This window comes from Populus alba, chromosome 9, assembly GCF_005239225.2.
Source record: "Populus alba chromosome 9, ASM523922v2, whole genome shotgun sequence".
In the NCBI taxonomy this organism is placed as follows: Eukaryota; Viridiplantae; Streptophyta; class Magnoliopsida; order Malpighiales; family Salicaceae; genus Populus; species Populus alba.
In genome coordinates this window covers 10,258,796-10,370,108 of record NC_133292.1, presented here as the reverse complement: position 1 = coordinate 10,370,108, position 111,313 = coordinate 10,258,796, and the positions used below count along the sequence as shown (strand labels likewise).

The 111,313-nt window shown below is 35.2% G+C and overlaps 15 protein-coding genes across 28 annotated transcripts; 6 read left to right on the top strand and 9 right to left on the bottom strand.

Moving 5' to 3' along the window:
• Nucleotides 1-4,913: 4,913 nt before the first annotated feature.
• Nucleotides 4,914-5,734, bottom strand: LOC118058990 (auxin-induced protein 6B). The gene has a single exon (XM_035071813.2). The coding sequence runs from the start codon at nt 5,673-5,675 to the stop codon at nt 5,235-5,237; it is 441 nt and encodes a 146-aa protein (XP_034927704.1). The 5' UTR covers nt 5,676-5,734; the 3' UTR covers nt 4,914-5,234.
• A 7,143-nt stretch (nt 5,735-12,877) lies between these two features.
• On the bottom strand, nt 12,878-14,375 carry LOC118058989 (uncharacterized). The gene is made up of 3 exons (XM_035071812.2): nt 14,218-14,375; nt 14,056-14,121; nt 12,878-13,236 (listed from the first exon to the last, which is right to left on the bottom strand). The coding sequence occupies exons 1-3, from the start codon at nt 14,263-14,265 to the stop codon at nt 13,183-13,185; spliced, it is 168 nt and encodes a 55-aa protein (XP_034927703.1). The 5' UTR covers nt 14,266-14,375; the 3' UTR covers nt 12,878-13,182.
• Nucleotides 14,376-19,251: 4,876 nt separating this feature from the next.
• Nucleotides 19,252-21,575, top strand: LOC118058987 (amidophosphoribosyltransferase, chloroplastic). The gene has a single exon (XM_035071810.2). It carries the CDS (start codon nt 19,484-19,486, stop codon nt 21,239-21,241), a length of 1,758 nt encoding a protein of 585 aa, XP_034927701.1. The 5' UTR covers nt 19,252-19,483; the 3' UTR covers nt 21,242-21,575.
• Nucleotides 21,576-22,432: 857 nt separating this feature from the next.
• Nucleotides 22,433-26,297, bottom strand: LOC118058985 (tRNA-dihydrouridine(47) synthase [NAD(P)(+)]-like). Its single transcript, XM_035071808.2, has 10 exons — nt 25,708-26,297; nt 25,506-25,622; nt 25,183-25,416; nt 24,847-25,099; nt 24,491-24,765; nt 23,881-24,153; nt 23,398-23,679; nt 23,168-23,288; nt 22,903-23,072; nt 22,433-22,806 (listed from the first exon to the last, which is right to left on the bottom strand). Exons 1-10 carry the CDS (start codon nt 25,987-25,989, stop codon nt 22,708-22,710), a joined length of 2,106 nt encoding a protein of 701 aa, XP_034927699.1. The 5' UTR covers nt 25,990-26,297; the 3' UTR covers nt 22,433-22,707.
• A 767-nt stretch (nt 26,298-27,064) lies between these two features.
• Nucleotides 27,065-30,828, bottom strand: LOC118058986 (bZIP transcription factor 29). The gene is made up of 5 exons (XM_035071809.2): nt 30,539-30,828; nt 28,950-30,424; nt 28,444-28,576; nt 28,272-28,356; nt 27,065-27,726 (listed from the first exon to the last, which is right to left on the bottom strand). The coding sequence occupies exons 2-5, from the start codon at nt 30,239-30,241 to the stop codon at nt 27,422-27,424; spliced, it is 1,815 nt and encodes a 604-aa protein (XP_034927700.1). The 5' UTR covers nt 30,242-30,424; nt 30,539-30,828; the 3' UTR covers nt 27,065-27,421.
• Nucleotides 30,829-40,557: 9,729 nt separating this feature from the next.
• LOC118058983 (protein BASIC PENTACYSTEINE4) lies at nt 40,558-43,032 on the bottom strand. Its single transcript, XM_035071807.2, has 3 exons — nt 42,882-43,032; nt 41,713-41,891; nt 40,558-41,614 (listed from the first exon to the last, which is right to left on the bottom strand). The coding sequence occupies exons 2-3, from the start codon at nt 41,794-41,796 to the stop codon at nt 40,736-40,738; spliced, it is 963 nt and encodes a 320-aa protein (XP_034927698.1). The 5' UTR covers nt 41,797-41,891; nt 42,882-43,032; the 3' UTR covers nt 40,558-40,735.
• Nucleotides 43,033-47,690: 4,658 nt separating this feature from the next.
• LOC118058982 (polyprenal reductase 2) lies at nt 47,691-51,599 on the top strand. Of its 3 annotated transcripts, XM_073411479.1 has the most exons (7): nt 47,691-48,005; nt 48,375-48,724; nt 49,102-49,336; nt 50,872-50,970; nt 51,066-51,137; nt 51,241-51,362; nt 51,395-51,599. In XM_073411479.1, exons 1-6 carry the CDS (start codon nt 47,847-47,849, stop codon nt 51,343-51,345), a joined length of 1,020 nt encoding a protein of 339 aa, XP_073267580.1. In that variant the 5' UTR covers nt 47,691-47,846; the 3' UTR covers nt 51,346-51,362; nt 51,395-51,599. The 3 variants fall into 3 exon arrangements, with proteins under 3 accessions (XP_073267580.1, XP_034927696.1, XP_034927697.1); XM_035071805.2 differs by having other exon boundaries at nt 51,066-51,118; nt 51,241-51,599; XM_035071806.2 differs by having other exon boundaries at nt 47,692-48,005; nt 51,241-51,599.
• A 215-nt stretch (nt 51,600-51,814) lies between these two features.
• Nucleotides 51,815-54,352, bottom strand: LOC118058981 (NADP-dependent D-sorbitol-6-phosphate dehydrogenase). Its single transcript, XM_035071804.2, has 6 exons — nt 54,099-54,352; nt 53,723-53,817; nt 53,504-53,621; nt 52,760-52,892; nt 52,328-52,547; nt 51,815-52,205 (listed from the first exon to the last, which is right to left on the bottom strand). The coding sequence occupies exons 1-6, from the start codon at nt 54,229-54,231 to the stop codon at nt 51,975-51,977; spliced, it is 930 nt and encodes a 309-aa protein (XP_034927695.1). The 5' UTR covers nt 54,232-54,352; the 3' UTR covers nt 51,815-51,974.
• A 399-nt stretch (nt 54,353-54,751) lies between these two features.
• LOC118058980 (V-type proton ATPase subunit c1) lies at nt 54,752-56,455 on the top strand. Its single transcript, XM_035071803.2, has 3 exons — nt 54,752-54,971; nt 55,473-55,758; nt 56,166-56,455. The coding sequence occupies exons 1-3, from the start codon at nt 54,767-54,769 to the stop codon at nt 56,296-56,298; spliced, it is 624 nt and encodes a 207-aa protein (XP_034927694.1). The 5' UTR covers nt 54,752-54,766; the 3' UTR covers nt 56,299-56,455.
• A 2,225-nt stretch (nt 56,456-58,680) lies between these two features.
• LOC118058978 (uncharacterized) lies at nt 58,681-62,371 on the top strand. 4 transcript variants are annotated; one of them, XM_035071802.2, is made up of 11 exons: nt 58,722-58,830; nt 58,924-58,961; nt 59,302-59,362; nt 59,464-59,541; nt 59,913-59,937; nt 60,029-60,061; nt 60,147-60,268; nt 60,386-60,516; nt 61,044-61,267; nt 61,663-61,922; nt 62,033-62,371. In XM_035071802.2, exons 3-11 carry the CDS (start codon nt 59,360-59,362, stop codon nt 62,126-62,128), a joined length of 972 nt encoding a protein of 323 aa, XP_034927693.1. In that variant the 5' UTR covers nt 58,722-58,830; nt 58,924-58,961; nt 59,302-59,359; the 3' UTR covers nt 62,129-62,371. The 4 variants fall into 4 exon arrangements, with proteins under 4 accessions (XP_034927692.1, XP_034927689.1, XP_034927693.1 ...); XM_035071800.2 differs by having other exon boundaries at nt 59,461-59,541; XM_035071801.2 differs by lacking the exon at nt 58,924-58,961 and having other exon boundaries at nt 58,681-58,830.
• A 914-nt stretch (nt 62,372-63,285) lies between these two features.
• LOC118058977 (epimerase family protein SDR39U1 homolog, chloroplastic) lies at nt 63,286-67,501 on the bottom strand. The gene is given in 14 exon segments (XM_035071797.2): nt 63,286-63,574; nt 63,654-63,793; nt 64,018-64,088; nt 64,408-64,468; nt 64,827-64,929; nt 65,040-65,101; nt 65,486-65,564; nt 65,678-65,722; nt 66,207-66,325; nt 66,491-66,550; nt 66,840-66,858; nt 66,861-66,908; nt 67,021-67,097; nt 67,177-67,501. Coding segments are annotated over 14 exon segments (1,038 nt in total). The 5' UTR covers nt 67,229-67,501; the 3' UTR covers nt 63,286-63,472.
• Nucleotides 67,502-67,995: 494 nt separating this feature from the next.
• Nucleotides 67,996-68,465, top strand: LOC118058976 (small ribosomal subunit protein bTHXm). Its single transcript, XM_035071796.2, has one exon. It carries the CDS (start codon nt 68,030-68,032, stop codon nt 68,300-68,302), a length of 273 nt encoding a protein of 90 aa, XP_034927687.1. The 5' UTR covers nt 67,996-68,029; the 3' UTR covers nt 68,303-68,465.
• A 2,675-nt stretch (nt 68,466-71,140) lies between these two features.
• Nucleotides 71,141-73,741, bottom strand: LOC118058974 (NADH dehydrogenase [ubiquinone] 1 beta subcomplex subunit 9). The gene is made up of 6 exons (XM_035071795.2): nt 73,492-73,741; nt 73,364-73,405; nt 73,135-73,216; nt 72,601-72,656; nt 71,836-71,907; nt 71,141-71,364 (listed from the first exon to the last, which is right to left on the bottom strand). The coding sequence occupies exons 1-5, from the start codon at nt 73,618-73,620 to the stop codon at nt 71,866-71,868; spliced, it is 351 nt and encodes a 116-aa protein (XP_034927686.1). The 5' UTR covers nt 73,621-73,741; the 3' UTR covers nt 71,141-71,364; nt 71,836-71,865.
• A 521-nt stretch (nt 73,742-74,262) lies between these two features.
• On the bottom strand, nt 74,263-82,223 carry LOC118058973 (kinesin-like protein KIN-7E). 8 transcript variants are annotated; one of them, XM_073411560.1, is made up of 16 exons: nt 81,804-82,223; nt 81,455-81,641; nt 80,763-80,867; nt 80,434-80,676; nt 79,617-79,706; nt 79,436-79,536; nt 79,235-79,348; nt 79,077-79,158; nt 78,932-78,999; nt 78,750-78,815; nt 78,524-78,648; nt 77,405-77,741; nt 76,804-76,908; nt 75,747-76,709; nt 75,319-75,665; nt 74,263-74,814 (listed from the first exon to the last, which is right to left on the bottom strand). In XM_073411560.1, the coding sequence occupies exons 4-16, from the start codon at nt 80,651-80,653 to the stop codon at nt 74,499-74,501; spliced, it is 2,934 nt and encodes a 977-aa protein (XP_073267661.1). In that variant the 5' UTR covers nt 80,654-80,676; nt 80,763-80,867; nt 81,455-81,641; nt 81,804-82,223; the 3' UTR covers nt 74,263-74,498. The 8 variants fall into 8 exon arrangements, with proteins under 8 accessions (XP_073267661.1, XP_073267662.1, XP_034927678.1 ...); XM_073411561.1 differs by having other exon boundaries at nt 80,434-80,673; XM_035071787.2 differs by having other exon boundaries at nt 81,459-81,641.
• A 23,303-nt stretch (nt 82,224-105,526) lies between these two features.
• On the top strand, nt 105,527-110,013 carry LOC118058972 (B-box zinc finger protein 19). Of its 2 annotated transcripts, none has more exons than XM_035071785.2 (6): nt 105,527-105,946; nt 106,296-106,392; nt 106,501-106,616; nt 106,710-106,952; nt 107,089-107,156; nt 109,776-110,013. In XM_035071785.2, the coding sequence occupies exons 1-5, from the start codon at nt 105,854-105,856 to the stop codon at nt 107,149-107,151; spliced, it is 612 nt and encodes a 203-aa protein (XP_034927676.1). In that variant the 5' UTR covers nt 105,527-105,853; the 3' UTR covers nt 107,152-107,156; nt 109,776-110,013. The 2 variants fall into 2 exon arrangements, with proteins under 2 accessions (XP_034927676.1, XP_034927675.1); XM_035071784.2 differs by having other exon boundaries at nt 105,529-105,946; nt 107,089-107,147.
• Nucleotides 110,014-111,313: the final 1,300 nt, after the last annotated feature.

Below are 111,313 nucleotides of genomic sequence, written 5' to 3'. Positions count from 1 at the left end.
TACAATGAAATTCATGCGAGAAAATCTCAGTAGCTCAGTGATGAAGATCAGTCCGGTTTTTATGGTTTTTATGCTAAAAAACCGAACTGAACCGAATAAAACCGGTTTGGTTTGAACCGGTTCTCGGTTCGGTTCGGGTTATATTAATAAAGAATGTTATTTTCCGGTTCGGTTAAATTTTTGGGTTAAAACCGGACCGAACCGGACCGTGAACACCCCTACCTTCCGCAAGGACACGATAATGCACCTATTCACCTGCACTCTTGCGTATCATAATAACTGAAGGGGACATCGAAAAAGACACCCAAAAGTTTGATGTAAATAGGTGGATGGTCAGATATTGGTTTGGGGTAGCCTGAGTATTACTGTTGCTGGGGATGAGCTGCATGTGATTGTTGCCCTGCAGATGGGCCTTTATAGAAACTAGTGGAACGTGAGATTTGTGCCCACCTGGCATTGCTTGCAGGCCATTTGGATTTGAGGAGTGCACAGAATCCTGGGACGCTACGAAGTCAATTACGAAGAGCAATACTCTGCCATGAATATATTTTTACCATATATATCCAACAATCTACCGAAGAAAATTATTGCTTTTAGTTTTAAAAAAAAAAAAAAATTTAAATAATTTTTTATTTTAAAATATTTTTAATATCATCATATCAAAACTAACTAAAAACATACAATAATAATAATAATTTGTTTTTCAATATTTTTTAAACGTTTATTCTTAGACAATTAGAAGAGGCCAGGAATAAATGGTAACTAAAATCAAACACTCATGATTGCAACGGAATGCCTTTTAAATTTCAATAACTGTTTTAATTTAAATTTTTTATATATAAAGAAGAAGTGGTTGCCAGTTTTACAAAACAAACTTTGATATGTACTTGGATATAGAAAAATAAAAACCCTATCACAGTTTTAGATATTTTTTAAATTTATTTATGATATCAATATATTAAAGTAATATAAAATATTAAAAAAAATCAAATACATGTTCTAGACCCAATAAATAAAAAGGTTAAAAGTTGTGCACTATAATCAATCAATCATCGATGGACACTTGGGATAAAAAGGCTATCTTTCTTGAGAACAGATGGAAAAGACTTGAAGGGCCTGTTGAGACAAAGTTGGAATCTTAAGACCTTTATTGATCGTGAATTGGATGGGCCCTATTTTGTTTGATCCGACCCAACAATCACTGAAAAAGTGACGTGGCGATTAGACTAGACAAGTTTAAGTTCCTTCAAAACGAACCCAGGCACGTGGCTAGCAGAGTTCAGGATATAAGGCAACAGTCTGGATTCTTTGGGCTCATGGGCTCCATGTAACTATCCCTAATCCCTTGGCCAAACTAATTCACCCCCAAAAATTTAATCTCCACCGCCAAAAATAAAAACGTTTTTAGAAATGTTGTTATGGTTGCTTTTTTAAAGTATTTTTTATTCAAAAAAATATACCAATAATGTTATTTTATTTTTTTAAAATTATTTTTGAGATCAGCACATCAAAATAATTAAAAAAAATTAAAAACATATTAATTCCAAGCAAAAGAAAAAATTCAAATTTTATGAAAAATATTTTCAAACGCAATCCAAAACAGGTCCAATCCAAGCCTATACTTCTTTTTTTATTAAAATTTTAAAATATGTGCTCCAAGTGGGCAGGGGGTGGTCGGGGTAGAGGTACTTCCTTTAATAAATTAGATTTCTAGTTTTAAAAATAAAATATTTTAAATTTTTCCGACCGTAATTTTTATTTTTTTTTACTAATTTGGCCTTTCCAATCTAAAATTTGAAGCTCCGCCATTGCCTGTGCCTTGTGGGGACTCTTTGCATATGCATCTCTGCCTAAATGGAGTTGAACAGAGCTTCATCGCTATGAACCTCTAAGAAAATATTTTTTTCGAGCGGTGTTAGAAATAGTGGAAGATAATTTTTTAATTTTTAAAATATTTTTGACACTAATACATTAAAACCATCTGAAATACCAAAAAAATTAACTTTTTTAAAACATTAAAAACAAATAAACTCAAACTCCTAAGATACCAACCATTTATTTATTTTATTTTATTGGAATTTTTAAAAACCCTTCTACTTGGTTCTGTGACAACTGATTATCATACGCTTTTAAAACAGATATGAAAAATAAGAAATGATACCAAAAATCCCATCACTTTATCTATATATATATAAACCTAAAATCCAAATCCTCTTAGATCAGAGGAGAGTATGAATTTTGATCGAACTTACAGGTAGATGTTGGCTTTCCAGACATTGAAATGATACCCATCTCTCTAAAAATGGTGAAAAAATCAGTGGAATTGTGATCCGTGACAGGTGTTGATAAAATCTCGTTTCGTGTACACTTTCCTTTGCCCTCAGGCCACGCATGGATTGCCTCAGTGCATCAGATATTGTAGCCATGGATGGATTTCTTCATCGCATCTGTATTTGATCGTGATGTCGGAAGAAGTTATCTGCTTAATATCCAGAGGCAGGAGATTCCTTTGACAAGAGAGATGAGGTGAAATGAATGAAAAGAAGACTTGCCTAATCTTTTTTCTAGCATGATGATTGGTTTATTGTTTGACAAAACAGACCGTGACGGGCAACCATTGACTGACTCGTCACTCAAAAATGATTATGCTAAACTTTCAGACTGTTTTGGCTATTGATTGCAAAGGTAAGCTTCTATTACCACTCTCATATTTCTAATTGCTTGTCTGTTGGCTATCCTGGTATTGCTGGGCTCGAAAATAAGAAAGAGAGATAGAGAGAGAACACAACCACGACTTTTATATTCACTGACGGAATTTTTATGTTTTTATTATCATTGCATTGATAATTAATTTACCAATAAAATTATCGATGAAAATGTTTATAATGAATTTTTTTATTAATAATTTCTTATTTATTAATAAATTTATTGGTAATAAAAAAATATTATTATCAATAGATTTATTAACTAAAAAGATACACCTAAAAAAATTACTTGCTTCATTCACACAATTTGATTGGTACAAATCCTCATTTAATTATGGTAAACTCACATCTAACTACTTTGAATCATTCATTATTACATGAACAATAATTTTTTAAGATTTAAATTGAATCTATTTTTTAGTTTGTAAGTTAGAAAAAAAATAATTTTTACTCATAAAATATATTTAAAAAAAAACTTTATAAAATTATAGTTTTTGTGCGAAACAGTCTACTAGTTAAAACAACTGAAGCTAACCGGTTGAATAGTTGAACAAAAAAATAACATAGTTTGACTAGGTCGTGTTTAGTGTAATATTTATTAAATATTATTATTTTAAAATATAACAACTATCTTGTTACTATTCTAAAATATATACTATTTCACCTAATCAATTACTATATTTCACCAAATGACTTAATAAAATCTATTGGATTTGGGATGGTAAAATTATGATGGAATTTAACGATGGATGGGACCAGGTACCATGATAAGTACCTGGCAGCAGCGACATGACATGATGCAAAGTAACAGCACCTTACTTTACCTTTGTACTTTAAAGCCTTTTGTTTTTGCTTTTGAAAAGTATTCTAAAAAATTATTTTTTATTTTTATTTTCATATTATTTTAATATAATAACATTAAAAATAAATTTTAAAAAATAAAAATATATATAATTTTAATATATTTCTAAACAATTCTTTTTAAAAACAATAAGCACTGACCTAATATAAACATACTTTTCTTCTTAATTGAATGGATAAATAACGACCTTATCTTGACAAAGAATACAATGCAAACACCTTTCGAACCGTGTTGAAAAAAAGTAATATTGGTTAAGCTAAAGTTGTTCAAAAGCCACCTTCCATGCTTGATTAGATTGCCAAAAGTCACTCTGTCCGTGCAATCATTTCGTCTAAATCGTAGAAAATACTCTCGGGACAATAAATTATTAATATTGGAGACCCTGCAATTTGTAATTTATAATCCTGTACATGATGAGTCAGAAAGACTAAAGAATCATACAAACTTACCCAAAGTTGTTAAACTCATCCCTCTCCATGGATTAATAGCGTGTTTGTTAGTGTGGTAGCAGTTGCTTTTCAAATAGTTTTTCATGCTAAAATATATGCAAATGATATTTTTTTATTTTTTAAAAATTATTTTTGACATCAGCACATCAAAACGATCCAAAAAATACAAACCACACTCAATTTTAGCAAAACAAAAAATTCAAAATTTAATGAAACGCAGGTACAAACGCAATGCCAAACAGTGTCTAAATCGAATTAACTCGGAACATCGTTTTAAATTAAATCAAAAAAATATTATTGGTGAAATTTAATTGACTTAATTGACCTACCTGTTTAACCTCGAGAAATTTGCTTCTTCTTTTTCTTTTTTTTTAAAATAAAAAATCCAATGACATACAAATCTTGATTTCCAAATCAAGCATATAAATTTTGAAGTTTTTTTTAACAGTTAATTTCTTTTTAAAAAAATTGTCAATCCTTTCTTGATCGAATTTTTAGCAAATCATCCCCGCATTCAAATATACATTTTCAAAGTTTTCTTATATTCAAATTTCAAATGTTTTTTTATTTATTTGAATTTTAAATGATAATGCAATGCAAACCCACTTGCCATCTCAACAAAAATCAAGACTTTTATATGCACACTGCAATCGCCTTTAATCTGGCTGATTAGAAGATCTAAAACCATCAGATTTCTCCAGTTTTTACGTTACCAAGTGGTTTTCCGAGCTAAGTCATTAGCACCGACGGCATGCTGCATCATAATTACCACGTCGATGGTAAGTCACGGCAAATCATGGTTCACAGGATTCAAAACTGTCATTCCAGAGAAAAAGTAACAATTAAACAGGAAAAAAAAAAAAAGTTAATCACTTTGCTAGGAAAACACGAGGAAGATTTAACAGAATATTATCCGTTAATTATAGAATTGATCTAGTACGATTTTTTTACGCTTTCTCTTCTACAATTAGTTCAAAGAGTCATGATTTACAATTAAATAAATATAAATACGATAGGAACTCTCCATCCCATTTTTCTTCAACTCGGGATGACTCAGTAAAAAAAAAAAACCAACCCCTCCTTGCCATCTCCAATAAGGGGGGGGGGGCAAACTCTATATAACCCAGTTAAAAAAACCCACTGCCTCAAAATAATTCTAAGAAAAAAGTTATTAAAATTGTTACGACTCAGTAACTCGCTGAGTCAACCCAGAACCGCCTAACCATGAAGCAACGGCGTTGATTCACCCAAAAGCTCAATATGCCCCCTCAATCCCACGTGGCAGCATCTCTTAATTTCATCAAGATTTAAAAACCGACCCGATTGGATCGGGTCGGGTATCGACACGACCCGGATAATCTCTTCGAAGACAGCCTCGTCACATGGGAAAGTTAACGGCCCGGTGTTTTTGAAGCCGTACACTTCCTCGGCTTCCACGAGCAAGTTTTTGAAGATGGGATGGTTAAGGTACGTCGCACGGACAACAAACCTTTTGCAACTGGCTCCTACACAGATTGCCACGTGGCCAACTGGGACATCAGATGGGGCAGCAGCAGTACGTGAACTTGTTGCTCCTGCTGTGGCTCTTGCCTTCCTACGCCACCGTTTAAGCATTTGCTGGATTCTTACAATGTGCCGGATTTTGTTGCACTTGGACATTATTTTGCCGGAAAGTGAGAGAAAATGCGAGAAAGCGAGGGAGTCGAGACTGAGAAAAAAATGTCAAGCTATGCTGGCTTAAAGGTGAAGCGGGTGTTTAAAAGGAAGCTATAGTAGAGAAAAGGGCTTGGTTTTGGAGGTAATTACGAGATTGTGCGTGCTGTCAATGGTAGTCAAGACCATGTGAAGGGCAGACCACTAACGTTGGATTAATTTAATTTTTTATTACTAGTTGGCTTTAGTTTTATTAATATGTATTTATCTTTTAACTAATCGAATGAAGTCTAAAATTAATAATTATATAAATTTTTAATAATTTTAAAAAAATTCAAATTTAAAATTATTAAAAAATAAACTTAAAATTTAACCGATTAATTTAATTCATATAATTCTACTGCTCTAATTTCTTGATAAACGTGCAAGTAGATGGACTTTAGGAAAATGGGATTAAAATGATGATATATTTTGGGCCCATGATCGATAAGAACTTGAAGTATAGGCGTTAGCCACCTCCTTCTGTATCTTGCTAGAGAGATGTGTTCAATTCTCCTTACCACCAAGGAGGATCGGAGCAGACTGGCTGACAGAGTATAAATATCTTACAAATAAGAGAGCAACCTTCAAGTCTCTTGCTTTGTAAAAGAATTTGGATCATGCCTTCATTGTTTTTAAAGAGGGTTTTCAAATATTTAAAGATTCTCGGTTACAATTCTACGTCAATTTCCTTGACAAACCAATTAAGAAAAAATCGTTTGAATTTACATTTTACATGTACGAGCATTGTTATCTTTTATTTGGTTTTTAGAAGAAAAAGATTATATCAGTTCTCAAAGAGGGCTAGCTTATTTGTTTTCCCTTCTCACCTCGTAAAGTTTCCTCACGGCCTATTTGGCAAATATAAATTGCCAATTTTTAGATCTCACGATCATTTGTGGTAGATGGAGAGGAAAAAAACAATCATTCAAACAATCTCTTCTATATATATACCAGTCCTAAATCCATGCTTCACTTGAGCTGCAACCAAGGCACAAGCTGCAAGTTCATTTTCACTACAGAAAGTAAACATTTGGTAGCTCTTTAACAGCTAGTAGTTCATGGAGTACGTGCTTTACTTTTTTCGGTGGAGGTGCTTTTTTTTATAAGTTTTTTCTTCATGTAGAGTAAAATAAAATAAACATATTATAGAAATTAACGTCATATTCAAACAATCACTATCTTTACGTATAATGACATACATCTCGTAATAATGTTACTGTAGCAGCTCAAATCCACACCAATCAGCTCTCTGATAAAAGTGCAGAGCTTGTGTAATTTGCAACCAGCGTTTCCAGCAAGCTAAGATAATTTTCTCACCTGTCTTCCGTCTCAAGTATTTCTTGGTAACATGGATAGACTTTTACAGGCTACTCGTAGCTATCTAATGCTGACAGGATTCCTAATGTCAAAACGCTTAACTACCAAGAGTCGATGAAGGTGAAAAGGACAAATCATATGTGTATATTATACAAAACATCTGGGTACGTATGTCTATACAAACATATACATACACACATTGCATGACTGAAAGGAATATTAAAACATTTTGTTTTTGTTGCAGTTTCTTCTGCTCCCATGATCTCTTGTCTCCCAGTTTCTTCTAAACACAGCAATCCTGATTAAATTAGTAAATAGTCCAAGATTTGGGGAATATATGCTGGGGCCTGCTTATGAACTGATTAGATATGGTCAGCCTCGGTCTAAGGACAATTTTTGGGACTAAAGCTTAGTCCCTTTACAGAGAGGAACTCATGTTGCCTGTACCAGAAAATAAGCACACATGCAGACCTTTTGACAGGTCCTTTATGGGTTGCTTTAGACAGCAATGGGATCGTTTTTTTAAGGACGAGGATGTGCTTGGATCATTTTCGCTTGTATCAGTCGAGTCCCTTTCTGATCTGGCTGTAAGCATGTCATGCATCTCGGGTTGTGTTGATTTTTTGAGCGTGTTTTTTAGTTAAAGAGCAATTTCCGGGGCTCCTGAGCCCTACCAGCTGATGGTTTTTGGACTTTTTTTGTGAAAAAATGGAGGTCACTGGGTGTTGAAAAGACTGGGCTTGTGTATTATAATGGGACTCTTCATCATTAGGAGTGACAATGACCGTTTAGGTCTTTGAATATGTGCCTGCAAGTTAGTTACCTTGCCTCAATTAACGGTGGCTAACATGGAGGAACATGCACCTGTATTTTTGCCGTGTAAAGATGATTTTATGTTTTCGTTGACTATTAATCTGCTCCAGTATCGCATATATCCTACTAATAATCCACCCATGTTTTCTTAAACAATCGTTGACATAATTAATTTAATTACCATGCAAACCATCTAGCCTTGGACGCCATAACCCATGAACTCGCACGCAGTTATATTCTCTGTCTGAATAATTCAAGGCAGTTCAAAAACATCATATCGAAGCCCGGATCTTTATGCAGATTCATTTTCTAAAAAGCTGGTGTAGTTCTCTAACAAAAAGCTAAACACCGGTGCTGTTATGTTTACTGGTAAACTAGATGCAGATACACTTGATATAAAGAAGTACATTCACCCACCATCCGCTTAGGTTGGACTATTATTTTTCTAAATTAATAAAAAAGGTTAAGATAATGAAGATTTTTTAAAAGTATTATTAAATTTAATTAAGTGATTCGATTTTAAAATATGTTAATTTGACTTCTTGTCTAATTCTAGTGTCAAATTAAATCTCGTGGGAACTTACCTAAAATGAATCATTCAATTTAATAGGTTTTAAAACAACTTGAATGAGTACAAGTAAAAACATGATATAGATTAAAATAAAAAACTTTAAGGCGATAATTTTGTTTTAATACCGAGACGATTCTAAATTGGATTAACCTCGATCACCCTGCGACCTGGATCATGGCCTTCAATGAGTTTAATTACTTTGTTGTTTTTATAAATTATTTTTATTTAATTTTATGATAAAATTAGATGCTTGCAAAATCGAGTACCATCCCTAATAAAGATATTTATTTAAGATCATGATAACTCTATAGAAAATAAAAAAATAAACTATGAATTTTATTTCCTAACCAATCCAGTATTGAAGAAGAATGAAATAAAAAAACAATTATAAAAATTAAAGGATCAAAAACTAAAAGACCTACTAAACCTGTGAATCAAGTAATTTGAGTCAATATGTCAAGCTCGCAAAACAAGTAATGGATTTTTTAAAGTATTTTTTGCTAAAAAATACATGAAAATAATATTTTAAAAAATTATTTTTAACATCAATACATCAATAAAAACACATAAAAAAAATTAATTTGGAAAAAAATTAAAGATGATGGAATGTACTTAATTAATAGCTGATGCTTCTTGTTATTTTATATGAGAGTCGAGACAAAGCCACTTTTAAGAAACTGCGAGTACAGTCGATTAAAAAAGGTAGGTGGTGGCAGAAATAAAGGCCCATATTAACATCTGTAGTGTTCTTCCACCTTCTAACATTCTTTGGTTGGTGCTTCTGCTTAGTGCATTTTGGTTTTACATCAAAAGAATATTAGCATAAGAAGCCATGCACTTTCCCTGTCAGATTTTGGAGGTTTTTGTTTGGTTGTTGTTGGTTTTAGTAGTTTTTTTTAAAAAAAGTATGTTAGGTAGTGTAATTAAAGTTTTGTATCATTTAATTTGATATTATAAATAAATTTTTAAAAATAAAAAATATATTATTTTAATATATTTATAAAACATTTTAAAAAATAATGTTTTCGTCCTATAGACAAGCATGATTTAGATATTTTGAGCTAAATCTTGAAAAACAGCAACTTTTGATAGATGGCATGGGAGAGTTGCTTGGATAAAATATTCTTGCTTGTTTAGTAAAGTATGATTGTGATTGTTTTTCAAGGTGTTTTTTACTTAAAAATATATTAAAATAATTTTTTTTATTTTTTAAAAATTATTTTTAATATCAGCACATTAAAATAATCTAAAACCATAAAAAAATATTAATTAGAAACCAAAAAAAATAAAAAATTTTAATTTTTTCAAAAGAACTTTTAAAATATAAACACAAACAGGCCAAAGTCCCTTAAGGAAGAAATCTGAGGCAAGTTGTGTCGTATAGGGGTTGGGTTAACTTCTACTGAATAAGTTTTTAATTTTTCTCATAAAATACCTAATTCATTCTTTATTGGCAGACAGACACACGAGCTTGAGTTCGGAATAAATGAGGGCTTACCTGTTGAGAGTGGAATTCCCGGATAGGAGATGTGAGCGGTTTATGAGCCCGCTTTGGGATTTGGTCTTTGGTCTTTGGGCTTTGGTATTTGGGCTTTGGGCTTTGGTATCATGGATCCCTCTCCCGTCGATAACGATGACATTCTACATATTTAAAGCCAATTCTGTAATTTTCTCTCGCGAGGATGCTCAGGATAAATATATATTGTTATGAAATATTAATATTAAAAATATTTTTTTTTTTTATTTTAAAATATTTTTAAAAATTAATCATAATTACAATCCTAAATACTATTGGGTCAAATTTCTTTTAAATTTTAAATCGTTTGGCTCATTAATTAATGTTTAAAAACAATCATTTCCCCTCTATTATTGAAATTTAATCAAATTGAACTCTTAAATCTCACCTTTTTTTTATTAATTTAAACCTCCACTTATCTATTATTTTTTCTCTTAAATTAATTGTGAGATATTAATTGATCAAGTTAAGGGCTAGGTAAGTGCTACGTGTATGAATTAAATGACAAAAAACTTAGAAAAATAAAAATGAAAATTGAAATATTTCTTATTCTTTATTTTTATGGAGAGAATTTTGTTGTTTTTTTTAATTTATCGTGTATATATCTTTTAGATTTATGGATATCTTCGAATAACTTTTCAAGTATAGTTTTTATTTTTGTTATTTAAAAGTCAAATTCATCTAAGATTTTAAAAATAAATCAATAAATTAAGAGTTCGGATCAATTTTTGCGCAAGGGCCTTGACTTTCACATGTAATAATGGACTGGAAGCTTAAAGCAATAAAAACAAATTGAAGTCAAGGTTCAATAAAACCAAATTATTTGTAAATGGCTCAATCTAACCAAATTTTAATAGAAGAGGGACGAGGAGTAATTTTTAAATGTTCATTAGCGGACGAAGCCTTGTAAAATCTAACTCAATTATCCATATTCAAATGAGCCAATGTTACAAGAGATCAATTCCAAATTTTTTTAACGAAAGATCATTTCCCAAATTACTTCAAATCTAGAGAAAATTTGATCCATTTAAACTTAGTCAAGATGAGGACTAGACCCAAGTAGTCTGCAATTCGCATCAAACTTGCGGGTCGGGTTGGGAGAGCTTACCCGAGAGCCTACTTGCATATGCTAACAAGCTGATCTCCTGCCATTAGATAATTTTGTTCCAAAATTGATAGGTTCAGAACTATTTATGGATGAAATCGTGACTCCATTTTTTTTTTTTTTGATGAATGAAAAGATTCATTGATCAAAGGAAGCTGCAAAGGGAAGATTCATTTATGGATCAAAGACAGTGGCACACCGGGCAACTCGGAGCAGAATCGACAAGAAACTCTTCTTTTGAAGGTTTGTCTTTGCCCGTTGAAACTCTGAATCCCAGCTAACCAAATTCTTGCTTTCGTAGAGTATATCCAAGACAGCAAGCCAAGCAATAAAGCTGTATCTGGGCAGGTGCCATGAACCCCAATTAAGAAAGTACCAATCAAATCGAGGATTCCTGTTTCCGATACATTCTTAGACGAAAACCACTCATCGGTGGTTAGCTTCCAGGTTACCTTATTATCAGTGCTAGAATTAGGAAATAGAATGCCACACAGAGCACTTTGAATGTACATCATTGTTTCTGTTGCAGCAGCAGGCTACCACCAATCATTTTCCTGAACAATTTCTGAGACTTTTGTATCGATAAACAAATTTGGTTATATTGAAGACACATCTTTGATTCCCATTTTCCTGGACAGCAGCTGGGTTGTTAGTTGTTACTATCTCTACAATAGATCAGTCAGTGCACCAACTTGGTATAATACCTGTTCAATAACTTGCATTCTAGAGGTTGATTACTGTAGTCTTTAGACTGGTACTTGAGTCGTGGATTTGCTTAAGATTAATGAGGCTTCTGCAAATTTGGAAGAGAAGCTGCAAGCCTTTCTGCTACATTCATTAATGGAGTGAAATCTACAGCGCTCCCCTGCCGCTGGGCGCCAGGCGTCAAGGGCAAATGGGAATCAAAGTTGTGTCTTCAATTTCCCTCTTGGGAGTCTACGTAAAGATCTAGAAGAATTTTAAGAAACCAAGTCAACACAAGACAAGGTTGGGTGAATTGTTCATTTCAGAAAAACAAATTAGCTACTGCAGGTTCTGTTTCCATAATAGTTGCAGATATAGACATGAACAAGAAGGCTACCTCCACCATCCTTTTAACGTCACAAAAAGCAGTACCACCTCCCATACATTGCCCTGCCAACTACTTATCCAGCACTCCAGCTAAAGAAAATATATTTCCTAGTTGCAATGAAATTTAAATTCTTCTCTCTGAACCATAATCATGCAAATAATTTAATCCCGCTACTCTTCCTTTTGGAAGCCGAAACATGAATGGAACACGGAACCTGAGAGGTGAAATGTGAGTTCCACGGGATACGAAAACTCTTCGACGTGGTACAAAATCCTGTTAATGCCTAATGACTTTCAATGGTGTCCAAACAAGGAATGCATTGCATTTTTCTTCCACTCCATATCATAAAAGGAGGAAACATACTTATGAGCCTGAGAGATCTGCAGGCCCAGAATCAGAGTACTGAAGCCGCATTCTGATGGAATACAGTTTACAGGTCTGTTATGGTCACAGTTTGAACTCCGCATCATCCAAAACAAGTCCACCACTAGCAAGCATAAAGTCTATCAATGGAGACCGCAGCCGTGCCTGGTGCGAGAACAACTCTCTAGACAACTATACGACACGGGACTTTTTTTTCTTCCTAGCCAACTGGAAATAAACTAATGAAACGAGGAAGGAGGAGGCCTAACTGAGAAAATCAAGAAATCACATTATCAAAGATTATCAAAGAGAACAGGGGATTCTTCAAAACCTCAAACTTCAACCACATAGATCGATATGACAGCTCATGGATGGATCAAACCATTTGTTAAAACGATGAAAATGGAACTGAGAAAACCCAACGACACAGACAATTATTTTAATCAATGGAAGATTCAATCTTCCGCCATTTACACATTGTTACCAGGGCAAAGCTAACATCTTTTATGATGACAGGGCTGATCAAGAAAACAAATCTCACAAACTAGGTCAACAACTTGCGCCAAAAAAAACCCCTTAAAGAAACAGAAGCAGTGCATCATGGTGCATAAAAGCTTTACACCAGGATGAAAGACTGGTACAGTGCTGTTGATATGCGTTATTTCTTGTCAACTAAACTCATCTTGATCCTAATATTCAACAAAACTATTTCTTTCAGTGATGAGCCTTTGCCTTTGCTTCAGCTTTCTTTTGTGACTTTGCCTTTGCCTGCATTTGAAAATAAAAGGCCACCATATAAGCATTTATAAATCAAATCAATCACGAGCCAAAATCAGTGTGGGGTCAACTGCTGAAAGACAAGTAAACGGCAAAGATTAAACGCCATTGTGAAAGAGTTACTTAACACAACAATTATAAAATGAAGACACGCAGAAGCATTTTCTGATAGAATCAGATTCTAGCCTTTAAAATATTGCTATAAGTTTTCCTCGGCAAAAGAATGAAAGAATGACAGCAAGTTGTAACGCAAGGATATCACCTCAACCAAAAGAAACATTGCTACAACTAGATGTGAAGAGAATTCCAACACCGTGAAAACACTTCTCAGGCAAAACAAAAAAGGGGTTCAAACACATAAGAAGAGAAGGATCGGATTTGTTCTTTCATTCAAATTCCAACATAATGTTTCCTCGCTATCTTTTAGAATCTATATTCTTACGAGTTCAGCAATCACCAATGAATTCCCTTAGCTTATTTAACAACACTGCAAGTTGAGTAGGGTACGATCCGTAATCAGGACAGTTAAATTTGTGGGACCCGCTTAAAACCCACCAAGCTCTCAAAACGAACTTGAACGCATAGCAATTAGAACCCTGAATCCAGTGGTGAAATGAGTTCATTTTTAGTAAGACAAAGCTACCTCACCTATCTATTTAACACATTTCCCTTCAAATTCTGAAGCTAACTGTTACTCCCCAGTGTTAAATTTCTCCTAATTCAAGAAAAGCAATCATCTTGGTAAATAAAAGGGGCCCTTCTTGAGCATCAAAATGTAAACTTTCTTTATAAAAAACAGGGTAAATGTACCTGGAGATACTTAAGCTTCACACTCCCGTAAACGAGACCCAAAGAGAAAGCAGAAACACGAGCCACCTAACAAACCCCAAAACATATAAATCAATTTTAAGATATTTTATTTCATTTCCTAGGGAAGCGAACAGATAGCGGTTGGTAGTTGAGAAAGTTTACCAGAGCGAGAGTGCTGGTGCCAGAGTAAGGTCCAGGAGGCGGCGCCATTGGAGATTCTTCCGGAAACAAGAGAGAGCCTGCCTGTAATTTAATCCAAAGTACAAGCCCTAGATTTTGATATCTTTTGGGCTCTTGTGAGACTTGTGTTTGCTTTATAAATAAATGCCTTTAATCCTGTACCCTCGCCTTTACCGGAGCTTACTACCTTTATTAGCGCCAGTCGTTGGATGTACGCTTATTGGAGGGTGGGATTGCTGATAAATGGTTAAAGTATTTTGATTTTTTTTAAAGTTGATCTTGTTATATTTTTCGCATTATATTTGGATCGGATGGGTCCATCATACTTTTTTGTTAATAATTTAATAAAAAAACTTAAATTTAAGATATCAGGTGGAGTTTTTTTTAAAATAAAAATCTTTATTATGATTAGAAAAACCAATCTAAGAAAGAAGAAAATATTAAAAAATAAATTATCATTCATCAATTTAGATATAAATAATTTTTCAAAATGCTAGGAATATATAATGGCCAAAATTCTATCAGGAAAAAAAAAATTAGTATCTAAAAAACTAGCTACAGCAGAAGAAAAGGAGAATATATGGGATGTGCTGTTTTTTTTTTCCAAAAAAACAATGTACGTCTCCTAGTCACTGACACCAACAAATTCTCATACGAGTATATACACCGAAGCACCACCACCCATATGCTCTCCACGCCCACAGAGCGCCTCAAAAGTCGGGTGATCACGAACACCACCATAGACTGGCAAAGCCACCTTCCACGACGCTGCTTGTCCCTTCTCCGATTGAAGTTCAGCCAAGCATGGCAGCGAACAAGGTCTGTCTCTCTAAAAAGCTTCCTTTTGTTTTGAAGATAATATATAACCCACTGGGAGTCCACTACTTTCCTGTGGAATGACTTTCTGCTAACTGAGTAGCTTTTCCTCGTAGCTAGATAGAAGATTGTAGATTTACAATATTTGCAGTGATGGGATTCATCCCCTTGGTTTCTTGATGGGTTTAATCTTGTGATCATAAAATGTGTGATTTTTACTCTATATTATCTAATACTCTGTTTGGATAGAAGAATCATGAGGCAATAATGTTTTGCTACACAGCTTCGATTTTTACAGCTAATACATGAACCATATCATATTACTTGACTTTAGCACCTCATATCTCTTATAGAACTTCTTCTTATTGTGGATGTAATTTGTTGCTTTTTCTTTAATAGTTGGAATGAGATTTTGTCCCTTGTTGTGAATCAAGTTCTCTATGAATTGAATGAATATCAGTAGTCATATTATTTGTTTCCTGCTTCTTTCCTTTTTTATAATCTACTGGTTTTAGCTAAAAGGCCTAAAAACACAATAAAGAATAGGTAAGGTCTTTCAATGGCTAATAGAACATCAACGTTTTAACTTGTTCAAAGAATGTGGTCATCTTGCTCAGCGTGGAACTCCTCTCTGTGAAAGGTGACCGATGTCTCTTTATATTGGACTTTATTGGCATGTGGAATTTTGAATAGCTGTTAAGTTAATTAATTATCACAATATATGCAATAGAAGTTACTTTTTCCTTAGTGTCTGGAGTTATACTCTTTGGAACAATTAACTCTGAAGTTGCTGGTAAAATTCTTCTGAAGCAGATGAATGAAATCCTGCTTCTCCTATTAACCTCATAAGTTGTAGGAACAGTCCATTTATTTTTCGATTAAGATTTATCAAGTGTCATTATCTTTTTCTCACACTGTACTCTGAACAACAAAAAATTAGCACCGACTGAAGAATATTCAAAGAATGTGATATAGTTTGGAATCTGGAAGGATTATAAAATGTCAATCATCACAGTGTTATGAAATGTCACAATCCTGCTAACATGTAAAAATCATCCATTTATTTCCCTTGATCTGTAGTATTCAAGTCCAGTACTTTTTTCCTGATACACACTTTATGATGTGGCATTTTCATGTTTGTCATTGGTCTCTTTGATTGCAGGCAGATGCAGAAACCTTTTGAAGAAGCAACATGTGCTTGAAAGATTTGTGATTGGCAATACTATGAACAGTGTAGATGTCGTTGACTTTGGAAGCGTAGATGCTACTGCCATTACACATCCAAAGAGGAAATGGCTACTGAGGGGGGTGATACTCTTGGGTTGGAACATTGATGATGTGCCCTTGGTGGGCTAGATACCAACTACAACTATACATCAGAAAGAGGAGACAGTTGAGAAGATTGTCCCTGCTAGGCAGGTAGGGGTGAATGTTTGAGGGGAGGTCTGTTGTCCCACTGCTGGTAAAGGGATTTAGCATACTACCTTCTTCAAGGGGACCTCGCAGTCCTCTTATTGAGCACATTGATATTGTGATCAATCCAGATCCTTCAACAGCAGATCCTTATTGAGGCAACTTCCCTCCCTGGGTGTCTTACACATCCACTCTGGATGGGACTGGGATTTCTGAGGTGCCTCCAGGTGGAGATGCGAGGGGCTATTTCCACTGTTTTCTTGTGCTGGAATGTTATGATTGCTGCCTTCCCAGGATTCATGCAAAGGATGGTGAGTTCTGGAGAGGTTTTCCTGTCCCTGAACCTCATTAGGTTGTTTTTATTCCTAACTTACCTGGAGAGGCTTGGGTTATTGGTTGAGTGTAGGGATCTGGGTTTCGGAATTGATTCTCTAGCGAATGGGCTGGGGAGATTTAGGAAGGTGTTGGAGTCCTTTGATCTGGGCAGGAGGATTGATGAGCTCAAGGAGCAGAAGGCTGCCATTATAGTGGAGGAATCCAACATCGAGGGAGAGTTGTGGTGGGATCTCGGTAGTATTGACAAGTTGATGTCTCGGAGCCTTGTTTCTTGGCAGGACCTTTGGTAAAACTACTTGTTGGACTATCTATCAGTTTGTGCGACTATTTTTTGCTTTATGGGGTCATATAATGCTCTGTAGTAGTTGCTGATATTTTCTCAATCCAAATCACTCAAGCTCCTGTATCTGTTTCTCAGTATATATACTTCCCTGATGTGGTTTTTTCCACTTCTCACCGGTCCCTTCCATAAGGTCATTGGCAGTCGCCAGATGCACAAACCTTTTGCTGAAACCATGTGCTTAAAAGATAGTTGAGACCAGAGAACGTAATCAAGAGAACTGGTTGATGTTTAGTTTAAGCTTGGAGTGTCATCCAATCACAAACTTTGAACCTTTGAGCCACTGTTTTGCCACAAAGAGCGTGCACTTTTGACAGATCTTTCAGTTTTACTGTTTTTTTGGCCATTTCAAGGACTTTTATGCTGGGACCTTCTTTCAATTACAGGGCAAGATTTTTGGAAATTCATTTCGAGAATTTCTAATTATGAAGATAATGATCTTTTTTTCGATGAGAAAGAAAGTTGTGGCCATCGAATCTCTATCATGAAGATTTTAAAAGTAAATGTTTCATGGTTCAGGTTGATCTTGAAACTTATTCTTTTTTCTCATCAAAGTAGCAATCAGTGGCCTCAGGTTCTCTCCAATCCAATTGCTGCCAAGAGACTCGAGTGACTCTGGGTTGGGTTTTGAAGAGTGATGGTGGTATATTCATTCTTGTCTTAAATGGTGAGAATCACCTCTGCCATCCGTACATTCATCAGCCATTTCTCTTGGCATGCACAGAGTTGGAACTCACTTTCATAGACAACTGTTAAATGGTCCTCTAGAATATGACTTCCCTCCCTGGCCTCTCTCTCTCTCTCTCTCTCAACACACAAATAGCTTAGCAAAACCTCCATTGGAGGAGGGTTTTTGTAGGATGATGCAACCATGGATCTAAAGGAGGGCAAGCAGGGACATGGGTCTATGTCCTACAAAGAATTAAAAAGGAATCCCTGGACCTCAAATAAAACTCAGTTTGATCCCTACAAGTTAGATTTTTATGTCGACTTTTGTTCTTAACAATTTTCTTATTTGATGATAAGAATGTCCTCATGTCAGCTTATACATTAATCAAGATTAACCATCTCTTTCCAAAAGAAAAGACCAGTAAGAGATTCAACGAATCTTCTACGAGTAGTATCGAAGAATACAAGGAAATCAAGCAGTAATGGTGCCATTTTTTCTTTTAAAAAGGAGGGGGTTTGAGATAGAGCTGATGCAAATATTCAAGTTGCCAACTTGAGCAAAATCCAAGGGAGCGGGTTTGTTTTACTTGTGAGGTGCGTGGCCCAATCATAGTACTATAATTCCAGAGAAGATGTCTTCGGGCAGTTTATGCCACTGCTGAATCAAGCGGCGACCCCTCCTATGTTTCTCGGGCAAAAAAGGTGGCTGGACCTCCATCTAGGATCCTGGACCAACCATCAAATTACGAGTGTACTATGGTTCGTCTGTCAATTTGAGTTTACTTGTGATAAGAGTTTAAAAATATAATAAAATAATATTTTTTTATTTATTAAATTTTATTTTTATATTAATATGTCAAAATAACTTTAAAATATCAAAAAAATAAATTTAAAATAAAAAAATCAAGATTTTTCAAAAAAACACAGTTGATCTATACCCTCAAATATACCCATAAAACAACTTTGGGGTGTTTTTCACGCTTCTGTTTCTACTTGATTTTGATCTCCAAGACAATATTCTGAATAAAACAAGATACAACTTTGATAATACATTGACGTGTAGCCTTTGCACTTCCTACCTTTTTTAAAAGAAATTATTCAAGTAGTAAGAACTAATAATCATAAATTATAGCATTGTCGTATAATGACATATGGAGCTTTTTTTTAAAGATTGAGTTTTTGAAGTTGTTGTCTCGAGAAAGAAGAATCGGCAATCAAAAAGAAAGAAAGCAAGACTACACCGAAATTTTAATGCATTGTTTTCTCATAAAGACAAAACACAGTCTCCCAAAAAAGACAGCATAATTAAGCCTAATTCTAAACCTAATTTTATTAAGAAGTAAATCCAAACCAAGTCTACTGCTTCTTGACCTCTATGTTGCCACGGATCACCCCACTAACTATATAGTATTTAGGAAGAGATTATTAAAGCGCAATTACCACCTTTTCTTTTTTCTTTTTAAAGTAATAACACTCCAGGCGTGAGGTCCCAAAAAACAAAAACACAAGTACTTTGGTGCCCTTCTACAAGTGAAAGTCTTCCAAAACCTATAGAATCTAACCAGAACTACTCTCAAAACTTCCCAGCCTTCCTACGCTTTCTCCCTCACAGCCTCTCTCTCTCTCACACACGCATACACGAACACTCACCATTCTTTTTCTCCAGCTTCATCTATGGCAGCCACCGCCGCCGCCACCACCAGTTTCTCTGCTCTTTCAAAGCATTCTCTTTCTTTAAACACTAGCCCTCAAGTTCCCCAGAAGGCCCCTCCTTTTCTCCTCCCCAAAACCCTTCAAAAACCCTACCTTTCTCACGCTACCCACAAAACCCACATCACTCTTTCCTCTAAAAATCCAATCTCTGACCTTGTGTCCACAGACAAAAAGAGCTCGGATGATTTTTCTTCTTATTTTGATGACGACGACGACAAGCCTCGTGAAGAGTGCGGTGTTGTGGGTATCTATGGTGACCCAGAAGCTTCACGTCTTTGCTACTTGGCCCTTCATGCTTTGCAACATAGAGGTCAAGAAGGAGCTGGTATTGTTACTGTTAATGACAATAAGGTTTTGCAATCTGTTACTGGTGTTGGTTTAGTCTCTGAAGTGTTTAATGAGTCAAAACTTGACCAATTACCGGGTGATTTAGCTATTGGTCATGTTAGATATTCAACTGCTGGGTCTTCGATGCTTAAAAACGTGCAACCTTTTGTTGCCGGTTATAGGTTTGGCTCTGTCGGGGTTGCCCATAATGGGAATTTAGTGAATTATAGGAAATTAAGGGCTATCCTTGAAGATAATGGTTCGATTTTTAATACTAGTTCTGATACTGAAGTTGTTTTGCATTTGATTGCTACATCAAAAACTAGACCTTTCTTTTTGAGGATTGTTGATGCTTGCGAGAAGCTTGAAGGGGCTTATTCCATGGTCTTTCTTACCGAGGATAAGTTGGTTGCTGTGAGGGACCCTCATGGTTTTAGGCCTCTGGTGATGGGAAGGAGGAGTAACGGTGCTGTTGTGTTTGCTTCTGAGACATGTGCTCTTGATTTGATTGAGGCCACATATGAGAGAGAGGTTTATCCTGGTGAAGTTTTAGTGGTGGATAAAGACGGGGTTCAATCTCTTTGCCTATTGCCCCACCCTGAACCGAAACAGTGCATATTTGAGCATATTTATTTTTCTTTGCCTAATTCAATAGTATTTGGCAGGTCTGTTTATGAGTCAAGGCATATTTTCGGGGAAATACTTGCTACTGAGGCTCCTGTTGATTGCGATGTGGTGATTGCGGTCCCGGACTCTGGGGTGGTGGCTGCACTTGGTTATGCAGCGAAAGCAGGTGTCCCTTTTCAGCAAGGGTTGATAAGGTCGCATTATGTTGGAAGGACTTTCATTGAGCCATCACAGAAGATTAGGGACTTTGGTGTTAAGCTTAAGCTGTCTCCAGTGAGGAGAGTCTTGGAGGGGAAGAGAGTTGTGGTTGTGGATGATTCGATTGTGAGAGGAACTACCTCATCAAAAATTGTTAGGTTGCTTAAGGAGGCTGGGGCTAAGGAGATCCATATGAGGATTGCTAGTCCACCAATTATAGCTTCTTGCTACTATGGAGTAGATACACCAAGTTCTGAGGAGTTGATATCTAATAGAATGAGGGTGGAGGAGATTAGGGAGTTCATTGGATGTGATTCGCTTGCATTTCTACCATTGGATAGCTTGAAAAAATTGTTGGCTGAGGAGTCTCCGAATTTTTGTTATGCTTGCTTCTCTGGGAAGTACCCTGTCCAGCCAAAGGAAGTTATGGTGAAAAGGATCGGTGATTTTGTGGATGATGGATTGAATGGAAGTCCAGAGTCCATTGATGGGGGCTGGGTGCAAGCACCCCTGAATCAGGATGTGCAGAAAGTCAGTGAAGCCGGGAAGTTGTCTTCTTTGACATGATATATGTTGTCTGCAACACCTCAAATTTGCCGAACTGATGGATTTTGGCTCAAGACAGCGGTATTAATGGTTATTTACTTTGTGATATGGCCAGGTGGTAGATGATTTCAATAATGATCTCGATACAATTTTTGTGTGCTGGCTCGGATTAATTAAGGTTACAAATCTATAAGTTACACAATTTTGTTTGGTCTTTTAAATTTTGCAAGATTTAAACCTAGAAGTGCGTGGTTTAATTTTTTACTTATTGCTGTATCGGCATTAACATGACATTTGTATACACAGGGATAGGTGTTCCATCAAAGTTTCAATAGTGAGATTTTTTGAATCTCTAGTGCCTTGTTTCCATGTCTTTTTATCTAGAAACTCTGTGCATCTCACCATGCATCAGCCCCTCTAAAGTGTTTCAAAACTCGACTGGCTACAACTGCTTAGGATGGATGGAAGTGAATCGAGTCTTTCATATAATTAATGATGCTGAATGTTATCCTGCTTCTGCATATGGCATTAATTTCCAACGAAGAACCTGAAATAACTTGTCCTTTTTCTTGCTTCTTCCAATAGCAAAAACATTGGCCTTGTTCTTAGAACAGTGGAGAAGGGAATTCTGCAGCTGCCCAATTTCTCTCGCTTTTTTTCAGCCTGGACTGAACTGTTATGTTCATAGAAACAAATGCTCATTAAGGGCTAGTTTTGATAGTGTTGACATGGTAACGCCATTAATGAACTGACCGGAACTGCTTTTTGGTCCGATGACACATGGATGGTATCAAAATCAGGTTACTGGTTAATGGTTTGACACGCCCACCAGATCAACTCTCGTGGAACTTCGCCTGTGTGTATGTTTCTCATATTAAGGTTGTTGATACCTCTTCATGGCTTTGCTTTTGGTGTCTAATTCTAGCAGCTTCATGTTATCTTGATAGCCAAATGTCAGTCATGTTCTTAAGTTCTTCTGAACTGCTTACCAAGCCAGCCTCGCAGATCCATCCCGGTCCTACCAAGTCGTCTTCATGAGACTACACTTAAAATCGAAACCTTGTCAAGAGGATTAACTTCGTAAGCTAGGCCATTAGTCTCGAGGCAAATCAATCGGAAAAAGACAAGTTATAGGAGCTTTGTAACAGCATTAAACTTCCTCATTTATTGTGTCAGGTTAACTTAACAAAATTTTCAATTCATGTCTCAACCTTCCCTAAAATCATATGCCTTTTATTTATTTCTGAAGTACAGTGTTTCAAACACTTTAGAAAAACAAAATGGTACAAAATTCAGGTGAGGACAACCACCTTGTTCCTCTTAAAAACATTGGCAACGTTAAAAATTACAGCTCAAAAATACGTGCTTTCGTTGCTACAAGAGACAAGTACCAAAGAGCCCTTGCGAATGTAAAAGGCACCGGCATTAAATTCTAGATTCAAGGGAGTTACATATATGGAAAAAGGATTTTGCTGTCTAGGCACGTATTAGCCATTCTCTGCTCGGTCATAGGCATTTGATTTATGCTTCGGTGCAAATGTAAAGGCATCTGGAACTTTGCCAAGCAACATTTCAGAGATACGTACCTGTATATAAATTGGAGCGAGTTAACACAACTGTAGTGTTTAGCAGCTTATATAGCGGCACTAATCGTTTAGATATGTTTAGAGAATTGCACATACCCAGTCAGCAGCAGAATCAGATGCCATGAGCGTTTCGAGGTCATCACGACCATAGTATGAGGGCGGGCGCCAGTTGAGCCGCTGTGGAATGACATCTAAGAGACCTACTGGTACATATCTGCATGTGTAGCTTAGCCACTCCAACAAGAAATGCCTAGTTGTCTCCACTCCTACAGATGTTGAAACAAGGAATTACTGTTACATCGAAACCCTTTCCCGATCACCCATTCAGTATGAAATTACATTTTTGACCAATACTGTATACCTTTTGTGTCAGAGCCCCAATGTTCTAGGCCAGAACGCACATAATCCTTTAGAATGTTCAATCGCTCTCCGGAACTTATGTCCCAGTGCCTCTGTTCCTTGATTTCAGTAAATATCCAAGGCTGCAAAATACAGTGAATATTATTCTTAACACTACAAAACTTTATTATGGTCAAGTAATAATTACATAAAAATGTAGAAACTAACAGTTCACAGCTCCAGAGTCCCAACCTTAATTAGTGCACCTCTAGCTATCATGCATGAAGAAAGCTCAGGGCAGTCAGACTTGTGATTGTTCCAATCAACGTATGAAAAGACATCCCCATTTCCTAGAACTTGCAGAGAATCTGGGGCCTTTCTAGCACATTGGTATATGTAGTCCCAATCAGCAAGCTTGCTATAGCGTTGCTGACGTGTTCGACCATGAATTGTTACAGCACTGGCACCCCATTTTCCAATATCCACAATTAATGAGTCAATACGGTTTTTTCCTTCAAAATAACCTGTCCGCACCTACATTAAGAAAATGCAGTATGAGCTATCAAAATTTAAGTTTGGTCAGAGAAGCCCAAGAGTAACAAAGGCTGCAAGCTGGAAACACAAGCATAAAAGTGAAAGTTGGCATTTCCCTATGGAGAAAGTATGCTGAACTATAAAATTGCAGAACAACATATCTGCTTCAGCATGGGGTTTGTACAGATATTTAATTATTACCTTGACAGTTATAGGCTTTTCCACTGTACCAGAAGTGGCTTCTATAATGCTTTTCATCCGCATTGGTTTTGTTAGAAGAGATGACCCAGCACCCTTGTTAACAACAATATCAATGGGGCAGCCCATATTTATATCAATGAAGTCCACTGTGCATTCCTGATCTATAAGCTCAACAGTACGTGTAACTGTATCTGGATAAGCCCCACATATTTGAACACCAAATAAATCCTCAGATGAATGACGTCTCAGCAGTGCCCATTCTGAAGCTTGACCCTATAATCAAAAGGAAATGAGGTTAAGCAATGTTCCAAGTGTTAAATCAAACTAATAGTGTATAGCATAGAGTAAAGAATCATTACTAGACTATAGAATATATATTTACTGACTACCATGGGAAGAAAACCACATATGATCCACAATATAAACATTTCTGACAGCGAGTAATGACAATGGAAATCTAAAACTGTACATACTTATGGAAAGTTAATGATCTTAGATCTTGCAAGCTACAAGCATTAAACATAATATAAATTGAAAATAAAGAACCTTGTTAACAAGAAAACCAAACCAGCAAGTTGTGTAAAATGAGATAGTGATGAAGAAAACAGACCTGCAATAGATTTGTGCACATTGCCATTTCACCGCAAGTAACATCAGCTCCCAAAGCTTTACAGACTCTTCGAAAAGGAAGATTTCCAACAGTGGTCAAAGGAGCAAGGTACAACTTTCCTCTGAAGTCGATAAGCTTTTTTTCACGTGGGTGTAATTTTAAACTTCCATCAGTTTCTACACTATCAGCTATGACTTCTAGTTTATCAGCTACGAGTTCTGGTTCAGTTTCTAGAGGGCAGTTATTCTCAATATCTTTCTCTGGGATACCCGATCCTGTTGCAAAACATATTCAATGTGAGATACATATAGTTCCAAAAAATGCACCAATTTGGAACAAAAGTTTAAGACAGCAACCATTGACTTCTTCGCCAGAGCAACCATTTACTTCAACAGCTGATTTTGCTTTCTTCAGGGGCCTAACTTCATCAGTTAGTGCTCCATCCACATCACCACCAACAAGCACTTCTGCAGCGCAATCTGATTTACCAGCTGACTCACTGCCCCCATCACCACAGCCATTCTCATTAGTGCCATGAGAGTCATTATCATGAACAACTTTCTCAACTTCCTCCTCGTTCACTTTTTTCACTTTCGACTTACCCGGTCCCTTGGTAACAAATCAGCAAAAATCAGCTACATTAAAAAGATATATAAAAAATTCAACAGCACTGCCGGTGTTTTATTCATTACCGTAAGCCCAAGAGACTTGAGTACAGAATCCGCCTTCAGAAACTTCATTTTATTCTTCCACAAAAGCTTTTGAACATCCTTATTCAACCCATTAATCTCCGAAATTTGCTTTTTACCATTTCTAACACCATCATGAACCTTATGAGTTCCGTAAAATCTACAAGCTAATCCATAAGGACAGCACGACCCTTCCCCGTTTACGAACGGACACTCTCCCACTAAATCCTCCGGTTTCTACACAACAGCATTTGCTCAATCAAAGTAGAGCGGCAATAATTAAAAAAAAAACGGCAAATCAGTGATTTGATTAATTAATTAATTACCTGAGCCTTAAATGCTTCTAAGTCATGATTGAACCGGCAGTTATTTTTATACGGACATGAATTAGCATCTCCGGTTTTAGCTAATTCAGGGCAGAGATTCACTGAGGATTTCTTTTCCTGTCATAAGATTTATTTAAAAAAAAAACAATAAATAAATAAATATCACAACCAAATAAAAATGTAAGAAATGGAAAATCAGAACCTGCTGGCGTTCACGTTTGAGTTGTCGTTTGGACTTCTTCTCCTTGGCCACTACACTGGTAGTGTTAGTGTTATTAGATTTTGAGATATCATTATTAGAATCGGAAACGGTGGATGATGTGGTATCGTTTTGGGAGGTGCGAGAAGTCGGAGGACGGAGGAATTGTGGTTTCACAGGAGCTATGGATTTGGCGATGAGTTGTTCTGGTGTTGCTGTTGGTTGTTGCTGGTCCTGAGTTGGATTCCAGTTTTGGGAGGTAAGTCCCGCCGGTGACTCGGCCATAGTGGACAAGTTGAATCAGCGTTGAGTTAACTAGGTGGCTACAGGCAGCCTTGGTTTGTTTCTGTTCAGTTAGTGCATGGGTTTTTGATGATGGAGTGAATGGTGGAGCATGGAGGAAGGGTTCGTAGGGTTTTGATCAGGGGGCACCTAAAACGGCGGATAAGCATGTCGTTTAACTTGCCAAAGCTTCTTCTTTTTTTTTCTCTCTCTCTCTCCTGAATATAGTAACAGATTAACTAAAAACATTTATGTGATGGTACGTAAAAATTGGTTTCGTATAAAGGCGTGTCGCCATTGTACTGCGAGAAGGATATGGCAACCCTAAGATTTTACGAATGTTTTATTTTATTCGTTAGAAGATTTTTTAACAAAATCTTGATCGCATAAACAGTGTTTATTTCCAGTTAGGTATGGATTTTATTAAGTAGCGAAAATGTTGGGTCCCTCTCGTAGAAGAGAGGCTTTAAGATCAGATCATAGTCTTAATCCTTCCATTAATGAGACTTGGTCCTTGCGGCTCAGAAGATTTCTGAGATACAAAGAAAAAATTCTAATTACATAAACCTAAAAAGAGGAAGCAAATGCTACTCGATAGATTCAATTTTTAAATTTTCTAACCATCTCTGAGGCTTAAGATTATACTATCATTGCTAGTAATAAAATTATTGGTTGCAAGGAGGCGGCAGCAATTTCTTCTGCATGCATTCAAGATTCAACAAAAAGGTGTAGGGCGAAGAAGAGGCTACAAACATAGGATATTCCAGCTACTGAGCATGCAAGCACAGACATATAAACGGCGAGAGAAGAAAAGGAAAGAATCAAAGAACACAAAAGTCAGATTAGCACCGAAGCAGGTTCAATGTTGATTTTTGTTGTGTCCAGGTAATAATAAAAGATGTTGTTCTATTCTCAGTTAATCTCTTGGTTGTGTTAGTAACTTTGATGGTGTAATACTTGATTGGTTATGAGGATCTTGAACCTCCCTTCTACAAAATTTACACCAGATGGCACTGTCTCTGACAGAAGCCAGAACAAGAAACATGACATAGCAAATAGATAGAAAAGCACAAGTAACTACAACGAGAAGCAACCATTCTTTACTGAAATAAACAAAGAAAGAGTTTTCTTCAGAACGTCTTAAGAAACATATTATGCCTAAGAAATGTTTCCCTTTAGGAAATAAATACCTAACAGATACAAATAACATTCATAATCATAAGTAACACATATATTGAGGCTTGTATGTATATATCACTTCAAACGAAGTTCCGAGCTGGATATGAGATGCAGGTTGAATTTGTAACTGCCACACCTTAAAGACGTCTCTTGGAGATGGAAAACTAATGAATGAATGCATTGAAAGAAACAAATGTAAAGCACCAGAAGTTGGTAAGACGATTAATAACCCAAGCAGCCATGTTTTCTCCCCAACCTATTGATTCGAATCTGACTTTAAGGTAGGACTGCCATTTTGTTGAGGCTGTGGCTGGGAGGACCGCTGCTGCTGTTGCAACTGATGCATGTTGATTTGGGAGGCTGAAGGCTGCTGCTGCTGCTGCTGCTGCTGATGATGATGATGCCTGTTAAGCTGGGAAGGTCGTGGCTGCTGCAGGAACATCTGAGGGTTGATAGAAAGCTGCTGCTGAACCAAGCCCTTGGATGGGTCAGAATCCCCACCCCGCTCTGCCGTAGTAATCTTCAACCGTCGTACTTCACCGTTTAGTGCTTCGTTTAGAGCTGTTAAAATTGAACAGGATTACCACTAAATCTACCAAGTGTGCTGAAGCTGAATGTCAAAGAACAAGTAAATAACGCATGTGGTACAGATGTGCTTCAAAGAACAAGGGAAAGAGCTTGCAAGAGAAATCAACAAACTCTTAATATATAATATATAGTATTACTCCTAGCAATGCAATTCTTTCAACATGTTTCGCTCACTAATTAGGGAAGTTAATATCACACACCAACAGATAAACGTTCAAAGCAAGTGATTGTTCACCTAACTATATGGACATAAGTTAACAATAGAAATGTCCATGGCAGCATGGCCACACAAGCAGGAGAGCTAACCGCTATGGATAAAAACTACTAAGGCCTAATTCTGGATATGCAAGTTCCACAGACAACAAAGAACAGGAAACCACCACCACCCCTAACTCTACCAGCACAAACTACGCATGGTGCATTCACACAACAGGTTCAGACCCTGTTTTTGTGCCAATGAAACCTATAAATGCAAGAGAGAGAAAAATGCAAAGAAACCCAGGTGGGAGAATCCATACCATCTCGGAGTTGTGCTTGTTGCTCCATGGCTTGAAGGCGAAATTTCAATTCATTATTCTGGTTTGTAAGACCAACAGAATCCCTCTGGAGAGAAGACAATAACGAATTTTTTTTAAAAAAAAGAGACTACTAGAATACATGGAAACAATTTTCAAAACTCTAAATCACTACCTGTAAAATAGTAAGCTGAGCAGACAATGTGGTAGCTTCTGTCTGCAAAGTCTGAACCTTGTGTTCTAATTCTGAAATATATCTCATCTTCCTCTCCTTAGAACGAGCAGCTGATTGCCGATTCGCCAAAATCCTGATATTGACCAACAAACAAAGAAAATGAAACATCAGGGCCAGGCTAATAGCATATTGAGAAAACCCTGCAGCAATTATTGATGAATATTGAAAAAGAAGAGAAACAGGAAAAAACACAAGATTTATCGTGGTTCAACAAAGTGCCTACATGCACAGGAGCAAAGAGCTTTTATTTTCCTAAGTCGAATAGGGTTACATGGTGTAGATCTTAAACCACCTAATAGCCTAACCGCCCAAGAGTCCAACCGCCTAAGAAATATGAGGAAATTTTAATAATACCATCGCTCAGTAGGCTCCACTTTGGCATCTTCCTGTGATGCCACAAACTACAACATAACATGAATTATTGATCAAATGGGATAAAAGGTTACCTCTTTGCACGTTTTGGGTCAGTTGTAGCAATCTCAGCAAGTTTCTCATTAGCCATAATTTTCTTCAGTTCAGCACCACTAAACTCACCATTCCCGAACTCCAAGCTAAAGGCATTGCCATCCATTGAATTGGTGGGTGAAAGTTGACCTGGACGAGTTCCTGGTGAGGGTGGCAATTTTGGAGACTCGTCACCAAAGTTCAATTTGCCCATGAAACTATCCATTGACACACTTCTGTAGTGCCTGGAGGTAGGAGCAATATCACCTCCTGCACTCCTTTTGATCCCCTCCCTCTTCTCTGTTGAAGAACTAAATCCTCCTCTTGGCACGCTGCCACCACTTTCATTAACGCTGCTTTCTGCCTCATTATCACTGCTATCACCACCATTTGTCTTAGTTCCACTAGCTCTACTATCCAAGTCCTCACGATTCTCATTACCATTCTTCTCATCAGTACCCGAAGAGTTCAACGCATCAATGTTATCTAAATTCATATAAGCAGAAAACAAATCATCCACATCCCCTTCAGATTTCCTCTCACCCGTCCCCTCCGCAATGCTTTCACCACCTCTCTCCCATTCTTTTTTTACCAACTGAGCTGGCTTAGCCATCGCTGGATTCTCTCTACCGGACAACGACCGCTCCAAGCCACCTGAACCCCTCAACGGAATAAGGGGAGGTGAACATTGCAACACATTACCAAATGGAATATCACTGTTAGACCTTCTATGGGCTTTCCGTGGAGGTAAACTCTCACCAACACGTGGAGCATTGCCCCTATTAAAAGGGGAGGGTGGCAACAACGAATGAGAGCTACCATCCTTATCCTCCATGGACACATCAGTTGAAATAGGGTCCGAAACCGTTGGCGAAGAGGAGTCACGAAAAGGGGCCGGACTCAACGGTGGCAAGGAATCAAGGCAGAAAAACGATGATGGCTGCGATAAAGATCGCGAATGGGTAGGTCCCATACTGAAATTCTGGGTACTCATTTGCTGGTTCGCTGGCCTAGACACCGGGATCTGGGAATACGGCGAAATGGGTGGGATCTGATTAGGATGTGAAGGCGGAATCCCTACTCTTTTGTTACTATCACCACTAAAATTCTGATAAAAATTCGCAAAATGCCTAGCCCGCAACTGGGTTTGGTTCAAATTCAATTGAGAAACATCTAATTGGTTTATCAAAGAAAAGGGTTGTTTAGACATTGTAGCAGATGACGACTGTGTTGTTCCAAAAGAAGATTGCAACCTGTGTATCATTTCACTATTAGCATCCTCCGTATCACCCATTTCACTTACCTCTAGACCAGCAAAAACCCAGTAATCAATATTTCACTAATGCCACTTCAAAACCCTTAATACTTTTGATCAGACTTAAACCCCAATTTCAAGATAAACCCACTTCACTTCTCACCAAAACTCGATCAAATAACAGTGAAAACCAATCAAACAAACAAACTAAGCCTTGAAAACCTGCGAAATGAACATACAAAAACAAGAATAAAAACCCACAAAAAAAAACTGAAATAAAAAGAAGATTGAAAGTGGACACAGGATTCTCACTTAAATAAGTAAAGACTAGACTACCTTGTTAACTCAAAAGGTTCATTTCCACACAAAAAAAAAAAATGACACCAACCGGCGAGACTGCTGAAAACATATAAAGAAGCAGATAATTGTTTGCCCAGATTTTTTCACTCTGTTTTTCAAGGCGGAAATGGCGAAGAAAATAAGTAAAGCTAAGGGCTAGGTGTGTGTCTCTCTAGAATTTGTTCTCTCTCGGAGAAATGAAAAGGCCGTGCGTGATTTCAGTGAGGTTTTTTGTTTTGTTTTTTTTTTTTTTTTTTTATGATGACGAAGACTACGACACGGATTTTATGACGGTAGAGGGAGACGCGTGAAGTTAATGAAGAATTTGTGGTGAATTTGAATTGGGTGTGAATTTGAATTTCATTCCGACCTCGATTTTTGACATCTTTGTTCCCTTTGTCACCGCAACTTATTGAGCAAGAATTTCGATCTTTTGGATTTATTTTGCCAGTTTTGGGATTTCTTCCTTCCACGCGCTTGCCATTACAGTCTAATGCACGTTAGGTTCAATCTTTATTTTTCTACTTTATTTGTCCATGGTGGATTTTCTCGTATCATTCTCAAAGGAAATTAGTGTATTAAGAAAGAATTATCTTTTATAAAACAAAAAAGGATAGTTTTTATCACGAATCTTTTCTTGAATTTAAATTTAAATGATAAGTTAGCTAAAAAGTAAATATATTTGACATTTGATAGAAATTTTTAATTTTAAGATTACAAAAATAGTAATTATCAATCATTGTTATTTTCGCAACATTTTTTTTTATTCTAATTTTATTGTCTTAATTTTTTTAAAAAAAAAAAAAAAAAATATGCCTAGAAATCAACTTGGAATAGGCAGAGGATCATTGTAGTTAATATCAAGAATTAATTTATTTTATTTTATCTATATAGTTTGATAATACATGCTTAGAAATATTCGAAATTAATATTTGTAGAATTTTTTTCTTGAATTCTTGTTAATTTATTATATTTCTATTATTTCATGATAAATATCATGACTATAATGTAAATCTCCAACACAGGTAGTATTTTAAATGAAATGTTTGCTAAGTTTTTCTTGAATATAATCACAGCAAATTAACAAAAAAAATATAATTTAATTAGAAATCAGTGTTTGATTCATTTTCCCGTATAATACGTTGCACATACCCCTTAAGAGAGTGGGTCATCCGAGTCAAAGGCTTTGGTAGTCGTGGAATTTATTTCTTCCATACTTTGTCTGGCTGTGCACCCATACCGGTCAATCATGGAATTTATTTTCTTTCTGTTTTATATTTGCATCATTATATTAACATTTATTATTATTATTATTATTATTTGCTATATTTGGTGTGCATTTTTTCATCCCAGATATTTACCTTCCATGGTCTTCTTTGGATTCGATTATTAAACTATTCCTATTTTTAGGGAACGGTGATGTAATTCATGTTTTATAAAAATTAAAAATAAAATTTTATTAAAAATTAATTTTTTATTTATATTTTGTATCATACATTAATTTTAAAAAATAAAAAAAATATTATTTTAATAAATTTTAACCTAAAAATCACTTTAAAAAGTAAAATAACCATGCTTTAACGTTCATTCTGGTTTTCCTGGGATTTTATTTTTATCACGGATGACATGGTAATTTTTCCTTTTTTCTTTTTTAACTTGCTCTAAGCCCTATTTAAATATGATTAATTGTTTTTTTAAGGGTATTTTTAAAATTAAAATTAGAAATATTTTAATATTTTTTGATATGAAAATATTAAAATTATTTAAAAATCCCGTATTAATTGATAGCTTGTCTTTTTAAAAAAATTTAAAATTTTTAAATTTTTTAAAAGGCATAAGCTATCATAGCACTAATACGGGATTCAAAAATTTTAATATTTTCATACAAAATATTAAAAAATTATTTCTACATTTATAGTTCGTGATGGGGTTGGATAATTTTAAACTGATATTAAAAAAAACAATTGCAATATTTAAATAAAATCAAACGAGGGTTGAGAGTATGTTTGGCAGTGTGATAGCGGTTGCTTTTCAAATAATTTTTCGTGCCGAAATACATGTCAATAATATTTTTTTTATTTTTTTAAAAATTATTTTTAACATCAGCATATTAAAACGATCAAAAAAGTACAAACCAAACTCAATTTTATCAAAAAAAAAAAAAATTCAAAATTTCGGCAAACACAGGTTCAAACTCACTACCAAACGGTCCATGAGAGTGTTGTTACGGTTACGATTTAAAGTGTTTTTCATTTAGAAATACATGAAAATAATATTTTTAAAATTTTTTAAAAATTATTTTTAAAATCAACACATTAAAATTATATCAAAATATCAAAATAAAATTAATTTGAAATGAAAAAATAAAAAAAATAATTTTTTAAAAAAATACTTTTAAAATATAAAAAATAAACCGTTCATTACTGTATAAATAGAGAGACTACCAGTCCACTATACACGTATTTCTAAGCATTAAATAAAGAAAAATCCGCTAAACGAGTAGTCATCTCGTTCTCTCGAGAGTAGCATGTATGGTTTCACGCCACTTGGAGCAAGAAGCCCCCACGTCCAGTGTCCATCAAGATCGAGGATTGAGATGTGTTAGAAGCTTTTGATTGAATGCAAAGACTTTCGTATTGGGATATATTGCTTGGATTTTGGGCATCCATTATTGATTCCAAATTGCATCCTAGTAGGCCTGTAGCTTACCTTCATAGCTAGCCTTCTTTTCTTGAATATTTTTTTCCAGGAAAGGCTTCTTATCTTTAAGAATTCGGAAGGCGTTCCGAGTCATTATCACCCGAGTCTCTCTCGTGACTTGCACCAATCGAGAAGGGACATCTTGTGCAAGGGGTTACTTAATTTCAAGGACAATATATATAACTTCAAGAAGACGCGCTCGAGACCTGCAGGAGCTGACGTTTGGAGAACTCATGCACGTCTAGCAGCATCAAATTGCTTAAAAAAATACATTATCTTCGGACATGAAATTTAAATTGATGTTGCCGATCATGGGCTGTGAGGGAATGGGTAGTGCTTTCCAATTGGAAAAAGGGAAAATACATCAGATTTAGTTCGATGTTTCTTTGTTGACTTATGTTGTGTAATGCCAACCACCCTACCAGAATAAGCTAGCTAAAAGATTTGGAAAGTTTCATATCTGTCTTCCATTTAGTTGCAACTCTTATCCGTGACTTGTCCAAAAGGCAGGCAAGTGAATGGACCCCCAAAAATCCCACCACTCTCACTCTGTTCACGAGAGATTTGTCAAAAAAACAAAAAAAAACCCTTCAATTTTCTGCTCTTGCAAATCACCAGAGTGGTTTTTATATGAATTTATATCCCTAGCCATCACCATTCCCTGAACAAGTGTTAGATTTATCAAAAATAATTCTAAGGCCGCGTTCATTGAAGATATATCAAGGTATTTTTTTATTATTTTTCACATCAGTATGTTAAAATTATCAATTTAATATTTTTTAAAATAAAAAAACAATTTCAATTACGAAAACAAAAACTTCTTGTATCTCACAATCAAAAGTCAGGTATATTTGCATTTAGATTTAAGATACATAGGTCATTGGAGCTCGAATTGTATGTTCATAAAGAGCTTTTTTTTATTATTTGAGAATAAAAACATCTTTGAATAAACTTATACATCAACTAAGATTAAATCTATATGAACGATTTAAAAAAGGCACTCGGCATCATAATTTTTCAAAATTTAGAAACGAGCATGGGAATCATATATAAAACAAGATTGATTAATTTAACTTCACAAACAATAAAGCGATTAATTAGTATTGATTACGTGTAACCTCATGGGCCTTCAATGCATTTTTTTACTTTTTTCTCATTACTGTAATACCGCAGTCTACTTGAACTTACAATAGTAAAGAAATCTCTTACCACCAAAATAACTGCTCGCGCAGTTGCGCTTGAACCTGTGAACAAGAGCTTACATGTAAACCATGGAGCAGGTTCATGGCTAGGCTACTGTTACACGGTGCACCGAAGCTGGCACGTAATTGCTAGTGAAACGAGCCACGAGAAAAGGGTCCTCGCTCCTGACGGTGTCGACTCCATGTCCCATGGCCCAAGAATACAGTGGCGGAAGGAGCCGGTGTCTGAGAAATATCAAAGCTGTATCTTGACTAGCAACGGTGCCTTGTCCAGAACGTTGATGTTCATTGTCACCGAAAGTGAGACCATTGCATTGACGATGAGCAACATCCTTGTCCACAACTTTAATGTAAAGAAGCAAGCAAGCAAGGTGGGTAGCAAGGCACTGCCTAATTGAAAGCCAAGGGTTAACTTGTTAGATATGAAAATGCATGGCCCTGATAGGTTGGAATTACCAAACCCACAACAGAGCCACAAGAGATGTTCGGCTAGAGACTTGTCCTTGGTTCGGTATCAGGAACGTCAAGTGGTGGTGCTCGTTAGGAACATGTTTTCCAACAAAGAAATAAAAATAAAAATAAAAATAAAAAAACTACAATGATTGCTTGCTTTGATAAAATTGTAGTGCGAACTTGGCATCACATTTAGGGTGCCCTGGAAATTATTATTTTCCAGGTAAATTTGAAAACAAAGTATGGTTATAAATCCCGACCTTGTTTAAAGTATGGGTCACATGTTTTTTATTTCATTTTTTGAAGTAAGAGTTACAATATTATCATGTTATTTTATATTTAAAAAAAAATCAAATCAAATTTCACCTGAATTTTAACTAAATCAACTAAATTTATCTATGATATGTAATTCAGCTCAATTAAGTTATTAAATGATATATCAATCAAGAATTTAATATCAATGATTTAACATGCTGCATGGCAAGGAGTGGCAAATAAAGATTCCGTTTAACATTATAATAATAATTATTTTTTAAAATATTTTTTTATTATAAATATAATAAAATCATATTTTTTATTTATTAATTTATTTTTTAAATACCGTCAAAATACAAAAACAAAGACGGCCGAAAATTCTGTGCATGCGGCCCCATTACTTGCACAAATTCAAAACTAGCACCGGACGAAGTGCATCAATGTTTCCTGCCTCTTCAGAAAATCAATGAGCATTGATTTATTGAAGAAAAAGAACGCAAATTAACACGCGCGCCCATAAATATAGAGGTAGAGATAAGGGTGGTTAATTCAAGTAGTTTAGCGTTTATTTTTTTAAAATAAAATTTTAAATTCAAGTTCTATAAATAAAATATATAAAATTTTATTTTTTTAGTGGGTCAAAATGACTAAATTAGTTAAAATTCAATGAATTTTTAGATATTAGAATTTTAGGCTGCATTTCCAATAAATTCAATTTTTTTTTCAAAGTATTAATTTTTTTTTATATATTTTGAATCTTTTTAATGTGTTGATTTTAAAAATAATATTTTAAAAATAAATAAATATTATTTTAATGCATTTTGATATGAAAAATAATGATTCAAAATCATATTTTAAAAACTTAAAGTCAACTTTAATTCAATTTAAGTTAGGGGAGGAACCAATAAATCATTATGGATGGTCTGAGATTCAATTTCATGAAATCTTGTTTGTGCTCGTTCATCATGCTTAACAAAATATTTCATTTTCTTGAAAAATCATCTCTCAACAGAGACCTCGTCTGTTAAAACATGCATATACACGTGTATGAATGTGTATGTCATCTCAATTAATTTTAATAATATTGATGCAAGTGACAGTTAGGTTTGTTTTCCATGTTATTGTTTTAGTTTTAATTCTTTTATAATAAGCTCGATTTTTTACCTGGATGAAGGATTATTATTTTTTTGATGAAGAGACTGGATCTTAATTTATTTTCACACGTATAAGAATGAAATTACAATATTTATATATTATCTTAATTAAAGAAAAATTATAATTAAAACGAATATGAATAGTTTTGCACATTAAATAAAATTATTTTTAAAAATATGAAATGGTTATAGTTATTTTCTAAAATATTTTATATTTAAAAATACATTGAAATAAGATATTTAAAAAAAAATTTAATATTCCACATCAAAATAAAAAAAAATATCTAAAATAATTGAAAATAAAAAATAAAATTTTAAAATACAGAAACAATCATCTAAGATGTCCACGTGGCTCTTGCAAAACCATCGAAGACGTTTTTTGTTGACCCGAACGAGTAGGACCTAAGAGGACACGCGTCGAGAAGAACCGATAGTGGCTTTAAGGAGCACGTGGCGCATTTTAGTGCTTCGAAGAAAAAGGGTAGCTTATCCACTCTAATTGAAGCACTTGTCAGTCAAAAAAGCAGACACAGCCCATTTAATTTTTCTTCTGACTGGACCCACTTAGAGATGGACATGACCTAACAAACGTGAAAGAGAGACATTTTTGTCATTCTATCAACCTCACTAACGATGTCGTATTGTCTTCCAAGGGAGACTCTGCTACTGCGCCATTGATCTCTTCCCTCTAATTGATTGGATCTGAGATGAAGGATTGAATGTATCCCTGTCTTGCAATATCTTGCTCGGCTTTACGTTTCAATAATTTTGGAAAATTTTAAATTATTTTTAATTTAATTTTTTTGAATTCATTTTACATATTAAAATTAAAAAATTAAAAAAATATTATTTTATTATATTTTTAAATAAAAAATAATTTATTTGCCTAAGCCAGTCCTGTCATTGCATGCCAAAAACACAGTGACATGGACGCATTACTCGTGATTCTCGTTAACAGTATTTTATGAAAATCTCTGTTGAGACTTTCAAAAATCTCAGTGCATCTTTTTAAAAGCAACATTGCGTCTACAATGTTGTTTTTTCCAAGTTGCACGTATAATAATAATTAAAAAAAAAAGCTTTTTTTGTTTTACTTCAACAGATTCTTTACGCAGGTTTGTTATATTTTTATTTTTCTAGATTCTAATTTTATTTATCATATTTATTTAACTATGTAATATTAATATGGGATATACATTCTTAAAATCATCAGAGAAAAAATATATATTTAGTACTAATTAACAAGCCAGTTTGGCTTGATAGTACCCTTGACATTAAAAAAAACTGTTATTTTTTATTATACACGTCCCGTAAAATTCAAAGCCAGACAATTAATCCAGTAAACTGCTATAAAAACCCGGGATCAAATATCCCCTACTATAATATATTTTATATTATGGTGCATAATAGTTTTTAAAATATATTTTATTTAATAGTTCATTAAAATCATTATATTTTTTATTTTTATATTAATACAGTAAAAATATAAAAAAACATTAAAAATTCATGTAAAGTATCAAAAATTAAAACTACCGTATGCTCCAAAATTTACTTATGATATGTTTGGAAGTATATAGTTATAATTATTTTTTAAAATATTTTTTATTTAAATATATTTTTATTTTTAAATTTTAAGTCATTTTAAAAAACCAGTCTTCATGCTTCTTGTTAACTTTTCTTTATTCTACTATAGTTTGTTTTTTAATATATTTTTTTTAACTATTACATGTTGGAAAAAATTATTCGACATATAGCTAGACAAATTGAATAAACATGCAAATATTTATTTTTTTGTATTTATTAATACAAACAGTTCTTATAGACTTTTTAATTTATAATTATAATTTTTTTTAAAAATAAATTTTAAAAACTTGTATATATATTTATTATATTTTACCAAAATTTTGTTATTAAATTTACGACGAAACACGAGTCCCTTAACTAGCGCTCACTGAAACTCGAATTCCATGTACTTGTTATTGAAGCTAATAACTCGTGGGGTGTTTATCACACCTGAAAGCACGCATGATCTCCACCGTCAATCATGGCAAGCAAGCATACTTTTTGTAGTTAAATAACGTCGGTGTCAAGGAGCCACCGTGTGAACAGCAGGACTCTAAAACCAAAACTTAGTGTGCGTGCCTTAATTTGAACGACACTAGACGGCTATGATACTTTTTATTCTTTTTATATTTTAAAAATATTTTTCAAATAATATTATTTTTTATTTTAAAGTATATATTTTTATATTTTAAAATTATTTGATGTGTTGATATAAAAATAATTTTTAAAAAATAAAAAATAATTTTAATATATTTTCAAGCAAAAAACACTTTGAAAAATAAATGATATCATACTTTCAAATACCTCTTAATATCTCTGTAACCTTTTCTTTTTTATTAAGCTACACATAAAAAATTCTATAGTTAGTTAAATAGTTTTTGTTTTCTACCGCACATATAATTGCATTTTAAATATTGAATTTAAAAAATCTAAAATAATTTGTTTTTTTTATTCATACAAACATGTTTTTCATTTATTTTATAAGTAAAATAAATATCATTATAATTTTATCAAACATATAATTTTTAAAATCACAACTAATTTTTTTTAAAATCTATTTTTTAAAAATTATAATTATAAAAACTACCATAATACCAAATACAAACTATATCTCTTCCATATTAGCGACTTTGATCTCCCTCCGACCTTGAACTAGGTAGGGATTTTGAAGATCTGACTACTCTTTCCATGTATTTCTTATTTATTTGTTAGTCTTCCGATGTAAAAATGCAAGATTTTCCTTAATTTATTGTATTGTTGTAATTTTGGGATACCTGTTCGAGTGGACAGTTCCTTTTCTTGATGTGGTTTGTAAATCTGAAGTAATATAATACTCTGTTCGAAATCCATAGTGATTTCTTTTCCGGGAATATGCTCTGATAATATCAACAAAACTGAGCACAAAGCAAGAATATGCTACGATGCCAAGTTCTCGCGATTGACGGAGCTTGGCTTCTAAGCTATGGAGTCGGAAACATGCCGTCAAAATGTTTTTGTCATCAAAGCCTGCGAAGGGACACTGATTCTCTGCTCTGAATACCATCTGGTGTCGAATTCAGCTGGGATTTTTTAGCCTTGTGTAGAAGTACAGTGAAGCAATTGTTAACAGCCATGATTACGTATTATTCAGTATATTTTAATATTAAAAATAATTAAAAAAATATTATTTCAATATATTTTTAAAATAAAAATAATTTAAATCAATAACACACATTCTCAAACAGATCATAAATTCATTGGTATTATTTGAAAACTAATTTAAATATAAAATATATATTTTGCGGTGAATTTTATCACTTTCCTTTTTATAATTCGAGCAATATTGATACATTTATTCAATCACAATTCAAGAATTAGCTCAACAAAGGTCATCAAATCAAAATATGGTAATGCAAACATTCTTGTATGTTCGTGGGAAATATAGAAGGTTTCCGATTACAGCAAGATCGAGAGACCCAAGAAATAAACGTGGGCGGCTACTAAGAGCGTTGTGATGAAGGCCCTCATTTGAGCCGAGCCTGGAACGCGCATGATAAATTTTATAATTTTTTTTATTTTTCAAATATTTTTTTATATATTTTTAGATCATTTTAATATAAATATGCTAATATAAATATGCTAATATAAAAAAATTAAATATAAAAAAAATACTTTGAAAAAAAATCTACCACAATCTCAAACATGCTTTAAAATTGCTTCCTTTTATCATTATTTTCCACCCCGTGTTATTTACTAAAATTAAAAAATAAAAAAGCTACAAAAACAAAAGTTTACATTGTAAGTTGACTCAAGATCTTATCTGCAAGAGTTTTTCTTTTTTAAAAAATAATAATTAAAAACCCAAGTTAATATGATCAATGGTTATTTTATTTTTTAAAAAAATATTTTATTTAAAACAATATTGTTTTCAACTTAAAAAAAAAAAATAGGTTTCAGCAATTAGTCTACCGCCATTCTATATATGAGTAGCAGCATGTAACTTTAGAAGAAAATACTTCGATCTTTTCAGGAGAAAACAACGATAACCATGAATAAAAGGAAAAGGCAACCCTTCAAAAGAAAAGGCAACGCTGTCTTCGTATAATGCTGCAGGCAGGGCGGCTCTGAAGATTGCACTTTGCTTAATAGCAATGCAAATAGCCATTAGCCATCTAGATTCTAGAATGCAGCCTTCTAAAAGGGCCAGCACTTTACAAATCCCCTTTAACGGGATGAATTTATTAAAAGAGATTACCGCAGATTACTGTGAAATGAGGAAACAGCCTTCCCATCAAGAAGGTACAGGTTTTGTTACAAGGCAGTTCGAGATACAAGGAAGAACATAGAGAAAAATTTAAGATCGAATAAAGACTACAGAAGAAAAACATCTACTTGATGGTGATATAGCGATTTGTCCCATGTCTGGCCCAGTAATCCTTGAGGTCAAGAGGGATCGCAAGATCTTGACCTTCTGCTGCCAGCCGACTAAGCAATCTAGTGAAGACATTGCCACTCATCTTCCGGCCACCAATTCGGGCATGTCGTTTATTTGGCATCTGTGGTAGTGGATATGATGACATGGTGGTTGTGCAACAGGCTGACTGCCACCCACCACTTCCCCATTTATAGCATTGCCGGGGAACTCCAGTGCATGAACAAACAGGTGCTGGCATGGTGGTTTCATCAAAATTGATAAGGTTTAAGCCCACATCCTGACTATCCCACTCAACTTTAATCTTCTTCCCATCAGAAGCACCTTGCTTATTCAGATCCTCGCCCACTCTATTCCCCTTCCTTGGTGACTTGGCTGCCTTCAACCCAACTGCCTTATTTTCTTTTGATCTCTTTGTCTGGCGTGCCTTCCCAGTGTCAGCAGTAACAGATGATATGGGCAAGGCATCAGTGATGTGCATCTCTCCCGTGTCAAGAGCTTCTGACATGCCATTTGAATGGTATACTGGATGGGGAATGCGCTTCGATCCCCGCTGACTTCCACCACTCAAAGGATAGTTCATTGCATTTTCACGATATTGAATTGCTGCTAGAGCATTGTCTCGCTCCATCAAGGCTTTATCACGTTCAACTAGGGCCTTCTCTCGCTGCTGGATTGCTTCATCTCTTGCAGCCAAGGCTTCCTTCTTTTCAGCTAGTGCCAAATTCCGTTCTCGAATGGCATCATCCCTCTCAATGAGGATGGTCATTATCTTCTTATTCATTGCTAAGGCATTAGTTTGCTCCTTCACTTGATGTTGAGACATCATATTCCACTGCAAATTACATTATATCTTAAGCCTGTGTCCATCTGGAATTTCATTATAAAACAAAGACAAAAATGTATAAGGATCTGAGGCGAATGTCTTCATACCACTGGAGGGTGAGGGTGAGGGTGAGCTGCCTTGTAATAGTCCATCTTATACCTTCCATTTTGATGTTGCCCGCCATCATCCATCTTGTTCCCACTTTATTATCAGTTTCAGCCAACTCCTCAATGTTGATTATTCAGTTTGGGCATCCACTGATTTTCTAGAACGAGGACATATCTCCCTATTTTGAAAACAAGAAAACCAAAAGTCAGATTTCAAGTTTTTTACAATCAACAGTGAGAAGAAAGGACAACACCAAAAAGAGAAGAGCAAAAAAATGCCAAAATGTTAAACCATACAAGGCTTCATCGAAAAGACAACAAAGCTAACCGTTAACAGGGAAAGCATCCAGCTTTGCGTGGTAAAAATCCAACAGATCAAACATTAAGCATATACTTGGAAACAAATATATAATGAGGTATTACAATAAAGCGCCACTATACATCCAGTTCCACCTAGATCTCAAGAAATTCAGAAAATCAAAAAGCAACTAAGATACAACCCATCTCTAGCTCAATGCAGTACGGTAACAAAAGTTTCTCGAATGTCAAGTTACTTTCTGCAATATCCGCCAACAAACAAGCAACTGCCATTTTTAATTCAAAGATCATGAACTCGTGAACAACAGTTAGACAGTAGCATCAGTGACTTAATAAGCATCAAGCATCCAAAACTTAAATAAAGTTTTCAAGACTCTATAGGGACATCAATCCTTAATACACATGGGCTGTCTTCGTGTGCATATACACAATAAAGACAGATCTCACAATAATTTTGTCAACTGTAACAGTTCCTTCGTTAGAAACCGTAACCTTAACACTTGGGTTGTACTGACACATTTTTCTTTTAAGAAGCCCTTGAATAGTGAAAAAAAATCAAGCTTCAAACATACCCGGTTCAAGTAAACAAACCTCAATATCTTAGCAACTGAAAAAATAACCCAAAATCTAACAACAACCCATTATTAATCTAAATAAAAAAAAAATTAATTCAAGTAAAGCAAGAAAATTTTCAATAAACAAATTCAATTTCGAATAAAATTTACTAAAAAATAGGGTTTTTGAGCCAGAAAAGAAAGTCAAGATAAGGAACACATAGCATAGGAAACCTCAAAAAATGCATGAGGATGTTAAAGTGAGACATAGATCAAGGAAATAATTTATGAACTTACTGTTTTACATCATTGAAGAAGTGACATGGATTTGAAGAGAGAAAGCTTCGTTTTTTTTTTCCTGCCTGGGAGAGAGAGTGAGAAATGGCCGATTGGGTTAATACGTGGATTTTAGGGAAACGACACGTAGCTGGGGTTTCTCTCGGACTCTTAATTTTAATTAATGTTTTAAGAATACTTTTAAATTTTTTTTATTTTTTACTTTAAAATAATATATTTTAGATATTTTTGATGCATACTAATATCAAAAATTATTTTTAAAAAAATTAAAAAATATTATTTTAATATATTTTTAATTAAAAAATACTTTAAAAAATAACCCTATTATATTTTTAAAAATACTTATCATATCTGAGTTGGATTTCAAGTTAAGTTGAAAAGGGTATTAACTAGTTAAACTTTATTAATTTGGTTAGGTTTTTAATAATTTAATTAACTTTATTAAATTTGATCAGTTTAATATCAATAATTTTTTATAATAATGATATTTTTTTAATAAAAATAATTATCCTTAATTAATTTGAAGACTCTTAGTTAACCTAATAATTCAACAACTCGTATTCCTTTTCGAACCGGTCCCGAATTAGTTATGAAAACTATGTTTTAAAGTTGGGGCATGCTTGCCATGCTCAGTCAAGAATTTCTTATTTCATGCCTCATTCTCTTTTTCTTTCCATGCTTGTATATAAATCAAAGGATGACCCAGGCAGTAGCAGAAAAGGTATAAAGGCGCAGAACTAAGCCAAAAGCCCAGGAGAAAATGATGGAACAAAAGAAGAAGAAGAAGCCGACCCAGTAACGAGCCTTATGGGCTTAGGCCCAGTATATAGTGATGGGCTTGGAGTGGCTGAATGATGCCATTGGGATGATAAAAGGTGATAAAGAAACTGGACATTTCTAATAATTAATTAATTTATGTTGATCCAATAACATATATTATCTTATCTTTCGGGTCTATTCTCAAATTTGACAATTATGAGCTTATGGTTAAAATATAAATAAATATCAATTTTTCATCTGTATTTCTATTCTTCCTTGAGAAGGATTTCCAAATTTAATCCGAATAAATTTGACATTTCTAATACTAATTAATGTGAATAATAATTAAGATATTATCATTCACTGATTTATTTTAATAAAATAAATATCCATAAATAGTTCCTCAATCCAAAGCTAATATTTCCAGTTCTGCTCCCAGTCACAACACTTCCAGTCATGCGACTTCAGACACTCAATATACAAATGGAATTTAATGGTAATCAAATGGATATGAGATTCTCCATTATTATATATGTACGGAAAAACACCCAATTAAATTATCCGATCATCCATCCATGTATGTCTCTTGACTTTTTTGAGCTATAAAAGCTGACCAAAAGGTCAGTGAAAATGTCGTTCCAAAATGAATTTCAGTCATGGGGGCAAGAGGTGTTTTGACGTCTGCAGAAACATCTGCAGCTTCAAATATCGTGGGAGACGATCTGAATTCCTCCAGCAAGACCTCAACAAAGAAGAATTGAGTCTTCTTGTGTGTGTGTGTGTGTGTGTGTGTGTGTGTGTGTGTGACGGAATGGAGAAAAGGAAAGAAAGAAGTGTTCTTAGCATGCTTGTGTTAATCTTTCAAGTTTACAACCCTTAAAATATACGGTTTTTACTAAGAAAAATTAATTTTCAACTAATTTGATACTAGTTTAATACTGAATGATAATAAAAAAACAATATCAATTTAAAAAATATGCTAAGGTAAAAGAATAAAAATTAAATATGATGAGATAAGAAAAATAAAGAAGAAAAAATTTGTAGAAAAAAATAAAATTTAAAAAGTATTCTAAATAAAGAAAATAACAATTGTTGTTAACAATTTTTTATTTTTTATTTTAATTTTAATCTAGAATGTATATGTCAAATATAACTGTTCCACACAAGTTAAGATCTAATCTTAACAACTTGATTTCGGTTGGTGAATCAATTTAGAATCCGATCAAACTATAGCTAGGTTTTATAAAAATTTAGATGAAAATTCATGTAGATAAACTTGTAGAGGTAGATTAGTAGCTTGTTTAATATTGTAGTAATGATTATTTTTTAAAGTATTTTTTATTTAAAAACATATCAAAATAATATTTTTTATTTTTTAAAATTTATTTATAATACTAGCACTTAATTTTTTTTACTAAAACATCAATTTAAAATAAATAAATAAATATTTTTAAAAATAAAAACAAACAACATCTAAATTGCACAGATTTAACAACTTAAATGAAAAGAGTCTCAAATTAACAAGTATTAAATGACTCTGGACAGTCCTCGTGAAAATAGCATGAACGACTACTATTACCACTGTGTCACCCCCACGTCAATTTCTCTTGAACAAGGTGATACCTCCTGTTCCTAATTTTTTAAAAAATATTATTAGTATATTGCACAGTGCTTTGCAGTATGTTTAATTAATTTTTTTTAAAAAAATATAAAAACAATATTAAGAGCACAAATTTTTTTTAATAATATTACTGAACTTGACCAAATGAGTTAATTTTGAAACCTCATGACTCAGCTATTTATCTAACTCAAGTTTTTAATTAAACTGTGTGGGATAACTCAATTTAAATTGATCGATTTCATAAATTTAAATGCAATCTTGATGATTCGATAAAAATATGACTTAACTTATAATAAAACTTCTAGATTATAGTTTTCTTAAAAAAATATTGAGATAATGATCGACCTTGCCCCCTTGCAATTTAATCCATGAACTCTATTGGATTTAACAACTTTATATATTTTTTTATTTAATTATATGAAAAAACATATGCTCATAAAATTGAGCAACAACATAAAAATAAATACTTATTTGAGATAGTTATCCCATAAAAGCAAACAAAAATCATTAATATAGTCAATTTCCCAACTAATCTAATATTAAATAATGAAATAAAAAAAACAATTCAAATAAAAAAAACATATTTTATTTGTGAGTAAACTCGTTAAACCTGTAAATCGAGTAAGCCGAGCTAGTGCACCAAACCTATAAAACTGGGTTATGGACTCCACTAGGATTATATATTTTTTAAATCTATTTTTTATTTAGTTATATAATGACAAAAATAGATGACTATGAAATCAAACACCAACTCGATATCAAAGTCTTTTTTAGATCACGATAACCTCATGAAATGCAAAAGAAAATTAATTATAAAACTAAATTATTATTAGCCCAGTATCTAAGGATGAAAAAAATAATTTAAAAAAGTTTTACTTGTCAGGTCCGCGAACCATGTCAGTCAACCAAATTTGTGAATAGGTCCATGGACTTTATAACATAACTTTTTTTTGAAAAAAATTTTTTCAACTGTATGAAAAAAAAAAAAAACATAGACGATAACACAAATCAAGTTCAATTAAAAATAAAAGAGACAGCTCACCAAACTCATAAACTAAGGCAATCCGAGTTAGTCCAACAAACTCACAAATTATGTTAACTTTATAGAAAAGTAAAATAAAAAATAAATAAATAAATTATAAAGCTAAATTCTCAACATCCCCATATTAAAAGATAAAACTGACAAAAACAAATTTGAAAAAAAAATCATAATAGAAATTAAAAAAACATAAAACAAAAGGGAAAGAAAGCAAAATACCGTGGATTAATATTGTCATTCACAGTGCAATATGTGTGGGTGAATAATGGTTTTCTCATACTCTTTAATTTTTGTTACTTTATAAAGTTTAATAACATGATTTTTCTCAAAAACTATTTTTTTTAACCATGAAAGAGAAAATTAGACTATAAAAAAATTCAAGCTCAATTAAAAAGAAAAACCGACCAAACTCATAAATTGAGGTAACCTGGGTTACCTTGTCAAATTTGTAAACCACACCAACCTCGTTTAAAGGCATAAAAAGAAACAAATTACAAAGCTAAATTCTAAACATTCTTAATTTTAAAAGATGAAATCAACAAAAATAGATTTGAAAAAAAAATTAACAACAAGAATTAAAAAATAATAAAAAAAGAAAAACGTTGTGAATTACTATTATAATCTACAATGCAACGAGTGTTGGATGAATAGTGGTTTCCCCCACTTCTTTTAATTTTTGTTACTTCATAAAGTTTAATGATATGATTTTTCTCTAAGACTATTTTTTTAACAATATGAGAAAAAAAATAAATTATAAGAAAATCAAGTTTAATTATAAAAAAAAACACACCACATCCATAAACTAAGGCAACCTAGATTATCTTAACAAACTCGTAAACTACGCTAACCTCATAGAAAGACAAAATAAAAAGAAAAAAATTACAAATTTAAATTCTCAGTTGTTTTAATATTAAAAAAATAAAATTGATAATTTTTTTTTTTGAAAAAAAGCCTTAAAAAAAGCACGTGCAAAAACAAAAAATACTATAGCAATTTATAGCGTTTTGCGATGAAAGTTATAGTACTTTCCTCATATCATTAAAAAAAAGATCACATCCATAAACTGGGATAACCTGGATTATCTTAACAAACCTGCAAACCACGTTAATTTAGTATTTCAACATTAAAAAAAAATATTAACAAAAATAATTTTTAAAAAAATCATAACAAAAAAATAAAAAAAATCATGTGTAAAAAAAAAACACAATACAAGAAAACACTGTTTCCGATGTCTTTTAACCTTTTTTTTTTTTTTTTTTTGCAATAATAGAATATATTTTTTTTAAAATAAAACTTATTTGAAAAAGTTTAATTTTTATTTTATTTTAAATTATATTTTTAGAAATTTTTAAATAAAAAAAAATACTTTAAGCAACCGCCACCAAGCACCCCGTCACTACCGTGTCAGCCTCGCATCAATTTATCCTGAACAAGGTGATTCCTTCCTTCAATACCCAATTTAACCACCGATGCTCTTATCTTTGTATGAAATTATTTTTTCATAACTTGTAAAGTTCCGTATTTTTAGCTGGGTTTCTGTTAAAAAATGGAACTTGGGCTTGTGGAATTGTTGAGAGCAGCTTGGATTGCAGGGACACTGCCTATACTTATAGCTTCACTGCCATGTTCTTGGCTGGGTTCTTTTCATGGACTTGTTTTGGGGTTTGCAAGGAGAGGAAAGATCATGCAATCATCATCTCATCGTGTGAGCTCTGAGTTTTTTTCTATCTTCTTGAACTTCAGCACCTGTTTAAGCTCTGTGACTGTGAGATTGATAGTTTTGTTGGGTTTAGTTTGGTCGGATCGTTTTCTTACGTTTTATTGGTAATTAGGAAGGGAAATACTATTCATATAGTATAGTTTGCATGTTTGCCCCTGCTAATGCACTGGGAAATACTACTGGATCCCAGTTTAAGATGAATGTAGTTTCAGTTTAATGATAGCTTGTGGATTGTTGAGGTTTATAGCTATCGGTTTCGTGTCTAAATTTCCTCTCAATGTTCATTTTGTGGTTTTGATGATACTCTGTCATTGATTCATCAAATTTTCTGATTGATTCAATTTTGGATTGTAGAAATTCACTGTTCCCCAAAGATTCTTTTCTCATTTCTATGTGGTGGCCGTGGCGTGGACAACTCTCTTGCTTCTTGGAACATCGATATATGCTTATAGAATGACACCAATAGTTTCTGAGCCGTTTTTCTACTCTGATCTGGGCAGCTACTTGGCAGGACGATCAAACATATTCTCATTTCATCGATCACGGTTGATGAGTTTAGAGAATAGATACAGGGTTTGGCTTTCTGTGTTTCTGCTTTTGCTAATGGAAGTTCAAGTCTCGAGGCGTCTTTTCGAGACAGCATATGTATTTAAATATAGCGCCTCTGCTCGGATGCACATTTTTGGCTATCTTACTGGCTTATTGTGAGTATCTTGAAGCTCTCTGATCTAATTCTTTTTCTGCAGTCTTTCTCCCCATGTTAACATGCACACGCTGCATGTCAAATTGCTGTCGGAAGCATTTTTTTTCCTTGAATATTTTATGCTTGATTTCAACTGGCTATACAATTCATTAACATATATAATTTGTGTCTTTTCGGAAGTTCTGATTCGTGCTGGTTAATATGCTTCATAACATATTGCCAGGCAGCCTTGTTAACATTTAAATCCCAATGTAATCCATGTCTGTGATCAAAGCACTTGTAGTTACAATCTTCTTCCTTTTTGTTTACCATGAATTTGTTGTACATGGGGACATTTTCTAGCATGTTGTGCTGATTGATGTTTCCTTTTGAGCTTAGCTTCTACACAGCAGCGCCTCTGACACTCTGCTGTACCTGTGCACCCGAAGTACTCAAATTTGGCATAAATGAAGTGTCTGAGTTCATTCTTAAAGGCACAAGCTCAATGCAAAACATTGAATTTCACTGGTGGGACTTTGTTAACCCTTTATTGAAGCTTGGATGGTGCCAGTGGATTGGCGCAGTTATATTTTTTTGGGGTTGGATTCATCAGCATCGTTGTCATGCAATTCTTGTGAGTATCACTATTTTATGATCACTTGTCAGATGGCAATATTGCTTCTCTTAAAAAGAAAAGAAAAGGAAAACAAATTACCCGTTTACTTCTCTGGTAGAATTTGCCAAAAATGTTATGCCTGTAGCTATATCATGACCAAGGTGTTGAAGATGCCACAATCATTGGCTAGCCATTGCGTGCTTGTGTGCCATTTAATGGTTTAACATCTGCATGGTTACAAGTTTGTCTTTATGTGACAAGCTTTTCAAGTCACCATCTGCATAATATCTGGATGTGGAAATTTGGTGCATGTTTTGGTAGAAGCAAACATTTAACGTTGTTAAATTTGGCCTCTCCACCAGCTATAAAAAGAAAGGTTCATGCTTTATTTTAGTGTGGTGATTGGCAGAGAAAATAAGTGATGTAGAGAGCTAGGGAGAGCTCCTATGGGTCACTAAATAAAAGATAGGATGTGAGAGTATTCTTTAATCGTTTGTACTAGTGCTTGTTTCCGAGTGTTATATATATTTATAGTGGGTGTTATGTGAGCTAATATATTTGGACTACTAGTTTGTAGTAATTAATATGGTAAAATTGTGTTCTTATTTAAGTTCACCAAATTTTTCCACTCAATTTTTAACAAATGGCATCCAAACTACATCAAGCTTAACAAGTGATATCTGAACTGTGGTAAACTCAGCAGAAGGTGAGGGTCTCAACTGGTAGTTAATAGCTTTAAGTTAATGAAAATGAATATAAATATAGTGGACACTGGACAGGATACTTTTCTCTGTGTTGGATGGGAAAGTTGAAATAGTTATAATTCAGCTATTCAAGAGAGGATTACGTTGAAAACACTAAAAAGTATAACTACTTGCTAATATAAAAGCATAATTCTGATAGGTGGTCATTGCAATGTGAAGCTACCAAAAGGAAGTTTGTGGAAATTAGATGATTTTCAGTGCAATGAAGTCATATTACTACTTGTTTGCAGGAGGGAATTCACTTCTATTCTGATACTGGTGTGTGATATGTGAGCCAGTTATTGGTGTTTTGTTGCTGTTATTGTGTCAATACCAAAGCTTGAACGCTGTTTTAATGGCACGAGATGCAACTCCAAACCAATTGACCATGGAGCTTTGGTTATTGGTATCATACTAGTGAAAATGTTTAGCTGTATGATGAAACACATTTTCATCTTGAATGTTCTCCAACTTATCTTGATTTGATGCATTATGTAACTGTTTAATATTTTCACTTGCTGCACTTTTTTTGATCGGTCTTGAATCTATTTGGTTTTACAGCTAGCCATGAGAATAAGTTAGTAGAAAACACTACGCCCGTGTTCTGGTTCTGAACACTCCTCTTTGTTCCTATAATCTTATATATCAAATCAACTTGTTTCAAACATCATCATAAACTGGGGTCCTATCAGTCGACTAGGCACCCATAAGTGTCCACTTATCTTTGTAGATTTCATTTATGTGGAAAAAGGATGCCAGGTTACAAGACTAACTAGCATTCTTACCTTCACTATCGTGCTGGTTGATTAGGGCTCACTAAGGGAACACGTGGGAAAGGCTGATGAATATGTAATTCCCCGTGGTGATTGGTTTGAGATTGTTTCATCTCCACACTATTTGGCAGAGATTGTAAGTTCCGGCCACTCTCTCTTGAGCTCATTTCTGATTTGCGCATAGTGAGATTGAAGCACAGAGGGTTCACTTGTTTTATGCAAATGATACAGGTTATATATGCTGGCATGGTTTTTGCTAGTGGAGGGGCAGACCTCACCATTTGGTTAGTTTTTGGATTTGTGGTATGTCTCTCTTAAGATTCACAAAATGTCTTTTCCCCCCTCCCTGATTGCGGTTTTCCTTCTCTCTTATTCCACGAGATCTGAAATCTTGTTCTGGATGCAGGTGTCAAATCTGGTGTTTGCAGCTGCAGAAACACACAGGTGGTATCTTCAGAAATTTGACAATTATCCAAGTAACCGTGTTGCAATTATTCCATTTTTATGTTAAAACTCCAAAGAACACGTTTTTTCACTGTTGCATGCAGTTGCCATCACGTGATTAAGATGATGGCTGCAGCGAAGTCTTGACAAGAGGCAGGAAAAAATTTCTTAGAGAAGCAAATTAGTTTGGTGAGTGTGTATGTTATGTTCAGATGTCCTTTCAGAGGCGATTGAATTCTATCTGATTGTGTAGTTCCTGTAAGCTGCAGACATCTCATCCAATTGGATGGCGCAATTACTATAATGAATTGTGCATTCAAATTGTTGCTTGAATTTAATTTGTAAGCAATTGCATAGTGGTTTTTTTAAAATATTTTTTTGGTTTGGAAACATATTGAAATAATATTTTTTATTTTTTGAATTTATTTTTGATATTAATATAATCTAAAAATTAAAAAAAAAAATTGATACAAACAAAAAAAATAAAAAAAAATTAATTTTTTTGAAAAGCAAACAGGTTATAGAGGTAGAAGCCATTTTACCAAAGTAAAGCATATGATACTAATCAACCCTTGACCATGATGTCAATCAATTTTCCAGAGTTTCAGAAACCAAGCGCAATAAGCAAAACATCCATACTGCTGCTATTATTCTTAAGAGGCAAGGGAACATTTTCAAATGATATAATGGACATGATCAAGCATACAAGTTTATTCCCCAAAACTTGGCAGGTTGGTTGGTCCTGTAGTTCCTGTCCAACTCTTTCAGCAGGTCCATATCCTCTTTGCTCAACTCGAAGTCGAAAACTTCAAAATTTTCCTTCAGTCTCTCGACCTTTGATGACTTGGGGATGACAACAGTGTTTCGTTGGATGCCCCACCGGAGAGCAATCTGGGCCACGGTTTTCTTGTATTTTTCAGCCAGGCCCTGACCGATAAAAGCAAATGAGATGATAAGACTGATGATAAAAAGCACCAACAGAGAACAGTTTTCTCTCAGGTATTGATAATCAGCTGACAGATAATCCACCTGAAAAAGAAATGGCATACCTTCAGAACAGGATCATCCAATACTGATACAGTGCCAAACCATTCAGTATTAGCCACGGCACCTCCAAGAGGAGTATGAGCAGTCACGCAGATGCCATGCTTCTGACAGAATTTGACAAGAGAATCACGCTGGAAGTACGGGTGAGTTTCAATTTGATTCACAGCGGGCTTCACTTTCGAGTAGGCTAAACAATCTCTAGTTAGAAAGATGTCATAGTTGCTGCAGATAAACTTTCAATGAGACCAAAATTCCAAAGTAGCCATATGAACACATTCAACTTGCTTCTGCAAGTTCTTTACTATTTATCCACTCCATAGTTAAGTTTTAATTAATGTGATTCAAACAGATGTGACAACAAGAATGGTTAAACTCAAAATAAGGTTCCAGGTTGCGGGTATCCATAGGATATTCATTTTAGACTTCCAACTCACCTGATTCCAATGCTGCGAGCTAAACCCAAGGAAACCAGATCTTCCATGGCATGCCAGGTGGTTTCCAGGGATATAGTTGTGTCTATATCCAGCACCCCATCCTCATCCATTGCACTGCCAGTCGCACCCACTCCTATTCGCATGCAAACAAATCATAAAGTTTCAGAACACAATATTATTGTTTATGTCAGACTTCGAATCAACTAAACAGATGATTTACTTCCTGGTGCAAATTTCACTGGTTGAAGTAGAAAATTGTGAATCAGGCGTACAAGAAGAGAAGCTAAAATGGGAAACACAAATACTTTTTTTCCATCTAACTTCCGCGTATCTAATCTCGCTAATTGATCCCACTTTATGTCTTTTCTTCCATCTGTTTTGATTTTGGCCCCATATATTATGCAGTGGAGCCAACAAAACCATTTCTATGATAGCTAGAACTGCAAGTTTAAAAATCCTTGTTACGATTTTATCCATGTTTCCCAAGAAATTGATCACATCAAGTCTCCTTACAAATTCATATTCAGAATATGCACCATCCAAGCAATGAAATAGATAAAGTTTAATCATAAATCTTCATCATCACTCCAAGCCATCTCCTATATTCATCATAAGAATCTTCAGCTAATCAGTTATCAAACTACACTGATAAAAGGAGTTGGACATCCAACCAAAAGGCATAGACTGATGATGCACATGAATATATAATAATAAGGCAAAACAAAAGTGAGTAGAAGCAAGCACCAGTATGCTTTGTGGCAACAGGAAAGTGCACAAGGTAAAGATCAAGATAATCAAGCTGAAGCTTCTTTAAACTATCCCTGCAGGCCTCAACAACATGTCCATGATCTGAATTCCATAGCTGCAAACCAGGTGGAAAGGAAGGAAAAACAATTACCATTGTGCATAATAACTTAATAATAAATCATGCGAGTGTTGTTAAGATCTGTGATTAAACTAAACCTTGGTAGTGATAAAAAGATCCTCCCTCTTAACAAGCCTTGTTTTAAAAGCTTCAGCCAATGCCTCCCCTACTTCTGCTTCATTCTTGTAATCAGCTGCAACCACAAAAACGGAACTCCTCAAACACAATTTACCAAACAACCCATTGTCTCAAATTTTCTAAACATGCTAATTATCTTAAGAAGAAGCAATAAAATCAAGAAAGATTCCTCATTTTCCACAAAGACGAGAGCTTTATTGATAACTAGCAAAATCCACGTGGATTTCATCAATCAAGAACCCAAAAATGCTAGAACACGTTCGAAGCTATGATGATTTAACCACGAGCCCAGAAAATAAGTGACCAAAAACAAGAAAGGGTAAGGGAAAGAGGTACCAGCACAATCAAAATGACGGTAGCCAAGCTTGATAGAATTAGTAATGAGGTCTCTGATTTCTTTTCCTTCCATCCGCCATACACCTAAACCAATAATCGGCATCTTGAATCCGTTGTTAAGTGTTATTGCCATTTTTCTCCACAACAAAACTTAGTCGATCCAATGCCTCAAGGAGTAGTAGTAGTAGTAACAGCACAGCAAGAACAAAAGCCTTCTGTTGGCTCTTTATTATTTGGCTTCTGTGGATTGTTTTTCCGGGTACGGCAAGATATTTTAATGCTTAACCTACTATAAGTCAGTCCTCCAACTATTACTAATGTTTTAATTTAATTCCAAAAGTAAAATAATTTTTATTTCACCACCTCGCTAGCATTGGTCTATCAGTAATAACCTTGCATGTTCTGTTAATTTCTGTGAGCCCTGCATATGATCATGTTTTGACTGTTAGATTTACTTGATAGATCAATCATCATGGGTGATTTTTTTTTTTTTTTTTAATTTTGATGAAGATTTAAGAGATTTCCTAGAAAAAATTCAAGAACTGATAGCTTGTCAAACTTCTTTCGCTTCTGGGCTCTAATTCGTAGTTTCCACCTATGTTGGCCCATACAATTGGCCCACTATACAACAAACAAGCCCAATTTAACACGTGCGACGTTTTATATCCATGGATGATTGTCTTCCACCCGTTTCTTCTTTAAACAGGGAGAGAGAGCAAAGGAATTCTAATTTCTCAAAAAGCTATCTGCAAACGTCAGATCTAAAACGACACTGTCTCAGATCCAGTTTATCAATCATGTCTACTTTCAGTGGCGATGAAACTGCACCGTTCTTCGGCTTCCTTGGGGCTGCTGCTGCCCTCGTCTTCTCATGTAAATAATTACATTTCGTTTACTTATATTCGATCTTCTTTTAATTATTTTAATTATTTTCATGTTCTTGATCGGTTCCCTAGAAAATGAAGGGAAATAGAACTGCTATATGTATGATTATCAGATCGATCTTGATGCAATTATACATGTCTAAAGTGATTTCATTTTAGTTTAATGTTATATTCGTAGCAATTATTCGTTGAATTTGATTATTGGCCGTGCTTATGCGTAATTAATAATGGGTTTGCGTTAATTACGTTGATATTGATCTTCAATTAGCTTACTTGTCAATAAATGATATTAATTTGACATTTATTAATGACCCGGGAAAAATCATTTTGATTTGATAATCTTAATGTTATAGAACCATTTTGCTTAATCAAGATTAGATTTTTAACAAATTCCTTAGATCTGCAGAAATTTTAGTTCTAGGAAGAATTATCGAAATGCTTCTGTGTGTTTTGTTTTTGGTGTAATATTGGAGTTTTGGTGTTTGTTTAGGTATGGGAGCAGCTTATGGAACCGCTAAGAGTGGAGTTGGTGTGGCGTCGATGGGAGTTATGAGGCCTGAGTTGGTGATGAAGTCGATTGTTCCAGTTGTTATGGCTGGTGTGCTGGGTATTTATGGGTTGATTATTGCTGTTATTATTAGTACCGGAATTAACCCTAAGGCTAAGTCTTATTACCTTTTTGACGGGTATGCACATCTCTCGTCCGGTCTTGCTTGTGGCCTTGCCGGGCTTTCTGCTGGAATGGCCATTGGCATTGTTGGTGATGCTGGTGTCAGGTATGCTCGCTGTCCCCTTTTTGTAGAGTATATGTGATATGTGATTTTTGTTATTAACCAATGCAGTATTGGTATGGTTAATGTGTCTCAACCTGTATTTATTTTTTTACTAGTGTCATATTTTGTTTGTTAGTTTTTTACTTTGAACTGTTTTCCCCTAGATATGATGCAATGGTTTCTAAATTATATAGATTTGTTGTCTAGTTTTGCTGTGCAAACTTTGTAATGTCTGGTATTTTTCTGTAAAATTAAGACAAAATGAGAAATCTCTGATGGAGGCTGCATGGTACTTACACAGGAGAATTTTCCGTTGTGTTGCAATATCTTTTGCACTTGCAAGAATGCAACTTAGGGAGAAGAATCTCTTGACTTGCGATTCATACTGATACATTTTTTCTCTCTCGCAGAGCTAATGCTCAACAGCCTAAACTTTTTGTTGGAATGATTCTTATCCTCATCTTTGCCGAAGCGTTGGCTCTTTATGGCCTTATTGTTGGCATCATCTTGTCTTCCCGTGCCGGCCAGTCCAGGGCGGAATAAGAAGGGAGATTGCTACCTACTATTATTCTTTTATAGCTTGTCGGTGTCGCTTCGGAGGAAAATTTATGTTTGTTTGCAGATCGGTGAGGGTGGGGCAGCCCTTGCAGCGCTCTCAAAATTTCTCACGTAAGTGTCTGCTCTGCCAAGCGTTTGGGGGGTTTCTTTGTAGTGTTTGCGGGAGTAGGATTGAGTTATATTCGCAAAATAAAAGCTTTTCAAGCTGTCCTTGTTGGGCTCTGTCCATCGTTGTATTTTAAAGAACAAAAAAAACTGCTGTAGAAATTTCAAATCTTGACTGATGCACCTGTGATCGTATTATTTATTGAATTTGTATTTTTACAATTTCAAATTTTGGTTGCCTGCACGTCTGGGCTCTAATTTTTTTTTTTCCTGCGATATTCTAACAGAAACAATTATTCTAGTTTAAAATGTATATATTATTGTGGAAGTTTCATGAACAGTCTATTATTAGTATTATTATTTTCATATTCAATACATGGAGATCTAAAAATAAATTATTAAAAATCAAATAAAAATCTACTTTGTTATATAAGAACCATGTAAAAAATGAAACATGAATGAATCATCATGGTATTTTTTCTGCAGTGCAGAAAAAAAATAGAAAAAGATATGACAGGGCTAGGCCCAAAGCGGGTAGTTAGTAGGTGAGGTGCACAAGGCTTGGAGGCGGATCTACGTGTCTAGAATTATGGTAATAATAGTTTATTAAAATAATTATTTTTAGAAATATATTAAAATAATTTTTTATTTTTATTTTTTAAAAAATCAGTTTTGATTTTAACATGTCAAAACAATTATAGAAAAAAAATTGAAGTAGAGATTTTTTTTAAAAAAAGTGTTTTTAAAATAAAAAATAAACAGGTTTTTTTTTTTTTTTTGATTTACGTGGGTGTTCCGGCCAGCTTGCGCGCACCACGACTCACTGAACATCCTGCAAACCCAGTGAGTATGTAAGGCACCGCGGGGGTGACAGGCGTGCACGGCGATGTTTGAACCCAAAGGATGCAGAGGAAGGGAACAAGTCCCTTCAACAGCTAGGCCAAGATCTCAAGTACAAATAAATAAATAAATAAATAAAATAAACAGTTTCTTGATCAATAGGGTGGATGATATATCTGCTTTTTATTTTAAAAATTAAAATATAAACCATGCATCGTTTGCCTCAATAATTATCGTGTCGTGCCCAAACCTAGTTTTCAACTGCTCAAATAGTTAGAAACTAGACATGATCGCTTTTAGTTTTCAGGACCAAATAACCAAATTTTCAACTAATTTCTCACTTGCAAGCATATGAAAAACTCACTAAAACATGCATGTGCCCTTATTATTGTCCAAAACCAGTCACAAAACAGAGAATTACCTCGAGACCCAAATCTTTCAAAGACTCAATTTATTTTTTTCGACCAGTCTTAATGCAAATAGCCAACAATATTCAACTTTTTTTTTTTTTTTTTTTTTGAAATGGAACATTTGGACACCAAACTTGATAATTTTCATGGATGAAATCGTTACAATCAATCACTTTTTCTCTCAACCGTTATTTTTTGACTATTATCTATTATTCAAGGACTAAAAAACAAACAAGATGAACTTGTAGATTAAAATAAAATTTTTAAAAAATTAGGACCAGGCCTATTGTTTTCCTTGCATTACAGTCTAGTCCCTTTTTGTTTCTGTAGTACTTCTATTGTGATTTCAATACGAATTCCATCTAACTAGCCCATTAAATAATGTAATTGAAAAGAAGAAAAATTGAAAAAAAACCCGAATGATACTTCATTGTTTATATGAACAGTACAATGCTATAATTAAATCCAGTTCTTTTAAAATTGCAGGTGATTTCCTGGTGGTAAATCATGGATTCTCCTTGTGTTCCAACTAGATATTTCTTCTGCATTTTCCATACGCAGCCCAGTAAAAATAACACTAGGAACATTGCAACAATGATTCAAGAAAAGCTGTAAAAATACTAATAATAATTGTTTCATATCAGTTTTGAAGCATGTCCAATATTTCCCATCATTTATTGCATCTTTATTGATAATAATAAAATCATAATCACACGCAGGCAATTTTTTTCTTATGAACGCAAGCAGGCATATTTGGAATATGATTACAAGGACTGGCCACGCTGGAGGGTTCATAATGGCCAATTCCATTAGATTGACTGAATCAATCTTCATTAAATTTATTAATGAAGAGGATTTTGTTTTTCAAGAAAAATATCTGCAAAATTAGCACTGCTCAGTTAAAAAAAGAAGCTGATGAACACTTACTAATTCTAGTTCTAGGCCCAAGCAAGGTGGCCTTCGAGGCCCAGTCACAGCCCAAACACATGAGTATACACGTGGCATACAGCGACGTGGCGTGAGCAATACGCTCAGAAGCGCATCTTAGTCTTTTTTTCACCTTCAAAATCATCGTTCATTCCCTTGTTAGGCAATCCTTAAGAATCCCACCCTACTCTCTAAATCGAATTCTCAAAAGAAATTCCTTTCCCTCGTCAACCAGGTAATTCCATTCCATTCCTTCTCTTATCTCTCTCTCTCCCTTTTTTCTCTATAGTTTTTTATTTAACTAACCTAAGATCCAACGACTTTACAGTTATCTTGTCCTCTAATCCAACCACAGCCGAATTTAAGGTTGTCGTGTTTAATTATGTTTTTTCTTTTTAAATTTTGGCTTCTAAATTCCTTAATTGGGGCTAAATTTTAATCTTGTTGCTTTTGAAAATATACACTGAAACAATTTTTGTACTGTTTTAGCAGTGAAGAGAGGGTTTTTTTTTTTTTTTTTTTAAGAAAAAAATATCGTGATTGAATTTTCCATCTCGAGCTCCTTATTTTGAAATAAATTCAACCCACTTTTTATTACTATTTTTTCTGTTATGGGTTTTAATAAATTTTAAAAAAGCTGTGAACTTGAGTTTAATTCACGTGCATATTCGACTCACACTTTTTTGTTGTCGTCTTGTTTGAATAGGGAGCGTGAAGTTTGATTGATTGTTTTGTCGGTCTATTTATTCTACTCAAAGTACAAGATGGTATGTTTTACTTCATGATGATCACGCCTTATTCGATATTTTTTTTTATTGAAAATTGGCGCTTAAGAATGACGCCCTTTTTTTTGTGTGTGGAGTAGCAGTTTTTCGATGGATATGGATACCACGGGACATCGTTTGAGCAGACATATCGATGTTACCCTGCTTCATTTATTGAAAAGGTTGGATTTTTTTCTCTCTTCCTTTTGCTGCTATTTCAGTTCACTGATATGATTTTGAGTTAGTCAGGAAAAGAATGGCCGTCTATCTGTCTGTTTACTAATTGACATTTTCCTGATCTGTGGATTGCGAGGCTTTAAATTTTATGGCAATTATCTACTTATTGGGGAAAGGCATTGTTTTTTGTTCTGCAAATGATCAAGTAGATATAATAAGCAGTAGCTGAACTAAGTCTTTGCCCCCCCCAGTAGGATTTAGGATTTTCCATATGTTTGTTTCTTCCATTCTGCTTCATTTTGAGCCAAGTATTATATGAGCTATTTTCAAAATAACACTCTGGTGACACTGATTTGATTTTCTTACTGCCCTGCAGCCACAAATTGAGAGTGGTGATAAAAGTAAGTCTTCAAAATCATACTCAGCCATGCATATTTCTTTAATTCATATTATATCAACCCCTTGATGTTGATTTTATTTCTGTTGTTACAGTTATAATGCCTCCCTCAGCTCTTGACCGTCTCGGTTAGTTTTTTTAATAGTACTTTAGATTTTTACTTTTGGATTGTGATTGAGATCTATAATGCCAATCCTGGACAAAAACTTGCAGCATCCCTGCATATCGATTATCCAATGTTGTTTGAGCTTCAGAATGATGCTGCTGAGCGGGTTTCTCACTGTGGAGTTCTGGAGTTTATTGCAGAGGAAGGCATGATTTATATGCCATACTGGGTATGGATTGGAATTTTTTTGGCGTATTGTTAACATATTTATTTTGATTTTATTTTATCCCACTCAAAGAACAAAGACATCAAAATCGTTAATAGCTGATCTTTTTTTTCTCTCCAGATGATGGAGAACCTGCTTCTACAAGAGGGAGATACAGTGCGAGTGAAAAATGTTACTCTTCCAAAGGGAAAATATGTTAAATTGCAACCTCACACAAAGGACTTTTTGGATATATCCAACCCAAAAGCTATGTGAGTTCGTATCTAAGTGTTTGAGTATTAACAAATGTGCACTCTTGTCATTGGAGCAGCTCTGGTACTGTAGTGTCTTTAATCCGAGGGGTGTTGCTATACTAGAACCTTTAACATGCATTTGCAGCCTAAGAATGATCCAACCAATCCAGTTGCAGGAATTTTCCATTGAGATGTAATAACTATAAATGAAACCGTTGATATGCAATTTTAATATTCAAATAGAAAGCATTATGCCATTCTGAGTTTTCAGCCAAAAAAAATAAATTTTTTACATAAGCTCCAGTATTATCTTCATATTTTTTGTTAACTTCATGATATGAACTCTGGTTCCCTCTTGTCGGATTGTTTTTTTGGTTGGAAACTCTAGGATTAGTGGATGGCTTTGCAGCAACCATTTTTTTTTTCATTGTCACTGTTTCTCATTTTCTTGTTCTTAAACATTACCTATATGCCAATCTCTCTTATGTATGTGCATATCTAAGGTGGATATCCTATAATGTGATTGGACATCCTTTTTCATGCAGCTTAGAGACAACATTAAGGAATTATTCCTGCTTAACCACCGGGGATAGTATTATGGTGGCCTATAACAACAAGAAATACTACATAGATATCATAGAAACAAAACCTTCAAATGCAATAAGTATCATTGAGACAGACTGTGAAGTGGACTTTGCACCTCCCCTAGATTACAAGGAGCCTGAAAAGCCTGTTGCATCTGTTCCTCCAAGCAAGGCAACCTCCCAAGGTGCATTTATATCCACTCCATGAATTTGTTTTGTAGTATTGAATTGGTTAATTTGAACAAGTACAGTAGTCTTATGAAGTTAGTCTAACTCTTCATGCTTTTACTGACCTATTGTCTTTGTATGTTTCTTCACTCATCTGAGTAAAATCTGTGTCTTCTGCTCCAATGGCTGGAGCAGAAGCATGGAATGATTATACATTTCTCGTGTTTGATAAAAATTATGCAATGCGTACTTCAGCAATATTCATTTTGCAAACATAGAAGGCAATTGGAAGATTTGTTTTGGATGAAAAATGCTCATGTGAAATGATTGAATAATATGAAATTTGATGGGCAAGTTGTAAAGATGGTTGCATTTTCATTTTAACAAAACCAACCATATTTGATTCTTGCAGCTGAAGAGGTTCCAGCTGAGACCGAACCAAAATTTAATCCCTTTACAGGAGCAGGAAGACGCTTGGATGGGAAACCTTTGAGCTATCAGCCCCCACCAGCATCATCTTCATCAGTGTCAAAAGACAAGCAACCCGCTGTTGCTGATGGCAGTAGGCAGCCATCTCTGGGGTCTAGCTTACAAAATACTGCACGCAAGTCTCAGGGAAAGCTTGTGTTCGGGTCCAATACAGGTCGCACTCCTAAGGAAACACAGAGGGAGGTACTTTTTCTTCCATTCATCATTTTGAATTTAACTGTCAACCACACAGAGCCAGTGTGAAAAGGACGATACCAAAAAACTGTTAATTAATTGTTTCTTTGATTTTGCAGGAATCTGGAAAGGAGACCAAGCAAGAGCAGCCTGAAAAGAAAGAAGAGCCAAAATTCCAGGCATTCACTGGGAAGAAGTACTCATTGAAAGGTTGACTGTATTGTCCAACAATCGATGCCTCATCTTGGTCATACATTGCCTGTCCTTTCTGGATCAGATAAAAACAATAGGACTATATGTTGATCGGAGATGTTGTATCACCAAATGATGGTTAGTAGGTTCTCATCAGGAAAAAGAGTATTGTTGCGTGCTTGACATGATTGTTAAGCTTCCAATTGTACTTGCAATTGTGCCTTTTCCTCTCTATCTTCATTCCAAGTAGAAACATTTCTGTGCTACCCTATCTTCATAATCTGTTCCAGTCACTAGACTAAAAAAAAAAACTCCATTGGTTGTGCTTTGGGGAATAAAATGATAACTTTAGGCATCATCTAGCCATGTTGGATACTGGTTGTTTGCTTCAAGTGGAATAATTGCGGGCTACAATTACAAGGTTCATCCCTTAATGGCAGAAAACATTTGAAGGTGGGCCCGGTTACTGTATCCTGAATCAAATCTATGGTTTCCTTGGGTATACGAAACAAGTCTTGGCATCGTCTTTCTCTTTGAGAAATCTTAGATGGCGACGTAGGTGACATTAATTTGGTAGAAGGAAGTTGTTTCTCAGTTATCGCATAAATCTGTTGATCTTTCGATGGTGGAGAAGCTGCTAGTTCATTGTTAATCCTGTAAACTTATCTTGAAATTCTTTCTTTTACAATTTCGTTTTGGTGGGTCTTTAAACTCCCACAGCAGTCGCCTTTGCCTAGTGGAAGTGGGTCACTGTTGGTTCGAAAGGAGGCTGGTTGCTTTTGCAATTCCTCTGGAATATTTTCACTGCAGAGTGGCCTCTGGTATTTTAGGATTTGGCAAGCTATTCATTATGCTAGTGATATAGAATATAGTTCAGCTACCATCCTATCAGAGTTCCGTCGTTCCTTGAACAGTTGACCTGCATTTCAACTGGAGAAATTTCATAACCATGGATGATTGTTATCTCGTCTTCCTCAAGCTAGGCTACCAACCTTAAAACAAAACGCCAAGGGGCTTTGACTGTTAACCTGTCGATAACTCATCCTGCATGGATCATATTTGGAATTTGGAATGCAAAAAGGAATAATTTCTCGATTTGGATATGTTACTTGGTGGGGGAGAGGTTTTCAGAGAGACGGTAATCGATGTGGAACCAAAGCTGCAACGTACAGCAAGTTAGTGCCAAGAATGATTTAACGTATTATTATTAGAAAAAAATTGCTTTCAAAGGTGCAAAACGACATGTTTTCTTCGCAAATAACATCATTCATCGCAACTCTTAGATCTCAAGTCCCAAGTACGTGCCTCTAATGTTGTAGAAGCTAGATCCTCGTATCAAATAAAGCCACAAATGAGTTGTCTCGCTCTCATGAAAGAATGGTTTTAAGAGCATCTTTCACTTGGGGATATTTAAACTGGAAACCTAACTCCTTGGCTTTAGTAGGAAGCACCCTTTGACCATCCAATACCTGCAAAGAACTCAATGTGCCTGTTTCAGCATGGTGACGTGGAAGAAAAAGACAGAACAGAAAGTGTGCAAGTCCTTACCACTGAAGCACCTTCTCCAAGGACTGCTTTGAGGGCAAAGTCAGGTACAGGAAGCCACGACGGCCGGCCCATAACATTTCCCAATTGTTCACACATCTCAGCCAATCGAACAGGATTTGGAGCAGTTCCATTAATGACTCCTGAGGTTAGGTCAATAGAAGTTCTGAAGTTTACAAGTTAGGGTCATGTCCAAACAAAAGAAGGTTAAATGGAAGAAATCATTAATGTACTTATTTTGTTGCCCCTGTAAATGTGCCCGTCAGAAACACAAGTAAAAATATCAAACTTTCTCAGCAACAATTTATTGCCCTTATTTGACATGTGAAATCAAGACAAGAAATTTGTTAAAAAACGAGAAGATTACCTTTATAAGATGGATTTGTTAAAGCTTCGTAAATTAGGTTCACAATATCATCCAAGTGAATCCAGGAAAACCTGTACAGGTACAAGAACATCACAGGGGAAGTTCATCACGGGTCACTGTACTGATTCCTTACGATTGAAATGAACTGATTGGCTTAAAAAGAATTTAGCAAAAATATCTTCTAAGTTTTGTAGGAGAAACAATAGGAAAAAAAAACTTCCACGGGAACTGAAATCTCTAAGGTTCTGCAATTATGCTGAGGGACATTTCGATCCAGAAATAGAAGGCTGATGACTTTTCAAGAAAATCTTTCCTCCAAAATGCTAATCAGATGGAGCTTTGGTAGCAGAAAGTTTTGTTCACTCTTCTATTGTACAAATAGTAATTTACCATTGCTGTCCAGAGCCCAAAGGTCCACCAGCAAACATCATGAAGAGAGGGATCATTTTAGCTGCAAGGAAACAAGCCATTCCATGAAAGAGGCAGAATATCATTTCAAAGAACCATTAGGCGAACGCTTTTATAACTTAAACAATTCACAGTAGGAACAATCCGTCCTATGCAGTTGGGAAATAAAGGCTTTCTTTACCAGATCAAATGACTTCAAACAATGTATGAATTCCTCACTGATTGTATCTGTTATATGATAGAACAACTCTGACCTATAGATTAAGTTTTAACAGTTCTCTACAATTCTATATGTAGGATGATCCAACAATACTTGAATCTCAGGTTATATATCAAGAAACTGGCAATGCACCTGAAAGTCAGCATGAAATGCAAGTAAAAGCATTTGGAAGATTGAGTACCTAAAGCACCACCATCTTTGCCAAGGACAACACCAATGCGGATAAGAGCTAATCTCACATCTTTATTTACTTTGAGGGCTGTTGCTTCCCATTCTCTACATACCTGAATAGATATGTGGGGGTTTTAAGTATAGATTTACACATAGCAGAATAAACCAAATGGAAAGCAACTATTCAGTAGAAAATACAGGCATTGAATCATGCCTATGTTACCTCAGCCAAGTAGTCATTTCCCGATGGACTGCGCTCGTCAAAAACTCGTGTTTCACTGCTGCCTGAGCATTTTTGAGGGAGTAAAAGAAAAATATATTGTGATCCATTCAATTTCTTGTGAGTGAATATTAAAAAACATTATGGTTCATGATCTTTCCAGTTCCACTTTTAAGTTTCACCCATAAAACTAATGACAGTTTTCTTTCTTTTTCTTTTTGCTGGTTAGTGTCCTTTTGAAATTATAAACATCTGCATGAAAAAAATAATAAAAACGATTCCTAGCAAACCATCGTATTCCAAGTTAATTGCATAAAAACACTAAAATTGAATGGAAAGACAATAGGAATATATCAACACAATTCCCAAGTAAAACAAGCAAGCAAATTTTGAGATGACTATTTTCGAGGAAAAGTAAATGAGATGTCATGTGATCAATAGAAACCAACCATAGTAACCAACAGCCGTTGCGCTAACCAGGACAGTAGGCCGAACTCCTTCTGGTGAACCATTTATTAAATCTACAACCTTCAAAATCAGTTATAATGTGGATGAAAAAACAGTAGATAGAACAGACCCTGTGTTAAGAATAATTAACAAACTCTCCAGAAGAAAGGAAAAAATATGATTGTCTAAGATACCTTTGAGGTCACTTTGATCCTGCTTTGCTTGATCTCTTTCTTGATCTGCAAGACAAAAGGAGTTGATATAAGACCTTTTAAGGTAAATTGCAATTTTTTTTATCCATAAGAAAAATATGTACCTCGTCATAATTGAAGTAAAAGATAAATTGATACTTATAGTGGAGCTGTTTCGGACATGAAATCATGACAGATATATTTTTACTGAATTCTATTAATCACGTTTATTGTAAACATTGTTCACTGTATTTAATAAAACAGCGCCTTAAGCAGTGTTCTTCCAGTTCATGATTATACTAATGTCTGCTTCACCATGTAAGTAATAATTAAAATCAGAACTTGAAACGCACAAGAGCCAGATCTAGTGAGAGGCTGAGCAAGCAACTAATGTTTTGACAGCCTGAGAGAAGAAAGCGACATATCCATGTAAAATGTAGAAAACATCTTGAGGCATTATGCAACTTCTCAAACCAATCAGGCATTTATGGAAAAAAGGGATGCACTAAGAGATGCAGTGAGTATTACAAACCTCAGGTGACCATCTTGTACTAATGGGCAGTCCAGCCAAATTTACAACAGCATTTGAACCTTGAATGCAGTCTTTCCAGTCCTGCTCCTCCGCAATCAGAATCCCAGGAAATTCCTTGACTACAGATTTCAGGCAGTAGAAATATTTTTTAGAATTAAAACATAAGAAAATAAAATAATAAAAGCATTACCGGACAAACTGTGGATAGCTTATCTGAGCCTTTGCGGGAAATTAGAACTTTTTATCTACATGCTATAGAAGTATCTCATTCATTACCTTCTTACCCGGAAATATTAACTGAGCTTTCGATCTTGAACGCGTCAATACACGAACAGAATGTTTATCTGCGCACAAATTACGTTGTTGTTAAGCAAAATCTAGCTGAGTTCATTTGATCCCCACAAACATCATTCTGGCTTAACAATTAAATCTCAACTAATCAGAAGCTAAAATCTAAAAAAAATAAAAATCAACTCCAAAATAAAATTTCAAAAATGAAAACAGTGGTTTTTACTTTTCACCAGTCAGCTATCTCAAGAAAGTTAAGAATTAAGTATGCTAATTAATTGTTCAAGATGATGAATTGAAATGACAATTAATCTTGAAAAAATTACAAGAAGAAGAGAAACGAACCTGCATGCAGTCTTTTGCACCAAATCTTTTACCAATAATCCAGTAGCTTCCAGTTACTGATACAGTCATCTGATTTCCCAACATCAAAGTCTCCAAGTAATCAAACCTCTCATCTTTCATTATATTTGAAGCACAAAATTAATGCATTCAACACTTTCTTTATCTAAAAGAACATATCTACCTTCTGGGTTTGGTCAGAGGCACAACACACCCTCAATCTCTTAGTACAATGAATCTGCAACAAAAGATAGCATACACCTTGCATAAGCAACAAGAAAATGTCAATACTTTCAGAAACAAAGATGAAAACACAAAGTAGAGTGATTATAGAACTAACTGAAAAGACTTGAGGAATTTGGAGTGAAGAAGTAGAGATAGAGTTGCTCCATGTTAAAGTAGTAGTTACTCTATTTGACACCGACTCCATTTTCACTACAGAGAGCAACACTTTGCCGTCTCTGTGTCTGCTGCTACAAGGATGGGTTTTGATCCATGAATGTACAAAACTAAAGAATTGTCAGTTCATTTATCCTCGTGTTTCATTTGGAGCCACAGCAACTATCACGTCATATCCATCACCCGTTATTGTTTGGGCATCCAGATTTTGTCCAGCAATCTACACCAAAATTGGCCTATAGCAAAATGAGAGGCAGCAGCCTCCAAGCTACCACGGGTTTGTGTTGTTTTTAATATCTTAGAAAAATATTATAATAATATTTTTTTTTATTTTTAAAAATTATTACGTGAAAATAATTTAAAAATATCAAACATATATTAATTTAAAATAAAAAAATTAAATTTTTTAAAATACTTTTTAAATACAGTGCCAAAAGTCACTTTTAAAACAGCAGATGATATATTAAATAAAGAAAAGGCCCATCAAATTAATCCAGCCAGGACTGTTGGCGAAAATAAACTGGCATATCTTAATGTACAATAGATACCAGCTCTTTTTATAAAATAAGATAAGCTAAAGATCTGATAGTCCAGTAGGAATTAGAACTACAGAAGACCTGGACTGAGATATGCCCACAGAGGAGGCCCAAGATAATTAGAAAAATTGGACTCTGAATGGACCAGAAGCCCATTGGTATTACAAAAGGACCCACGGTGGCCCATGCACTGTAAATCCACTAATGAAAATAAAATCCATAACTCTTCACTTCACAGAAGAGGATTGTCAGTGAGAAATGGCGACGGTGATGCAGTGGTGCGGCGCAGTAGCGAGGAGGGCGATGGTGGGTCAGAGATCAGCGGTATTTTCAACATCATCAGTATCAAGTGGTGCAGAGATGGCGCCGATCCTTTGTGGAAGAGGGGACAAGAAAACAAAGAGAGGGAAAAGATTTAAAGGAACTTATGGAAACGCGAGGCCAAAGAAGGAGAAGAAGATTGAAAGAATTAAAGATAAAGTTGAGGTGCCCAGGTCCACTCCATGGCCTCTCCCTTTCAAGCTCATTTAATGAAAATTATAAATTGTTTATTGTTACTGTGTTCTCTTTTTTAATGACTGAAATGCTCGATGTTATTTGTAGCAGCTGCCCTTTTTTCCTTCTTAGAGTTTCGCGTAGTTAAGAACATGTACATTTGATGTGGGTTCTTAATGAATTTGTGTTTTGTGATGAATTTTGAATAAAACTACTGTTTCTTTTGGGTTTGGTATGTTTTAAAGGGGCATGGATTCCTGTTAATATCCTCGTAGTAAACTTGAACGTTGTAATTAAAATTTGTGGTTCTTTATTAGTGATGATGTATGTTTGGTTGCTGATGTTTCGTGTCGAGATTATGGAAGTTCCTGATCAAGGCTAGTTATTTTGTTATTTGTTTTAGAGATAGTTTAAAGTTGCAGAGTTTTGTCGAGCTCAAATGTCAAGTCAATTTAGCCTAGAAAGAAATGAAATGTGGGTTATGTAGGGAACTGTAAAAACTACTGGCCCCAACAAGAAAGTTATCAGACAACTTAGTTTCTCCTTAAAATGAGTGTAGTGTCTCAAAGATGAAATGGGATAAACTTGGTGATGGTAAATATCAGTTTTTGAACTGTCTCAAAGATAAAATGCTGATTCCTGTTAGTGTGAAAACTTACGTAACTTAGGTTTGAACTTTTTTGTGATTGGGAGAAAAATTTGACTACAAGAGGGCTATATTGATGTGAGTGGAGATGTAGTCTGTAGTTGCTGTACGAAACAGAACCTTGGCACCACTTCTTTAGCCTTGACGAATGCAAATTCCCCTTCTTTTTTCTTTTCTTTTTGCTGCAATTGGCATAGCAAATCCAGTCCTGGCCCTTTGAGTAGAGCAACTCAAATGACGAACTAAACAAGTGTCCATTCCAATTGTAATGGTTAATATATAGTGTTTGCTATCTTCTTTAGGGTCCATTGCAAACCCAAATCCTGTTTAAATTGGCCACCATGATGCTATAATTCAATAGATCGTCTCCCTCTCCCTCTCCCTCTCCCTCACCTTACCAGAGTGGGTTTTAATGAACAATAGAATATAGAAAGAGGAGATACAGATAGTGACCGGAGAGAGTACACATGAAGGAGGTTTAAGAATGGTGGTGATGGAACCATGAGGGGTGTAGTTCAACTGATCAAACCTTAAGTTTTCTTTTCAAAGATCATCAGTTCGAGTCTCATTAAATCTCAGGATTACTAAAGGTTTATATAGTCGTTAACTTCAGGGTTTTGGGAGATTAGTCGAGATGAGTGTAAGCTAGGCCAGACACCCACAATTACTAGAAAAAAAAAAAAAAAAAAAAAAAAGAAGAAGAATGATGAAGATGGAACAAGCTGACAAGACACGTGAAGACTTGACAGAACCTTTCCTGATCCCGTTGTTTTTGTGCTTGATGATATAATAGGTCTCTGTATTCTGTGTCTATGTCGCAACTATTTCTGTCCCCCCCCCCCCCCCCGGGGAGTATTACATACAACGCATTAGTTCTTATTGTCTTATTCTAGGACCAGGACCAACTATCACCGAATTAGAACAAGATACCTTGAGAGGGATTTTCTGAGAGCCTAACTAAACAAGATTCTGAATGCAATGTGCTTTGCTACCTTTATGAATTCCAGCTTCCTCCTGCAATTGATCTGACAGATTTAGAAATAAGCCCGCTACTATTGCTATCCCCAGTATCAGAAGCTAGAAGCCGAAGAGCACAATCAGAATTACAATATAAAATGCCCAGTCCCAGTCAGAATAAGCCACGTATCTGCTTGAATGTTTTGCGAGTTTGAATCCACTACAGACTGCAAATAGAGCATTGAAATGGCAACAATCGACAGGGTTATTCGCAATTTTGTTGCATGTACGGTAGCAGTACCCTTATGCCTCATCTTTCACATTTCCCTTGCTGCCTTGTCATTCATAGGACAGGGCAAGAGAAATAACTGAACCCAGAGGGCCTGATGTAAAGAATGCTTGATACAGGGGGTGGCTCACATTTCAGCCTATATAAAATGCACATGCATTAAAAAAGCCACTGCATATTTCTATCTGACCCCACGAATAAGCAGATTATGTGTTCTTTACATTGTTTGCTGTGCTGGACATCGCTTGCCTCCAGTGTGACCCAACAGATTTGAAAGCCATGTTCTCATTTTATCTTTCGTCAAACTTTCGTGAGGTTTACACTCATTTGGTTCTTGTTTGATGGGTGGCATTGCTAATTTTTTGCAACATTATGGAGTATTTCTTAAATAAAACTCGTTTCCTGCCATTGCTGGTACAGTTTATATATGATTTCATGGCAGTAGAGGAAAAAACATGACGCTTGCTTCTCATGGAGAGACTCGATAAGCAAGCTTCAAAATAATTCGCTCACTTCGATTCTAATGATTTGCATTATTGAGCTTTCATTCCATAACCAGATGCCAGTAACAGAGAGAGGACCAAAGTCCCCTCCATAATCGCACCTGCATTGAATTTATAAACAAAAAAAAATGCCTGATCAACAGCCTTTCCTAGCTCCCCTCCTTCAACGCCTGTTAGGCCATGTCAAATCTACTATACCTATGGCCAGTTCCAAACCCTCGGTTAATGACAACATTAACAATATTTACTGGCTTTTCAGGAAGAAAGAATCGGCTGTAGACCTATCAGGGTCAGCAGCGCTGATGATTTTCTCCAGATTCAGAGATGAAGTGCTCAGCAGTATTAGAAGATCATGCGGAGCACTCTCCATCCTAGAAAGGTTCATGAGTTCTCACCCGAGAGACGTGGGTGAGAACCACACGCAGGTGTCCACCTCCTGCCCTATGCTTCTCTGTGACAAAATATGGAAAAGACGCAAATTAAAAAAAGTTATTATTCACTTGAAGGATTCGTTTTCAATCCAGTTATGCACCATCTCATGAATACTTGGTACTTGCAGGACACGAATATATGTTCAGAGAAAAAACAAAATACACAACAGTGAAAAATGAGAACCACAACAATGTCCACTATCTGCCTTGACTTGAATTACACAAAGCGGATGCTGGCTTTGATTTCTGGAGCAGTCATAGATCACCTCAATCTGCACAGGAGACAAAGTTGCAGCTATTGTAAGAACATTATGGCTCCGACTTCACTGTTAGAGGAATGAACTTGACGGGTTCCTCAAGAAGCAACATGCTAGGTGAAAAAACCATTTTCAGGAACACGATAACAGGAGATACTATAGCATCTCCCAATTCATAAGCACAACACAACTAAGTGACTGAATAAAACCATATGTAGGCTGCCCAGCAAGCAAGCCTCATTGATCTCCTTGCAATCTTATAATCACTACGATGCAGAAAATTACAAGAACAAAGGGACCAAAATACCAATTTGGGAACAAAAAAGAAGAGGTTACGGCCATCCCAGATTCATTTCATTACCATCAAACCAGATTGGGGAGTGGCAGATGGCAGTGCATCAGCAGAGATACAATCTGACACAAGTTTATTGAAAAAGAAATGCAGCCAATAACACATTATGTCAAGCAAATGATTATAGTGCTAACCTTTATTTTTGCATGTGAAAAAAGAGGTTTTTAGTCATTATCTTCTCGGCCATAGTTATATACTATCTCAATCTGCAACAACACCAAATAATCAGAATGATACCGAAAAAATAAAAGCACATAAAACATAACTACCTTGACGAAGTTGGCACCAAATATCCATCAGTAATCAGTGTTATTATCAATTGAATATTAGCTACTGTTCACTAAGATGCACAACAAATCTAAAAACATAACAGTGGATTCCTAATGAAAGAAGCCCAGATGCCCCCAAGAATTACGCATTTTAAGAATATAGGTCAACCTAGTAAGATGATACTTAACAATAAGAAGCTCTTATCTTCTTTTACATATACACCCATCCTCTATTTTTTTTAAACGGCACATGTTCAGAAGACTTCTACCAGAGCCAATCACATATAAATCCACCATGTTAAGTTTGCATATAGAGATTATCGATGCATCTCATATATGACACAGTGAAGGACAATGTTCTTTCTTTTGAAAGCTAAACCACAATGAACGAAGCACAATATTTAAACAATCTAATTTAGCTACTAAACAAGAAAAGGAAATCATTGATTGGGTATCCAAATTCTAACATCCACATATATGGTGCAAATGCATAGAACACAAGAAGCCAACAAAAAGGAATTGACCCAAAAGTTCCATGTCATGCCCAAACAAGACAGAGAATAAGGGCAGGTGAAAAGAAAAGGTAGAACATGTAGAATAATGAATTAAATAATCAATCATGATCATTACCCCTTCAGGTGGAGTTGGGTTCCGAGTGAACTTGCTGCCGCCAGGAGCCCAAGGAACTGTAAACAAATAAGATCAGAGCCTGAGAATGCTACCTATAACCTTAAAAAACGTTTCTTCAACAAGAAAACTTCATAAATTCTCAAAACCACATGAATCAATTATGTTTATAAAGACATAACAAGAAAAAAAATTATCCTATTTAACACCTCTCTCCCTTCCTCCCTCTTGTACACTCCTATACTTCACAATTTCAGTGCATAATACAACATGTCAATGAAATGCTGCCAACTAGAAATGATGTTACTCTTTTTGTCTTCCATTCATAATTTGTTTGAAATTAACAATCTGTTAAGACCCAAAGTTTGACAAACTGAATTAAACCGCGGTCAGTCCTTATCACTCTCCTCCCTTACATAATTTAACACTACTCTTAATTCAACCCGACCTCCCCAAAAAACCAGAACCCAAACACGGAGTAAAAAAGGATAAGAAAAAGGCAGTAAAATGTGAAATAGAAAATAAAAACTAATTTACCAATATAAGGATCAGGATGGCGCCACTTATTATATTGCGCCTCGCCATCTGCTATCATTCTATCGATTGTATCCGGATCTTCCTATTCCAATTCCAGGAAATAAAATACATAGTAAAAAAATCCTGAATAAATTACCTAATTAAAAAATTATCACCCTAAATCACAGAGCTATACCGCTATATTAAAATGTCAAAAACATTTTTTTTCCAATTAGTTAAGAGAACGAACCACGTGTTTGTTATTCTCGAACCTCGCGCGGAGAAGATCGGCCTGGTTACAGCAGGGGGGAAAAAGGAGAGTTAATTGGTAAGAAAATAGAGCAGTGAGATCTGATTGAGGGATGAGAAATTAGTTACATCTTCGTAAAAGAGGTGGCGATGGACGGCCCAGTTAAGAGTGTCTTTGAGAGCACGGCGGTAGAGGATCCTCACTCTCTCCTTCTGTGCTGCTCTTCGAGCCAGGTAGCCCGCTGCTGCTACGCTCATTTCTTTTATTTCTTTTGTTTGGATCTCCCTCTCTCTACAGCCTTCTTCTTACTTTCTCACTGCTGAAGCTAGGAGAAAATGCAATGTCATCTAAAAGAAAAGGGTAACGGCGTCGTTTCCACTCCATAAGGACCATAACCATTTTCGATAAAATTTACTAATATTTGTAACCTAGAAATCGCCAACTCGCCATCCATTGTTTCGTGGGTCCTGGGCCTAAAGACCCTTAAGAGATTTTCCTAAGCGACCCGGCCCTTCCCGGCACATGAATATATACATTCAAAATATTTTTTTTAATTCTTCAATTTTTTATGATCAATCGGTTGTAAAAAAAAATGTATAAAAGAGATAATTCGAATCGAGTATCCTAAAATATTTATCTCGAATTATTACTAGTGAATTTCTTCTGACATCAACCCTAAAGTGATTGATAATATTTTAAGAACTCGATTGAGATAAAAAAAAAAAAATGGTGGTTTGATATTTTTGAAACAGTGCTCCTCCGTCCCATTCATGCGGAACAAAAAGAATTAGGGTGAGAGCAGAAAAGTACACTGAGGATAGTCAATAATTTCTCTTACTATAAATTATGCCTCCAAGCTCGAACGTTAAAATAGTCATAACATAATAACTATCTAAAAATGCGTTACGAAACAAATTTTAAAAATATAATAGTAGATTTCAAATGCACAAACATGAACATAATGGGCAAAGCAAAACCCAGTTCAACTTCTAACATGATTCAAGCTTCCTGCAATTTTTACAGCTCTAACAATGGCAGAGGATTTCATCCATGAAAACAATGATACATGGGCCTGATTCAAGAAATCACATCTCCAGTTGTGTTATGTGGCACAAAAGGAAGCCTAGAAAAGGGATCACTTGCTGTACGTCCATCCCAAGGACCTTCGCTTTGTGCTTGAGGTCGGGGGTGTAAAACTAAGCCCGAACATCTCCTTGAGAGCTTGTCCCTGTTCCACAAATCTGACCAGCTTTGCGACAACGGCAGCACTTTCCGTGACATGGTTAATGTCCTTTGTGTTGCTCCATATGCGGTTTGCCAACTGCATCCTTCTACGTTTTGAGTTCAACGCAATGCCCCACTTCTTGTAAAGTCTGTTTCTCTCTTCTTCTGAAAACCTCTTGTTCATCAGCTTGCTTAGCATCCCTCTCTCACGATGAAGAGCCTTGATGCTGTTTCCCAGATAAACGTATATTAGTGTTGCAAAAACTTAAAGCATGTCTATGTGCCAGGAAAAAATAAATCACCGGGCACCCTGTAATTTTCAAGTGGGGAAACGGATGGGTTCCAGATAACATTGAAGTGCAGCCATTCCATACCATGCATTATCATACCCAACACCATTCTCTCTTATTATGTAATCAAATGTCTTACCTAACAACAAAGGCTCACAAGGTACACCTTTTCTGGTATTGAAAAGGAAAAAAAAAATTGCGTCACAGAGCCACAAATTGGTAAGAAAACTACTATAAAACACCAATAGTGTCACGTGCTTCCGAAAAGGCAACAGAATATTTTTGTTTTTTGTTCTCCTTGTTTCTGGTTAGGTTCTCTTGCTTTATTGGCAGATCATGTGAGATATACATGCTGGATGCATTATTGGGTAAAAAGTTTCAAAGTTCCAAATACATGTGAAAACACATATCGAATATGCATGGATGAGAGAGAGAGGTTACCTTGAAGCTAGTGTGAGAGCCCGACCACCTCCCACGCCCTGATTTCCCTGAGAAAATGTTTCCTTGAGGAAGGAAAGTCTCCTATGCTCCACTTCCATGTATATGGAATCTGTTGGATCGCCTCGAAAGAGCAAGAAAAAGTAAGTTCTGTGGACCAATGACACATTGCAAGTTTGCCAGAGTTCCAGCATTGCTCTCTGCTGTCTCTCAAATTCAAGAGGCCAATTGGGAGAACTTTTCAAAGATTCATGCATAGGATTCAATCCTATGTCTCTTGAACTCTTTTCATATTTATCACCCATTGTCGTTGCCTCTGTCTCCTGAACCTGTTGTTCAATCAAACCAAGCTAAAAGTGAATCTTGAGAGAAACTCGGTCACAAAGAATGCAACTTCAAGCAAAAACATTGAAGAGAGAAAGTATTCTCACCTGACCATCAACAAGTTGCTTCTCATACTCCTCCTGGGCCATCTCCTTCAGTCCTGCAACAAAAGTGTGTATGCTAGGAATATCCTCATCTGCACAAGTTCCGATGCTCCGTGCTCTGAAGTCATCTGTGCAAGCACTTCCAAGAGATGACTGAGAGTCATTTCTTGACAATATTGTAGCAGTGGCACCATAATCAAGTGGAGGAATTTTCCTTCGGGGTCCTGCTGGTCTTCCGGTAAACTTTTTCCCAGATCCATTAGGTGGTGTGCTATCAATTTGTTCTGCTTTCTCAAATCCAGGAGAAGGGCCATTCATGAAATTCTCTCCACAACTCCTGCTCCTTGTTAAGTTCAGGCTTCTAGAAGTAGACATATCAGCTGCTGACTGTGGAGATGATTCATCAGGGCAGGGACTGACCAGAGCATCAATGGTCCTTTGCACATGATGCAATCTCTGCTCCAACTCATTATAACCATTTTGCACGTGACTCCCTTCTCTATCTCTATTAACTGGAGTGGATATTCCAGCACCTGCTGTGGCTCCGTCCCTGAATGCTGTCAAAGCCAAAGTTCCTTCATTCTCACCATTTGATACCGAATGGTGTCTGAAATTGCTCCTGTTCCTTGTCTCTTCCATTTCAATACACTGAACTTCCTTACAGTAGTCATCAGCATCTTCTGCAGCATCCTCTAGACTCTGAGATGAATTGTATCTAACAATCTTCTTTCCTATTGACATTGGAGGAGAAGTACCATCAGATAAACCATGTCTGTCGGTGTTGTCAAGAAGACAGTAGGGTTCCTCATCATTGCTCCCACTGTCTCCACCATAACAAGCAGGACCAAACTTTCCAGCACCTCCATTCAGATAATGAGGATCACCCATGCCTGATGATTTGGATACGGAACATTCATCTTCCCAAGTAGCCCCTGCTTGTGTATTATGACAATGACTGATACCATTCTGAATTAAGAGCATGAAGAAATATTTAACAATTACAATTGGAGTGATATCATCAAACATGTAGTGACACTTCCAGGTTAGTTAGTAAAAATACCTCCTTTCTTGAATTTTGATCATTTCCAATCACTCGCAGCAAATCCTCTACTCGAGATTGAGCAAGATTCCTTTGCTTAGTCAACTCTCTAATCTCCTTCTCCATCTGCATGAAAGGAACCACTTGATAGGGTGTAAGTCGATATATAATGTGGCAATCATGTAGAATCTTCTACACGATATGTCATAGTATATCTTTAAGTTTTGTTCATCCATAAAGCTCAATCATACAGCAGGGTCTAGGGAATGCAGACTAAGACCATCTATGCATTGAGGAAATTAAATAATCCTTTGAGCCAACCAATGGCGAAGGGTTGGGGTGGGTATTTGTGTACCCGCAGGTGACCCAGAATAACCACAACCATCAGAATATCAGATTTGCTCAATAAAGAAGCTATTGACACATTCTTGATTGAGAGATAATTGTAATACTTCCACTGGTAAAATTTATTGGCCAAGTTCAAAAATGGAATTATTGATTCTGAATTGAAAAATCAACAGTGTCTAGTACCGTCGACCACCTTGGTTGCTATTAATTTTTTGTTCATGTTTCGCATGGGTAAAGCATTTTGCAGAAAAAAGTTCAGAAAACAAATAATTACCTTTTGAATTTGAAGATCTTTCTGTCTCAGTACAGATGTGTAATCACAAGTTGAGGAAGCAAGGTCAGGACTTCTCAACTCACTCTCCAACCTAGCCACCTCCTTTTGCAAATGCTTAACCAATGCCTTATCAGACATGACTACATTGACCTGTGCTTTTGTAGTAACTTCTTTTGCACAACAAGCAAACAAAAGAGTATTTCTAGTTTGCTCAACATGGCTCCGTGCAGGGCTCAATGTGCAGATGATGGCAGTTCTAGCATTGCCACCCAATGCAGGCTGCAGTAACCGTGTCAGCTTAGAATCTCTGTAATTGATGTGTCCCTGCCTCCTATTACTGCACAAATCATTGCATCAGCCAGATATGAGATATGATCGTGTGAATCTATAAATTGATAAGATTTCAACTTTCAATTTACACCAATTGCAGAGAAAAAAAAAGGTGGCAAAGAAAATTTTTAGGAAGGGGGGCAAGATAAAGTAAAAGCAGCTATGTCATGATTCGTGTGTAGTAACCCTAAACAGACACCATTAACAAAATGCTCTGAACACTGTTCCATATCACTCAGTACAGTTCTAAGACAGCTCATATGAAAGGTGTGTGCCACTGTGTGCATGTGCCTCTGTGTTCCAGGGACATTTGCTTGTATTTTTACTTTCACGAGATGCCAACACGGTTAATATCCTTTGAAGCATGCATGAGACTAGCCAATCTTCCTATATTCATTTTTAACAATCTGCATGACTCTTGACCATTTAGTACTTTCAGAAATAACAAGCAAGATAGGTGGTGGCAATATTTCAACCACAAATTTGACATCTAGACTTGTCAATTTGTTATTGAAAAATATACCAAAGTTAAAGCATTTTCACAAAACAATTTAGGATCATGAATGATCATGACAGAAAATTGAGTCCTAAACAAATGCTGAAAGAAACTAGATTTAATCCCAGTGGCAATTGCAGAATAGTTAGTGAATATCAGCTGTGTTAGAAAATCTAGATGCAGATGAAAAATGTCAAATTATCACCACACTGCAATAACCACATGCTTTAGCCACAATTATTTATGTCACAGACACAAAAGCAAACATTGAAAAGAAAATAAAAAATAGCCACCTTAGCTTGCGAATAACGGTTCCCAGAGTCAGTAAACTTCGGTTAATGTGGCAACCTTCTTTTAATCTTGCTCCAGTGGATATTGCCTGAGATGCGCGCTCACTTCCTGCCAAATCAACAAAATTCTGCACCAAAACCAGAACTCAATGTAACTTCCCTCTGTTATTAATATTTTATTCCTACTTTATTAAATTCATGGGTGATAATAAGTTGAAATGATCCGTACCACAGTGGCAGAAAGAGTGGTCGAATTTTCCTTGCCCAAGAATTCACAAGCAGAACTTTCAATTGTCTGCGAGAATTAAAAAAAAAAAAAGCAATAACTCCAATTCAAATTCCACGTATTTTCATTACAACTAAATGCTTGTACAATTGTACTAGAGAAGAGGTGAAAGGAAAGGGGCATACTAGTCTAAGAATTTGATGGGATCTGGAGCTTTTCTCATTCAAGGAGGTCTCCCCTATCCGTCTTTGAGCTGTTATAATAACCACAAGATAAGTAGATGCACAACACCACCCAATAACAACAGCAGGACTTTGTACAATGCTTTACCTTCACAAACAGAAAGAAGCTCCTTTAGATGGTCCCAGTCCTTTAGTGTTTCCTCGGTGGCTTTCTCAACTACAGTCCCTTTCTGACCAAAACAGGAAAAAGAATCAGACCAGTTCGTCAACATATTTGTGGAATCTAGAAAGGATAACAGCATTCACCTCTGGATCATCCAGCAGCCTAAGTGGAGTGCTGTCCATGCTAAGCAGATCTCGGATAGCTTCATTGTATATCTCAATTGCTGAGAACTTCAAAACAAATGCTCTTTCTTCATGCTGCGATGTTAGAAATAGTTATACAAAGGTTGGAATTAAGAAAACAAAAGGGAAACAGAAACAGTTCTGATTAGAAACTTTGATTACCCTATGTATATAGTCAAATATATCTGCCACTGTATACTCAGTTATTCCCATCATGGTGTATGTTTTTCCACTGCTCGTTTGCCCATAAGCAAAGATACTTGCTGGAAATAGCAAAAGTAGGTGAAATTTCTTTGCTTATTGGCAAATAAAGTGACAAAAAGGACTTGAGCATCATACTTACAGTTAATACCGCTGACAACTGAAAGGGCAGCTTCCTTGGCTGCTTCCTCGTACACTTCCCTTGTAGTATTGTCACCTCGAAATACTCTGTCTATCCCCAGAACATGGGCAAATGAAATGAGATGAAACACTTAAACAGAGAATTATGTTACTAAAAGCTGGCTGTTAATTCAAATTAACTGACTTCTATAAAGTTTGATGCAATGATATGTACACTAAATTTAAAAATTGAGCCAATGGAAGAAGCTATGACCAAATATATACATAGCGTTAGTTCTTTTGGCACACCACTGTTCACAGCGCTCTAACTATCTGACAGTGGACTGTGCTTAGCAAACAGTTCACCGCTTCTGAGGTCAGGTCAGGAGGGTTAACCAAAAACAAATGATTTGGAAGGCATCATGATAAATGATATGTAAGGTAGAAATCCACCATGGGTTTCCCTTTTGTTCATTGACCAAGTTGATAGCCTATAAGCAAAATGAACTAGTCCAATCTTAAAAGCATCCTAGCTTTTGTTATGCACATTACCAAGTACAGGGAACTGAAAAGCTCTCCAGGCATATTGTATCAAGAGTATATGCACAGAATTAGCTATATGTTTGACATGATGATCCTGGAGATATTAAATTGCCACCTATAATTTCAATCTGACCGAGCAAATATTTGCCAGAAAAAAGAGTTGCTCTTGGTGTATGATGCCAGATAACTCACGGGATTAGACCCAAAACATGAAGGCCTGGCCTCATTAAGAGGGACATATCATTCTCATTTTCATTTTTGACACCAAAAAAAGGAATCACAGAGCATCTCCTTACCAAAAGTATAAGCTGATGGAAACGTGGAGCCTTCACGGAGGGTATTCCGGTACAAGATGGTGGTGTCATTGATACATTCCCAATCTGCTACTTCATTTGCCTCAATCTCCTTGTCGTTCAAAGGCCTTAGCCTCACCAAAACAAGAATCTTCTCCTCGCGGGCACTCGCCATTTGCATCCTCTCCATCTTCAGCAGTTCTTCCTTGCCAATTGATCCCATTCTCCCAGTCCACACTTGTTCTTCTTCTCAATAAAATGAAATACGACCCATAATTTTCAAATATTCTGGTAAAAAGGAAAAATCTAAGTCTATGAGTCCAAAAACTCACAGGTACTCTTGCTTTTCTGAAATGCAAGGAGACAGTTTAGATGTTTAAAAAAATTGTTGTGTTTGCCTAAATGACAGCGGGCCCATCATTTTACTTTGACAGTCTCTGCAATAAGAAAGCTAATCATAGTAAGAATCTAACAAACCCAAAACATAAGTAAGTAACCATAAAACAGGCAATTTACATTCCATATCAACAACAACGACAACAATTACATCTAATCATCATTTTCAAACAACCGCCCAAACAACCTTTTAAAATCACAAAAAATATCTAAATAAATAATAAAAGCCCATAAGAGATAGAGACTTGAAACTACAACAAGATGCTGATCTTGGATTTCTATCTAAATCACCCTCGCAATAGATGACAACCAAAAAACAAGCATCTGCATTATTTAAAAATTGTAAAAACAAACAAAACAAGAAACAGACCTTTAGAAACCCATATTTAAATTTCTAGTCTCTTCCTTAAAAAGTGGTTCCTAGCCAGCTACAATGCTTGAAAACTAAGAAACAGAATTCCATAGTTTTTTTCTTGAAAAAAAAAATTCAATTCACAACCAGAAAAAGAGCAGCACATAGCAGCGACTAAACTAGTACATGGTCCCCGTCGACATAACATATTCATAAATACAAGCTCGTGCCTATATATGTGTATATAAAATACATACATATACGTACGCAACATACTTACAAAGCATGGGTCACTGTCATGAAACGGTAAGTGAGCAGAGTTGAAGCAAGCAATGCAGCTCAGATAAGATACTCTACATTTCCTCTTGCAAGACGCCACCGTTTCTGCTTCTCTCTCTTGCTCTCTGGTCTAAAGTGAGAGAGTATTTACCTTCTCCAAATCTCAAGCTCTGCAAGCCCGCAACTGCAACAAGGAAGCCAAAAGGAAATCAGTACCAAAACGCAGCTCTTAAGAATACTACTAATCAGTTGAAAAAAATATTTAAATACCCCGAAATTCACGCAGTTAACCGTTACCAAATGCAGCGGCAAAAGCAAAATTACAGTTAAAAAAACTGTTTTCTACCTTGAAGGAGTCGAGATTAGTAAGCGTACATGAGTTGATGTATCAATTTGTTTTGTGTATTTAGTAGCGCAGATGAAATAAAATGATTTGATTTAGCTGCGCTTGAACATGAACTGAAACTTGGCTTTGAAGAGAAATTAAAAGAAGAAAAAATGTGAAAACTATTGCTTTACGCGTTGCAAAAAAGAAAAATGTCAGTCAAAAGGAAGGGTAAATTTGGTATTGAAAGACCAAACCGAATGGAACAGTACAAATCGGCGAGATTTTTCACTCTCCTCCTCGCACGATCTCTCAAACAGAGAGAGAGAGAGTCCGTTTTGTTCAGTTTAATTTGGCTTGGTTGAGGTTCTATCTGTCAACGGGCAGGAAAAAAAAAAAAACTGTATTTGTACCTCTCTCTCTCTCTCCAAATTCTGTGTCAGTGCATCTGCTATCGAAGGTTTGTTTGTCAAGGGCAAAATTCTTTTTTACCCCTTTTGATTATTAAAATTACACTTTGGTCTCTGTAGTTTAAGACTTCTTGGTTTTAGTCGTATAGTTCCTAATGGTTTCAGTATGGCCCTTGAATTCATCAAATAGTTGATTGTAGCAAATAGTAATATAACCTTTAGAATCATTATTTTATAGTCTCAGATTTTAAGAGTTTTTATTGTTTCACGTGAATAGGATTTGGGAATGTGAAAATTTAAAATATTTAAAAATTGACACTCCATTAAATTCCCCTAACCAATGTTCAATGGTAGGTGAAACTTTTTTTATTTTTTTCCTTGTTTTTTGAGAAACTCCCAGAAATGGGGGTCAATAAATAAATAAATAAACCTCAAAAAAATTGGATTGTGCTAGCTATTGAACGGTGAAAGGGGTAGTCCTGGAAATGTTTGGAACATCCAGGGCTATTATTGAATACATTTAACATATAAGTGTAAAGGTGAAATAATGATGAATACATAAGGGCTGAATTGAATTTTACCCTTTTGCGAGGCTGGAAGGAAGTCACGTAGGGATAGGGATACGAGGGTTGGGTTTTTTCTTGTTTGGCGCCACGTGTATTTGTTGTTTTGGAGGGGCGCCAATCTATCGTCGATGGCTGCCGGCGTTGGACCCCTTGTTGATGTACGGTTGAGATATGGAGGGAATGGATGGTTGGTGTGAACAGGGAGTGATGAGTCGGCTACTTAATTACATTAATTATCATGACATAATTAGAATGCAATTAATTAAGTAATGAGGTAAATATCCCCGTGTGATGATGATAATGGGTGTGTATAGGTTCAATTTCTACCATCGTGTTTCTCCTGTATAGATTTTAAATAATAGGTAAATATCTCCATATTTCCATACGGTAAATGTTGAGTTTCGAATATGATATTTATTATTTAAGTATTATTTATAAAATAGCTACATAATAAAATTACGAATATCATGCATTTATATGTGTTATGTCAATATAGAGAGATGTATATTACATCATATTACATTAAGAAATTAAAAAATATTTTATATGTGTTTATAATACAAATGTGTGTATATGCAGGGGTGGTTGATTCGTGAATGATTGTAACCAATAGCAGAACGAGAGGAATTCTTGATTCTTCTTTTGATGTGGTCGAGATTCTTGTTTTTTCCTGTTTGTTTTCAACCATATGTACAGAATTGTTTTTCTGGTTTTCTTCTCAGTACAATGTTTTCGTGGCAACGAGGAAGAAGATTCTTTATATTGTCGTTGTATCCCATTACTGATCAACTACGGCAACCACTAGCCATGATGAAGCATGCTGTCCAAAGGAGCATCCGAGCCACCAAAATCCAAATCAGCAATACAATAATAAAACTCTCTGCCGGGAGTCAAGGAGATACCCCTTTTGTCGGGCAATTAATTATTATCAGGGGAAAATAGAAAAGAAAAGAAAAACATAAATAATATTATAAAAGCACCCTTATCCTATCAGATTGATTCGGGGCACTTGAAAAAAGGTTATAGTAAATTGTCAGGACACCTCAAATTAAGCATATTTCATGCATAAAAAAATATGGTATTTTATTTAATTTTAAAAAAATATTTATTGTTAACATGATTAAGTAATAAATTGAATAGTTTAATCAATCAAATTATAGATCAATTGTGTTTAATTATTAATTTTTTCTATTCAAATTAAAATTCAATTACCAATGAAGTTGGTTCAAGTGATAAATAGTTTGTTCTACTTAAGTGAGGTCTCGATTTCGAGTCATTATGTATATATAGCAATATTTATTGGTAACCTCATCTGCCAATAACAAACATGTAACCCAGGACGACCACTTAATTAATTGGGACAACCCGCATACTAGAGGCTAGGAACTTACAAAAAAAAAAAATTAAAATTCAATTTTAATGAAGTTTCCTGGTAAACCAACCATGAAAGTACAAGTTTAATTATCATGCTTCTATTGAAAAACCTGTAAAGGTGTAAGAATCTTTAAAAGAAGCAGCAGCGGAGAACCTGTAAGGTGGGCCCCCAAGTCTTGTAGAAGAGGCCAACTCAAAAGTTAATTACATGTACGTCCAAGTTATTATACCAGGAACTCGGTCTTAACCACGTGCCATTGTTATGGTAATTAACCAATGCAAGCTCAAACATCTAGATTGTTTTTGTTTTTGTTTTTGTTTTTTAATTATTTATACATATGAGTTCAGTTTATATATTAATTTATTTTAACATTTTCTATATCACGAATAAAAATTCAAGATAAAAAAATATCCAGGTGTAAAAAATAATATTATTCATAGTGTAAACACACTTGTATCTGTGAACCAGTTGCTGGTGAAACTACCACGGTAGATTGCAGTCAATTCAGAAGCTTCTTTCTCTTTCTCTTTCTCTTTCTCCTGATCCATCCAATATCCCATCACCAACAATAATGACTCCATGACAATGAATTAATGCTCATTACAGTGATTAGAACTATGCCTTGAATTTCTCTCCCTCGACAAGGATGTCCAGATTAACCTTCCGTACAATCCTACCTGCACTGCTCGTGCCAGAGCACCAAGACATCCAAACAGAGCATGGCATTGGCTTCTCGAGAGCACCACAGATCTCCGGTGATGGAGTTTGCGCGGGAAGGGTGGGGGTTGAAGGATGGCTCACATGGTAGCCTTTCATCTTACAGTGACACTGCTGACACGACGTTAGGCCAGTAATTATGAATACCGTCGAGAAAGGAGGAAGTAGCTTGCACATTTCTTTCACGAACAAATTGTCATAATTATTGTGAAATTTGATATGAAAACAGCTTCAGCTAAAAGTTATGCCGCTGAATATCGGGCCAGTACTCGGTAGAAGTCCCGATCATGTTTTAATAGAAGTGATTGAGTGGATAGTTATTTCTTAACTTAAGAATTTGTCTCTGTAAAAAAAAAAAAAAAAAAAAACCTGTCTGAAATTTTTTGTTGCACCGATTGTTGCAACCTAGACCTTTGAGCCTTCGTCCATTGAAAGGAAAACGCCGAGGAACTGTTCTCACAGGTAATGACCAAATGCTTACCCTTTGCATGGGTAGAGCCTTTAATGGGTGAACAAATTTAGCCTGGCCCAGTACCTAATCAATTTAAAAGTAAGCCATGTCTGACCAAGAGGACAAAGTTTAGACCGGCCCAGAGAAGCATGATATGTTACCCTGTTCATATGGAAAAGCCCGGCCCGTGGAAATCTCTCTCTCTCTTAAGATTACCTTGTTCATATATGAGTTAACACGGCAGGAGTTATGGGTTAGAGGTTGTTCTCGAAGCAGGAAAAAAACTTACGTTTACTGAAAAGATTGTTTGATAGTGATGAAACTCGGTTAACTTCAAGAGACAATGTTACTCTTCACATGGCGGAATGAAGATTGACGGAAGATAGCTGACGAATCTATAAAACAAGTCTTCGAGGTTGGATGGAGGATCCTTAGAAAGAAGGAAATGTATATGATGAAGTACCAAAAATCTAACAAGTGTGGGGATAGGACTTCTGAGTTGGAGAATCAATTAATTAATTGATTTTAATAATTTTCTATGTTCTTTTTAGTAAAAGATACTTGGTCCTTGATGTATCAAAGTTATTCGTAGCTAGTATATGTAAAAATGTTTTATTTAATAGAGTGAGGACTCTTTAATACTTAAATAAATATATTTTTAAAGAAAAAAATACAAAAATATTCTAAAACAAATACTCTTAAAATATATATGCAGCAAAAAATAAAAATTATGAACATTTGTTTTTGAAGATTTCATGGTGTAATCTTTTTGTATAAAAAAAAACCTGCAATGTAATTATTCCGATAACATTTAATAAATGATAAATATTCTTTGTGTGTGTGTGTGTGTGTGAATGTTTGATGAGAATATGATGGGTCTTTTAAAGAATTTTATATACCTAAAAAAATATAGAGAAGTTAGAGTTTGAAATATTAAATATAGCTAAATCACCGAGATTATATCCAAGAAAGGTTGGTTATTTCCTTGGACATGTCAATGGAGGATAGTATTTAATTTGAACTTGGTTGGCAACCAAGTGTATTATTGGATCTGGTATATTTGTCAAATCCACGTCACTTTAGACTTGGTAGACTATCAAACTCAAGTGTTTTGGATCTGACATTTGTGCAAAACTCACGTTACCCTGAATTTGACTTATTGTCAATATCAAGTGTCTTGAATTTGATATGTTTATCATATTCACATTACCTTGAACTTGATAAATTGTTAAGTTCAAACATTTTGGATCTGGCATGTGTGACAAACCCATATTTCCTTTAACTTGATAATGTGTCAAATTAAAGCATCTTGGATTTAATATATGCGTCCAACTTACATTACTTTAATGTTAGGCTTGGTATTCTTTCAGGCCAGAAAAGTGTATGGGTTTAGTTATTATCAGACCCGGCATTTCTTATATTTAATGCACAACCATACCCAATCTCATCTAGGTCTGGTTAGTATCACACTCAAAAGTCTGAAAATTGGTACTTGTCAAACCTCTATGTAGCTAGGCTTAGCATAAACTTCTATTTGAGGCACGTGCATTCCTTGGATGTACCCAATGAGGGTTTAAGACTATTAAAAATAGTTTTATCAGTATATGAACATGGAAGATCAAGTGAAAAGATAAAGTAGTTTGGAAAATTTACCTTAACAGATTTCATACGAAGAGAGTTGTCTTTGCATGCTAGCACCATTATGCTCACTTCATGATGCTGTTGTGGAAAAGACATTCTTTGAAGATGGCGATGGTAAGAATAATTTTGTGATTTTAACTCGACTCCAGATTAATAAACGTCATTCCACGATCACCGCCAACCGTTTCTTATCCAAGATTTTCAGGGCTGTTTTTCCCAGAAATAAAAACAAATGTTGATTACAGTTTTTTTATTATTATTGGTATAAATGTGCGAACAAGCACATAATCTAACTAATAATTATATAAACATTCAATAACTTTAAAATTTATAAAACTCAAACAACCAACATCTATATATAGATATATATATATATATATATATATATATATATATATATATATATATATATATATATATGTAAAAACTCGAACTACGCCATCATAATTATATTATTTGTGAAATAATTGGTCAGGCCATGTACCTTTACGTTATTTCTGTAGCCAAGTGACTTGACAAGTGGCCTCCTCTGTCTTTAACTGTTTCAGAAACTGATTACAGAACAAGGATCCCAGGTATGAATAGGTCGCCGTTGTCTTGATATGATGCTATCACTGTGGTTATGAATCGAAATGGATTCTCGAAGATATGCGAATAATAAATGTACTGTTTGTCATTTTGATGGGTGGATGGTAGGTCTGCGCATAGACCATACTTGCGCCTAGACAGGAACGTCCCTGTCTAGATGATGTGGTCGCCCGCCTGTCCAGACAAATCTTTAACAATCCGGCTTTGCCCGTGTGACCTGCCCGAAGAAAAACTATTATGTCTTCCCCACAACAGACGACTACTGGAGATTGCACATCCCTGCCAGGTATGTGTACTACGAGCTTGTTTCGGAATGAGGATGGCCCGTGTTACAGATTTTTTGAATTTTTTTATTTAAAATTATTTTTTAATATTTTTTTATTGTTTTCAAATTTTAGTGTTTTGCAACCAATATTAAATACGTTATGTGTAATTGAAAAGCATTGTATTACAGGTCGGAACATTTTTTCTTGGATAATTTTATTTCAAGCATTGTTAATGTATTTTTTAATAAAAAATAATTATTGTTGCTACCCAATTTTTGACCCATGTTTTGATATATTTTCAAAAAATCCAAAAAAATGAGAAAAAAACAATGAAAATCCAAAAAATATGTTTTTTTAATATATTTGCGTCATTTTAGCATTTTCAACGTCGTCTAAAAAAGAATTTAAATTTTTAAGGGGTCTTTCAAACGTGTTCGACTTTTCACGCGTCGTTTTTAAAATCATTGATTTTCCGCATCGAGTCGACGTTGATATTGCTCATTTTCAAAAAATTACAAAAAAACAAGAAAAATCAAATTTTACAAAAAAAAAAAAAAAGTTAAGGGACCAATGTTGAAAACTTGGTAATATTTTTTGCCTATAAATACTGGTTTCTAACACTTGCAAGAGGGGGGGGCAATTTTGAGATTGGGGGAGAGACAACACAAAACAAAAAACCCTAAACCTAAAAGTGTTTTTTCTCCCCGCAGCCGCTCACCCAAGCCAGCCCCCCCACCTTTTGAATTTGTTTTTTTGTCTTCTCCCTGAACCGGCCAAAACAGCAGCCCCGAGCCGGTTTGAAGCTCTTCTTCCCCTGCCATACCCCCTTCTCCTCCTCCCAACAAGAAGCACCACCGAACCAGCCTCACCCTCACAAAACAGCCCTCACTCTCCCTTCCACACCATCACCGAAACTTCTTCCCCTTTCCCCGGTTTTGATTTTTTTTCTTCTTCTGAAACCTGCCGTTCAACCCCTTTTCCTCAGCCGGTCCTCCATCAATAGCCTCCTCTGCTTTCCCCCGATCTCCCCTTTACTTTGACAGAACCGACTCCCCTCACTCTAAGCCTTTCCCTCAAGCCTCTCCATCAACGCCGGTCTTCCCCCAAGTCACCCAGCAGAACAGCCTCACCTCCACCGACCAGCGAACGGGCAGAGTCGTTCTCAGCCTCACAGTCCACTCTCCATCTCGGCGGCGCTCCTCTCAGCCATCAACAGCGACGCCCACAGACCCCGATCGGTCTGTTCCTCCGCCTGAACATCGACAGCAAGCCCATCTCCACTGTGGCTTCAACCGCCGGACGGACGACAGAAACAGCAACCACAGCCGCGACCCCTTTGCAGCGCCGCCCGATCTGGCACCCGGAGCAGAGGAGAAGAAGACGGAACCCCTAACGAACTGACCCGGGAAGAAGATGATCTGAAGAAGGAGCAGATCGGAGAAAACAAAAAAAAATTAAAAGCAGATCTAAAACAAAAAACTAAAATCAACTGCTTGCTGGGTTTGGGATTTGCTTTGCAGGTCACCGCCGGCGACGAAAGGATGATGGGGAGAAGTCGATCCAGCCCCCCCTGTTGCTGTGTTTTTCTTGCGGCGGCGCGTGAACCCACGCGCCGCCAGTGACGGTGGCGCGTGGGGAGACGCGCCGCCACTGTTCCAGCTGATGCAGAAGTCCTTCCCTGCAATTTCTGGAGTTCTAGGGACTATTTTGTAATTTTTAAATTAATTAATGTAATTTTTATTTATTTATTTTGAATTTGAATTTGTATTTGTATTTTGTAAATATGGATGTAAAAGAAAAGAAAAGAAAAGAAAAAAGAAAAAAAAAGAAAAAGCAATAAAAATAGTGAAAGTGAATGTCTGTGTTTTTATGTGTTTTATTTTTTTATATATATATATTTTATTTTTTTAATGATAAAATTGCAGATATTAAAGAAGAATTTAATATTTTGATTGGATCACGGTTAAGAATTATTAACTTATACGTAAGTGATATTTCTAATTTCCGGTGAAAAGACAATTATTAAAACTTCTTTAACACGTCAAAACCACGAAGCAGCTTACCTCAGGTAGGGTGCGTTAGGGGTGCTAATACCTTCCCTAACCACAACCAGTCCCTTACCCGTGAATCTCTGACAAGACCAGTACATCCGGTTTCCTAGTAGCCCGAAATCAATTACTAGGTGGCGACTCCAACGAATCAAATTCAAACAAACAACAACAATGAGAGAAAAATCGCCAGCCGATGCCGCGCGCTGATTTTTTTTGGGGTGCGACAGAATGGCGACTCCACTGGGGAAGGTATTTTTTCGATTATTGGACTAAGCTTTGTGTATTTGATGTGTTTAAGTTTTTGCATTTTTATCTTTTTGTTAATATTTATTTCCATGCATTTTATAGAATTGTCTCATGCATCACCTGTATTTATTTTTTAAAAGCACACACAAGCTTCTAGGTTAGGTGGGGAACTAGCGATCTGCCCTAAGACTATTGGTCAGGGTTCAGATGCGTGAAACACCCAACTCATATCTGAGTGCCTGCTTGGTAATGGTGGGTATATGTGCCTTAACCATTCCTTGCAACGCCCCCATACTGTCTTTACGAAGAACGTCACTGGGCAGATATGAGACCCTTTTGAGACCAGATAGAAAACCTACCCATGTTCACATAATGAATAGAACCTGTCCTTAGGTTGTATGTGCTACCGTTTTTTGCATAAGGGCAAACCCTTCTTGAAGCATCTTGAATTCAAGACTTGTGGGTGACACATTGGCCGTTGCTCCGAAAATTTTCATTGTAGAGTTTGGTCAAAAATCACGATTCTTGTCCATCATACAAGAGTTACGACCATATTGTCACCTCTCGAAGGGTGAGTTCATCATATAGATTACATGTTCATACATTTATTATGCATGTACCGGGCTGAAAGGTAGGTCCCCCACGCAAGTTGTGCTACACGTGATTGGAGAAAAAATGACGGAGGTGAAGAAAGGTGTCAGATAGAGGCTCATTATCAGATTAAGGTTGAGAGCATCAAAGGTGAAACAACTAGACTCAGATCTGCTCGAACAAGTGTTGAGCATCAAATGGAAAGAGAATGTCTGCACAGTCTTCTGTGGGAACACTGTTTGTTCACATCCAATTGAAGATGTACCTCTCATTTTCAGTCATGAACAACATCAACAATGTCTTTAGTCATCAACTAATGACAACTCTGGTTCTTGTCTAGTTGCACTGTTAAATATTCATCGCCTCCACATCATCTAATGGAACCAAACAACTACTAGCCTCATGTACATGTGCATTAGTCTGCTTTGAAGTTACCCCAATTATGAGCTCAATTCCAGCACAAGATGTTGGTCCAAAAAACCATGATCAGACGCTGAACTTCTACGCGGTAGAGCTCTCTGTAGAGATTTATTTGGTGGATCTGCCAATGAGAAATGCAAGAGGGATTTACTAATTGCATATACTACAAATATTTCTCTCCTCAGTTTCAGTACGAAGAAACTATAGCAGGTTGGAGAGCCAGACTTGGTTTGAAAAATATGAGCAGGCATCAAACTTCAACGTAGCAGAGCTCTTTCGGTAGGAATCTGTTTGTGGATCCGCAAGTGGGAAATCCAAGAAGGAATACAGTAGTTTCAGGTCATCTATGATGTTCCTCCAACAATGTCAGTATTAAAAGGCAAAAGTAGAGAAAAGAGACATGCCTAGACTGAAAAACATGAAGAATACTGAAACTTCAACAGAGCAGGACTTCCTCTATAGGTGTTTGTTTGCTGCACTGTCAGTGAGAAATTGAAGAGGGGACAAAGAAGTTTTGGATTCATCAGGTGCTCTTCCAATAGAGACAATGTGTGATTCCACACGTCGGTAGTGGCGATACTACAAGTTTCTGGGCGCTGCCAAGATTACCAAGCTGTTAGAAAGTTTTCTAACAATCCTCAACCAACCCTAGCAACATTGGAAGATTGAAATAATGTTATGAGGATTTGCCCAAGAATTGAACAAGCTATGAAGAGAGAAAGATTGAAGGATCTGTCATGGATTCTAGAACAATGAGGAGAGGTAAATCATGGAGATGACTTTGACGGTGTGAACCCTTAATTATGTGGTATAGCCAGGTCTCACGGCAGCATCAATTGCCCAAATATCTTTGCCAAGATGGGACATTCCTCTGCCGTTTTAAGTTGTCGACCAGCATCCGCAAGATTCCAGAATTTTGCTTGACTCCGACAAATTCCCATGCAACCACCAATTTTCTCAGTGGTATAATCCAGATAAGAGATGTGATGTCATAGTGGGGTCCTCAACCATTTCAAGTGAACAGTTTCAAGAATTGCAAGAATGGAGTCTGAAAGTTGGTGAGCAAGAGACAGGTGGAGTCGTTGAAGAAGGGTGTCACTGTCTATATTGTTCCCCGAACAACTCAGGATCACATGTGATCGAAAATGCTTTGCTAAACACAGATATTGCTAGAAAAGCTGATTCGAGAATGGTGATGAATAATCAATCATATTGTTATGGAATTCTGCATTTTGTTTTGGGATCACATCTCATCATTCAACGAAACATGCCTTGCTTTTGTCTCTTTGTTGTTTTGAAATCAACAGATGTTTAACATTTTATTCTGACAAAATATTTTGATCAAACTCCAACATGCAATAAAGGTTAATCAATCCGGAAGATTAAAAGTGTTTTGATTACAGAAATGACTCTATGCTTGAAAATGACATGAGGTGACCAAACAATTTTGAACTCATACCTCCTGAAACTGAACCACACATCATATAGCTAAGTTTTAACAGTATGCATAATGACATGTAGTGGATTCGGTAGTTATGGACTCGTGAATCATGATTCTTACAAGTCCCAATCATTACACTGGATGAGGTCAAAATTTATCGGTTTTTAACCAACCTTGCTTGAAATGAGAAAAGGCCATCTTTGATATCCCTTCACTTTCTAAAGATTATATCCCTTGCAGTCCCATTTTGAGCCTGGTAAAATATTTTCTTTCAAAAAAAGAAACCCTGACTAGGATCACACCCCATATCTGGGGGCAAATGAGAGATATTTTGGAGACATTGATATAATTAATGGATAAAGGGGAAGGCTTAGACAAAGGTCAATGATTGAGAGAGAGAGCTAAAAGAAAACACATAGACTAGGGGCATATGAGAAATTTTTAAGGAAGGCTATGATGGAAAAAAAGAAGAAGAAGTTGAAGTTGCCCTCACTTAAATACAAGTCAAAGATAAAGGAAGGAGAACGCCTATCAAGTCTATGAAGAGCAAAAGAAATTTCAATCAAGGAAAGGCACAACAAAAGTCAATACCAGAAAAAAAAACTAAGGTGTAAACGTGACTTTTGGTGTCCATTATAAAGTCTCTGATGTTATCAGGTGATTAAGGTTGGTTATTCATCAAGGAAAGGTGGATTTGCATTATGACTTATGTTAATAGAAGTCTGATCTTTGAGGTTAACAAGGTTCTATGTCGTTTTCTCTACAAAGACAACAATAGAAAACGAGTTGATGGATAATTGATGTTGATCCTAGGTCTTTGAAACCCTCAAACACCATTTGAGCCTGTGAAATGCCTTTCTTTCATAACCATGAACCATAGCCTGCATTACGTGCTTTTAAAAGCCATTTTTAATCAAGCAAGAAATTTGAACCGATAAATGGCGCTCTCAAAACTTGAAGAGTTTTTCTATAAGAGTCGTGACTTCATAAATTAAGCTACTGGTTATTATGCAGGCTGATAAAATAAATGCTAAGAAAAGAAACAACTTTTCTTGATAAAGCCTGAGCATCTTGTTTTTTGAAATTCATAAAAATGTCACCTCATCACAGACCATCAAATGATATACCCAATATCAAGGATTCAAATTGATACAAAGAACCATGGAAAAAGCCATTTTAATCCTACAACGGGTCGATTTCTGTTTTCAAAATACAAGACAATCAAAGGACTGTGTATTTCGAATAACGTGTGTTGGGTCTTTGATCAAAAAGCTTGATTTTCAAAAGAATTCCAAAAAAGGGACATCTCTGATTTCATTTCAACAAACTAGACTTTGAATATACATGATCTTTGAAATATGAGAGTTGATTCCAGAACAAGGAAGATTATCAAACACAGAAGAACATTGATTGAGTATGCAAAATCGTTGATAGAAATGACATTGAAGTCCTCGACACTCCTTGAAAGTTGAGCAGCTGGGGGTAATACAGTGGACCTTAAGAAGGAAAACAAACAGTATCCAGATCAACTGGGGGCAAAGAAAGAATCACATGATGAGTCATCAAAGTCCATCAAAGTCATTCCTGGCATTCACAAAAGCCATTTGGTTGTAAACAGAAGAATGAGCATGGTCAGATTGCTGGGGCAATGTTGTTCAAAGACAATCCATGATTCAGTGAACTTCAGCAGCAATTGATGAGCAACGCTGCACTTGAAGGATATTTTCATATCTCCATCTTGGGTCACCCTCTGAAACATGGCTATGACTCCTAACAGATGTTATCGGGTGAGTGCATTTGAATGAACATCGAACATATGCACACCACCAAGACTGACTGTGGAACAATGATGCACTTGAAGGACAATCTCATATTGTCATCCTTTGAAACATGGTTATCGACAGACGTTACCACGCAACTGCATTGAATGAATGTAAGAAAGGCACCCACCCCGAAGACTGACTGTGTGGGACAATTTGTTTTGAAGCCAGATGAGCACTTCACCGCATGAGTATGGGTGATAGAAGTAGCATCATTGATGAGGCCGAGGCATTTCTTTTCACAATCTGATTAGAAGAGTTGAAAGGAGTCTATGAGAAGAGCACTGAGCATACAACCATGAGCTTTTGTACTGCAAGCTATGAGATGCATGATTGGATGACTGAATGAGTTCCAAGAAGGCTGATGATAACATGTACTTAAAGAGTACTGTTTCAAATAGAGGCAAGTTCATGACTGATTAACAATTGTGATGGGTATTGGCATGATGCACACAATCAATCAGAGGATAATTCTCAGAAGAAGCCAGGAGAAAATCCTTCATGATGAATCAAGCAGTACCACACTTGGGGGCAGGGTCAAGCTTGATGAACGATGCAAGCAGTAATTGTCGAAGACAGCCCGGGTTGGGCACTACATTTACAGCTGAGTGGATGGCTTGCACATGAATGAGCCAACGCATCGAAAGAGCAAGGAAAGCTTTGGAATGAAAACAAAGGCACCCTATGACGATGGAGCATCAAGGAGGGGGGGGACCTATATTTTTTCTCAGGTAAGTATACATGCATATTGATCATAATGCATTGCTTTTAACATTGTCAGGTCGGTGTTTCATTATCATCTCGGGTAGTGCGTTTTTCTAACCCTACCTCATTTCGAGTGCGCCGTTGAGCCCTCACTTCTCAGGTAGCGCGTTTTCTAACCCTACCTCATTTCGAGTGCGCCTTTGAGCCCTCGCCAACATTTTTCCTGGGTTGGTCACCCATTACAATGAGACCCCACTTCATATTTTTTCCATTTTCGGGTAGGTCACCCATGACAATGAGACCGCACTTCATCATATTTTTTCCATCTGGGTAGGTCACCCATTACAATGAGACCACACTTCATCATATTTTTTCCATTTGGGTAGGTCACCCATTATAATGAGACCGCACATCACATTCTTTCTATTTGGGTAGGTCGCCCATCACAACGAGACCACCTTTTCATATTCTTTCCACGTGGGTAGGTCACCCATTACAATGAGACCACACTTCTTCACATTTTTTCCATTTTTGGGTCGGTCACCCATACAATGAGACCAGCATTTTTCCAGGGTTAGTCACCCGTACAATGAGACCAGCATTTTTCTAGGGTTCGTCACTCGTACAATGAGACCAACATAGGGTTCGTCACCCGTACAATGAGACCAGCTTTTTTTCTAGGGTTCGTCACCCGTACAATGAGACCAGCACTAGGGTTCGTCACCCGTACAATGGGACCAGCAGCACTAGGGTTCGTCACCCGTACAATGAGACCAGCACTAGGGTTCGTCACCCGTACAATGAGACCAGCAACACTAGGGTTAGTCACCCGTACAATGAGACCAGAATGAGGTCGCCAGATAGGATCTCATGTAGCTTTGGTTAAAGGGAATCGCCAGATGGGATTTCAGGTTAACCGAGTTACACAGTTTAGTTCCAGTTGAATGAGGTCGCCAGATGGGATCTCATGTAGCTTTGGTTAAAGGGAATCGCCAGATGGGATTTCAGGTTAACCGGGTTACGCAATATTTTCGTTCCACTTGAATGAGGTCGCCAGATGGGATCTCAGGTAAACCCAATGTGTGGGCAGGTCGCCCGTGAAAATAGACTATTGGGAGAGTGTGGGTCGGTCGCCCGTGAAAATAGACTTGAGTGAGTATGTGTGGGCAGGTCGCCCGTGAAAATAGATCAGTGTGAGTATGTGGGCAGGTCGCCCAAGATAATGAAATCATTTTCCTTTTGTTTTCTTTACAAAGCTTACTATGCAAAATTTTGAGGAGTTTTGCTTCGTAAGCATTGTAAAGAGGGGGCATCTGTTGCTACCCAATTTTTGACCCATGTTTTGATATATTTTCAAAAAAATCCAAAAAATGAGAAAAAAAACAATGAAAATCCAAAAAAAATATGTTTTTTTAATATATTTGCGTCATTTTAGCATTTTCAACGTCGTCTAAAAAAGAATTTAAATTTTTAAGGGTCTTTCAAACGTGTTCGACTTTTCACGCGTCGTTTTTAAAAATCATTGATTTTCCGCATCGAGTCGACGTTGATATTGCTCATTTTCAAAAAATTACAAAAAAACAAGAAAAATCAAATTTTACAAAAAAAAAAAAAAGTTAAGGGACCAATGTTGAAAACTTGGTAATATTTTTTGCCTATAAATACTGGTTTCTAACACTTGCAAGAGGGGGGGGCAATTTTGAGATTGGGGGAGAGACAACACAAAACAAAAAACCCTAAACCTAAAAGTGTTTTTTCTCCCCGCAGCCGCTCACCCAAGCCAGCCCCCCCCACCTTTTTGAATTTGTTTTTTTGTCTTCTCCCTGAACCGGCCAAAACAGCAGCCCCGAGCCGGTTTGAAGCTCTTCTTCCCCTGCCATACCCCCTTCTCCTCCTCCCAACAAGAAGCACCACCGAACCAGCCTCACCCTCACAAAACAGCCCTCACTCTCCCTTCCACACCATCACCGAAACTTCTTCCCCTTTCCCCGGTTTTGATTTTTTTTCTTCTTCTGAAACCTGCCGTTCAACCCCTTTTCCTCAGCCGGTCCTCCATCAATAGCCTCCTCTGCTTTCCCCCGATCTCCCCTTTACTTTGACAGAACCGACTCCCCTCACTCTAAGCCTTTCCCTCAAGCCTCTCCATCAACGCCGGTCTTCCCCCAAGTCACCCAGCAGAACAGCCTCACCTCCACCGACCAGCGAACGGGCAGAGTCGTTCTCAGCCTCACAATCCACTCTCCATCTCGGCGGCGCTCCTCTCAGCCATCAACAGTGACGCCCACAGACCCCGATCGGTCTGTTCCTCCGCCTGAACATCGACAGCAAGCCCATCTCCACTGTGGCTTCAACCGCCGGACGGACGACAGAAACAGCAACCACAGCCGCGACCCCTTTGCAGCGCCGCCCGATCTGGCACCCGGAGCAGAGGAGAAGAAGACGGAACCCCTAACGAACTGACCCGGGAAGAAGATGATCTGAAGAAGGAGCAGATCGGAGAAAACAAAAAAAATTAAAAGCAGATCTAAAAAAAAAACTAAAATCAACTGCTTGCTGGGTTTGGGATTTGCTTTGCAGGTCACCGCGGCGACGAAAGGATGATGGGGAGAAGTCGATCCAGCCCCCCTGTTGCTTGTGTTTTTCTTGCGGCGGCGCGTGAACCCACGCGCCGCAGTGACGGTGGCGCGTGGGGAGAACGCGCCGCCACTGTTCCAGCTGATGCAGAAGTCCTTCCCTGCAATTTCTGGAGTTCTAGGGACTATTTTGTAATTTTTAAATTAATTAATGTAATTTTTATTTATTTATTTTGAATTTGAATTTGTATTTGTATTTTGTAAATATGGATGTAAAAAGAAAGAAAAGAAAAGAAAAAAAGAAAAAAAAAAGAAAAAAAAGAAAAAGCAATAAAAATAGTGAAAGTGAATGTCTGTGTTTTTATGTGTTTTATTTTTTTATATATATATATTTTTATTTTTTTAATGATAAATTGCAGATATTAAAGAAGAATTTAATATTTTGATTGGATCACGGTTAAGAATTAATTAACTTATACGTAAGTGATATTTTCTAATTTCCGGTGAAAAGACAATTATTAAAACTTCTTTAACACGTCAAAACCACGAAGCAGCTTACCTCAGGTAGGGTGCGTTAGGGGTGCTAATACCTTCCCTAACCACAACCAGTCCCTTACCCGTGAATCTCTGACAAGACCAGTACATCCGGTTTCCTAGTAGCCCGAAATCAATTACTAGGTGGCGACTCCAACGAATCAAATTCAAACAAACAACAACAATGAGAGAAAAATCGCCAGCCGATGCCGCGCGCTGATTTTTTTTGGGGTGCGACAATTATAAATTCAAAAAATAAACCATGTTGAACAATTTTTTAAAATAACAGTGACTTGTTGAAGAATATTTAAAAAAAATATATCGAGATGAAGATATATTAAATTGACTTGATTTTGGTTAACTTGTTAAATTTACAATCTAGATCATGGGATCATAATAACTTTTAAAAAAATATATCAAAATAAATTATAAAACTCATTTCCTAATCAACCTAGTGAATTAAAAAGGGCAAAAAAACTACTTAAGTTAATAACTTGGGTTAACTTGTTAAATCCATAACTCGAATTGTGAAATCTAGATAACCTCGTGTAAAAAATATAAAGCTCAATTTTCAACTAATCTTGTATTGAATGATGAAATAAAAAAAATCAACTAAAAAACAAGTCAACCCGAGCCAGGATATTAAACTTGTCACCTTGATCCTAAGATCAAGATAAATTTATAAAAAACAAATTAAAAAATTATGAAGCTTTGTTTTTAATATATTCAATGTTCAAGGTTAAAACAAGGAAAAAAAAATAAAATTCATTAGACGAGGGTAACTCCATGAAAAAACAAGGTTAAAAAAAAAAATACGAAGCTAAATTTTCAAGTGGATAATTCCATGAAAAACAAATTGAACAAAATTACGAAGTTCAGTTTCTAAACAACCTAGTATTGAAAGATGTAGTTGAGTAAACAACTAAAAAAAAAGAAGAAGAAGATTAGGTTGTTGGAGGGTGAAATAAAAAAAATATATGTTTGATTAAAAATTATAAAAAAAACTCGAGTCAACCTGCTAAGTCCACGACCCAATAACGAGATCGGGATAATCTCATGGAAAATAAATAAATAAAAAACATGAAATCAAACTAAAAAAATATTCAAGTTAAAAAAGGAACAATGAAATGAACATAGTCATCCCAAATTAATTTGTCAAACCTACGATCCGGATCATGAGAATAAGATAATATCATAATTATTTTTTGTAAATACGAAATCTAGTTTTTAACCAATCCAGTGTTGAAAAATAAAATAAAATAAATAAAATCAACTAGAAAAAAGCAATAACAAATAAATTGGATCAATCAAAGTTAACTTACTAAACACGTGACTTGAGTTAAGAAATTATGATAAATTCATAGAAAAAAAAAAAAATATATGTAAAAAATTTTATTTTCAAACAAATTTAATATTAAAAAATAAAATCAAAAGAAAAAACTAAATTTATGAAATTAACTTGTAATTCAATAAAAAAAACTATGAAATATAATTTTTAAAATAATTTAATACTAAAAGATAAAAAAAAATACAAAAACAAAAACAAAGAAGATCGTTGAAGAGTTGAATTGAGAGGAAAATTAACCTCGACAAGAAAGCAAAAATAAACAAAAGTGATGATAGTCACCCTTTAGTGATTTGCTAGTTTTAAATACATCAGACAAGCATTACTGTTTTTCGAATAACTCGTGTCGTTGTGTAACTCTTGTCTCGATGAGCATGCAAATTGCTTTGTTCGTACATACGCACGCACGAAAATTGTTCAAAATATTTTGTTGTCCAGAACATTCTACCTCACACGAACAATTCAAATAAAATAAATAAAAATTGAATTGAGCTTCAATTACAGCCTTCTACCCCACTATCATTGATAATAATAATAATTAAAAAAAAAATACACGTTGGTTCTATAACAGTTTTCAATTTCATTTTTCCGGTAATAACAATTTTCAATTGACTATAATTAAAAGGTATTAGTGTTTTTACTGATTCACAGTGAAAGGCTAATTTTACTCTTAGTGAACAAGATTGGTTGCAGGAGTACACGAGTCTTTTTCATGGGGCTTGTCAGTAATTATATTAAAATTGAGTGTTAATTAGTAATTTCATGTTTTTTATACAGTATAATTACCGAATAGTCCTTTAAAAAAACTCCCTAGGCTTTTTGGGTTCTTTCCATTTTTTTACGCATATCACTTGCTTCAGTGTCCTTGAAAAATAAACCTTTTCTTCTATAGACACAGGTCATTTTAGGTTTTTTGTTATGATTTATCTTCTATAAACACAGGTCATTTTAGGTTTTTTAGTATGATTTATTTTAGCTCTCATGTGGGGTTAGGGTGGTTTGATATTTTAATATACATAAATTAATTTTAAATGTAAAATGATGGTGCACGTGCCACCAAGTTAGCGTCACTTGCAAATTTTTTGGTGGTTTGTACGGTGCCAACACAACATCGAATACTGATATTCAAGGTGGCATTTGATGTGCTTCACCACCCTGTTATGGTAGGGAGGCACATATTTGCACGCAGAGTGCGGAGGGACATTGATAAAGAGTTTTTTTTCTCTCTTTCTTTTCCCTCTCTCCACTTAGAAAACACATGTTGATCGTTGCTAAAAAAAAATCTAGTTATTTGTTTGTCAAGTTAAATAAAGTCTTCATTTTTTTTATTGCAGTGCATTTAGTCTTGAATTAGTTATTGAGCTGGTTTATTTTTTCAATTTCATTCATTAATACTTTTTTTTAATACAATATTCGATACTCGTTCTTTTAATTGCAATGTATTTGGTTTTAGATCATTTATTAAGTTAATTTTTTTTTCAATTGTATCCCTTTGCACTTTGTTTTTGTATTAGATTTTGATTGTCATTCTTTTAATTATGATGTTTTTAGTTTTGAATTATCTATTGAATTAATTTGTCTTTGGATTTAATCCATTGACATTTTATTTTAACATCGAATATGGTCTTCATTCATTTGATTATTATTTTTAGTTGTTCTTGTCCTTTTCTTAAACGAGATTGTTTTTCAATTTCATCACTTATGCTTTGTTTTTTTTTTTTCATGTCAAATTTGGTTCTTTTTTTTTTCAATTATATAGATTTTTTTAAAATTGTATTTTTATGTCTATCCCTAATTATTTTGGCTAGTTTAGAACTCTACATTGTAGTTTTTGTTTTTTTTTTTTTTGTATTCCCTTCACGCTGTAATTTAGCCTCATGATCCATGTCATAAATTTTAAAGGTTGGATTGATTTCGCTCCAGTCATTTTTAATAATTTTATTTATCATCATTGAGTTCGTTGAAAATTATTTTTCTTTGTTTTTTTATGTTTTGAATTCTTTTGTGAGTTTGATTTTTATTTTTGATCTTGCCTTTCAATTTAATACTGTTTTTTATTTAAGGTTTGACATGATATTATTTGTAGGTTTTGATAACTTTACTTGATTTTGTTTTTAGTTTTGTTTTTTTAAATTTTTTTCATGGATTTCTTTTTTGGTTTTATAGTTTGATTTATAGAATCTGATGATATATATATTTTTTTATTATATCAAGTTGTTTTTTTTTTTTTTACTTTTTTACAATATAATGATAATGCCTTTACATTAATTTTTTTAGCCGCAAAGAAATTGAATCACGCCCGCCAATCTATGTTAACCAAAACTAAACGTGTTTTTTTTAAAGGAAAACAAAGAAGTGGTGATTAGTTTAACACACACAAAGCCTTTTTATTTTTACACATACTATACATGTGTTTGAAATTTCAGTAATAATTATTTTTTAAAATATTTTTTATTTAAAAACATGTAAAAAATATATTTTTTAAAAAATATTTTTTATATTAATACATTAAAATGATATAAAAACATTAAAAAAATTAATTTAAACAAAAAAAAATATTTTTTTAAAAAATACATACAAAACATAATACCAAACACTTCCTGAGTATTGCACTGTCTGCATGCAACAATGACACAGCTGTAAAATATGTATTTGAAAAGTGTTTTATTTTATTTTTTTATCAACACATCACATCATTACAAAATCCTTTAAAATATATTAATTTAATATCTTTTAAATTAAACATACTTTCTAAAAAGAGTCCAACATGTGAAAAGATTATGCTAATAATTATTTTTATAAAATATTATCTGTTTTAATATAAATTAAAATAATATTATTTTATTTTTTAAAAAATTATTTTTAAACTTAAACATTTTTAAAAATATAATTTCCACTGCTTTTCCCTGTACCACAAGTACAAACACAAAAACTCCTGGCCTGTTAAGATGAGAGCGTGGAAAGGGAGTAGGAAAAAAGAGGAAGAAACAATGGCCTCAAAAAAACAAACTGGAACAGGGGCACGTGGGTCATGGGGAAGAGATGAGAGTGGTGGCTAAGAATCAATCAAGAAGAGCTTTCATTACACACCATCTTTGAAGTCTGTGGCCACGAATAAATCGGTGTACCAAAATAAGCCTGCTGTACCAAACTTTTTGACTTTTGTTTGGGCTTTTGGCTTTACACGTGGGCCCACGATAACATTCGCGTGAGTTTATTAATAGTTTCTAGTCTACAGAGGTGATGATAGCTAGCTAAAATCAATAATCAATGTGGGTTGCTATCCTTCATGACCGTACATGCATACTTGTCACCTTACATGCACGAATCACAATTTATTAGAATCTGGTGAGATCTGAATATATGTTTTTCTTTTATATTTGTTCTGCCATGTGAAATAATAGCCATAGTTTTAAAATCCTTCTAACAAGAAATATAAAAATAAGCAAATGTAAAAATCCCTTAAAAAACTATGTTTAACATGATGACCCGATAAAAAATTTAATTGTAATTTCTTTTTTCTTTTTAAATAAAAACGATATTATTTTGCTTTATCAAAAAGAATTGTTTCAGTTAAAACCCATGACTCAAGTTTAAAACCATTGATACACGTCACCATCATCCCTGCTCGTAAATTTATAGCCCCCGGTTTCACCAACAAAGTCTGGAATTTTAGTTTCTATTTAAAAATTAAAATTAAAATTTTTAATATTTTGTTTAAATTAATTTTTTTTTAGTATTTTTAAATATTTTGATGCGCTGATATTAAAAATAATTTTTAAAAAATAAAATATATTATTTTAATATAATTTAAATTAAAAATATTTTAAAAAATAATTATAACTACACTCCCAAACATGCTAATATACTGACTAAAAAATGCACCTTCTCTGGAATTCTTTTTCTCAATCAAGGTGTCCATGCCCACCGGGTTTCCTACGTTCTTGTTGCAAAAATTACTTCCTCTAATTTTAGAATTTGGACAACCCATTTGAGCTCTTGAAAACTGGAAGTCAACAATGTTACGCGAGGATACGAAATTAGATGTAATTGAACTAGACTGGATAGTTGATAAAAATGTTACAAAGATGATCTTTTATCCCATTTCATCTCATTTCACGGATGCAATAAATTATATTTTATTTAATTAGTTAGATTTTTAAATTTATTTTTTAGAGATTATTAATTCATTTAGATTAGTAAAAAATTTATTTGATTATTCATTAACTTTAGAGTTTTAAAAAATTAATTAAAATATATAAATTAATATAGATATCTGAAGTTAAAAAAAAAAATATCTGGCTCTATGGAGAAAGTTAAATATTAATCCTTTACAAACACAATTTGGACCTACCTGTTGATTTGAAACTGATCCGAACAAAGTATTTGTTATAATTATTTTAAAAGACGACCTAATCAATTTAAATAATTCAGTAGATCAATTATTTAAATACATGACACAATTTGGACGTCCCTTGATGCCGGTCAAATCCGCACTGCGTCTATGCCAACGACGAAGGAATTGTACTCGAGTCCTCGTGATTATGCTAAAAACGAAGAAATAAAAACCGAAAAGAAGTTCAAAGTGATTGCTCACAGCGGATTATAATCTTGGCCGGTTCTATCAGTGTATATGTTTTTCTAATTTTTTTTTAAAGTACATTAAAACAATTTTTTATTTTTCATATAAACACGTTAAAATAATAAAAAATATTTTTTAAAAAACATATATATTTTATAAAAAATACACAAACTACTACACTCCGATCTAAAATAGAAATACCGCTAAATCTACTTGTCCAATCAAAAAATCACCACTAGAGTGAGAGTGATCATGTATGATCGTGGAACCCACGTGCCTGGAACCCACGAAGCCGTGGAGTCCATACCCCACGTGTCACACACGGCACTAAATAGCGCGTGCCAATCCTCCATTCACCACCATCACCAACGGAACAAATCACAAACATGAACAGCTCATCCTTTTGGACTCCTCTACCACATGCTGCAAAAACACTCCACTCGGGGCAGCGTTATCCCTTTGAGGGAATACCATTTTATTTTTCACAGCTGATTTTTTCTCTCCTCTCCAAAAGATAAAATTATTTACTGCTTCAGTTTTCTTTTCTTCTCTCTTTTTTATACCATTTTCGTGTCTATTGATCAAACAGCAGCGAAAACAGATTATTATAATTATTAAATAATTGTTATTAATAAAAACATCATAGTTGAAAAATATTAGAAATGACCTCTTAAATGATACTTCTAATAGAAAATCTAAATCTTACGTTTATTATTTATAAATTCATATTATAAGATGAACTTTACACTAATTTACCAAGGAGTTTTCATTTTTTAATTTTCAAATAAAAAATTATTCAATTTTAAACTTACTGAAGGGGTATGAGTTTTTTTCAGTTAAACAATGTTCTCCTTATGGTTCAATTTTTTTTTAAAATTATTCATTTAAAAAATGATAGTTTATAAAAAAAAATTCTCTCAACCGTATATAAATTTTAAAAGAGTTAACATGATAATGAATCCCTGCCGAGTATAAAAAATTGTTTTCCATGACTTGAATAGGGAGGAAACATTTTTCCTTTAAAACACAGAAAGTAAGACGTTAGAGCTAGAGTAATGTGATGTAACTGTATTTTTTTTCAAATATATTTTTTAAAATTTTAATTATTATTTTATATTATTTTAATGTACAAATATTAAAATAATTTTTTTTAAAAATAAAAAATATTATTTTAATAAAAAATACTATAAAAACGCACTAAAAGAATAGCAAAATTAACATAAATTACAAACTTGTAGATTTTGTTTGGAAACGTTATTGAAATTGAGTTTTTTTTTTAATTAATTATTTTATATTTTTAATTTTTTTATATGTTAATATACAAAATATATTTTTTAAAAATTTTTAAAATATTATTTAATAAAAAACACTTAAAAAAAAAATAATAGCCACCACAGTCACTAAATATTAATAGCAAAACAAAAGTAGCAAAGACTTCCTTCCTTCTTTTCCTCTTCCTCGCTGCAGTTTCACAGGCTCAAGACAGCTCCAATTGTCTCTCCACTCCAATCCACTCCTCTCCTCTCCTATACTCTCTTCTCTTCACCATTTAAATCTTTATTCTCTCTCTCCCGCTGAATTATCATGTCACCAACTGCTTAATTCAAAAGTGATAAACTTCAACAATTTTATACTTCCAGGATATCAACAAATGGCTTTCAGATGGAGAAAGGAGAATTAGCAAAAAGCAGAGATTGAAGGGGGAATAAAAATAAAGAAGGAACCTAAATTAATTCTAAAAAACCAGAAATGCGAACGATTTGTGACGTGTGTGAGAGCGCAGCCGCGATTCTTTTTTGTGCAGCTGATGAAGCCGCTCTTTGCCGTTCCTGTGACGAGAAGGTGATTATAGACCTTTATTTTTACAATATTTTTTTTGTCTCTTTATAGTTTTTCCTGGTTTATTTGATTTGATTAACGAGAATTGATTAAGCGAGTTAAGGTAATAATTCTGCTCAAGTTAAAATGGGCTTGATTGGATTTGCAAAATGAATTCTTTTTTGGTACTGGAAGAGTAAAAATTGCCAGTTCCTTTGTTGAGTCTATCAAGTGATGATCTTTTATTGTAAAGTATCAAGCTCTGGATTTGATAATTTTTTGATAGCGGAGTGCAAGTTTCGGTCTTTTTAAGTAGGCATCATCGAATTTGTCATAGTTAAGCAAATGGGTTTCTGTTTGTGTGCTGGAACAGGTTCATTTGTGCAACAAGCTAGCTAGTCGGCACGTGCGAGTGGGACTTGCAGATCCTAGCGCTGTTCCACAGTGTGACATATGTGAAAATGCACCAGGTATGCCGGCCTGCCTTTGCTGATATTTTTGGCCTTTTTCATGGGATGTGAGTTTTTGAAGTTTTTTCAAGGAGTTTTGTTTTTCCTTGTCTTGAAATGTGCATGCAGCTTTCTTTTACTGTGAGATAGATGGTAGTTCGCTCTGCTTGCAATGCGATATGATAGTACATGTTGGTGGTAAAAGAACCCATGGTAGATATCTCCTGTTGAGGCAGAGGGTTGAGGTTTGTCACTCGGAATCGAAGTGTTTTGAGTTTTGTATCAAACATGCAAGAAGCTATCCGAATTAACATTTTTTGTTTGATTGTCTTATTTAGTTTCCAGGGGATAAACCTGGCCGGATGGAGGAGCAAGGACAACAACCTCTTGATCACAATGAAACAAGGAGGGACCAAAACCAGCCACTTAAACTCACAGCTAGAGAAAATAAACAAAACCACAGAGCCTCTCCAGTTCCAATGGTAGAGAATAACACAGATAGCGATGGACAAATGGACAACAATTTGATTGATCTTAATGCCAGGCCTCAGCGGATACATGGACAAAATTCAACTAACCAGGTATCGATGCTCTCAACATCAGTCATACGTTATATATTTATATTTCTTTAAACCACATCTGCATGCATGTTAAAATTCCAATGTTTGATGCTGTAATCTTCATCTTAACAAATTTATGCACTTGCCTTTTATTTAGGAAAATCACGAATCTTCTAGTGCGGTTCCTGTTGGATCCTTCAAAAGAGAGCCTGAAAAGTAAGCAAGGTGTAATCCACATTTACTAGGTTTTAACTCTTAGGTTTTCTTTTCTGCATTTATTATAAAAAATTTGGCATGATGGATAATAGTGTGGAAAAGCTTCAAGTTTCCATTGAAGTCAGTCCTCTTAAACCAACAGTTGTATGGCTTCTATATGCAAAAACGCATTGGACTCTAAATTCAGCTGCTTGTAAAATGGTGAATGTAACCCTCTTTTGCTTAAGTTGAGGTTAAAATGTGCCTCTCCATGCATCAGAATTGAAGATAAACAAATATTGTTTTGGCCTTTTACGATGATCTATGTTTCATGGTCATAATAAGTATACCTAATGTGGGTTCTCAAAAGAACAAAAAAGGTACATCTGTTATTGAGCTGGAGCCTAGCTGAAATTTTCTGAGGTTTTTTGGTTTTTGAATTTTCACCTTAGCTGCAAATTACTAGATACCATTTGAAGGCATTTTGATCCTGATGTGTGTAAAGTGGGTATATATGTAATCCAAAGATTATTTGAGGGGACAGTCTGTGTTGCATGATCAACTGTTTGAATTAGCAGGTGAAAGCAGCAGAATGAAGAGGTTAAGGTATCACACATCCATGACATATGCCTGGCTCCATCTTTTTTTTAACCTATTGTAATCAGCAACCATAACATAGAAGCTTTGAATCTTTAAAAGAAGCATAACTTTGCTGATAATGAATGCTTCCTGTACTGGGCATATAAGTTAGTTGCTTTGCTGAGAATCAGATATTATTACGTTAGATTTCAGAAGGATGCTTGTAATTGAAAAGGAAAACTCTAGTGTGCATATTTGTGATGTTTTCATGGCTGAATGTATGGTCAAGATTTATCTCTCTTCGTGCTGCTTGATTAAAGGATTAATAGCATTTTATTGGCTTTTCCTGGACTTGCCAGCATTTCACATTTTCAGTGAGTGGATATATCTGTAGTTTTAGTGTTCTCATTGATAGGTACTGACATACTGAGTATGGTTGTCTAGTTTTATCTTTATTTGACTTCAGGATTGGTGCTCATTTGCTGATTACAGTCAGGGTTTCACATTGTGGGCAGAATTTGAAAATCTGAGAATTTTCATGTTTCTTGACCCATGTGCATTTGTTCCTCAGTGAGGGTAGATGTGGAGCCTGGCTGTGTGCTGCTGGCAGGTTCACAAAAAGTGACATCCAAGTTTTGGCTTTTATTTAGGTTGTTATTACTTTAGTGGCTGTCACTCGCTTGTCACAGTTTGTGGATATCTACAACTTCTTGAACTAACCAACTTCTAGAACAAAGCTTGTTCTACTTTTCCTATAAACATTTGCATAAAGGCATTGTGTTTTTTTTGCCAGAGTAAGATGCCCTGCAAATGCTAGCTTAAGTTTAAATTAGGCAGTCTGTCTTTAATTTTATGAAAGTTGGAAGCATGACTTAAATCATACCGGTGGATTAGAGAATGGGCAAAGCCAGCAACTGTGATCTGAAGCACTAGTAAACAAATGAACAAACTGACTGATTTTGTTCTGTTGCTATTAAATATTGTTTACCAGGCAGAGTTGCAAGATACTTGTAAGTCTTCGGAGACCGGATTGGCATGTGTTTATATTGCTTGCCAGATTTTGTAAATTATAGCTGAGAGAAGTTGCAGTTAATGCCCAAGAGGAACCTGATAGATTAAAACCTTTTGCTTCAAGTCAAATATTGTTAAATTTTGTGGATCTCATAATACTGCCTGAGATAAGAGCCAAGGCAGATAGTTTATTGCATTAAATGAAGGCCTTTATTTTTCCATTTGATATTCAAGATGATTTGATCCAACTGGATATAAATCAAATCCTTCGAAGTGATTACAAGTAGGAATTTTGGAGTTACTACCTTGAAAGGGAACTTAAGTGTGCTGTCAGTCTAGAGATGCTAAGAAATGGAGGGAAATGATGTTTAGCCATAATTAGATGTTTTGCATAAAATACATGTGATGACAGATTGCCTTGCAGATCAAGTGTTTGATTTTGGAAGCATGCTGTATTTCTCTACCACTTTATTGGAGTTGTAAGAAGCTATATGCCTGGGATTATCAGGTTTAGCTACTGTTGAATCTTGAACCATAAATTTTGAAATGAGCTGCCATCTTCTACTAGCCTGCCTGGGTTCGAGAATGTCCATGTCTGTTTTAGGTGTGTTATATTAATGAGGGTCTGAGTGGCATTGCGATGGTTGTCCACAATGCGAACCGATATTTACGGGTGTCAAGATGGGGCTGAAAACAGCGACCTCTATTAGGTTTATGCTATTTTTCCCATTCACCTTCGTTCAACCAATGAGATTTCTGTTACCTTCTTTCTATTAATATCTGTGTTAGTGCAAATTCATATTGGCATCCATGCTCGTTTGTCCTTTGGATACCTATTCTATCTAAATTTTACAGCCTGCAGGTTAATTTCTTGCTCATTATTTGGGTTTCATTTGGGGAACCATCACTGTAAAGTTTTATGATTTGAAAGCAACTGAAATTGATGTGCTATCCCCTATCTTTGTCTTTTTGATTATTGAAATTCTTCTTGTACTTTGCTGAAGAGTTTTCGCCATCTGTGTATAATGTGGCCATCCCCGTTGTTATCTGTGACTGCAGGTGATTTCGGATGCATGTTGAGATATTCAGTACTACAACCAGCCTTGTAAACTCCTGCAGCATTTCTTGTGGTTAGGCTTTCCTTCCTAGCGCGAAGATGGTGAGATGATATAGCTTGTGTGAAAGAAATAACAAAACTCTTTGTTGGTTAGCATTTGGCTTATGTGCTGGCTTGAGTTCACCATCACCTTCAGGTCCTGAGATTTAAAATTTAATAAAGCACGATTCATTCGAAAGATATGATGTGAAGCGACCTTCGGACCGGAGATTATTATTTTGTTTTTTTGGTCAGAAATATATACAAAAATCCACTTTAAAAAAATAAATGATCGATGAAGTTTATGATATTTTTTAAAACTAACAAGTTATAAGCAAGAAGCATGCTAGAAAGGAAAAACCGACATCTTTGTCTTCATTTCAGTGTCTATTGAAACCTCAATTTGTCTCGCACCAAATCTTTGAGTGCGAGAGGCGAAGCTGGGATTGTGATCAATGGGAGTTGTAGTTGATTGAATTCTATGACCATCTCAGGATTATACAAATATACATATGGTTGACAAAGGAAAAAAACATCCCCATTTCCAAAGATCTTCATCGCTGTAAGTAACCTCCGATGATCTGCAAAATTTTATTTGTCTTCAAGGACAACTATCCTGGTCCAAGAATCTGAGATGCTATGTTCGTTCATCAGCCATACCTCCATAACATCCTGATGAAATATATAAGCAAGATAGCAGAGATACAGGGAAACCCCTAAAACCCAGATATTCTTCAAAACGAAGGCGTAATCATTATCAACAGAGGAGAAGGCAACGATATCGATGTGAATTGCTCGCTTTGAAAATGAAATGCACATTTTTTCTCAACTCCTTCGTGAACAGCAATACGATGAAGAGATCCATTAACAAATAGTTAGGTTATAATGATGGAAATGGAAATGGAAATGGACAAGCTGCTAATTAATTAGTTTGATCCGAGATTAAGAGATACTACATGCACATATGTTGCCGTGTTCTTGTATTTGATTAATTGAATTTAATTTCGAGACTAGAGATTTTTCTCCTAATTAATTAGTTTTCAGTTTTCAAAAGAGTACATTTTCTCAATAAGATATTTCTAAGAAAAAAAATATTTTTAATGTGATTCTTTTTTGTTTCTGAATTAATCTTTACACAGCAAACTAAAGTTATGTTTAATACGAGTTTTACAAATTGATTTATTTTTTTATAATTTCTATCTCAAAAAAAAGTCTTTGGTATATGCTTGCTTATACATAACTTTTAAATTTAATAAAGATGTCAAAAATCTTAATATAAATCTTGATTGAATTAAAAGTTAAAACTATTAAGTTAAAAAGTTTTAACATAAATGAAACAAAATCTTGTCAGGATATCTTTGTTTATTATAAATGATGATAACAATAATTGTATGAATTTTTATTACATGAAAATCTCAACAAATCTTTGACTGAGCAAGTTTTGTATGAATTGCTAATTAGAGAATGATTCATCACGTTGAAGTTCAAACATATACATAAA

What these genes read in the sequence shown, in the direction of transcription:
- LOC118058990 (XM_035071813.2), bottom strand. Translation starts at nt 5,675, where the DNA reads ATGTCCAAGTGCAACAAAATCCGGCACATTGTAAGAATCCAGCAAATG.
- LOC118058989 (XM_035071812.2), bottom strand. Translation starts at nt 14,265, where the DNA reads ATGGCGCCGCCTCCTGGACCTTACTCTGGCACCAGCACTCTCGCTCTG. An exon ending in GCACCAGCACTCTCGCTCTG is followed by an intron (nt 14,122 to 14,217) that starts GTAAACTTTCTC and finishes GGGGTTTGTTAG; the next exon opens with GTGGCTCGTGTTTCTGCTTT. An exon ending in TGAAGCTTAAGTATCTCCAG is followed by an intron (nt 13,237 to 14,055) that starts GTACATTTACCC and finishes TTTCAAATGCAG; the next exon opens with GCAAAGGCAAAGTCACAAAA.
- LOC118058987 (XM_035071810.2), top strand. Translation starts at nt 19,484, where the DNA reads ATGGCAGCCACCGCCGCCGCCACCACCAGTTTCTCTGCTCTTTCAAAG.
- LOC118058985 (XM_035071808.2), bottom strand. Translation starts at nt 25,989, where the DNA reads ATGGCCGAGTCACCGGCGGGACTTACCTCCCAAAACTGGAATCCAACT. An exon ending in TTGGGGCTCTGACACAAAAG is followed by an intron (nt 23,073 to 23,167) that starts GTATACAGTATT and finishes CAACATCTGTAG; the next exon opens with GAGTGGAGACAACTAGGCAT. An exon ending in CTGATTCTGCTGCTGACTGG is followed by an intron (nt 22,807 to 22,902) that starts GTATGTGCAATT and finishes ATTTATATACAG; the next exon opens with GTACGTATCTCTGAAATGTT.
- LOC118058986 (XM_035071809.2), bottom strand. Translation starts at nt 30,241, where the DNA reads ATGGGTGATACGGAGGATGCTAATAGTGAAATGATACACAGGTTGCAA. An exon ending in GACCCAAAACGTGCAAAGAG is followed by an intron (nt 28,577 to 28,949) that starts GTAACCTTTTAT and finishes GGTCAATATCAG; the next exon opens with GATTTTGGCGAATCGGCAAT. An exon ending in CTCAGCTTACTATTTTACAG is followed by an intron (nt 28,357 to 28,443) that starts GTAGTGATTTAG and finishes TCTTCTCTCCAG; the next exon opens with AGGGATTCTGTTGGTCTTAC.
- LOC118058983 (XM_035071807.2), bottom strand. Translation starts at nt 41,796, where the DNA reads ATGGATGATGGCGGGCAACATCAAAATGGAAGGTATAAGATGGACTAT. An exon ending in CTCACCCTCACCCTCCAGTG is followed by an intron (nt 41,615 to 41,712) that starts GTATGAAGACAT and finishes TGTAATTTGCAG; the next exon opens with TGGAATATGATGTCTCAACA.
- LOC118058982 (XM_035071805.2), top strand. Translation starts at nt 47,847, where the DNA reads ATGGAACTTGGGCTTGTGGAATTGTTGAGAGCAGCTTGGATTGCAGGG. An exon ending in TGCAATCATCATCTCATCGT is followed by an intron (nt 48,006 to 48,374) that starts GTGAGCTCTGAG and finishes TTTGGATTGTAG; the next exon opens with AAATTCACTGTTCCCCAAAG. An exon ending in CACACTATTTGGCAGAGATT is followed by an intron (nt 50,971 to 51,065) that starts GTAAGTTCCGGC and finishes CAAATGATACAG; the next exon opens with GTTATATATGCTGGCATGGT.
- LOC118058981 (XM_035071804.2), bottom strand. Translation starts at nt 54,231, where the DNA reads ATGGCAATAACACTTAACAACGGATTCAAGATGCCGATTATTGGTTTA. An exon ending in CCGTCATTTTGATTGTGCTG is followed by an intron (nt 53,818 to 54,098) that starts GTACCTCTTTCC and finishes TTGTGGTTGCAG; the next exon opens with CTGATTACAAGAATGAAGCA. An exon ending in ATCTTTTTATCACTACCAAG is followed by an intron (nt 53,622 to 53,722) that starts GTTTAGTTTAAT and finishes CCTGGTTTGCAG; the next exon opens with CTATGGAATTCAGATCATGG.
- LOC118058980 (XM_035071803.2), top strand. Translation starts at nt 54,767, where the DNA reads ATGGATGATTGTCTTCCACCCGTTTCTTCTTTAAACAGGGAGAGAGAG. An exon ending in TGCTGCCCTCGTCTTCTCAT is followed by an intron (nt 54,972 to 55,472) that starts GTAAATAATTAC and finishes GTGTTTGTTTAG; the next exon opens with GTATGGGAGCAGCTTATGGA. An exon ending in GTTGGTGATGCTGGTGTCAG is followed by an intron (nt 55,759 to 56,165) that starts GTATGCTCGCTG and finishes TCTCTCTCGCAG; the next exon opens with AGCTAATGCTCAACAGCCTA.
- LOC118058978 (XM_035071798.2), top strand. An exon ending in TGATTTATATGCCATACTGG is followed by an intron (nt 60,269 to 60,385) that starts GTATGGATTGGA and finishes TTTTCTCTCCAG; the next exon opens with ATGATGGAGAACCTGCTTCT. An exon ending in CTAAGGAAACACAGAGGGAG is followed by an intron (nt 61,923 to 62,032) that starts GTACTTTTTCTT and finishes TTGATTTTGCAG; the next exon opens with GAATCTGGAAAGGAGACCAA.
- LOC118058976 (XM_035071796.2), top strand. Translation starts at nt 68,030, where the DNA reads ATGGCGACGGTGATGCAGTGGTGCGGCGCAGTAGCGAGGAGGGCGATG.
- LOC118058974 (XM_035071795.2), bottom strand. Translation starts at nt 73,620, where the DNA reads ATGAGCGTAGCAGCAGCGGGCTACCTGGCTCGAAGAGCAGCACAGAAG. An exon ending in GCCACCTCTTTTACGAAGAT is followed by an intron (nt 73,406 to 73,491) that starts GTAACTAATTTC and finishes TGCTGTAACCAG; the next exon opens with GCCGATCTTCTCCGCGCGAG. An exon ending in CCATCCTGATCCTTATATTG is followed by an intron (nt 72,657 to 73,134) that starts GTAAATTAGTTT and finishes ATTTGTTTACAG; the next exon opens with TTCCTTGGGCTCCTGGCGGC.
- LOC118058973 (XM_073411557.1), bottom strand. Translation starts at nt 80,653, where the DNA reads ATGGGATCAATTGGCAAGGAAGAACTGCTGAAGATGGAGAGGATGCAA. An exon ending in ACCGTTATTCGCAAGCTAAG is followed by an intron (nt 77,742 to 78,523) that starts GTGGCTATTTTT and finishes TGATTTGTGCAG; the next exon opens with TAATAGGAGGCAGGGACACA. An exon ending in AGCAACTTGTTGATGGTCAG is followed by an intron (nt 75,666 to 75,746) that starts GTGAGAATACTT and finishes ATTCACTTTTAG; the next exon opens with CTTGGTTTGATTGAACAACA.
- LOC118058972 (XM_035071785.2), top strand. Translation starts at nt 105,854, where the DNA reads ATGCGAACGATTTGTGACGTGTGTGAGAGCGCAGCCGCGATTCTTTTT. An exon ending in TGTTGAGGCAGAGGGTTGAG is followed by an intron (nt 106,617 to 106,709) that starts GTTTGTCACTCG and finishes TGTCTTATTTAG; the next exon opens with TTTCCAGGGGATAAACCTGG. An exon ending in GACAAAATTCAACTAACCAG is followed by an intron (nt 106,953 to 107,088) that starts GTATCGATGCTC and finishes CCTTTTATTTAG; the next exon opens with GAAAATCACGAATCTTCTAG.